This window comes from Carex rostrata, chromosome 27 (assembly GCF_964058835.1).
Source record: "Carex rostrata chromosome 27, lpCarRost1.2, whole genome shotgun sequence".
NCBI classification, from domain to species: Eukaryota; Viridiplantae; Streptophyta; class Magnoliopsida; order Poales; family Cyperaceae; genus Carex; species Carex rostrata.
In genome coordinates, this window is record NC_135944.1 from 397,282 (window position 1) to 509,668 (window position 112,387).

The 112,387-nt window shown below is 34.6% G+C and overlaps 9 protein-coding genes, 1 long non-coding RNA gene, 4 other non-coding genes and 1 pseudogene across 19 annotated transcripts; 5 read left to right on the forward strand and 10 right to left on the reverse strand.

Moving 5' to 3' along the window:
- Window positions 1–835: 835 nt before the first annotated feature.
- LOC144544787 (uncharacterized) lies at window positions 836–1,638 on the reverse strand. Its single transcript, XM_078293341.1, has 4 exons — window positions 1,534–1,638; window positions 1,201–1,453; window positions 1,009–1,106; window positions 836–934 (listed from the first exon to the last, which is right to left on the reverse strand). The coding sequence occupies exons 1-4, from the start codon at window positions 1,636–1,638 to the stop codon at window positions 836–838; spliced, it is 555 nt and encodes a 184-aa protein (XP_078149467.1).
- A 5,369-nt stretch (window positions 1,639–7,007) lies between these two features.
- LOC144545222 (F-box/FBD/LRR-repeat protein At1g16930-like) lies at window positions 7,008–16,840 on the forward strand. Of its 3 annotated transcripts, XM_078293809.1 has the most exons (3): window positions 7,008–7,123; window positions 7,799–8,639; window positions 8,793–9,103. In XM_078293809.1, the coding sequence occupies exons 2-3, from the start codon at window positions 7,847–7,849 to the stop codon at window positions 8,834–8,836; spliced, it is 837 nt and encodes a 278-aa protein (XP_078149935.1). In that variant the 5' UTR covers window positions 7,008–7,123; window positions 7,799–7,846; the 3' UTR covers window positions 8,837–9,103. The 3 variants fall into 3 exon arrangements, with proteins under 3 accessions (XP_078149935.1, XP_078149936.1, XP_078149934.1); XM_078293810.1 differs by lacking the exons at window positions 7,008–7,123; window positions 8,793–9,103 and adding an exon at window positions 16,768–16,840 and having other exon boundaries at window positions 7,602–8,639; XM_078293808.1 differs by lacking the exon at window positions 7,008–7,123 and having other exon boundaries at window positions 7,618–8,639.
- Window positions 16,841–20,375: 3,535 nt separating this feature from the next.
- On the reverse strand, window positions 20,376–22,349 carry LOC144545187 (Transducin/WD40 repeat-like superfamily protein). The gene has a single exon (XM_078293777.1). The coding sequence runs from the start codon at window positions 22,293–22,295 to the stop codon at window positions 20,688–20,690; it is 1,608 nt and encodes a 535-aa protein (XP_078149903.1). The 5' UTR covers window positions 22,296–22,349; the 3' UTR covers window positions 20,376–20,687.
- Window positions 22,350–28,310: 5,961 nt separating this feature from the next.
- FBL17 (RNI-like superfamily protein) lies at window positions 28,311–84,222 on the forward strand. Of its 4 annotated transcripts, none has more exons than XR_013508391.1 (11): window positions 28,311–28,961; window positions 30,286–30,387; window positions 30,592–30,736; window positions 31,109–31,293; window positions 31,744–31,848; window positions 32,090–32,187; window positions 32,474–32,706; window positions 32,833–32,899; window positions 32,987–33,072; window positions 33,730–33,809; window positions 83,866–84,222. XR_013508391.1 is itself a non-coding variant. In XM_078293715.1 (11 exons), exons 1-11 carry the CDS (start codon window positions 28,438–28,440, stop codon window positions 83,941–83,943), a joined length of 1,725 nt encoding a protein of 574 aa, XP_078149841.1. In that variant the 5' UTR covers window positions 28,312–28,437; the 3' UTR covers window positions 83,944–84,222. The 4 variants fall into 4 exon arrangements, 2 of the variants coding, with proteins under 2 accessions (XP_078149841.1, XP_078149842.1); XR_013508392.1 differs by lacking the exon at window positions 83,866–84,222 and adding an exon at window positions 33,912–34,271; XM_078293715.1 differs by having other exon boundaries at window positions 28,312–28,961; window positions 33,708–33,809.
- Window positions 40,917–42,814, reverse strand: LOC144545215 (wall-associated receptor kinase 3-like). Its single transcript, XM_078293803.1, has 3 exons — window positions 42,682–42,814; window positions 42,372–42,521; window positions 40,917–41,940 (listed from the first exon to the last, which is right to left on the reverse strand). The coding sequence occupies exons 2-3, from the start codon at window positions 42,406–42,408 to the stop codon at window positions 40,925–40,927; spliced, it is 1,053 nt and encodes a 350-aa protein (XP_078149929.1). The 5' UTR covers window positions 42,409–42,521; window positions 42,682–42,814; the 3' UTR covers window positions 40,917–40,924.
- On the reverse strand, window positions 51,511–51,649 carry LOC144545406 (U1 spliceosomal RNA; annotated as a pseudogene).
- Window positions 54,112–54,272, reverse strand: LOC144545395 (U1 spliceosomal RNA). The gene has a single exon (XR_013508495.1). It is a non-coding gene; the product is annotated as a U1 spliceosomal RNA (small nuclear RNA).
- Window positions 74,240–74,397, reverse strand: LOC144545405 (U1 spliceosomal RNA). Its single transcript, XR_013508504.1, has one exon. It is a non-coding gene; the product is annotated as a U1 spliceosomal RNA (small nuclear RNA).
- On the forward strand, window positions 78,453–81,494 carry LOC144545130 (uncharacterized). The gene is made up of 2 exons (XM_078293714.1): window positions 78,453–78,606; window positions 78,736–81,494. Exon 2 carries the CDS (start codon window positions 78,754–78,756, stop codon window positions 81,286–81,288), a length of 2,535 nt encoding a protein of 844 aa, XP_078149840.1. The 5' UTR covers window positions 78,453–78,606; window positions 78,736–78,753; the 3' UTR covers window positions 81,289–81,494.
- Window positions 84,223–85,024: 802 nt separating the features above from the next.
- LOC144545291 (P-loop containing nucleoside triphosphate hydrolases superfamily protein) lies at window positions 85,025–89,850 on the forward strand. The gene is made up of 12 exons (XM_078293877.1): window positions 85,025–85,178; window positions 85,749–85,876; window positions 85,956–85,999; window positions 86,161–86,238; window positions 86,820–87,012; window positions 87,363–87,393; window positions 87,478–87,536; window positions 88,395–88,468; window positions 89,098–89,184; window positions 89,314–89,375; window positions 89,489–89,517; window positions 89,648–89,850. Exons 1-12 carry the CDS (start codon window positions 85,106–85,108, stop codon window positions 89,732–89,734), a joined length of 945 nt encoding a protein of 314 aa, XP_078150003.1. The 5' UTR covers window positions 85,025–85,105; the 3' UTR covers window positions 89,735–89,850.
- Window positions 89,851–90,352: 502 nt separating this feature from the next.
- On the reverse strand, window positions 90,353–92,942 carry LOC144544878 (uncharacterized). The gene is made up of 2 exons (XR_013508352.1): window positions 92,422–92,942; window positions 90,353–91,793 (listed from the first exon to the last, which is right to left on the reverse strand). It is a non-coding gene; the product is annotated as an uncharacterized LOC144544878 (long non-coding RNA).
- On the reverse strand, window positions 92,815–92,917 carry LOC144545407 (U6 spliceosomal RNA). The gene has a single exon (XR_013508505.1). It is a non-coding gene; the product is annotated as a U6 spliceosomal RNA (small nuclear RNA).
- A 691-nt stretch (window positions 92,943–93,633) lies between the features above and the next one.
- LOC144545385 (U6 spliceosomal RNA) lies at window positions 93,634–93,736 on the reverse strand. Its single transcript, XR_013508487.1, has one exon. It is a non-coding gene; the product is annotated as a U6 spliceosomal RNA (small nuclear RNA).
- A 5,034-nt stretch (window positions 93,737–98,770) lies between these two features.
- LOC144545309 (auxin-responsive protein IAA31-like) lies at window positions 98,771–100,088 on the forward strand. The gene is made up of 3 exons (XM_078293900.1): window positions 98,771–99,057; window positions 99,217–99,528; window positions 99,641–100,088. The coding sequence occupies exons 1-3, from the start codon at window positions 98,867–98,869 to the stop codon at window positions 99,714–99,716; spliced, it is 579 nt and encodes a 192-aa protein (XP_078150026.1). The 5' UTR covers window positions 98,771–98,866; the 3' UTR covers window positions 99,717–100,088.
- A 1,839-nt stretch (window positions 100,089–101,927) lies between these two features.
- LOC144545335 (protein OSB1, mitochondrial-like) lies at window positions 101,928–106,369 on the reverse strand. The gene is made up of 5 exons (XM_078293923.1): window positions 105,974–106,369; window positions 105,442–105,577; window positions 104,481–104,565; window positions 103,709–103,779; window positions 101,928–102,377 (listed from the first exon to the last, which is right to left on the reverse strand). Exons 1-5 carry the CDS (start codon window positions 106,345–106,347, stop codon window positions 102,198–102,200), a joined length of 846 nt encoding a protein of 281 aa, XP_078150049.1. The 5' UTR covers window positions 106,348–106,369; the 3' UTR covers window positions 101,928–102,197.
- Window positions 106,370–112,387: the final 6,018 nt, after the last annotated feature.

Here is a 112,387-nt window from a genome sequence, read left to right on the forward strand (position 1 = left end):
AAGGTAGACTGATGTTGGAGTGAGAAGAGAGAGAGAGAAAACGAATAAATAGGCATCCCTAGTGGACCGCCCGTGGCCCAGGCGGTCAGGACCCTAGCAAACCGCCCCTGTCACAGGCGGTCTGCTGGGAGTGTGGGTCGCAAATAGTGAAGAAATTGTAATTACTTGAATATAATTTCTTAGTTTGAATGTAATTACTTGAAGTATACTGTTAAGCTTTTAATTATATTGTTGAACTTTAATTGTATTGTTGAACTTTAATTGTATTGTTGAACTTTAATTGTATTGTTGAACTTTAATTGTATTGTTGAACTGTGTTATAATAATGAAATGCAAAGTGCAAACAACATAATACCAACATGAACATAAAATAAAAAAACGTAATGTCAACATAATACAGCAGTCCCATAGTCAAAATACTACAGTCAGAAATATATCACAATAAACAAAAACTCTACAATCATCATCTTCGTCTCCTTCCGGATAGAGACAACCTAGGAGCCGCTACGCCCTTGCCATGCCTGTGCGGCTGCCCGCGCCTCTGCGGACTCACATCTCGTAATGCATCCTCTCCCAAATCCTCCTCATCGTCCCCCATATCCTTATCCTCGTCCCCCGTATACATGTGCTGGGTACCTGTCCTGGCTGCCCATGGATCAAATCCAGCAGCTGACTCTGCATTGGCGGGCTGTGTACGCAGCTCCCATGGATCTTGCTCCCAGCTTGCAGAATACGTGGAAGGAGGCGGTGCGCCAAATAATGCAGAGACAAAGCCATCTGCAGTCTGAGATGAACTCCCACCAGCCTCAAAGTCATGCTCCATCTCCACTCCATATCATGGTCTGTGGGAGCCATACGCCTCTGCATCTGTATCTGCCGGGTCCAGCTCATTTATGCTAAATATGGGATCGGCATTCCAACGAGGTGCTCCATCCTAGATTAAAATAATGTTAGTTTTGCTACATACAAAGAACTCTGCAACAAATAATGGTATAATTGGCGACTGACCGTGCCAAGCTCTACTGCAACTCCGTATTTATTTTTATAAGCATCCCATCCTTGGGTATTCAGCACCCAGTCGTGGAACGCCCAACCTGAGTCATCAGCTGCATAATAGGAAGTTAACTGAGTTAGAACGAACAATTCAACGAAAATACGAATATTGTGTGTGTCGTACTTTTAATATTAACTTGTAATTACCTGCAGGAGCTTGCGGCATCTCATCGCCGTAGACAGGGACTCGTTGATAATCTGGATTTCGCGGTGCAGACTGTATCTCCCGCCAATTGATGTTCTCCCCAGCATCGCGCAGCATGCCAACGAGGCGGCCTTCAAAACCGCCTGTCTCCACGATTGGTGCAGTGTGCTCGAGCATCTGGCATCCTATATATCGCCAAGCATCCTTCGCCATGCACGCCAAGCTGTGTCCAACTCCTCTCATAGCGGTCAACAGCTGCACACAACATGATTATGCCTACAGTAAGTAATCTGGATTTGCAATTTAAAATTAAAGTATGTTTCGGTTTTACTTACCGCGCGAGCATTGATCGGACCCCAGGGCATATAATTGCTGGATGAATCCATCAGCCTACGTCGTAGGGTCTCGCCATAATGGCCTGTCAGGTAGACTGACGGCATGCCCCATCTCTGGTACCATACGACATATCTCAGATCCCCGGGACTAGCACCCAACGATGTAGTATCTGGCGGGCTCCATAAGTGCTGCTCCGGATGTCGAGCCCAGTTGTACTGCATGACGAAATGCTGGCTCCAGTCGACTTTAGCCTTAGTGTGCGCCGTTCTGCAAGTGCAATTAATTAGAAAGTAGAGAAACAGTGGATATATTAAAGTTAAAAATTAATTAAGTAGATGGTACTTACTTGTGGAACTTGTCGGTAGCATCCTTGCCCATCAACGGGTGCTCCGGGATGAAAGCATCCAAGCCAAACTGTCGGGATACTCGATCGGGGTAATGGTACTCCACTATCCAGAAACAGACGACCGGTCCCCGATAATACCATAGATGTGTCTGCTCTAATGTCAGCGGGCTCAGCCATCTGCGCTGATACCATGCACGATACGGAAACCAATCGATATTCCCATCTCGGAGCATCTGGAGCTGACCCCGGACATAAGAAATCCCCCTGCCCCTCTCTTCATGATCGTGATGACTGCCCCATATGGCGGCGTATGCGGGGCATCTGGCTGGCTCAGGGCCTCCCCAATCGGGATGCGGCAATGGTATGACTGGCCGGTTTATGGGCAGATGTGACCACGACCAATGCTGAAGCAGAAGCAGTGGTCCAAAGAGCTGTTTATTCTTGACCTGAAAATTTAACTTACAATTAAATCTGGGTGCTTCTTATCCATCCTTCAATAACAACGTATATTAATACAGACTTACCAGACAAGCATGACAGAGGCCTCTGTATAAGTGGGCGAGGACAGCTCCACCCCAGTTCCATCTCGATTCTTTCTCCAGGTCCCTCAGCAGGGAGAGGTACATCATCGGAACCGCGTCACCGCTGGAATCCTCGAACATGACAGCACCGCACAAATCCAGCACATATGCTCTAGTATACCTGCAATATAAAATAATCAATGTAAATAATTGAGACTGTTGAGCAACTACTAAGTTAATTTAAAGAGTGTAATAGTACCTCCTGACCGCCTCAATGTCATCAGTATCAACATCTATCTGATTCTGGAAGAAGTGAGACCGGAGTGCCTTTAGAGAAATGCAGTACCCGGAATAACGAAACTCCTCCTCCTCCCCCTTCTTCTTCTTATATTTCTTCTGCAGAGTCTTCGGATCACACCCTAACAACTCCGGTATCATCCTCTGCAGCTCTGGATGGTCTGAGATGCCACCTATGGGGTCGCCATCGATACGTAAACCCCATAAGGCGCTCACATCACCAAGGGTGACTATCATCTCCCCGACCGGGAGATGAAATGTATGAGTCTCAGGTCGCCATCTCTCCGCTAGACCCTGCATCAGAGACACATCGATCCTACTTTGCGGCATGGTGGCAAGCTGATACAAGCCGAGGTTCAAGATGTATTGCTGCATTTCTTTATGGGGGACGTACGGAATCTCAGACCTGCGGTGCCTCACCGTAAGCATGACATCATCCTGTATTTATTATCAATTTGTCAGACTCAAATCGTGCATTTTTTTTAGTAACTCAACAGAATGTCATTTTTTAAAGTATGAAAATCACATACCTCAAAAAATGCCAATGAGACGCAGTGCTTAACATGATGGGTCCATAGAAGAGGACTAAATGTGTCAGGATCATGCACACCATCTGGAAAATCGGCCTGAGACGACGGATCCGCTCCAGTTGGATCCTCAAAACCCCTACCAGTCGTATCATCATACGACGACGGGCCCTCTCCAGTCGGATCCACCGAGGACGTGCCAGCTCCACTCGGATCCACAGGATCTGCACCCTCTGCAGGCTCAGCTCGTACTCCCCACCGTCTAACTCTAGGCATACTACATTTGCCAAAAAATATTAATCAAAACATACAATTTATATAAAAAAATTTTAATAAGAATTGAATGTATATAATCCCAAAATAATTGCATGTATATGATTTAAAAAAAATAATTTTGTTGAAAATAAATAAACTTTACAAAAAAAATGCATATACAACTCTGGGTTTACTTTTTGGGTGTATATGCAATTTTTTTACAAAATTAATTTTGCATGTATATGCATTTTTTTTGTAAAAAAAAAAAATTTACAAAAAACAAAATTAATTTTTAAACAAAAAAAATGCATATACATGCACATGCAATTTATTTACATGCAATTATTTTGGGTTTACTTTTTTTAGATTTATTGAAAATCACTGTTTTTGCATGGTCCACAATTTTGATATACATGCAATTCTTTGAAATTTTAAACCGCACAAAATTTTTGCAGACCTAAATTTTAAAAATAAAAAAATGAGATATACATGCAATTTACTTACAATAAAAAATATATATATGTCATTTTTAAACAAAATTACTTTTACTTCAAATTATTTTGTATTGATATATACATATTTTTCATGAACTATCACAAAAATAATTTTCAAAAAATAAATATGCATATTTTTAAATCATAAACCCAAAAAATAAATTCTTAAACCGTTCAACCATTTGAACCATAAATTTCAACCCTAAATTGACAAACATAAACCCTAAATTTAACTATAAACCCTAAATTTTACCCTAAATTTTACCATAAATTCACAATTGACAACTATAAACCCTAAATTGAACCATATGACATTCAAGCAATTTTACCATAAATCATACTCCTCAATTCGAGTAATTGAACCAATTCAAGCAATTGAAGCATCTAATTTAAGCAATCAAGCAATTCAACCATCTAATTCAAGAATCCAATCGAACTAATTCGACCAATTCAATCAATTCAACTAATTACTCACATTTAACCCTAAACATCGAATCAAACCAAACCGAATCACATTACATCATTTAATCACATTTAACCGAAACCCTAAACCCTAATCGAATCAAAAAGAAGAAAACTCACTTGTTCGATCGAGAGAGAAGCGAATCGAGGCGCGAGGCAGTGACGAGCGTGGTGCGAGGCAGAGAGGGGTCGACTCGGCAGGGCTTCTTTCTTCTTCTTTTTTCTCTTTTTTTTCTGTTTTTTTCGGCAGAGAGGAGGGGGAGAAGAGGCAGAGAGGAGGGGGAGGGGCTCACGGGTTTAGGGTTTATTAGATGGGCAGTGGGGCGCCAGATGGGGGGGCGCCTCACGGGCTTTTTTGGGCCGCCCGAAGCCCAGGCGGTCAGGGCAAATTTGATAAAAATTTGGAGACAGGGGCATTTTTAAAATTTTGATTTGTTTTAGGGATATTAATAAAAATCGCCGCTTTATTGTTCGATCAAAAATATGTTTCCTTTATAAATTCAAATCGAGGTTTCGTAATATTTTTATAATGTCATATTCATATTTTCTAGGATTTAATAATTTGATAATGAATAGTATTTATACTTATGTGTACATAATTCATAAATAAATAAATGATATCAAATGTTCATAATTCTAACTAAATCAAGTTATAACCTTCATGTAAAATTAATCGTACGAAAAATACGTATGTTTTTATTTTCCTAATTTTTACGATTTGTTTTACTTCTAACTTCTTAAATTTAAATGTGCATAATTCATAGTTCGTTTATATTTCGAAATTTTATATTCGTTTAAAATTAATCAGACAAATCTGATCGATCATTAATTTAGTTAGAAAATTTTATTTAGTGTAAAGATTATTTTAGCAATTAATCACGTTTTAAAATTTCAAAATATAACAGATGTATTCTAACAGGACAAGCACAAATCAATTACATGAATTTTTTTTCAGTATGCAATAAAATTGTGTATGATTTCAAGTAGGATTTTTATTTTTCACAAAATCCTGTGGACCATTCATACACGGTTTTATAACAAAAAAGTTTATTGTTATTATGAAGATGATGCTATTAAATATTGAGATGTATGAAGCTCAAAGGTTTTAGAGAAATATTCCGAATATATCTAAGAATTATTTGTAAAAGTAATATTATTTTACAATATTAACAATATCCGATAATTATTTGTCAAATCAAACTAATTTAATAATATTGATAATTAAAAAATATAGTATATGAAGTTAGAAATATACATAACTTGGTAATCGAATTCTCAAATAATTAGACATTTTATTAATATACTGTATAAAATGTGTCAGTATGGGTTTGGACAACATTGAATTATTTTTTAGCATTTACTCGAATATTATAGAGTAATAAAGATGTCCCGTGAATTTTCAAATTGGACAAGATTGACCCAGATTCAAATTCAAAATTTGAGAAATCCAAACTCAAATATTTACTTGATAGGAACTGAGACCTCATATTTACTTGATAGGAACTGAGACCTCTGTAGAGAGATAGTCCAACTGTATCAATTAATGATGTCATAACCATGTGAGATTGCTATATTTTGAGCTCTTAGCACAAAATATATGTATGTATCAGAGTCATTATGTGATGATATTTTAACTAACAAGTTCACATACATAAAAAAATTAATGAGTTCTTTGGAAATAAATATATTTTTTTGTTAAGTAAACCTTGGCTTAATAAAAATATTTGATAGTGAATATTTGATGGTGTAATGCTTTACTGGTGTTCACTTCATCACCACCTAAATGCACAAACTTAAATTTAAAAACCGTATCATACATGCTATGCTAATGCTATGTAGCAAGATGAAACCGTATCAAATCAAAATAAAATATACGGCCACACGCGTGAACTGTTTTACACAGGCATAGTACGGTCCCAATTAAAAGCTGACAGAGATAGATACATACAGAGAAGAGAGAAGAGAGAAGAGAGAGAGAGAGAGAGAGAGAGAGAGAGAGGAGTGAGGTGACAATTCGGACAAAGTGTCACATTTGTATATTTTCTCTTAACTACATTTTCATTGAGTGACAATCACATTTGTTGCCAATAGCTTTTGAAAAAAAATATTATTGTTTTCTAAGAAATATGTAAAAGATAGGATATGGATTATATATTCCTTGGACAAATAAGATATTATTTGAAAGCAAAGTTATTTCTACATTCATCAAAGACACATGATGTTTAGGTTGTTTATTGGTATCCTTGAAAAAGGTTAATCATAATATTTTATTTAAGAAACATTATGAGTGTATTTAATTAATAATTAATCAGATAAGTTTATAAAATCTATCTCTATTTTTTAAAGTTCCAAGTTCAAGTACAGTTAGTATTACTTCCCAATACATACAATATAAAATAATATACTTACTATGAATTATACATTTATTAACAACGACACCAATCCTAATCAATTATATATGACCCAGTGATCAGCGTAGTATAGCTCTGGAAGAGAACGGTCAGAGATAAAAAGTGGGCCCCGTGTCGCAGAGAGAAAACTGATTAATAGTTATGATTCCTGCCCCTTGCTAGCAAGTCAAAATTGGATGCGTTTTCTCCCAAATCAAATCGAATTGGGTTCCTGACATCCAACTTCTGCCGAATTGGTCGATTTCACTGGAATCTGTCGGATCGGTTTGATTATAGGTACGGTACTATTGCTCTTTCTATCTCCTCTCTTTCTTCTCTCATGCGACCCTCCTCAGTTTCTGTGATTTAGGCTTTATTTGTAGCAAAGTGAATTTCTAAAAGTATGGACGCCTGGTTGTGTTTTGTGAGTGATTTTGAGGAGATCTGTAAAATGTTGGGAAAAGCAAGAAAAGAGAGCTGATTTCTAATCGTTTTTGGCAGAATTTTATCAATAATGTTGATTGAGGCCACTATGTCATTTGTAAACAGTGAAGTGTGCAATTGAGCATTTTTCTTCATGAATCTGAAAGAAAAATTGAAGAAAAACTTAATCAAGGTCTCATCCACTTTTCAGTGAAATATATTTGTATTCATGCATTTTTCATTCTTGTCAAAATTTAATGGTTCTATGGAAATATCCATGTTCATTATAAGTAACAAAAAATGGGAATATGATAATTTTCCAAGTTTGTGCAAGTTTTGAATTTGGGCCAAGAAATCCATATGCAATCTGATTATAATTTGGCATTCTGATCCGTGGGCAGCTTGGTTGGTGATATTAGTTGGTACATACCTAGTTCTCAAGAGAATAGTTTTGAAGAATAAGTGATTATATCTAGTACTTCATGTTTTTGTTCTACATTGGAGATAATTCATGGCTGGTTTGTTGTTTTCTTGCATTTCAACACATAGATTGCGCATATGAGGTGTTCGACGAACTGCCTCATTGAAGGGTGAAAGATGGATGATGATGATCTTGCCATAGACAGAATAAGTGATTTGCCTGACTCACTTATAACACAAATACTCTCCTTGCTGAACCCTAAAGAGGCTGTATGCACGTGCATATTGTCCAAAAGATGGATAGATCTTTGGACTTTTATGGACACTCTGGAATTTGACTATCGTATATCTGGTTTCGACCGCAAGAATAAATTCCTGCGGTTCGTTCAAGGTGTACTAAACCGTAGAGGTTTGTCACCACTGAATAATTTTAAACTGACATGGCAGTCTAGATCTAGAAGAAATCATGGCATTGTTGAAGAATGCATAAATCATGCAATTGCTTGCATGCCTCGGGTAATATATATTTATATGGATACGCACATGGTCTTCAACTTGCCTAATTCACTTTTCAATTGTGGGTCAGTAAAAGAGATGTCATTGTTAGGTAAACAAACTTTATGGAAAAGCCAGCCAAAATTTATAAACCTCCGTTCTCTTCAAAAACTGGAGCTTGGTCCTATCCTCATCAAGGATGATTTGATAAGAATGCTTTTATTGGGTTGCCCAGTCCTCGAAGAATTGGTCCTGACACGTTGTCGGTTGATGTTCAACGAGGTAAACTCCAATGTGCTGAAGAAACTGACTATAAAGAAATGTTCGATTTCCTGTCGTGTGAAATCAATTACATTGAAGAACACGTCCACTCTAGTCACGGCAGACCTTAAAATTTCAAATGTTGACGATGAACGGAATCTTCTTGGCATCATTCAAGCTACAAGTCTGACTCTATGGAACTCGCCATGTCCTGGTATTCTGGTCATAATGTTCTTTTTTCCCTTCAAGTCCTAAATATTGGTTCTTTTTTTTTTTTTTCAATAAGAATCTTCAAGGGGACCATATGGTTTTTTTAAATTAATTTTTTTTTCCATTGTGAGAAAAATCGCTCTTCTCTTATTTGTAGGGATTACTCAACCAACGTATTCCAACATGCTTGAGATCGAATAACTTAAAGAGTTTGGAAGTCAGGGAATTGGAGTCAAGTTATAATTGGAATTTAGTGGCTTGCTTTCTCCACCATCAAAGTGTTGCCAGAAAAAAATTCATTTTTGCATGAATTCCTTGAGAAAGTGGAGAAACGGATATAAGGTGTGATTTTTTTCCTTGTGATGTTACTGAGGGCTCGTTCTTCTTTTCTATTTTCAGGCTATGTTTTGTTTGGGTTTCAGGCTGCCTAAAGAAAGATTCCTCTTACAATCTGAAAAAAAAAACAAAGATGAACTGGACACTATAGACTTTGGTGTCCAGACATTTTTTTTGTTGCTGTTGGGCCGACTCCATAAACTATGGCGACCAGAAAGGACGCCATAGTTTATGATATCTTCCCTACAAATTGAGATATTCCAATTCCATTCCAAATTTTTTTAATTTTTTTGATTTCCTATTAATATATAAATCGGGAAAAAAATGTAATCCTCTTTAGTTTGTCGATCATCTTTCAAATTGTTTAACAAGTTAGGGAATTGTTTTAGTTTGGTGAATCAATGACTGGATGCTTTGTCTTTAGCTATCTTTCTGTTCTTAGTTAGATTATTTTTTGTGCTCGATGCACGGAACACATAATTTTTATGCTGGCATGTTTTAATTCTTTGGAAGCAATGGAAGATTTGGCTACTTCGTTGTGGTTGGGTAAGCAATCCTATCTTATATATATCTAATTTTTAAATGTGCAGTCCTTAGATGTTTTTAATAATGTTTGGTGAGTATGACACTTGCTTGAAATTTGAAAGGGAAAAACTATTCCAAGGTTGACATCATTAATTGAGATGCACTGTAGCATGGAAATCTTTTGATTTTGTGCATCATTAATTTTTTTTTTCTTTTGCGCATCTCTCTCTCCATCTCTCCTTCCTCCCAGCAGCAGCAGTAACTAACCAAGAGCCTACCAATGAGTTGTTTTCATTTGATATCTTTTCCCTTCCAAAATTTATCGGATCTGATTTGGGTCTTCCAAATCAGCATTAATTTTACTGTACCAGTACTGTTGTTGCAAGTGCTATTGATTTGGGTCTTCCAAATCAGGATGAATTTTACTGTGCCAGTACTGTTGATGCAAGTGCTATTGCATATTAAAGTTGAGTATGGCTAATATAACATCAGTGTTATTTCAGTCTATATAATACTAACTCCAAAATCTATCAAATCGAGTTTAAATGGTGAATCCAAACCGTTCAAACTAATTTATTTTATGAGTGATGCGTTTACATGCAAACTTTTTATATTTTCGAGTTATTTTAGTATCAAATCAAGCGGCAAAAAAATTGAAAAATGAATGTATTAAAATTAACTTAAAAACTCACACATTTGACCGCTTTATTTGATATCAAATAAACTCAAAAACTTATAACTTTTAAATGTAAATGTACAACTAATGAAGTAGATCGGTTTGAACGATTTGGATTCACTATTTGAACTCGATTTGGCAAGTTTTGGAGTTGGTGTTATATATACTGAGATGACACTGATGTTATAATAGCCATACTCATTAAGATTAGTTTAAAGTTTATGGTTGAGTCATCTTGGTGCAAATTGATCTCATTTGTGCATATAAGTTCATGATTGAATCATCATGAGAATTTTTGTATTTTTTTTTTTGTTTGCTAGTGATGTAAATAATTAACCTACATCAAGCTTATGCTCAATTTTTTTATTAATTTTAATTCAAATTAGCAGTTTACTTTGCACATTTTCTCTTAACATGATTTCAAATTAGCAGGTGATGAAACTCTTGCTTTAGAAACCCCATTTAGCTATTAAATCATTGCAAATCAGGGGCTACCCAATTTCGTCTAGTTAGAATCGCCCATGAATGAAACACCAGCATACTTTATATTCATATGAGAGATATTACGACAAATATGTAAGCTTTATAAGGTAAAATATATAGCTAATTGACAACGGTAGATGTGTTCCATAGATATAAAAGTTGGTAACAGCAAATATTTACTACAAGAAGTATAAATTGTAAATAAAGTTGAATTTTGTTGTTAGTGATGAGACAATCTCATCAACTACAGATAAGATATTTATTTGTCAACATTTCTCATTTTTGCTTGAAATAATTCATAACATCACGTAGCCCTCAAAAAGAGCAATTTACAAATAGCAAGAGAATGAATTGCTTGGTTTATTTATTTTTATTTAGTAAACCAAGTAACAGAAGTTGGCTATCAACATATATGGGCATGCCATAATCGAAATTATGAAAATTTGAATTTATATGTATGAACTAAAATACCAACATGTTCTCTTTTTATTGTGAAACTTTCAAATATACACAATATAAGAAAATAACTAAAATACTTTTAATATATTCAAAACACCTGAAAAATAATATTTGAACAAAAATATGGACAAAAACTGAAAATGTTGACTATCAACAAATATAAATTTTTTTGTAAACAAAATTAATTTTTCCTTAAAGCAACACTTAGTTTCAATTGAAAAAAAGGGAACGTATTCCTCTTTCCACCTCAGTGCTCTAATGAAATTATGTATAATTTGAGTGTTTCCTCATCTAAAAATATAATTGGTCAAATTCACGGATATTTTTATCCATAGTATTAAAAAAATGAAAAAATTAAATAGGCGGCAACGATTCATTATGAAGACAGATAAAATGAAAACATTTAATCTTCCTCGTTATTTTTTTCTTTTCAAAATTTGATGAACTGATTTGATGCAAATAAAACTTCAGGGACATACATAGTTTTCTTTTTCTTTTTAAAAAAAAAAAAAAAGATATGGTAGCAATTTAGTACAAATAAAAGGTCGTAGACCAATTTAATTTTATAAGAAAATCAACGAAATATATTTTTTTTTTCTTTATGAGTTGTTTCCTAATGCCAAAAAATACTAATAATAAATATTAGAGGAAGGAGCAAAAAAAGAGAGAGAGAGAGATAGTTTAAAGGCAAATTCAAGCTGTAACTCTCTTCAATATGAATCTGGCGTTTCTGATTATAGCCCAACTTTTTCTGAGTCCCCATCTTCTACATTAACTCAATTTTTTGAGGTAATCTATATGGACTGTCTGATCAGGATCCAGGCCAATCCGGCCCGAGGTGGGAACAGAGCATCTTTAATATTCGTGCCAACACGGATCGGACGTCCAGATTCTTTCTGCATTAACTCTAAAGTTGAGTTAATGCAGAGGATACGAATTAAGTTTTTCTCTCCCTCTCTCTTTTCTCCTTTTTCTGCTCAAAATCTGGACCTAAAATAAGCAAAATTGCGGCCTCAAAAACCGCCAGTGATTCTTACGATTACGATTCTTCCGGTTTTGGTCAAGTGGACGATTCGATTATAGGTACGGTACCCTTCCTCTTTCTTCTCTGATGCGACCCTGCTTAGTTGCGGTTGTGTTTGTGTTTGTGTTTGTCAGTGATTTCTAAAAGCATGGACATATGGTGTGTTAAATGTTGTGAAAAGAAATAAAATAAAGCTGATTTCTAATTCTTTTGGTAGAATTTAAGCAATAAGTGTTGATTGAGGCCACTATGTCATTTCTAAACAGTGAAGTGTGCAATTGAGCATTTTTCTTCACGAATCTGAAGAAATATCAAGGTCTCATCCACTTTTCAGTGAAATATTTTTGTATTGATGCATTTTTTATTCTTGTCAAAATTTAGTGGTTCTATGTAAAAATTTATGATCATTATGAGTAACAATATGTGGTAAATTGATAATTTCCCAAGTTTGTGCAAGTTTTGAATTCAGGCCAATTTCCTCTTTATGCCCCACTGGTGCAATTTTGTATTAGTTGTGATGATAATTTGGCATTCTGATTTGTGGGTAATTTGGTGGTGATATTACAACGTACATACCTAGTTGTCAAGAGAATAGTTTTGAAGAATTATATCTAGCACTTCATGTATTTTGTTCTACATTGGAGGTAACTCATGGCTGGTTTGTTCTTTTTTTTGTATTTCAACATTTCAGCAAAGACATCGTGGATGTGAGGTGTTTGACGAATTGCCTCATTGAAGGATAAAAGATGGATGGCAGAGATCTTGCCATTGACAGAATAAGCAACTTGCCCGATCCACTTCTAACACAAGTACTCTCCTTGTTGACAACCGAAGAGGCAGTGCGCACGTGTATATTGTCTAAAAGATGGACAGATCTTTGAACTTCTATAGATACTCTGGAATTTGACTCTGGCTATGGCTGCGAGAACAGATTTCTGCGGTTTGTTCATGGTGTACTAAACCGTAGAGGTTTCTCACCATTGGATAAATTTAAACTGACATGGCGGTCTAGATCTAGAAGCAATCATCGCATGGTTGAAGAATTCATTAATCATGCAATTGCTTGCATGCCTCGGGTAATCTATATTTACTCACGTGCACACAATATCTTTGACTTACCTGATTCATTTTTCAATTGTGGATCAATAAAGGAGATGTCATTGTTAGGTGACTATAGTTTATGGAAAAGCCAACCTAAATCTATAAACCTCCCTTCTCTTCAAAAACTGGAGCTTAGTCATACCTCCATTGATGATGATTTGATAAAAATGTTTTTATTGGAGTGTCCTGTCCTTGAAGAATTGGTCCTGACAAGTTGTCTTTTGATGATTAACGAGATTAACTCCAATGTTCTGAAGAAACTGACTATGAAGGAATGTTTGTTAGGCTTATCTGCAAAATCAATTACATTGAATAATGCGTCATCTCTTGTAAAGGCAGACCTTGAAATTTCATATGCTGACAAAGGACTGAATCTTCTCGCCGGTCTTCCAAATGTTGCAAGTCTAAGGCTCTATGTACAATGTCTTGCTATATCCTGGTATGCTTAATTTTGAGTGAATCACACCAGAGGTGTGAAATAGTGGGGCTGCATCTTCATTGGCGTCAAAATATTGGTTTTTCAAAAATAACCTTCAAGGGGACCATATGGTTTTTCAAAACTGAAATCTTGTTCCCTTTTGAAAAAATAAATAAATCATTCTTACCTTATTTGTAGGGATTACTCAACAAAGATATTCCAAACTGCCCGATGTTAAATAACTTAACGAGCTTGGAACTTGGGGAATTTGAGACGATTTATGACTGGAATTTAGTGACTTGTTTTCTCTCTCTCTCTCTCTCTCTATATATATATATATATCTCAAAAAACTTGGCAGCGGCTGCCAAGAATCTCTCTCTCTCTCTCTGTTGGGGAAAGGAGGGGTAGTAGGCAAGATGTCAGCATTTCAGTATTGTACCTGATATAGTGTTGTGTATTTAGTAACAACTTTCTGGTACCAGTCTTGTGTTTATTTATTTATTTTCATTCTGATTTTTTCCTAGAAGCTTATTAATTAAGTTAGGGGCAACCAAAAATGAGAGGGATGCCTTTAGTACATTATCACTCAAGATCACCATACATACGAGTATCTATAGGAGCATATTGGTGCAAATTCTGTTGACAGATAACGTAACTAATATTTCTTTTTGCAATTGTGCAATTAATGGGCTTAGTTAGGTATATGCATCTTTTAATATTAAGAATTTAAATATTGAGGATGCAATCCATTGATTGATAGCTTGTTTGTCCAAAATGCATAAGCATTGTGGCAACTATCTTACTAACTTTTTATTTTCCACCACCAAAGCAGTGTTTTAGTGCACAAGAAGCGTTGCCAGAAAAAAAATCATTTCGACGTGAATTCCTTGAGGTGGTGGAGATGAGGTTTAAAATTGAGAGTGAAGAAACAATCATTAAGGTGGTTGCGACTTTGGGTGCTCTTGTAAAGATCATAGGAAAAATTATAATCATCTAAGTTTGTCGATCATTCTTCAAATCGTTTGACAAGTTTGAGAACTGTTTTAGTTTGATGAATCATTGAATGGATGTTCTGTCTTTAGCTATCATCTGTTCTTTTACTTTTAAGTTAGAATATTGCAAAGAAAACTCATGTTTTGTGTTTCCATTGCGAGGAACACGTAGTGCATATTGTTAGGTGTGTTTTGTGGTATAATCCTACTTTTTGCGGTTCGGTGCATGGAACCCTACCCTACCACATGCATCTTGAGGGGATGTGTAATTGAGGGCATATTTTGCATTCTGTCTATATTAATGGCCTTGGAACTTTTCAATAAATTTTCACTTTTGCAGTTTTTCTTGAATGTCACTGCAAAATAAAACATGACAAGGAGTTAGAGATATTGAAAAGTGTGTATTGAAGCGTATTGCAAAATCTATCAGTAAAGATAAAATTAGAGTGGTATTTCTTCGGATCAATTAAATAAGAAAAATTGCGACCTAAAAAAAATATCATTTTCTTAAAAAAAAGTCAAGTTTTAAAAAAAATATATTAAGAGTCGAAACTGTGAACTACAACCTTCCTCAATATCTAATTTTGTGTATTATATTTTTAGAGATCTAATTTTAATGTTTCATTTTCTTAAATTAAAAATCAGGTTCCTCGTATCCACGACAAGGGCTTTTTTTGTCAAAAAAAAAAAAGTTAGGGTTTAGGGTTTAATTAGGATTTCGGATTTCAGATTTCAGATTTCTGGTACTTTCCAAGAGTTCTCAAACTCGATTTGAATATAGGTATTGTACCACTCTCTTTCTCTTTCTATGTCTTCTCTCTTCTTCTCGAATGCAACCTTGCTCAGTTATAGTTGGTCCTGGTGATTTGGAAATGAGCAATTATGCGAGCGTATTTTTATATTGCGCCATTATATATATCATCATCAGCTAAGGTATATCATCATTCATGTGTCTTGTTCTACATTTGATATAACTTATGTCTGGTTTGTTGTTTTCCTGTATTTCAACACAGACAACTGCCTCATTGAAGGGTAAAAGATGGATGGTGGAGATCTGGCCATTGACAGAATAAGTAATTTGCCTGAAAACGAGAGAGGCAGTACAAACGTGCATATTGTCCAAAAGATGGACAAATATTTGGACTTCTATGGATACTCTAGACGTTAACTACAGTATTTCTGGGTTTGACAATGAGGATAAATTTCTACGGTTCATTCAAGGTGTACTAAACAGTAGAGGTTTCTCACCATTAATTGTATATATTTAAACTAACATGGCGGTTTATAACTAAAAGTAAACATCGCGCCGTTGAAGAATTCATTAATCATGCAGTTGCTTGCATGCCTCAGATAATCTATATTTACATGCATACACGCGATATCTTGAACTTGTCTGATTCACTCTTCAATTGTGGATCAGTAAAGGAGATGTCATTGTTCTCAGTGACAGATTATCATAAATGTGAACACCAACTTAAATCTATAAACCTCTCTTCTCTTAAAAAACTAGAGCTTGGTCATATGCACATCGGGGATCATTTCATAAAAATGCTTCTATTGGGGTGCTCTGTCGTTGAAGGATTGGTCCTGGATGGTTGTATATTGACGATTAACAAGATTAACTCCAATATGCTGAAGAAATTGAATACACATTCCTGTTTGTTGTCCAGTTGTACAAAATCAATTACATTGAAGAACATGTCATCTCTAGTAACAGTAGACCTCCAAATTATGGTTTGCAATGGACTGAAGGAACTGAATCTTCTTGGGGGTCTTTCAAATGTTACAAGTCTAAGACTATATAATTTCTCACAGTATCCTGGTATGCTTAATTTTGAGTGCAACACAACATGGCCGGGTGTGAAATAGTCGGGTTGCATCTTGTTTGACTTGGTTCAGTGTGGTTTTGAATTATTTTTTTGGGGTGAGGGGAGATCCAATCTTTTGATGTTACACCTTCTAGTAAATTAATTTTAGTATTGGCATAAGTGTTCTTTTTAACCTTGAAGTCGAAATATTGGTTTTTCAAAAGAGAACCTTCAAGGGGACCATATGATTTTTGGAACTTTAAATCTTGTCCTCTTGGAAACAAAATTCATTTTTTTTCTTATTTGTAGGGATTACTCGACAAAAATATTCAAAGCTGCCCAAGATTTAATAACTTAAAGACCTTGGAACTCAGGTTATATGATACAAGTTATGGTTGGAATTTACTGACTTGCTTTCTCCAGCATTCGCCTAATTTAAAGAAGCTTGTCTTGAACTTCCGTCATGCAACGGACAGGAATGAATTTGGGGGTTACCGTTGGAAAGAACCATTTAAGTGAAGAAGAAGGGACTCAGGGCAGCCGGGTCAGGAAGTTCGGGCAGGGGTCTTTTATTGACGATAACTCTGCGAGTGGACCCTTGTCAGTTGATAGCAAAAAGGGGGCAGGGTTGGTCTCTGAGTCTGACAATATGGGTCCAATACCTACAACAGAGACGATTGGAGAGGAGGGAGAACTGGAGGGGAACCAATAGACAAAGGCACTGACATTTCCAGAGTTGTTATAACGTTCGTCCACCTCCGCTGAAGTTTGTTATTCCACATCAGCTTCTTTTGCTGACATGTTCAGCCTAGAATAAATCTAATGTTTTATGCATCCATTTTAATTACTTTCTTTTACATTTTAGATCGCCTTTATAAGGCTAATACTCCTGTGGAGAGAGATTATGCAAAAAATGTACTGAACTTCACGAATTGCTGTTTGCTCTTCGTTGTTGGAAATAATATCATTTCTTCGTTTCTATACAAAATTATCTCAAAATTAGTTAACAGGATCAAACTTTATTGATTCTACCTGCTTCGACTATCTAAGATCGTTGCACGTCATGTAATATCTCTCTCTCTCCCTCTTTCTCCCTCTATATCTCTCTCGAAAAACTTGGCAGCGGCTGCCAAGAATATCTCTCTCTGTTGGGGAAAGGAGGGGTAGTAGGCAAGATGCTGACATTTTAGTATTGTACCTAATATAGTGTCATTGATGTAGTAGCATCTTTCTGGTACCAGTGTAACCAGTCTCATGTTTATTTATTTTTTCTATTATTTTTCTTGAAGATTATTAATTAAGTACATCATCACTCAAAAGTTGAACAATAGTATGTATATAGCCTTAACAGTTTACCATACATGCGAGTATGGTACTGCATGAGCATATTTGTGCAAATTCTAAGGACAGATAACGAGAACTTATATTTTGTTTGCAATTGGGCAATTAATGGGCTTAAGTATATATGCATATTTTAATTTTGAGAATTTGAATATTGAGTACTCTATTGATTGATCTCTTGTTTGCACAAAATGCACAAGAATCGTGGCAACTTACTATCTCACTAACTTTTTATTGTCCACCAACAAAGCAGAGTGATGTCAATGCACAAGAAGAAAATTCATTTCAACGTGAATTCCTCGAGATAGTGGAGATAAGGTTTAAAATTGAGAGTGAAGAAACGGTCAGTAAGGTGGTCGCAACTTTGGGTGCACTTGTAAAGACCATGGGAAAAATTATAATCATCTAAGTTTGAGAATCATTCTTCAAATCGTTTGACAACTTTGAGAACTGTTTTAGTTTGATGAATCAATGAATGGATGCTGTCTTTAGCTATCATCTGTTCTTTTACTTTTTAAGTTAGAATATTACAAAGAAAACTTGTGTTTTTGTGATTCCGTGCAAGGTGAACACGTAGTGCTTATTGCTAGCTATATATGTTTTGTGGTATAATCCTACTTTTTGCGGTTCGGTGCATGGAACCCTACCTATTTTAATTTATCTTGTTTGGAGTTTGTGGTGATCAGTTGCATTGTTAATATAATTGTATGCATTTTTGTTTGGTTGTATACATTCTTTTGTATAAAACGTTTAAATAGACCCCATGTAATTTATGTATGCAATATGTAATTTTTATTATGAACTATCATTAGACTTTCATTATTTTATATTGTTTTCATCTATCTTACTAACTTTTGTATTGTCTACCACCAAAGCTGCGTAAAGTTACTGCAAAAGAAGCACTGCTGAGAAACAATTCATTTCAGCATGAATTTCTTGAGACAGTGGAGATAAGGGTTAAAAGGAGAAGTAAAGAACAGATCGGTAAGGTGGTCACGATTTTGGGTTCACTTGTAAAGACCATAGGAAAAATTATAATCCACCAAGTTTGTCGATCATTCTACGTATTATTTGACAAGTTTGATAATTGTTTTTGTTTGATGGATCATTCTCTTACTTTTATGTTAGAATATATGCTTGTGTTTTTGGGGCTCTGTGCAAGGAGAAACCCTAACTATTTCAATTCTTGTTATTTGGAGTTGCAGTGTTCTGTTATGTTGTTAATATAAATATTTATGCATCTTTCTCAGGCATTATACATTCCTTTGTAATGATCTTTGTTGGTTTGTTTCAGACGTGCTATGAATCTGTACTCAGGAATAGATGTACTTGTTTTGTATGCCTATGGTGAAATGAATCTCAAACAAAAACAACTCTTAAATGATTGAGGTACATGCTTTCGGTAATTATAACTCATATGTAAAGTATAGCATGGATTCATTCTAATTTTCCCAATTACATGTGGTGGTTACATACTTACATGACTGAATTTGGAACCTACATCTTACAAAGAAGACAGTATATTAATTAATAATTATACTATGATAGCTTGCGATGCCAGAGAATTACTGAAATCATTAAAAAATTTCGTCTCGCATTTAGTAATCCCTCTTCTTTTACTTTGTGATACGGGGATGCTTGTAGTATGTAGCATCTTTCTCAAGCCAAGTGTCTTTTCTGGATTAGTGAGTCACTGTTAGACACCTAAATTAGTTTGTTTATTTACGCCAATTTTAGAGGAAGTAAAAATTCAATTATGTAAATTTTTTAGGAAACGAGCTTTGTCAGTACCAGAGGTGGGCTAAACAATTTTATTCAACTATGCTGCCATTCCACAATTCTGTACTGGATCAATGTAGCTGATTAAGAAAGAGAGAGGGAGAGAAATCAACTTAGGCTGGTACCAGGTGGGTCCACTTTGAGCCTGGTACCAACAAGCAGTTTGTACTAAACAAACATGAGTCCACTTTGAGACCAGTACCAGGCCAATGAAGATGATTGAGAGAGAGAGAGAGAAATCAACTCCGTCTGGTACCAGATAAGCTTTCTACAAGCTGATTGTACTAGAGAAACACGAGTCCACTCTGAGACCGGTACCATGGATGGTACCAGGACAATGAAGCTGATTGAAAGAGAGATAAACTCAGGCTGGTACCAGATGAGCTCTACAAGCTGTGTTTGTACTAAACAAACATTGAGTCCACTCTGAGATCGGTGCCACAGATGGTATCAGCCCAATGAAGCTGATTGAGAGAGAGAAATCAACTCAGGCTGGTAGCAGATGAGTGATACAAGCTGCTTGTACTAAACAAACATGAGTCCACTCTGAGACTGGTACCATGGATACATCATACCAAAAAAAGGAGTCACAATTGGTACATGAAACAACTTGCATAATATGACATGGAACAAACATGCCACTGATAACAGCACAAATTTCAACCTATCAAGATTCAAATTAATATACCACAACTATTATAGGTAGAACAATCCAATTTTTTTTAAAATTAGGTAGAGGCAAACAAAATTTCATTCCAATTTAACCTAAGCTAATAAGCTGGCATGAAATACATCAATGAACTCATCCCCACATGTTGGGTATTAACTAGTAAACAAATATTTCTCAGTTTTACACTAAACCACCACAAGCAAAAATGCAAGCCAAAAATACAAAAGAAAAGCATCCACCATACTGCTTTATGAGATCAATTACAATAAACAACCATATTTCCCCTCCTAAATTCTTCTAAAGTTCCTCATTTACCTCTTTTGAAGTGAGCACGTACCAAGAATTTCCACTTTATGGTGTATAGAAAGACATTCTCACTTTACACTATTGTGCGTGATAAATTCAACTACCAAAAAAACTGAAAACAAAAGGATCTAATTTACGCCTTCTGATAGTGATGTAATTTATAAAGCAAAACCTGACCCTCAGCATTTCCCACAGTTAGAAAACCACTATTCGGGCTGAAATCCAAGCACCTAACCAGACCCGAATTTCCGCTGGGCCAATTTGAGAAAACACTGCCTGAAGACACATGCACCAATCTCACCGCTTTGCTTTTCATCCTTGAACAGATGGCGAGAATCTGTGCATCGTGGTTAAATCTCATCTCATTCACCTCCGTAGTTAAATTTTTCACAATTTTCACCGGCTTTCTCTTTCCCCCGAGAAATTCATCCCTCTTGTACAAGTTTACAATGCCACTACTTGAACCAGTACAGAAAAGAGAACTGTCCGGTGAAACACAGAGACTGGTAGCAAGCAGGGAACCCTCGTCTGTACCAACATGGATGCATTTCCTGGTACCTATGTCCCAGTGGTACACCTGGCCGTCCCCACCACTAGATAACAGCTGCGTACCGTTCTCGGCAAATGCCATGGAACGAACCGTACCGTTCATTTTTAAAGTACCAATCAGTTGTTTGGTTTTCGCTGACACTAATAAAATGTAACCCTCATTACCAACAAAGGCAATAGTTTTTGAATCAGGTGATACCTCAAAGGATTCAAGGCTTTTCTCATCCCGACCTGTTAAAGGCCCAACACGGTTTACATTATTCTTTACTAAATCATAACTGTAAAAGAATTTTCTACGACCCGATAAGATTACCTCAGACCCATCTGGCAAGAAGGAAGCTTTATAAATGGGACAATCTTCTAGAAAAATGCTATTTACTTTAGGGTTTCGTTTACCATCTACCTGAAACAATCGCAGCCTTCGATCCAACCCAGCCGTCAACAACAACTGCCCATTTTGGTGAAATTGAACCGAATTTATCACTGAATTTGATCTTTCTTCCTTATTCGCATTATCAAGCCTTGAAAACTCCAACAAACCGGGTAAGAGTTTAACAGTATCTTTCACAACTAACTCATCATTGCTTCTTAAAAAATCACTGTCATCTTCTTCGTCTACAACTGATAACCCGCTCTCCTGGTCTGACCCGGCCCGGGCCCAATCAGTGCCCGGGTTGAGTTTCATGTGCTGTGCCCGTAACCTCTCTACATACTCCGAACCCGATATGACTTGCTCATCCACATCTTTTCTCAGCTTCCTCAGCCTAGTGACATTTCTAATATCCACCTGGGTTCTCTCCTCTTCTTCATCAAACCAAACGGGTTTGCGGGTCCCTTTGCTTACCAGTTGCTGATCCTCTTCGTACACCGACACCTGGTTGTCAGTCGACCGATCCTCAATGAACAGATCTTCCAGGTCAGCGGGTTGGGTTTCGGTGGCGGCGGCGGATTCGGATCCGAACTCGGGAGGAGCGTAGAGGGAACCGAACAGGACACCCTCCAGTCGCTTCATCTCCTTCTCGTTCTCCGATTTCTTCGATTTTTCCTCATCCCGGCTTCTCTTCTTGTTCCTCTTTGGCTTTAATTCATTCACGGGGGTTTTGGGCTTTATTTCCTCGTCGCCGCCGTGGACCGGAGGCACATCTGGATTAGGCGCGGTGGTTTTCGTGAGGGCATTTTGGGAAATTAGCATTTTGAGAGAGAGAGAAAGAGAGAGTGGCTGCGCCGGGAAGAAGGGTTCGCTAGGGTTTATGGGGGAATATAATCCAGTTTTACAGAAATTTATATATATACGGGGTATAATATATACCTATCAAAATATGTTTATTTAAATCTTTATTCATCAAATTTCTTTTTTTTTATAAATTTTGTAAAATGTCCCTTTTCTAGAAAACACCAAATAACATATAATATTTATTTCTCAGAATTATTATAACCTATTTTTCCAAAAATTTTAATATCTAACATTAAATAGAAAAAAATACAAATGCCCAAGTATGCTGAAAATTTCGACAGCCGAAAAATGAATTGGGTCGTCGTAATTTTTGGTAGCCGAATAATATATTTTTTCTATTTCAATTCGGTTTTTGTCATTTTGTGGTTTCTATCAAAAACCTTTTTTATATTTATGGTATTTTTATTTAATTAGAAATTTTTATGATTTTTTTATTTTTTAAATATTAAAATAGTTTTTATTTTTTTAAAACAGATGGAATACTATATAATTTAATTTATTAGAAAGACTGCAACAAATATTCTGGATCAATATTTTTCAGACCATATTTTTTGCAGCTATAAGAAAAATTAAAATATTTCTCTGTATGTTATTGAAAAAAAATAAAAATATTTTGAATATGAGTTATCGATCCTGGTTCAAAAGTCATTTCTAGATTAATACATAAAATCCTTCTATTTTCGACAAAAAAAAATTCTCAGACTTTTGTCAAAATGTTTTTTTTTCAATATTCTTTTTTGGATACAATATTTTAGAATTTAAATGTAATAGAAGGACCACAATATTTTCTTTATTTACTTAGAAGTGGCTTTTGAACTGGGATCAATAATTCAGATCAAAAATATTTTAGTTTTTTCAATAACACGCGAGAGAAATATTTTAATTTTTCTTACGGCTACAAAAAATCTAACCTGAAAAATATTGGTCTGAATTATTTGTTGCAGTCTTTCTAATATCAAATTATATAGTATTTAATTTATTTTCAAAGAAATACATAAATATTTCTAGAGTTGGGCTAAAATAAGTCATGGAGTAAAACAAGTTTTTGCTCCATGGCACTATATTTTCATTTTGAAAATTCAAACAACTGATCCGAACCGCTCAACGCGATCTCCATATTGAAATGTGCTTGGAGACCAAATTTTACATTTTTTGAAATTTGTTTACTATTTATTAAGCCACTTTGAAAATCGTTGATCCGGTAGTCTAGAAATTTTTACTGTTTTTACTATTTACAGTAAAACAGCAATTTTCAAATTAGCTTAATAAATAGTAAAAAAATTCCAAAAAATGTAAATTTAGTCTCCAAGTACATTTCAATATAGAGAACATGTTGCAAAGTTCAAATCGGTTGTTTGGATTTTCAAAATGAAAAAATGGCATGGAGTACAAATGTATTTTACTCCATGGCTCACCCAAGTCAACCTCATATTTCTAATATATAAAAAATAAAAATCATAAAAGTTTTCTAATTAAATAAAAAAACATATTAAATAAAACAAGTTTCCCACAAAATAAAGATTTTCTATATATATTTTATTTTGGAGCTTTTTCTGCTCGACTATAATATTGAATATGTGATATTTATTTTGGAACATGAAAATATTGTCAAACAGTATTTATAATATTATTCAAATGTCATGCGGAATAAAATTGGCATCAATTAAACCAATTATTTATTTTGAAACAAATTAATACACACGCGAGACATGTTGACATACAATTTAAATGATCAAGCATGTCAATTTCATTTTTGTTCACTATAGAAGTTGTGAACACTAGTTTCATTATATATATTGTTATTCATTTGCTTATATGATTATAGTATACAAATCCTATATTGTTATTGATTTATTAAAACCTGATAATTAGAAAGTACATGTTATTTCAAAACTACTTTTTAAGATTTTGGAGATAAACTTATTTTAAAATGATAACATATAAGTATTTCAAAATAAATTCGAGTATTAATTTTACCAAAATAGTAGGTGCTTCAACTGAAAACAATATGTCACAAAATAGTAGGTGCTTTCATAAGTTGTCCATTGAAGTTGTGCGCTGTAATTTTACTAAAATAAGTCAGTAAAGGCGAATCTTAGTAGAGAGAAATAAACCTAAGTTTATTCTTATAAATTAAAAATTTATAACTTTGTGTATTAATTTCTATAATTTTTGTATATTTCAATACTTTTTAGCAATTTCTATAAAATGAAATTATTAAACAGTGATAATATTTAAACGTAGGTTACAAACTTGACATCCACTGTCAAATTGTAATAAAAAATGGATAATATTAAGGTGTACACCTAGTTAATTATTTGATACCGACCCTTAATTATAATTTTCCAGTTCAACATAATTAATTCACAGGAAAAAAAATATTCATGTCTACCAGAGAAACTATAAGGTATATCGGTTTTAAATATAAATGATAAGTTCTTGTAATGATCTAAAGTTTGAATTTTTGCTCTTGTAATTTTCGCTTTTGGTTTGAATTTTTACAAAAGTTCAGGTGTTATAAAGCATGGCTTTCTTTCTCAAGATTTATCAAGTTTATTTTCATTTGTTCAGCGTTCGTCAACAGATAAATAAATGCTGAAAATTGAAACCAATAAAATTTAGCAGCCACTGTTCTACCCAATAAATATTGACCTGTCTGTATTTCAATTTTGGCGAAAAAAAATGTAATACACATGGTAAAATAACTCACAAAATTGTACCTAAAAATCTTATCACGAATCACGATTGCAATTTGCATATGAGAACCACAGTGACAGGTGAATTATTCGGGTTCGGTTCAGCGTGTCAAAAATTTGTGATTTGGGAATAATTTGGGTATAATTTGGAAATGATTCAGAAGTATCTGGACCAGAGATCTCAGTTATGCAAGAGAGTAAAAAAAAACCAAAATAATATATATTATGGGAAAAATTCGGAAAAAGTTTGTAAAATTCGTGAATTATTCGGGTTTAATTCGGTCAAAGTTCGGTCAATCAAATAATTCGGCGTTTAGTTCGGCATCACCAAAAAACGAATTATTCGAATATAATTCGGATATAATATGCGAATCTTGTCACTATATATGATGAGAAGTAGTAAGACATCATTTGAAACAGTGACGAAGTCACATAGAATCCAAGAAACTTGCTCTCCGCCCTCTCTCCCAAAAAAAAAATTAAAAAATACTTTTGTTTCTATATTATCTCAAAAATAATAATAATAAGTACTCAAAAAATATAATTATTATATTATAACTCACTCTAATTTTTTTCCCATGGTATGCTTCTATTTCTGTATTTAATAAAAACATAAAAATATACTTAATATCGAAAATAATTATAAAATCGTGTCTCGAACTCTTGCTCTAAAATGTTATCCCGTTCGGCTAAAAGGTTTGGACCCGCTCCTGAATTTATAGAATATTTGGTGCATGAAGAATTCTATGCTTTGTCCAACCACTTGTGCATGAAATATTTTAAATAGTTGGAATCGGAATAACAACAAATTTATATCCCTTGCTATTAATTGGAACCAATAAAATTTAGGTAGTCGCTCTGCTGCTTTAGGGTCTGTTTGGATGTTGGATTTTATATCGGAAATGGATGAGATTTCTGGTAATTGGGTTTATAATTGGATCAATCGAGTTTAATTAAACTCCGATTTGCATATCAATCGAATTCGAGTTGTTTTTAAATATTTGATCAATAGTAAACCTCGTAATTTACCAATATGATTCGTGTATATTTACTTATTTAGTTAAGACCGGATTTCTCCAATCGATTTATAATAAATAACAAAAGGTAACACTGAATTATATATATATGAGGAGGGATTAAGTTACAACAATTTTTGAGTTACAACAACTAATTTTTGATTCCTCCTCCTCTCTCTCTCTCTATATATATATATATATATATTTGAAATAATTGGTAGAGGCTACTAAAATTACATTCAAATAGCAGTATAAAAGTGCTATACTTCATTTTTAACTCAAATTGCTCCTTTCCCTCTGTAATTGCATCTATGTATATTCAATAGCCTATACCCTCTCTATTTCCTGTCCCATTACAATTAATATTTCATCCACAGTTCGAATTTCTCCATAACTAGCTATAGCTTTGCTACGACTATATAATAGGGGATTTAAATTGCCTCTAAAGATCTTTTCATCTATCCGTTTCGAGAGTTGCCAAGTAACACACGATTTGTCTCAAGTTTGTTGGAAAGGAAACAAAACATGCAGAGGCATCAATTGCTTAGTGAATTGAGAAAGAATATGTGCGCTAAAATCCAACGGAGGAATGAGAGTAATAAAAATAACAACTCAGAATGAGGCCTTATTAGCCGAATGGCTATGGAAGACAGTGGCACAACAGGAAGGGCACTGGCAGCAGATCATACGTACAGAAGCTATATATATGGTATCTCCAATATCAATCAGATAAATTAAGGAACACAAAGGCGAATCATTTTTCTTAGATGATCTAGCAACATTGGTCCCTCTGCTAATATATATTGTTCAATTCAGCAGTACTCGACATTAGCAAGCAGACCTGCATGGCGCTTAACGGCGCAGGGGACCTTTACATGCGCATCGGCATATCAAATAATGCACGACTCTGGAATATGCTGTGAATTCTACAAGGTACAATGGAAACTCAAGGTACCACCAAAGGTATTCGATCGTTTGGCTACTTATACATGATTGAATCCTGACACAACAAATAATGGAGATAATTAAGGGGTTTAAATGTTGTACCAAGATGTGAAATGTGTCAATCGGATGCCATAGAGGACAGAAACCATCTGATGTGGTCATGCGGGTTTGCACGTAGGTTCTGTATGGGACTTTTATTAATTGTAGCTGAGCTATATAAAACATTTAAAAAAATATATATAAAATTCAATTAATTTTATATGCATAATTAAAATTTTAAAATCATAAAAATAGCTTAGTTACTTTTGACTAAGTCTTAAATCCGATATGCGCCTATCTAATTTTTTATATTTTTAGATTAGTTCAGAGAAAGAAATAAAAAAAAAGCAACAACATTGTAATAAATTATTTGAAACAATTGTGAAATAAATTAGTCACTTAGACCTGTGAACTTGTCAATTCGTGCACTATTGAAGAGAGATACTACGTGAATGAATATATGACACGACATGCGAGTCATATCATGTAACCGATATATATAACATACCGTACTGTGATTTATCATGACGAAATCGATAACAAAGTGATTAATATTTTTCAATAGACGTACGTAATTGAAATTTTATTGAACTAGACAAATCACACGATTACTATCTGAAATATCTTTTAAAGAGCAAGGAGCCAAGGACAGATGTTAAAATATCACCTGCCTAAAGGGCTAAAGGCTAAAGCCTAAACCCACCACCGAGTAGTAAACTAGTAATCCTGCATCGGCTGCAGCTGCACTACGCAACAGTCAATGGCACAATCCACGAGTAGTATCTTTCTGCAGCTGCTCCCGGTACATCATACACCTTGCTCACTGACATGTGGGGAGAAAATCTTTCGTTCTTCCTGAAATTACTGTTCTATCCTCCTTCTTTCTTCAGCTTGCTCTCTGCGTCCACCACATGGGAACGATAAAGATCAAGGATCCTATGTTATTATTCTCATGCTACTAGTACGTAACAAGTTGTAGTGAGAGGGAGCAAACTCAATGCGCAAAAAAAATGAATTGGAAGATGTCCAATGGGCATTGAACTAAACTCACTCTGATATCAGATCAAAGCCGTTAGATTTGCATCATATTCAAGCGTACAACTTCAAAATTCGTGCAAATTACATACACACGATTCTGGACGCAAATGAACGGACCAATATTCGATCGCACCGAATTTGGTTTCGGTGTTCATTGGACTGGACTGCACTCCAACAAATAAAGATACAAAGAAGCTAAACATCCAGAGAGAGGCACCTCTTAGACGAACCAAAAACAAGCGCGAAATCGGCTCCAATCTCCCGCCCCCTCCTCACCTATTTCTCCCTCCATTTCCCTCCCCTCTCTCCCTCCCTCCACCTTTCTCTCTATCTGACCTCTCCTCTCTAAACCCTACTGCACCTCTCATGGCCTCAGTTACCTCCCCGTTGAAGCGGCCTTTAACCTTAAAGAAGCGCGGCAGCTACAACTGTGGCCGTTGTGGCCTTCCCAAGAAAGGCCACGTGTGTCCTCTCGCACCATCTGAGATCCTAGCGGCGGAGCCTTTAGCTTGCTTGCCTCGCTCTGGTAACCGCCTCCGGCGGGCCCTCTCCTTCGATGATGACGTGGTACCTATTGGAGAGTCTCCCCTTTTGTTAACTCATCAGGAGGTGCAAGACGATGCCATGGAGGAGGAAGAGGAGCTTGTAGTAGTTGGGAGAGCGGGTATGGTCCCGCTGAGCTCTCTGGTTGAAGTCTTGAAACGGGTCCCAGTGAAGGGTCTCTTGTCAGCCGCGGCTGTGTGCCATGGCTGGAGGGAGTGTGTGAAGAGGATGTGGCGATCAGCTGAAGAACTGAGAATTAAGGTTTCGCCTAAGTCTCAGATCGGTTTTGTTGAGTCGATTCTTGAGAAGTGTGTGGGGTTGATGAGGCTGACACTTAGAATGGAAAGGTTAGAGCTTTGAACTGGAGAACTTTCGTAAAGACTGGGAATTAACAAATTTGACTGGATTTGTGAAGTATATTGAATTTGATGACGTGTTCACACAATTTGTTAGATTTTGATGCAACAATTTTGTTAATTCACATCTTTCCATAGATCCAATGTGAGATCCAACACATATGTTCCTATCTGTGATAATCTCTTCCAAACTATGGAAGAATTCTAATGGATCTTGGATCTTGATAGCTTCCTGAACCAGTTTCACTAAGCTTTCATCAGATCAGTTGTTTTGTTGAGTTTTGATGACTATGCAAATATTAAAATCTCTAATAAACTTGCAAGACCAAACATAGAAACACTGGAGTTAAAGTTGTCTAATAAATGAGAGCTTTGACTAGATTTCTGAATTTTATTGAAATTTGTGACGATCTGACATCATTTGTCAGATTTAGATGCAACAATTTTGTTAATGCATATCTTCCATACGAGATCATGCATATATGTTCAGATCTTTGATAATTTCTTCCAAAATTGTGGAATAATTCTAATAATTCCTTGTTCTTGATAGCTTACTGAACTAGTTTCAGTAAGCTTTCATCAGATCAGTTGTTTTTGTTGAGTTTTGATGACTATGCAGATATTAAAGTCTCTAATATAATTACAAGAGTAAACATAGAAACACTTGATTTCTAAAGTTTATTGAATTTTATTACGTGCTGACATCATTTGTCAGATTTAGATGCAAGAATTTTGTTAATGCGCATCTTTCCATACAAGATCAGATATATATGTTCAGATCTTTGATAATTTCTTCCAAAATTTTGGAATAATTCTAATTATTCTTGGTTCTTGATAGCTTACTGAACTAGTTTCACTAATCTTTCATCAGATCAGTTGTTTTGATGGGTTTCTCTTTTTTTTGAGATAAAGATGAGGTGTCAAGCCTTGAGTTTCCAACCAGCGAGGTTGTTTTGTTGGGTTTTGGAGCCTTCTTGGATTTGAACTCATTTGTTTTGATTTATTTCTCACAAATTTTTTTTTCAAAAGGGAAGTACAAAAATCAGGTATAATCCAAAAGATGGATTATCTGATCTGGGCTTCTCAGTATTTAACATCATCTTACTCTTTATCTTTTGTGTTTTTATTTCTGATTTTTCCATATTTAGTTTTTGACACATGCTAATGACAAACAGTAAAAATTAAACTACCCAAAAAGTATAATCAACAGATGAAGTAAAATTGCTATTACATGATTTGAACCTCCTTTTGGATATTCAGTTAAAATTTACTTAACAATCTGATCTGACTAGTACATTTTTCTCGGTTACTGCAGTGATGTGAATTCTACGATGCTAGGTTGCATTGCATTCTTTTGCCCCAAATTAGAAGCTCTAGAGATTAGCCTAGCTGCTGGTTCTGTCAATAAGATAAATGGGTAAGTAACTAATCGAAATAGATCTTTCACTCTTTTGATGAACCAAAACAGATTTTTAACCGAAATAATTGTCTTAAGTAAAAGGATAAATTTGTAGTTAGCATAGGACTCTTGACAGTTAAGGCAAAAATTAGTTGCAAAATAACTCCATCAATTTATTTCTCAACTAGGCTAATTTTGTTCTATCTTGAACTTAATTTGCAGTGTTGGATTTTGTCGTTTTGTGTCTGAGATGCGCTGCCTCTCAGTTTTGAAGATTGAAGGTTGCAGTAACCTTGAATATTTAAATCTCTCTTCAACAAGCCTTTCTACACTATGGCTCTCTGATCTCTCCTGCCTTTCCAAATCGGTACATCTTCCACCTCCCCTTTCACACTCAGTTTTGTAGAATACTGATGTATTTAACTGTTCCATTTATAATTGTATTGTTATGTTGGTGAAAGTGTGATGTTCTTTAGTTTTAGTAGGGTCATCCGGGAAATTGTTCCTATTTATTATTGCAATCCCTGTAAAACATTAGTACTTCACTTCTATGTGCACAACGGAGGATTTTTGACCCTCGAATCAACATAAGTATGCTACAAGTTCAATTTTATTTCTTCAAATGACAAACTGCTCACTATTTTAATGCAATCACATCTTGAGGAAGCATATTGGGCAAATTATGCAAAGCCTACTTGGTTTGTTGTTGTATTAATAAAATGCTATTAATTTCCTTTAGGTGTTTAACTGCCCCAACATGACCGAGCTATCTCTGGATTTCACCCGAGAAGGGAATGACTCAACTGATCTTCCTGCATTAATGGAAAATTTGGGTCGAACATGCCCTAGACTAAGGAATTTGCACGTGGCCTCAACCTGGCTATGCAATGATGCTGTGCTTGCTTTGGCAAGTGCTGACCTAAGGTACTTCAATAAATTTATACTAATTAAATAAAAAAGGTAGTTTAGTGAATAGATACTAATACTTATATATACCTGTATGACAGAGATAATAATATTTCTATCAATACGTATATCTACCTGTATTTTGGGTTTGGGCTGTTGAGGATCTCAGGTTTATTAAGGTATTGTGTCGGCCAGGTTTGGGGTTTTGGGTAGCCATTGAACTTTTTGTCAGGTGGAACTTGGCAATAAGGCCTCTTTAGAAATAAACTTATTTATTGTATCTGTTAGATGCAATTTTTACATACAACATAGGGGTAATCGTTCTTGTATACATAACTGTGTATATCATGCATTATCCTATCTGAGTATTACCATCAGGCTTGTATAGGTGCATTACCCATAAATGTTACTGGCTAATTCAATTTTCGTTTATGTAATTAACCCCATGAAATCTTCATTATTTGTCAGGTTCTTGCACATGTTGTCATTGCTTCTAGGCTCAAGGATAACTGATGCAGCAGTTGCTTCCATTGTTCAATCTTACTTGAGCTTGGACCTACTTGATTTGAGCGGGTACTATTCCTTTTTAATAGCCTATAAATCAATCAGGAATTAGAAATGATGGAATTCCAAAGAAATAGATGGAAAATAGCGAACAAAAGGCATAGGAAACCAAGGTAATGCAAAAGGTTCAGTCAGTTTTAATGCCAGTATAAGACAATATATACCTGCCTGTCCTTATTACTAATGAATATATTATAATTTCTATGTAAAGTTAAGATGACTTAAACTGTTTTTTTCCCTTTATTTTCAGATCCAGCATTACTGATTGTGGAATTGGAATGATATGCAAAGCTTATCCCCACACCCTTTCCAAACTTCTCCTCGCCCTTTGCCCAAATATTACCTCAAGTAAAGATCTCACTTACTGTATTGTTATAGAAAGTATTCATGCAGTCACTATAGAACTTGGTCTTATGTGAACAAATTGAATGCAGTTCAAAATAAAACCTCAGCTATGCACCCAAATGAGGGTTCTTTAGGAAAAAATTTTCATGTCTAATTTGCAAAGCCTTGAAAATTTTGATGCCCGAGATCCTTATTGTACTGATTTCTTTTTAGCAAACTTGAATAAGCCATGTACTTCAGTTGTGTACATCTTTTGTATGGCGCTTTAAAATATTTTTCTAAATTTTAGGTGGAGTCCAGCTTGCTGCTACTCTACCTTGTCTTGAATTGCTGGACTGTGGAATGAGTATATGTTTTGGTAATCCTCAAACCAATGAAAAGAAGGTACAATGTATCGGAGAAACCGACGGGCTTAGGAAATGTCAGAAATTAAGCCCCATGAAAAAGAAGTCGTACCAAAAGCTGATCATAGAGCATCCTAATTTGAGAAAACTCAGTCTTTGGGGCTGCTCTGCTTTGGAAGTAAGATAACATCTGATTCTATAATAAAAATCCATAAATGAATTTTAGGAACAAAATGTGAAACTTGCATGACATATATACTCCTTAGCAAAAATTATTGATGTTGTGTTTTTCTGTTGTTTATAGGGTTTGTATGTAAATTGTCCAGAGCTTGAAGACCTAAATCTTAACTCCTGTACTAACCTCCATCCAGGTCACTTACTCTTACTCTCGTGGTTAAAAGTACCATCAAATGATGTTGCATTTACTAAAATACCCTCCATCTGTATTTTGTTTCCAGAGAGGCTGCTTCTCCAGTGCCCCAGTTTGTTAGAAGTGCATGCTTCTGGCTGTGAAGACATGCTGATTGGAGCAATTAGAAATCAGGTATTACTTTTTAATCCTAAGACAGTTGCTTTTACCTTTTCTGCTTGCCCTTTCAATAAAATATGATATATGGTAGGTACCCCACCGAGAGGCGGAACTAGAAAATTTGAATTGGGGGGGGGGGGGGGGGGGGGGGGGGGAATGGGGGGCTAAAACATAAAATGCACAATCTGTGGTCACTGTGATTTGAACTCTAAGTCTCCATGACCACTGAGTGGAACTCTAACCACTAGGCTACAAATACACATTTATCATTTTATGAGGGTAGTAGAACTATACAAATACGAAAATTCAATTAAATTTCATACATGAATACCAATTTTAAAATCATGGGGTGGCTAAGCACCCCAGGAATATATGTAGATCCGCACCTGAATACCCCCCCCGGTAAACATGGAGATTTTATCTAACCCTCTTCTTTTTGTCTCCTTTTTTGCTCCACTTAAAACAGAAATTTGAAGTTCATATTTTCATTTTATGATTAGAAAAGAGGTGTAACATGTATTAGTTTTCTTTGTTTCTTAATTGCTCCATTTAACTTGTCATTTTTCAGGGCATTTTTTGTATATTCAGTTTTTTAGGGGTGTGTTTGAACTATGCTTTAGTTCCTATTTGATGACTATAATGTAATATAGGTACTCAACGAGTTTGCCGCAGCTAGAACAGACTGGCCTTGCAAAAGATTAGCTGATGGATCGTCGAAACGGGTTCTTGTCCCTTACTCTATCCCTTACCTTGTAAGTCTACTCATCTCTCACTTTTTTTATTCTCTCTAAAGTTTCCCTGTTGCTATGATTTCCGGATCTTATTATGATTTTTGACATTGATGTTTATCTCAGACATCTGATGATGAGAAAGAGAGCAAGAGAGCAAGGCTGGGACAGTGTGCTGTGTCCATCTCTGAAAAATAATTTGATTGTTTGTAGTATAGTTGTTGCTTTGTAGATTTCATCAGAACCCTAGTGATCATGATTTGTGGATTAGTATTTTAGACTTTGTAGTTGGGTTCTCGACCCTCTTTAATTTCTCAGTTTTTTCTATTGCTGTTGGATGCCAAAGCTTCTATTCTGAGCTGTTGGCTTTAATTAAAACAGGCCTAATTAGGCTAGAACCTAGTTGAAAATAAATGTTAGACATTGATTCATGCAATTTGCTGAAGTTCAATTCAAGAGTGTTTTCATTTAAATATATCCATATGGGAAATTGTTTCTTGGATATTTGAGATCACTGGTGAAGTGGTTTAGAATCTGTAACTTTTTTTTTTTTTTTTTTAACAAAGAAACAAGAAAATTTGATCTCGATTGTGTGGTAGGTTGTGCTTGAACTCAGCAGTCTATACTGAGTAAAATCAGACAGCTTGCAACTGTAGTAATGCGATGTAATTGCATATTAGGATCCTATCTCTGTGTTTTTTTTTTTTGTAACTTGAAAATTAGGATCCAATCTCAGTTTGAAAGGATGTATATACTATATAGGACTAAAGGAACCCACCTGGACCTTATAAGAGAAAAGATCGTTGCTTCAGGCAATATGCTGAACAATTAGGCTAGAACCTAGTTGAAAATAAATGTTAGGCATTGCTTCAGGCAATTTACTGAATTTAAATCAAAGGGTGTGTTTTCATTGAAATACGTCCACATGGGGGCTTGTTTCTTGGATATGTGAGATCACTGGTGAAGTGGTGAAGCATTTGTAGTCTGTTTTTTGAAAAAAGAAACAAGAAAAAATGATCTTATATGTTTGTTACAAAAAACACCATCTCTAAGATCCTGATTGCACAGTATGTTGTGCTTGAACTCAAAAGAGGTTTATAGTTTATACTGATCAAAATCAGACAGCTTGCAACTGCATTAATGCGATGTAATTACATTTCACAATTAGGATCTGATCTCATTTGAAAGGATGTATATCTTCATGTTTAAAAGAAACTCACCTGTACCTTATTACCTTATAAGAGCAAAGATCATAGTGGTGTTATGTTACTGAAGTTGATAATCTAATATATATTGGCCTCATATTGATTGCCCAAATATAATTTAAGATTTCGAAATAAACCTGTTTACAAACTTGAAGAAAAAGAGACTCAGACATTTGAGTCAGATTTAGAAAATGTAAAAGAAAACTGAAAATATTTTAAAATAAAGAAAAGATAATTAAACTCCTTTAACTCAATTTATGTAGATTGGTCTCTAAAATTTCTCCTTCATGTACCAGTATTTGATTTATCCACCTCTATGGATTGTAACTCCGATTATACTCTTGTGCTTCTCGATTGCAGTTTGACTTGATCGAGTAAATCATCCAGATGCTTCCTAAAATAATCAACCCAAATACAATGGAGCAGATTCAAAAAACGAGTAAACAAGTTGAATCAAGTGCAATTATTAAGATGGTTATTATTGCTCAGTACCCCATTAAACTACAAAGTATTTTTCCATTACACTACTGTTGCTAATTAATATAAAGTTTGGTCTTGAAAACATTCAAAAAATGAGATAGTGAAAATTCAGTAGACAACCATGTTATTATAATAATTATGAGCATATTTAGTTTTTATACTACTTGTTGTTTTATGATTGGATTTCCGTTAAGTAAAATCTAGGGCTTAGTGCTCAATAGGCAGCAATAGTATGTTGAGATGCTTACCTCACGAGAAGGGTTGCACAGTAAATACTTGTACTTAGAATTAAGATGACCTGATTGCTTTGAGATATCACGGGAAGACATTCGTTTGCTTTTTGGAGGCAAAACGAAAGAGAAGAACAGCAAGAAGCAACAAAAGGATAAATTCGGTCAATTTTCACAGTGGGCCTGTTTTTTTTTTTTTTCTTCGGCTACACCCCAAATCGGAAGGGGCGATATTCGCTTATTCGCTCGTGTAGAGTACTGAGAGACAGTTTCTAATTCAGTTTTAGAAATGTGAGAGAGTTTCTTATTTAGAAACTATGCAGGAAAGTTTCTTATTAAGAAACTGTTTATAAACTCTATGTTGGCCAAATGATTGGCTCAAATTATTTCTCTTTTTTAATTTGTTGTTTACGTGGTTTAATAGAAACTCTAAAATGAGTTTCAAGAATGTAAGAGTTAGAAACTTTAAAGACTATAATTTTTAAAAAGTAGTTAACCGTTATTTAGAAATCCTTTTGAGTTTTAGGGATGTAGATGCTCTGAGTACCACGGTAAATTAGGGGCTTGACCCCAATCTTATTTAAAAAAATAAATAATTAAAGGTAGCAACTAACAACTGTACTGATCAAAAAGATACTATCTTGAATGCCATCTCACAATGAGACGAACAAGATCGAGCTAAAAAAAAATTAGAAAAGAGATGATCATAGTGAAAAAAACAGATCGCCCAACGGGTTAGATCGAAAATATTGAATATAGCTGGAAATGCAACAAATTGTAGTAAAAAGTAGAAATGAGAAAAAAAAAATTTAGACAATTTATCAATTTGTGCGTGCCATCCTTCCAATTTTATCAGATGTCTCTGAAGAGACGATTAGCTACTCAACCAATTTTTTTTAGTTAGCACTCTAATAAATTCGAATTAAACAAACACCACTCATTCAGTTATATTATAATTGTTATCACCCACACATATTCAGTATGCACACAAAATTGAGTTGATGTGCAAACTAAAATAGTGCACGAAATTGGTGTGCCGACTGAGTAAGTGATGCGTATACTGAAGGAGGCGCATCATTTTCAAATGGTGGTGAATAAAAGTACATCTCAATGCTTGTGTTTTTTCTTATTTTATCATATATTTTGTTGTTCAAATGATATTCTATCTTCTTTTCATGTTCTTCAAGGTTACTTTTGTTAAAATAATATAAAATAAGAAAGAAAGACACTGGTTGTTTGGAATGAATTTCGCCATTTGAGCCCAAAGTTCGACCGAAATTTGTATTAATAGGAAATTATTTAAATAAATATCGATAATGAAAAATGGATATGAGTTTCTTTCAAGATATAGAAAAAACATGATAGTTTATAACATTCTTTGGATGTTACAGGCTATCACAGCTAGAAACAGTCTGTTTCGGCCTCTGTTACTGTCAAGAAGAGACCCTGTTTTGATATGAACTAGCACTGTTTTGGTCAGGAACTAGCACTGTTTCAGGCCGTAATAGTCTATAATGTCCAGAGGACGTTATAAACTATCACGTTTTTCCTATATCTCGAAAAGAATTCAAATTCATTCTTCATTATTGATATTTAATTAGTTAATTTCCTATTAATAAAAATTTCGGCAAAGTTCCAAACGACTAACAATAGCATGACGACATCACTATAATAGTAATATGAATTTTTTGTAGGAATGAATTGTAAAAGACAATAAAAAAATGTTGGTGTGCATACTCAGTTGACGCATTAAATTGGTGCACATTCTCAGTCTGCAACCATTCCAATTTAGTGTACCGACTGAATATGCATGAGTAATAGGAATTTAAATATGACTGAATGAGTGGTGTTTGTTTAATTCGAATTTAACGGATGGTAACTGGTAATTAAAAAAAAATTGGGCTACTCCACGTCTTATATAACTGTCCCAAATATATCTATTTTTATATCGTACTAATTATCTATTGTATGAGCTGAGATCCGGAGAGCGATTACACTACATTAGAGTATTAATTATACCCGTTAAGGGTATACCCTACTCTACCCGCCCGTGCCCGAGCCCGGGTATGGGTCGGGTACTCGGGTACGGGCAAAAAACGGACCGGACCGGTTTTTTTGGACAAATACCCGACCATACCCTACCCGACCATACCCGTACCCGACCTTACCTGTACCCGACTTTACCCTACCCGGGTACCTGTCTACCCTTACCCGTACCCGTACCCTTATACTCGACCCAATAATTCAAACCCCAAATTCAAATTTCCCTCCCAAATTCAATTTAGTTTTTAAAACTCTGTTTTTTAATTTTTGTTTTTAAAATTCTATTTTTATTTTTGTTTTTTAATTTTTGTTTTTATTTTTGTTTTTTAATTTCTATTTTTTAATTTCTGTGTTTTAATTTCTGTTTTTTAATTTCTGTTTTTAAAATTCTGTTTTTATTTCTGTTTTTAAAATTATGTTTTTAATTTCTGTTTTGTAATTTCTGTTTTGTAATTTCTGTTTTTAAAATTATGTTTTAATTTCTGTTTTTTAATTTCAGTTTTTTAATTTATATTTATATTTTATTGTTTTAAAGTAAAAAAAAAAAAAAAGGAAAAAAAACAGAAAAAAAAACGAAAACAAAAAAACCAGAAAAAAAACAGCAAAAAAAAAAAAATATCCGTACCCGCCCTACCCGTACCCGGACCGCCCTACCCGTCAAGGGTACACGGGTACGGGTATAGGACGGGTAGGGTATGATTTTTGAAAAATATATCCGACATATCCGTACCCGTATACCCTAGTACCCGTCATACCCGTACCCGAGACGTACCCGTACCCGTGCCCGGGTATACTCGGGGTACCCGTACCCGCCTGACCATTAATACACTACACTACATAAACAGGTTCCATGGAAAGCCACCCACTTTTTACCTGTAAGGGGGATCCAATTTTTATTTAAAGTGGTGTTCTACGAGACAACAAATAGACAGCGTCCAAGGGTGAAACCTATCGTTTTAATACGAGGTTCTAATCTAAGCCCATCACATCATTTGATTTGGGCTTTCCTGGCCTAACAAAAATCAAGCTATAGGCCTACTGTGAATGTAAAGGTAAATCAAGTTGTTCTTAAGTTTGTTTATTTCTCTAAATAAAATGTTTTTCCTTTAGTAAAAATATGCGCAGCTATACTTCATCGAGGAAGTTCCCATGACATAATTTTCAATTGTCACAATTCATTTTACATTAGTATTTTAAAAATGAATGAACTTAATGATTTGTTTTAATTAAATGAAAGGAAAATAATCTGGTTCATTGCGAGAATTTTTGTTCCTGACTCACCAGCCAACAAAGATCATCTCAACGTTTCAAATAATTATTTCTTAATTTCACCTTAATAGTTTCCCATATACACTAAATTTTGACATCTTGAAAATCATTAAGGTATCTCATCACTGTGATACTTTTATTGTTTAATTTATAATAGACAAAAAAAAAATTAATTATAAATGGAAGTAGAGAAATGAAATGTTAAAATTATGTATTGTTGATTGTTCAATTAAACTACGCATAAAGAATGCTTATATTGTTCTGGTAGGTTGTTGTCTTAAACTACGCTCCTTTTATCTTTGTTAGTGAAAGATAATTCATATGTGCCCACTAGGATCCCTCATGTAAATCTGAAACCTCTGAAAAATTCTCAAAATATAAAGTATCCCTCATGTCCATCTGAAACATTACCCTTTTTTGACAAATAAAAAAAAGACTTAAGAAAAGAGAACAAAAACATATACCGCTATTCTCTCTTGTACAAGAAAAATAAAATAAAAGTGCAATGTGTGCACGATGGTAAATTGCTTTGCTATTATACAACAAAGGTCTCACAAATGCTCTGTTGGAATTAAAGATCAAAACTAAACAAACATATAAATAAAATAAATAATGCTGAAATTGGTTTTTTAACCTTGAATATTTGAGCGGCGGGAGGCTGGCTATGTTTCTTCTGATGTGAAATTTTGAGACCTTTTAAGATATCAACTCCACCAAGTATGTCTAATACCAGCAACTTGAATCACAAGAGGCTCGATTTGTTGTCTCTATTACTCAACCCAAGCAACTGATGATCCAATTAACAATGATTCCTTTTATCTCCAGTTTACAATGATTCATTTTTTTTTTTTTTTTTTGTGTGAGGATATATGATTATATGGCTTTCTTAATTGATAAAGAGGAAATGATATTTTACCTTACAAAACAAAGAATAAATACAGAATTGCATATTTGCAATGCAGTGTGCATGTTGCATAACCAACTATCAGCTAGAAACAAAGCGGTCTGATAATTAACAAATCTATACTTGGTAGCTACTACCAAGCCTTTCAAAAAAAAAGATAATTAACAAATCTAGATAGGCCCTATGTAAGCTTGCAATGTGATACCGCAATCTGTGAACTGGAGCATGCACATTTTGACAGAGATTAAAATTGCCTGAGCTTATACCAGTGAGAATCGCAACGAACCAGACTGGGAGTGATATCTAAGAACCAAACAAACGCAGTCTCACATTTGCATTGCCCCCCACCAGTCATATTTTTGCATATAACCTCTTCCTTCTATGCATATTACAGATCATAGAAAAACAAACCAGAAACCAGCAGGGGTACCCAAAAAACCCCGTAATTCAAAACTCTAACTGTCTGACATTTGAATATCAGATTTGCATATCCTTATGACAACCAAGAAAGAACAAAAACAGTCTCACATTTATCTACACCCCCAGTCACACTTTTGCATATATCCCCTTCCTTCGTTTATTACAAACCACATAAAATAAAACTCAGAAAAAACACCAGGGGGTACCCGAAACCTGTAACAAAAACCCCAAATCCAGTACCCATCTTAGAAGGAGTAAATTGCAAAATAAAACAAAGAAACCAAAAACCAGTACCTATCTTACACAAAGTAAAGTGCAAAAGAAAACAAATATCCCAGAGCAAAGTTACATGAGTGAGACCACCAAAAAAGAGAAATAATACCATAGCAAAATAAGACAGACCCAAAAAGAAAATTGTGCCCTTCGTGCCAGTGGGTAAGTGACACATGTGAATTCCAACTGAGTAAAATGTGCCCTTCGTGCCAGCATATCAGCTTCAGTGTTCTGATCAATCTCTATCTCATGATGGGATTGTTCACTGAGCAGAGTCATTGTTTGGGATTGTACTCTTGTACCCAAGGATGCGGCTTAAGCTTGATGATTCGATGAAGCTCTTCGGCTACTTCCTTCATCATAGGTCATTCTTAGACATTCCTTAGCCAACTCAGCAACCGCCCTAATTAATTCCATGTCATCTTCATGTTTAATTTCATCATCTACAAGCTCTAACATTTTGTTCTCTTCCATAACAGAGAGGAAGCGAGATGAAAGACTCCTCTCCTCTTTTGGTGCATCAAAATCAATTACAGGCTTGCTGGTTAGAAGCTCGAGAAGAACCACACCGAAACTATACACATCACTCTTGTCTGTCAGTTGGCAAGATTGCATGTATTCTGGATCAAGGTACCCACACGTTCCTTGCACAATGGTGACAAATTGCACCTCATCTGTTGGAGCTAGTATGGAGGCTCCAAAATCAGATACCTTTGCCATGTAATTTTGGTCCAAGAGAATATTTGCAGACTTCACATCTCCGTGAAAAATCGGTGGAGATGCCGAAGTGTGCAAGTACGCAAGTGCTTCTGCTGATTTGTGTGCAATTCTGAGGCGGGTTGCAAGAGAAATGCGTGATCCTTGCATTTTGTAATGAATAGTATCATATAGAGTACCATTTGGAATGAACTCGTATACAAGCATAGGAACCTCGACCTCTAGACAACAACCAAGGATTTTTACAATATTTTTGTGGTTAATTTGTGAGAGAATAAGCATCTCTTTTCCAAATTCTTTCTTCCTACTCTCATCAACTATCTTACACTTTTTAATGGCAACTGTTTGATCTCTTAGAGTTCCTCTGTACACAGTGCCATGGCCTCCATGTCCAAGAATATTTGCACTGTCAAAATTACTTGTTCCTTGTTCTACTTGTTGTTTCGTGAAGATTGTAAAACCGAACCCTTGGTTTGATTTAATCTTCTCCAGCAAAATCCATCCTCCATGTTGTTGAAAGTACTTTTGTTTTAATTTAGAAAGATTTCTTCTTTCTAGGACCACATATATTCCAAACCCAATAAATAATAAAGCGACAATACTAGCACCAGTTCCTACAATATATAGGGCAAATTAAATTGCTTTAAGTTAATTCCTGTACAAAAATTTGCAGATATTTGCTTCAAATACATGTATATTAATATAAATTCAGTTCTGGTCAATGTTACACGGAGTTATATATATGATTTATTTTTTAGTTTTCAAAAAGAGAAGACATCCTATGGAACTTATATATGTTTTCTTAATTACATTTGGACCTACTCTTAGACCGTCATGTTCAAGGTATGGGTTAATCAGTTTGGGTATGGTTTTGGCTCTGGGTGAATGACTTTTTATGAAAATTGGAAGGATAAGATTTTTCTGCCTATATACGTAGGCAATATTTAGTTACAGTGATCGAGCTGTATTTTTTATTTATATATCCTGAAAAACATTCACAACTTCATGGAAGTAATTTATCCAGAAAATTAAGGTAATAAGATACCTATAAGTAGTGCCCCGTTGAGATGGCATTCTCTCATATCGTTATGATTACTACGCCAGCCAAAAGGACAAGAGCATCAATATCCTCCTTGAAAATTGTGACACTTTCCTGACTTGGAGCATGAATTTTTGTTGGCACATTCGTCAATATCTACATGAATATACCGCAATATCTATAAGCCTACATATTACTGCAACATATATATATATTTCTTAATTCTCGGATTTTTTTTTTTTTTTTTTGATATGCTGGGAAGTTGACATGGCAGCCACAGCAAAAGAGTAAAAAAAAATATATATATATAAAAGACCTTGGCAGCCTCCATGAAGGTAAGGATTGCCTTCGTAACCATGAGAGCAGTTGCAGAGATAACCACTGCCACTGACTGTCACGCAGTTACTGTGATTGCTTCTGCATGCATAGGAGGACTTGTTTTTCAGTGCGAGGTTGAATGTCGTGTTTCCTACGACCCAGTCAAACACCAAAGGCCACGGAGTAGGGACAGACTGAGAAGAACCGTCTTAATTTATAAGAGCCTCTGTTGCAATGATCTTTGAATTCTTCAGATAGGTAGCAATGCGTAGTATCATCGCCTTTCCTAATGCCGAAAGGGTAAGGGATGAAAATTCCACCACAGCTCTCTTGGCACCCGGGCAGAGCGATGGTGCTCGTAGAATCAGTGATTTTGAACTGGATCAGGAGAAGAACAAGTTGGGTTAATATCATTGCCGCCCCAGTACTATACAAGGTACGTATTACTTGCACTAAGTTTCTTGTTCTTTCGTTCATCATATTCATACCCAATAATAAATGATCAAGTAGTCTAGCTACTAATTAATTTATCTAGTTTCTATCAATGGATGGATGCACCATTACTGCAGTTCGAGGCTCTTTAGAACACATATATGCACCATATTCATATCCATCCAATAATGTAGTGTTTATTAATTGTACATGAGGAGGGTTCCAATACTAATTGAATATTAATTGAATTGTTGACCTCAAGCAGTAGTGAAGCTCTATATATATTATCAGATAATTAAGATTCATGCAAAGATACATAGCATGCATGTGAAAATTTCATTTAAAATTAGTTAATTAATTTATTATGTTTTAAGATTATACCTTTTTTTTTTTTAAATTCATTAATATGTTAGATTAATGAATAATTATTTCAATCCCCACACTCCAGTACCCGCATTGTACCTCCATCTCTTAAACATATTTTAACTTCCCATAAACTAACTTAACTAACTAGTTTAATTAAATTTATTCACAACACTGTGATCTTCCAAGTTTAATTAAATTCATGGGTATAAATACTTGGAAGATAATAAATTAATACTTGCAAATTAAGATATTAATACTTACATGTTTAACTTGATATGACTATATAGAGAGACCACTCAAACTACATAGGAGAAAAATCATACACGTTTTTAGAGGTGAGTTTTTTATTTTCAATATCTTCCACATTTCTCACGTTCTATGAGGAATTTTGCGAATCTAAAACCATGAACATATTCTACGCAATTTTATATTTCAAATGAGATCCATAATGATGTACTTTCGGATTCATCGTTACACAAGTATTTATACCTCATCGTGCAAGTATTTATACCTATACTTGTAAGTATTTTATCCCTAATCGTGGACCTCGCATCTCCGCATCACATTTTTCTAATCGTCCCTGCATCAACATTTCTCTAACAAAAATAGTTGACCACATAGGTATAAATACTTGTAATACTTGATATTAATATTTTTAAATGTCAGCAGTGTCATATATGAAAAATACTAGGTATAAATACTTAAATGACGAGGTATAAATACTTGTGTGATGACGAGCTCGAAAGTATGTCATCATGGATCTTATTTGAAAGATAAAATTGCGTAGAAGACGTTCGTGGTTTTAGATTCTCAAAATTCCTTATAGATCATGAGAAATGTGGATAAGATTGAACAAATAAAATTGAGAGGATAATGGAGGAATGAGAGTGTGGGTACTCATATCACGTCCCTAGATTAATACGAGTAATATGGACCACGGGCCAATGATCAAATATTAATTAATTCCATCCACTTTATAGCGTTCAGGCAATCTTTTGCTTTCATTATGATTTTAATTAAAAAAAAAACCAACGGTAAATACTACCGTCCATTTTAATTTTCAACAAAATTGTTAATAATTCTTGTTGAAGAGCGAGGGTTTATTGTGTGCTTTTACATATGCCTTTTATTAAATATAATTAATCTAATTAACAGGACACATTGATGTGTCGCTGGTTAGGTTTTTCTAATAAACTTTTTTTTATCAATATAATTGTTAGTTGTTGGGACAGTTGTCGCCAATCTTTAAAAAAAAAATCTTGTTGAATGGTTCGTTGCTTCCACATGTGAAACGATAAAAATAAAAACCCACAAGAGAAAGTCGACTTTCTCACAAATATATAATTTGTGAATTTTAGTAAATTGTTGGTATGATTCAGTCTACAAGAAAGTGATATTTACCGAATTGTGAATTTGTAAGTAGTCTTGTGAATTGTTTTTAATAGATCAGTAAAAAAACAAAATGATCAAAAGTCAGCCATCTCTACCGCAATTATTTTCATAGCTTGTTTTAGATTCAATCCTCTGCATTAATTCTGATCTTGAGATTAGAATCTTGACCGTCCGGTCTTGAGTCAGCCATCTCTATAATATTTGTGCCCATACAAGTCGGACGGTCCAAATTTGTTTGCAGTAACTCAAAATGCAAGCGATATGAATTCAACAATTTGCTGCCTCCTTTGCAAGCCTTTATTACAGTGAATGAACTAATCAAGTTTGATAACAAAGAACCAAAATGTGAAACTAATTAATCATGGGTAATCTAGGCAATACCCGACAAAGTATTAACCGACGCATGATGTGTAGGTCGAGTGCAGAAACTGTACCACATCTTTTCAGTGAATGCACCTATGCCATCGCACTGTACCGGCAAATGGCAATTCTTCCCACCCAAGAACTGTTACCAGTAGAAGCCCTAATTGATGGACACATGGACAAAAAGAAAAGTAGTACTATACTGATCACTCTGTTTGTTTTGTGGAGAGAATGCTGCTCAAGAATCTTCACGGATGTTGATAAAACAATTGCAAAACTAATCGAGGAAATCAAGCAACAGCAAAATCTGAGACTGCCAGGGGCAGCAGCTCGATCGAACCACACCTGATTATATCATGAAGAAAACTTAATCCTGGTTCCTAAAATCTAAAAGAGACAATTTTCTTAATTTACCCTTCAAAAACATTGTAATTCTGTATGCAATCTACATGAAAACCATGAAAACAGGACCAGATAAAATTCCTTCCTCCCAATTCTTTTTTTAGTGAGGCTATGCTACTATCCATACTATGATTCAATATTTTGCATTTTCGAAGTTCAAATAATTGATCTGAACCATTCAAACATGATCTCCATATATAAATGTACCAACAGATTAAATTTTACATTTTTTTAGAATTTTTTACTATTTTTTAGATAAGTAGAAAATCACTAATTTTTAATGGTCTACAATCTTTAGATCAATTAGTTTTCTACCTATCTAGAAAAAATAGTAACAAAAATAAAAAAAAAAGTATAAAATTTGATCAAAAAGTAAATTTTCATATGGAGATCATGTTGAACGGTTCTGATGGATTGTTTGTGTTTTGACAATAGAGATATTGATCCATACTTCAATAATATGGAGTATGGACTTTATGCGCTATGCATAGTTCGTAGCTTCACTATTCTTCTTGAATCTCTCTATTGGAAAGTAAGAAGAGGTAATTTGAGCATTTAGAAAAATAAGTGAAGACATAAAGAGCTATGACGGACACATCTCATGAATACTAGCAACAAAGGATTATATTTTCCACTTTAGAATTCTATTTTAGGATTGAGATATTTCAGGTTACATGACAACTTTTGCCAATTAAATAGCAACTAACAATTATACTGACAAATTAAAAAGATACTATTTAGCATGCCATATCAAAATGTTCTTCAGTGATCGCACTGGAGGCAACCTCAAAAACCAACATATATAAGAGAAACAGGGAAAGAAGAATGAACTAATATCACTCTATCCATATAAAACTAACAATGTGATAACGTGAACATCAGAACATTACCCCAATGACCATCAAGACATCCAAATCGAATGATTCAAACTCCAACTAAACATTGCTCGATGCCCATCAGAACAGTTCCAAATATCTCCACTCTTGAGTAATAAATAGCGGCAAATTAAAGAGAAAAGGTTTGAATTGAGAAATGACGGGGCCGCGAACGCATACCCCCTATGCCAAAAATGGCGACGTTCAGCGTACCAATTGGGGAGATGGTTAGGTCAATGGAGGTCACTGACCCAGGCCTTGAGCCTACTTCATAGTTCATACGCTGCGCCTCCTACCTCTTTAATTTATAGGCCTTTTCCCGCTGTTACTCCATTTCCTTATTTCATGTGGGACTAACCTGCCACTGCCGCCAAGATCGAGTTAAAGAGTTGAGGACGGAGAAGCCGAGCGACTTGTGATTTTATTTGATGAAATTTGGGTCTTGAGAGTTGAGCCATGCATGTATTCTGAATTCATATCACCTAAAGTAACTCACATTTTGAGTTTACATCCCAACCGTCAGATCTGTTCTAGTACAAATATTAAAGTAATTCCGCCCATTCATTATTTCCTGCGGGAAATTGGAGCTGACCTCAAATGAACATGCATTCCGTATGTAAGGTAATGTGTTGTCCACATATTATATCTATATTTGATTGTGCTCAGTTTTAATATTTTTTTTTTGAAAACTTGACAGAAGCTGTCAAATGACAGTTTTAATATTTTTTTAACAAATATGTTATAATGGTAAACATGAAACATTTAACTAGTTGCCTTTAACAGTAAATTAGTTTATTGTAACGTATAATAATAAAAAGATCGTTTTTTAATATTACATATGATTACTTAACTTCTAACAAAACATATTATTCTTATTAACACTTAAGTTTTTTTTTTTAATATTTTTTGTTCCCATTTAATACTTACATTTTTAACAAGTGTGTCTGAAGTAACTTCGAATTTTTTATATTTATTAGTACTAGAAATAATATAAAAAAAACAAATAAGTATTCATAAAAGTAATATGAATTATTTTGTTAAAAGTAATTCGTTCAATATTTTTAAAAATGTACTATCATATTTTTCTCAATTATAATTTAAAAACAATTATTTTAATATTTAACAATATAACATCTTAATTTGTCAATAATACTCGAGCTAAATATAGATTAACAAAAAAAGTGAATGGATGAACGCTTGCGATCGGCGTCAAAAAAAAGGTAAATTTGGATTAGTACGGGAACTCAAAATTACTTTTTAATAGAAATAAAAGTCCGAAAACAAGAGCTAAAACAAGAGAGAGAGAGAGAGAGAGAGAGAGAATGAAATAACACTTTCATTGACCTCAGTCTCAGTAATAGATGCTCCATCCCGACAAGATGCATCTCTTTCCTCAAGACACCAGGATGCCTCATTTGCTTTTCTTATCAGGCATTTTTTTTTTTTGATTTGTTAATTTTCTTGCTAATTAATTTTTCCTATTTTATTTGAGTGTTGTACTTCGTGCCTGATTTCTTACCAGAATGGTTAAATGTAGCGCTTAATTCATGAATTTCGACAAATTATATAATCAACTGAGCTTCTCGACCAATTGATTGCTTTAATAAAATTCTGACGATCGATAACCTAATTAAGAGGGGGTGGAATTTGGTCAATAAATGTATTATATATGTGTAAAAACAGTTTGGAGTCATCACATCATCTCTTTAGTCAGTGTACTGTGATCATGGTTGAATTTCTCGTTTTTTTTTTTTTTTTTTTTTTTTTTTTTTTTTTTTCTATTTCTGTTGGATGCCAAATTAGGTTAATTGGGCTTAATTTGAATCAGGCCTAATTAGGCTAGAACCTAGTCAAAAATAAATGTTAGATATTGCTTCATGCTATTTGCGGAATTTAAATCTAAGGGTGTATTTTCATTTAAATATATCCAAATGAGGAATTGTTTCTTGGATATGTGAGAGCACTGGTGAAAAATCTGTAACCAGTGTTTTTGAGAAAGAACCAAGAAAAATTAATCTAATATGTTTGACAGCACGGTATATTGTGCTTGAACTCAGCGGTCTATACTGATCATTTTTCAGCTGGCAACAACATTAATGCGATGTTAATACATTGCACAATTAGGATCCGATCTCAGTTTGAAAGGATGTGTATATGACTAAAGGAACCGACCTGTACCTTATAAGAGGAAAGGGCAATATTGCTTCAGGCAATTTGCTGAACAATTAGGCTACAACATAGTTGAAAATAAATGTTAGACATATATTAATTGGTTCAGGCAGTTTGCTGAATTTAAATCAAAGGGTGTGTTTTCATTGAAGTGGTGAAGCATTTGTACTCTGTTTAGAAAAAGAAACAAGAAAAATTGATCTAATATGTTGGTTGCAAAAAAACACCATCTAAGATCCTCAATATGATTGTAATTTGAAATTAAGCTGTAAGTCTGTAACCTGTGTATGATTTGAATGATCGAGACCAGGATTTAAAATCTTACTGTACTAGGGAACGCCCATTCCAGATTCGGAGCTTAAGAACCACATCCATAGACACTTCAAGAACATGATGGGTCTGAGGGGCCCGAGAAGCAGACCTTTCGACTTACGTGGCAAGGTGGGGCCGGGTATGAATATGGCCTTGGGACATATGGACGGCATAATCTTTGAGCAGGAAATACTGGAGACCATTAACTGCATGCCTAAGGACAAAGCCAGTGGGCCAGACGGCCTACCGATTGAATTCTTCAGAGCATTCTGGCCAACGATCAAGGTAGATACTGTCTCACTAATTAACTTCCTTTTTGAAACAGGTGGAAACATTTCATGCCTGAACCAAGCCACTATCGCGCTATTGCCCAAGAAATCCTCTCCGGTCGAAATTACCGATTACAGACCGATAAGCGTGATCAACACGGTGGTGAAGATAGCAACAAAGCTAATGGCGAACAGGCTACAACCGTACCTCCAGGAGCTCGTTGACAAGAACCAGACAGCATTCGTAAAAGGCCGTTCCATGATGGAATCGTTCCTTGTCACTAGAGAACTGTTGGCTTTCTGCTCCAAACAGAAACTGCCGGCGATCCTCTACAAGGTGGATTTCGAGAAAGCTTTTGATACGGTGGACTGGTGCTTCATGACCAACCTGCTCATTGAGAGAGGGTTCCCGCCTAAGTGGCTTTCGGCTATTATGACTATTCTGCGGTCTTCAACCTCAACAGTCAGAGTTAATGGGGTGCAGACAAGGCCAATAAAACACATGAGAGGCCTGCGTCAAGGCGACCCGCTGTCGCCTATGCTTTTCATACTCGTGGCTGATTCGTTAAACAGGTTCTTACAGAATGCTCAACCAGCAATGGGACCGCACGTCTTCCTCAAGACACAGGCCATTCAATTTGCAGATGACACGGTGATTATCTCAGAGGCACATCCAACCTCATTAAGCATCATTAGCCGGATCCTGTCGGTTTATGCTGAGTTATCAGGCCTCAAGATTAATAGATCCAAGAGTGCATTTGTCCCAATAGCACTTTCCCCAAACATGATCCAGGTCGTGTCTGGAATCCTGGCATCCCAGCCGGCTCAACTACCGTTGAAATACTTGGGTCTGCCGCTCACAATTAGGAAGCCAAGAAAGGTGCATTTCGAACCTATGCTTCAAGTGGTTAGAAGTCGGATCGAGGGTTGGAAAGCCAATCTTTTGTCATACGGGGGCCGCATTACGCTAGTAAAGGCTGTACTGTAAGCAATACCACTCCATTTCATGCAGGCTTTGAGGATGCCTAAGGGAGTGGTAAAGCACATTGACAAGATGAGGAGAAGCTTCTTATGGAGGGGAACCCAGGAATGTAAGGGTATCAACTGCCTGGCTAATTGGGAGACGACGTGTGCCCTAAAGTCCAATGGGGGCATGGGCATTATGGATCTAGATCGCCATAATGAAGCCCTGTTACTGAAGTGGATTTGGTGGTTACAACTTCACCCGGAAGGCCAATGGTCTCAGACGCTCAGACTCCTTTATGGAATAATGGACGAGAACACCCTCGCCCAGCGGGCATCAGAATCTTTCTTCCTAAAGGACCTGGCACAACTGGTACCATTCTACACTAGTTCACTCAGGGTGCAAGCAGGTCAGCCGGTAAGAGTATGGCGCTGGAGCAACACGGGCATGTTCACGGTGGCATCGGCATACTTGACCCTCCACAACACAGGTATTCAGTCAGCGCATCACCGAGAGTTATGGAAGCTGAAGGTACCAATGAAGGTCAGGGTTTTCATATGGTTAATGTTGCTCGATAGGATACTCACGCAGGAGAACTTAATTATACGCGGTTGTCAGGTAAACACGGGGTGCAAACTATGCAGTAGTACCAGCGTGGAGACATCGGGCCACATCATGTGGTCCTGCCCGCTTGCTAAAAGGTTCTGGCAAGGGTTATGTGCCCAAATTAATGTTCCAACGCGCACGGAGCAGAACATAGAGGATGCATGGCTCCGCGGCCGTAATTCATTGCAGGGAAGGACTAGGCAGCGATGGGACATGGCCTGGGCAGGTGGATGTTGGACACTTTGGAAGGAAAGGAACAGGAGGACCTTCTCTGGGACAAGCAAGATAGTGAGAATATTAATAGATGAATCCACAACCGATTTGCACAACTGGGAACTCTTTATATAGTTATAGGAGTGCGGGAGGGTTGTTAGATCAGGCAGGAGAGTATTGTGTACTTCTTGCAGCGTTATTTACTAAGTAGCTTAAATTTAAGTAGCTAGAGTGTATTGTAAATACTTTTCTTTTAATATATATCGTTGCCGACAAATTGTCGACAACCTTCAAAAAAAAAAAAAAAATCTTACTGTACCAATGGCACTTCTCTAAATTAAGTTATACTAACTCATTTTGCTTCCTTCAATTATACTACAAACAGAAAAAAAAAATTTAAATTTAAGAAAACAGTATGCAAGGAATCTTTAGTGTTCAAAGAAAAGGTTTGAACTGAGGAATGGCGGGGGCCCGCGAACGCGTGCCCCCTCATCCAAAAATTGCGACGTCCCATCTCCCAACTCCCAATTGGGGAGATGGTAGGCCAGCACTGACCTAGGTCTTGAGCCTTCTTGATCGCCCAATGACCCCGTCCAGATGTAGTGCTTTTAAACGCTGCACCTCCTACCTCTTTTATAGGCCCTCTCCCGTTATTGCTCTATTTCATAATTTCATGTGGGACTATGTAACATGCCGCGAACAGTTGAAGAGTTGAAGAGTTGCGGACCGAGAAGCCGACCGGCGATGTCACGAACTCACGATCCTGGAAACAGCGGGTCAATTTCGACCCGTTTCCAAGTCGAGAAGAAGAAAGACGGAAGCATGGGAAAGGATGGTCAGTGCGGAGAAGGGGTCGGGCAACGTTTTAATTAAACACTCCTTCGCTGTCAAGTGGGGTCAGGAAACTAAAACCATCGATTGGACCCAATCAGAAGACAGTTGACTTTGCAGAGAGCGCTGTGGTGAATTCAAACTCGTTTCTCAACCAATTGTTGATTTTTTTTGTACGGATAGAATCGTCTATATAAGTAGCCAATTCATACTCTTAGAATATTATCAAGTAATTTCTTTGTTCTAGCTAAAATTGGCCTTAGTGCCGTTGTACCTCATTTCTTGAATTTCAATAAAATTGATTCTAATTCTTCACTGTTCGTGTTCGTTATGTCTTGGACGTAACAGCCGAGCGACTCCTCCTATTATATCTTCTCTTTAGACGGTCCATGTCACGAGCTCAACTGGTATTGTATTGTATTGGGGGTTGAAGAAGAAAAGAACAAAGGTAGGGACGAAAATGGAAAAGAAGAGAAGAAGTGGATCAGAAAGGGCAAGGAACGAACGGGTTAGACTGACAGGTGGGGTAGCGATTCAAAAGGCCCGTATTCTACCAAAAGGGCCGAATCAAAAGGCCCGTGATTCTGGGCTGAGCAGCGCACTTCTTTATGATACTTTAGAAATTTTTTTTTTTTTGAAAACTTGACAGAAGCTGTCAGATACTTCAGAATTTTAAAAAAGTAAATTTTCGAGTTTTTTTTTTTTGGTTGGGGATCAGTGATGTAAACGTAACACATACTGCTAATACAAAATTTAACTAAATCCGTATTTGTCTTTTTAATGAACATATACAGAATACTGATAATAAACAGATATTAAAATTTAAAATCAAATCTACTTTAAACCGATATGAATACGAACGGTTAATTCATGAATACAAATATGAAGCAAATAATTGTCGGATAATTAAATTATATAAACTTTAAAATACAAATATTAATTAATAAATTAAAATATTAGTATTAATGAATAATTATAAGTTATATAGTTAGTAACTCGATGAAGAGATTGATGGTTCGATGATAGAAGGTAATCTATTGATATAGTATATAAATAATATAAAGAAAAAGAAACAGAAGATAGTACAGTACAATTTAGTCTTATAATTATAAGTTTATAATGTGATTGATTTAGCTGAAAATTGTAATTGACATCATTATAAGTATTTGTTATTAATAATCTGATCTTGCATATTTATTATCATATTAGTTTATTAACAATAATATTGTATTTTTGTAATTGGATGGACTCTTTTATTATCATCTTTATTCGTTTATTAAAAATTGCTTCTGTTCCTGTTCTCAATCAAATGCACCATTTGATCAGCAATATAACTTTGCACTATAAATGTTAATGGTTTTGTTTCATTTGCCTATTGTCGATACATACGAGCTCCTCCAGAAGCACAAGAGCAGAAATATATAAATAATGCATTTGAAAAAACCATTACTCTTGACTTTTACTCTTTTTGTATCGAAAAGAGAACCATCAAAATTGTAATTGACATCATTGCAATTGCATCGGATTAAAAACAATTGGCAAACAATTTAGTCTTATAATTATAAGTTTATAACGTGATTGATTTAGCTGAAAATTTTTAAGTGCTCTTTTTGTGAATTATACAATTCATAATTATGGGAATGGATATTAGAATGAAGAGATACTTTTTTCAAGAAATTTGGAATAATGCATACATTTTCTTAATCCAACATCAATGTTCTTCCCACTATCTACTGTTGATACAACATCAATTTGGAATAATGTACATTTGCTTAGTCCAACATCAATTTTCTTCACACTATCTACGTACTGTTGATACAACGGCATAATAATTAACCAGGTAAAAATGTTAATACAAAGTTTTCTTTGCATTGTTCCTGAATGATACATTAATTAGATAAGAAGTACGTCTTCAATTAAACTACGAACAGATTAAAAGTTAATTTAAGAAAACGGTATTCAATTGGAATCTTTAGTGTCCAAATTTATGCTGATATATAAGTAGAGGGCAGTACGAAGGGTATCAGATCAAGTCTGGTTTGGTTCGATATTAAACAAGAGATCTGCATCAAGATTCGTGTAAACTAAGTCAATAGAGATGGAATAGCTCTGACCAATTAACATGGAATCACTGTTGATTTACTTATTGCTTCGTTGGTCAACACAGGTGTCCAAACACACACTCTGAGTTAAAAATATATAGATACGAAAGAAAAGGTTTGAATTGAGAAATGACAGGGGCCGCGAGAACGCATGCCCCCTCTACCAAAAATTGCGACGACCAGTCACCCACTTAGGGTGTTGGTAGGCCAGCAGTCCTCCAAAGTGCAATGGAGGTCGCTGACCCAGGCCTTGAGTCTTCTTGATCACTCAATGACCCCGTCCAGGTACGTGCCTTTCAACGCTGCACCTCCTACCTTTTTTTATAGGCCTTCTCCCGCTGTTGCTCTCTTTCATAATTGCATGTGGGACTAACCTGCCGCTGCCGCAAAGAGTTAAGCCATTGTTGCGGACGGCGAAGCCGATCAGCTTCTTTATTGCCTTACGACTTCTATTGGGTCTTCTCTTTAGACTGTCCATTAGAGATAAGCCACGTATTCGACCATAACGCTCTGTTTCTTCAGTAATGATTGTATACTGATATTAATTGTTATTTCATAATTACTGCTGCTGCGTTATTTTCCCGAATTAATTATATTGCAAAAACAATTACTTAAAAAAGAACAACAAACTCATTGATATATTTTATTAGTTGGTATTGAACTCTAACAGTACCAAATGATCGGTTGCGCGTGCGAAATCAATAATTTCATTTTTTTTTTGAAATTAACTTGCATTGCATATAAGGAAATGTGGAGTGTTAATATGTTCAGTATTTAATTTCTAAATATGTTGTAACTGTAAACACTTGTACTAGTACTAGTCATTTTTAACATTAGGCTAATTACTTTTAACATATAATAAGAATAACGATTGAATGACTATGATTTTTAAACATTAAATGTAGTCACTTATGCCAAAATTATTATTATTTTTTGAGTAAAATCGACTAAAATATTATCTTATAATTAAGCACTTAACATTATTGCGCATGCCCAGATCTTTACCCTTTTGACCCCAAAGCATGCGCAAAGAACAAATAGGTGGGGAATTGAAGGCACTACACTCATATATGATATATCTAATCCAATACTATTTCAGCAATGTGTATACTCTTTCCAGACCACTAATCACCTTTGAAAGATAGTGTGGTGCACTATGTAGATTTAATGATTTATTGAGCCCCCACTAATTAAACTTCTATGCACCAAAGCCTAACACTAGATTTCATGTGATGTAATCATTTCCTTGACCGAAATATTTATTGATATCTTTAAAAAATAAAAACCCTGCTCTGCCCTATTTTTGTAAAATATTCGAAAAATGCCCCTATGGTTGACATTGTTAGCGATCGATACACTTTGTCTTCTACCGCTAGCAATACCAGCAATATATATATATATATATATATATATGCAAATTCGCAAACAAATGATATATAGATTACAAGTCTTGTTGAGTAAAACTGTCCTTCAATTTTTTTTTTTTTAATGACATATATTACATGTTTTGTTTCGTTAATATCAACCCCACAATATATATATAAGCATGAATAAATGACAGAACAAAACAAAAACACTATATTAGTTCTAATAATAATAGAAACACTGAATATCAACCCTGTTTTAACTAACTAACCGTGTTTTGATTCATTCGCACTCTGTAGCAAAAATGTTCAACATTAATTTTAGAATTAAGCTTAAGAGGTGCTCCCTGCGCTATTCGTGCGCACTTCCTCATATAACATACTGATCATATTTAAGTCCTGCCCCACTCCTTTCCTAATATTCATTTCTCACTATTTTTCTTGATTGTTTTACATTTGCCAGTAAAGACATAATATTAAGTGTCGAGCTCTTGCAAAGTAATTAAGAAAGATAGGTTGAACTCCACAATTTATTGCTCGAATTTGCAAATTTATGTCTTCTTCTTCCACAACCATCAATTCAAACTATATCAAGCTTATATTATTTTTTATGTTGCATGTTAAAACTTGTTTAAATTTGTATGTATGTTTGATTAATTATGTAACATCTAATTATGTATTTGTAAATTGGTATGTTCAAATTTGTTTAAAATTGTATGTATGTATATATATTTGTGTTCCAATTTGTATAATTATGCCTTAAATCTGTATATAAATTTGTTTAAATCTATATGTTTGAGTTCATTCGCATTTTTAATAACTTGTTATCATATTTGAACATCTTACAAAATTTTATTATTTTAATGTATTGACTAAATTTAAACACAAAAATTATGTATGCAAAATTGTATGTTTTTTCAATGTTAAATAAAATATAAACTAAATATGTATGTACAAATTTGTTTAATTTATGCATGTTTATGGCTAGCTAGCATGTACGTGCATATATTTTTCAACATATGTGAAAACATAAATGCTATCAAACATTAAAAAATAATTGTCAAACACAGTTTTTACAAATGAACCATGTTTGTTTTGTGTATATTATACGCGGTTTTTTTTTTCTTTTGAACCATGTATTATTTGTTCTTAGGATCTTTTGTTTTTCGTGCCTCTTCGACATTGTTTTTTTGTTAACTTGCACTGTTGTCCCGTCTAATCAAATTAAAACTTTATCTCCTTTAATTCTCTCCTCCATATTTGTTTATCTCGATCCTTAACTCATCTCTCTTTAGGGTTTTGGCGTCACTATCGAAACCAACACCGCTAACTTTCCAACTCCAATCCATTTTTCTTTCTACACTCGATCGGTTAGGTTTTTTTGTTAGTAGGAAGGATCCAATGTAGGAGGCCAAGATGAAGGGTGGACGGATTTTCTCCTTTTTCTGTTTGTGACTTTTTGAATTTGTCTTGTCCATAGAGGAAGACGATTCTGGATGCAAGGTGCATCAAAAGACTCATATTTAAAACAAACTATTGCTAGTTTCTCTTTGAAACAAACTATTGGTAGTTTTACCAACCCCGATTTATATATAAGAGGGTAATCTTTTAAGTATTGATTTATATTGAGTTTCACGTGTGTTAATCACCCAAATCTTGGTTTGACTTGAAATTGTCACACTACCCGTAATTGACAGGGACCTAAATGCAAATATGGTTACATGTATAAACTGGTTGATGTCTACCCGTAATTGAGGTTCTTGAGTTTGACGTGTGTTAATCACCGAAATCAGTGTTAGCTTGAAAAGGAAAAGAAATAAAATATTTGTGTAAATTTCTTAATATTTTGCTGGCTATGTTTGTTTCTTTCTTGATCTGAATTTACTTTGCAAATTATGATAACAAATGATGTAGCCAATGAAATTCTTGATCACCCCAACATAAAAGCAGAACCTGACACAGGAGCTGTGTACAAGACCACAATGTACAATAGGTTTTGTTTTCATTATTTTATTTATTTATTTTTCATTTGGAAAAATAGTGATTTTTTTTTTGTGGCGTCGGTTAGTGGTTACTGAATTTGGGACAGTAATCACATATCAATACATTAGGATTTTGGTTTTTTTTTTCATTATTATTAATCTGTATAACATGTTTTATTAGGAAAAAGTTCCAATGAAATGGGTCACAACAACTGATCTTGAATAGATAAAGCATGTTCAAAAAATTCTATCATGTATTTTTCTCAAAAAATAAAAAATTCTATCATGTACCAAAGAAATGGGTCACAGACTAACATCTTTCAGTAGTGTTGTAATACTTGTCGAATATGTATCTATGTTTAATATTGTTGAATTATGGATGTATATGTGTAGGTTGATGAACTGTTTTCTGTGTTGAATGTTAAATTAGTATCGAATTTTGTTTACAGTATGTTGTAAGTTAAGTGAATATTATTCTTTTTTGTATATTGTAAATGTTCAATATTTATTGAATTATGGATTGTAACAATATATTTTAGCCAATTATAAATCAAATAATAATATTCAAAATCATGCATGGTTCTTGAAAACAAAACATGTACAAAAAGTAACATATATATGGTTTGGATTAAAAAGCCGTATATGGTATCCACAAACCATACACAGATCTCTTGTAGAAACCGTGTATATGTGCATAAATCACTAGTTACTATAATGTATCGACCTTTTCATGAACGATGCACGAGGACATGATAGCATAATCATGTGTCATTAATTAGTTTTTTGCACCGTGTGCTGTTGAGTTTTATATTGTAGTGGCTATTCAAATTGATCAATCATTACAAGTCCACCTTTAAAAATCTTAATTATTGTTAAATGAAAATCTAATATCTTTTAAATTGATTCAAATTTGATAAATGTATTATTTAAGAAATAACTAATACATCTTTAATATTAATATTTTAAATTTTTATAATATTTTACATATACTTATCATTAAAATTAAATGTACTATATAAAATTTGGGTATTGTATAATTACCTAACGCGTTAAACACGAGTATCGTCCTGATAGACTGAGTGGACTGCTTACTAACAATTACAAAAAGTGAGAAAGAAATATGAATTAATTAATGATACCAAGTGAGCTAGATCACCTTTGTAGAGAACACATCACATATCACACAACAAACCCACACATTCCATTTTCTTATCTTTACCTAAGGTTACCACTTTCCATTTTTCTCTATATAGATGATCAAATGAGCAACAATAGCGGCTGACAATTAACCCATGCATGTCTGAAGCTATGGCTTTGACAAGCACGTAACAGCAAGCTCTAGCTAAGTGTTGCCCCCCTTTCTTCCCACACAAAGCATGATTTCTTCCATCGGTTTGAGGATTATCATCCTTCTCCTCCTCCATCATGTCTCCGCAAATGATAGACAAATCCTAGTCCACCACCGCCATTGCTCATCCATCCTTCATGAGAAGGCGACACTTCTGGCATTTAAAAATGCCTTATCGCCTCAATCCAAACAAATTCTTCCCAACTGGAATGAAACCACAGATGTGTGCAACTTTGTAGGAGTTGGATGCAACAAATGGCGCCTCCATGTCACTCATCTCTCTCTACCACACATGCTCATCTCTGGTTCGATTCCCCCTATACTCTCAAACCTTACTGGCCTTCACATTCTAGACTTATCCTGGAATTCCTTTACCGGTGTAATTCCCACTGAATTTTCGAACTTGCCAAATCTATTGGCACTCGATCTGTCAAACAACAACTTAACCGGGGTCGTTCCTGTGTCATTTTTTAAGCTAAGTCACCTTCAGTACTTGAATCTAGGAAATAACTTCTTGGAAGGAGAGATCCCGGCCTCGATATTTTTGAATTGCACAGAGTTATGGGATGTGTACCTCCACGGCAACTCCCTTTCGGGTGAGATTCCCTCAGCCCAAGAAATAAATCTTCCAGATTTGCTAAGATTTGACCTCTACTCTAATAAATTAACTGGGGGGCTCCCCTCATGGCTTTCAAACTCCACAAACCTTATTGAATTGGATATTGAAGATAATTCTTTATTTGGGGAGCTTCCAGTTGATATAATCACAAACAAGACCCAGCTTGAGGTTCTTCACCTTTCCAGAAATGACTTTTGGAGCCATGATGGCAACACTAATCTTGAACCATTCTTCGAAGCCCTTTCCAACTGTTCAATTCTCCTTGAGATCGAGATGGCGTCAATTGGCATAGGCGGCAAATTTCCGACCAGCATCTTGTCTGCCCCGAGAAGCTTAGTTCATGTTAGCTTAGAAAATAATCTGATCTCAGGGAAAATTCCTCAAGAGATAGGGTATCTATACAATCTTTATTTTTTGAATTTATCAAGCAACCAATTGGATGGACCTATTCCGGCTTCAATTGGTCATCTCGCTAGCCTTGAGGAACTAATTTTATCTAACAATTCCTTGACCGGTGCAATACCCCCTCAAATCACAAATCTTAGTCATGTTGGTCTTTTGGACCTGTCGAGCAATTTATTATATGGTGCAATACCTGCCGACATCGGAAACCTTAGCCAACTCAGATTTCTCTTTTTTCAGCATAACCAACTCTTCGGGAAAATACCAGTTAGTCTGGAGATGTGTTTGAACTTGCATCAGCTGGACCTTTCATACAATAAACTATCTGGGCCCCTTCCGGTCGCGATGAGTAAAATGGATAAAGCATGGATAATCGATCTCTCAAATAATAAGCTCACAGGCAAGATCCCCCGTGTCATTTGTAATCCGACATTCCTACAATATCTTGATCTTTCACATAACAATTTATCTGGTACAATTCCTCCTTGCCTTCTAGAAAATGCTAAATTGAATGTGCTTAACGTGAAAAGTAACAAACTTAGTGGGCAGTTGCCACGAAATATTAGCCAAGAATGCATATTTTATACAATAGATTTGAGTGGAAACAGAATAAATGGGAGTTTGCCCCTGGCACTAATGAACTGTGACAATTTGGAGGTCTTAGATCTCGGAAATAATCAAATTGTGGATAGATTTCCCTTTTGGCTTGGAAATTTGAACAAGTTAAGGGTACTTGTCTTGAGATCAAATCAATTCTATGGCACAATTTCAAATATGGAAGTCGAAACAAAAACAAATAATTCTTTTTTTCCCGCACTAATGGTTTTTGATCTTTCATCAAATAGTTTCAGAGGCATTATCCCCAAATTGTTTTTTGACAGAATGAAGTCTATGATGACTAATTCAGGTTCTAGTACATTTATGTTTGAGGGTTCAGATTATTATCAGAATTCAATTACAGTGATAACAAAAGGACAAGAAATGGAGATAAAACATTCCCTCAGCATATTCAGTTCCCTTGACCTCTCACAAAATGGATTTTCGGGGGAAATTCCCGAAGAGATCGGGCAACTCAAGTCACTTGATGTGCTTAACCTATCACATAATGCCCTGACTGGTCGAATTTCATCAGAATTGGCTAGTTTACATGAACTTCAATCCATGGATCTCTCTTGGAACCAACTTTCCGGGCACATTCCCCAGGAGCTCACCTCTCTCACTTTTCTTTCTACACTAAATCTCTCGTACAACAATATGGTTGGAGAAATACCACAAGGCCATCAATTTTCAACCTTTTCGAATGATTCTTACATGGCTAACCTCGGATTGTGTGGTAGCCCTTTATCTATGCAGTGTGCAGCAGCTCCTTCACATGATGAGTTTAATAAAGGTTTGCCTTCAAAGTCTTCTACTGACATAATTGGAATTTCTATTTCTATTGGATTAGGGTTAGGTTTGGGATTTACATCTGTAATTTGGACTCTGGTTTTATGGGAGAACGGGAGAGAGTGGTTTAATTTCAATGTAGATAAGTTTTATTTTCGACATTTGTACCGATAAAAGTATCTAAAAGCTTTGTACAAAATTAATGAGTGCAAGCCGATGTGTATCTTGTTGAGTCAATTTAAACACTAGACACATCTCTACTTTTATGTGTGTTTTAATTTATGTCTCCAAACTAGTCTTAAATTTATTATTATGACGGTTCGTAACTTGATTAGTGTTATTTTAGTGGGAGGGATTTGATATCAACTATTTTTTGTGGTGCATCGTGACTCAATTTTTCTGTTTTCTCTTTTTATTGTATCTTTTACTTTTATACTTGGAAGACTGCCTTGACGATTGACGACTCATTCTCGACAGGTGATTAACAGACTTCTTTTAATTTCATATCATATTCGCTAGTGATATTTTCTATCTTTCTTGTTAGGTCTCAATTCAAACCAGTAGAATGTTCAGTTGTTATATACCAATTATACAACAGACTTATTACTCATTCCCAGCCGACAGGTGATCAACAGACTTATTGTTCATGTTTTGTGCTAAATTGTACGTAAAACTATTATCGGTGCTAATCTGTACAAAGAATTTTTTTTTTTTTGTTTTCGAAATATGCAATTCGAGTATTCCAGAATTTGGTAAGGCCCTTACTGTACGAATTAGGGACCTCATGTATAACTAAACTGTTGATTTTATGAGTTTGAGACAGAGAAGATGAATGAGAAATTGTGAAACTGTTACAGTGTAGAGAAAACATATTGTATTAATGAATTAGGCCCTTACTGTACGAATTAGGGACCTCATGTATAACTAAACATATTGTATTCATGATGCTCAATGAGATGGTAACTCACTTAATAGAATATTAAACATGCATCTTATAAAAAGTAGAGAAAAGGTTTCTCTACCAAAACTCTCTTACTCTGTTTTTACCACTCAAAAATCTCTAAACAGATCGTTAGATATTATCACTCAAAAATTGCCTAGGTCATTTGAAAAAAAAAAAAAAAAAAAATTTCAGACCGCAAATATTCTAGGCGATCCGAATTTTTAAATAAAAAAAAAAAAAATTTTGGGCCGCATATATTCCCGAATTTTTTATTAATATCCAAATTTAATATTAAATTTCAAACAATAACCGCATGAGCAATGTTTCTCGAAATATACCCTTTCCGGAAATTTTTTTTCCAGAAACCGGCTAAATCCGAAATTTTTTTTTCCGGAAACTGTCTCTGTTTCCGGAAAAAAAATTTCCAGTTTCCGAATTCGGAAAATTTTTTTCCGGATATTTTTTTTCCGGAAATGCATTAAATTTAGTTTATAAATTCACAGAGTGTCGTCGCTTTCACATCATCCGCTCTCTCACAGTAAGTTTTAATTTATTTATAATTTAAATTTAATTAATTTATTATTTATAATTTAATTTATTTATATTTTAAATTTAAGTAATTTATAATTTTAATTTCATTAATTTATAATTTTAATTTCATTTATTTATAATTTAAATTTATTTTATTTGTAATTTAAATTTATTTTATTTATAATTTAAATTTAGAAGTATTTAATTTGTAATTATTTAAATATGTAACTATTTAATTTGAAATTATTTAAATTCTGAATATTGTCATATTAATTGAAAAAAATAAAAAATGGTGCAGAATAATTTTAAAAGTTTTATTAATTCTAAAATAATTTTATTAATTCTGAAATAATTTTGATTAATTCTGAAATGATTTCGAATTGTTTTATGAACTTTTTGCTTTTCGGATTCCTTACGGAGCTCTGACAGTCAGATCGACCGGTTTTCAATTGAGGTAATTTTATTTTCTTTATGTTATTTTTAATTTAATTTAATTTATAATTAATTACTTCATTCCAAAATTTTTTTTTATTTTTTATAATATTGTCCAGAAAATTTAGAATTGTTTACAACCTTCCAAAATGGTTTATAATAATTTAAAAAATTCCAATATAGTTTAGAATGTTGCCCTATTAATTTATGAAATTCCAAAATGTTGTTCGTACAATAATCTTTTACGTCTATTTGACTAATTTGCAAAAACATACAATTATTGAATTTTACGATTTCTTCTATTTTGAGAACTTATAGGTCCAAGAAGAGTAAGAACTGCGATATAATAAGCTTGGACTGAAGAAATCACAAAGACTTTTATCAAGAATACTAATTGTAAAATCAAAAGCTTGGTAAAGTATGTATGAGGTTGATTAAATTGAGATAAAACGTTATGAACGTTTTCAAAACGTTGGTAACGTTTTATAATGATCAGAAGCTTCAAAATTATCAAAAGAAGAATCAAGTTATAACGTTATAACGTTATACAACCGTTGTGACGTTTTACAAACGTCATAACGGTTGACAAACGTTGTAACGTTTAACAAATACAGAACAACTGAAGTACAGCTGTTCAGTACAAACTAGAAACGTTGTAACGTTTATAAAACGTTATAACGTTCATAAAACGTTGTAACGTTTATAAAACGTTATAACGTTCATAAAACGTTGTAACGTTTATAAAACGTTAAGTAACGTTTTACTAAGCTGTCAGAGAATTAAAACTCTAAATCGCATTTGAATAAAACGTTGGTAACGTTTTATGTCAAACAGCTCATTTTTGAGCTGCCACTATAAATAGACTGAAGGGATCACTTTCAAATGAGCTGAGCCGACCCTAATTATTCTAAAAGCGATTTTCTGAGAGCTTAGCATACTCCATTGTTGTGAGAGCTTAAAACTTCAAAATCCCTCAAGTAACCTCAAACCTACTTCACTAATCTTGTTATAGATTAGGTTAGAGTGATCTATTGAGTGTTTCTCTTGTGTTCCTAGACAATCGAGACCTTGTTCTCATCTCTTTGAGTTGGCCGTTTGACTTCCCGCTTGGTGTGTAAGGGCTCAACGGTTCACAAGTTGTAATCCTTTCGTATTGGGTAATAGGAAGGCGCACCTCACAAGGTTGCGAAGCCCCGGAGACGTAGGCCTTTGTTTTGCCGAACTCCGTTATCACCCCGCGTGTCAAATTTCTCTAAACTCATTTCTTTACTTTCAATTGCAATTTAATTTCAGTTTTTGAGCAATTAGAGGTGCCCCTAAGTGTAACACAAAATAGTGTAGAATAATTATTGAAAATTGTCTAGAATATTTTTACCAATGGCAACACAATTTTTAATTAATTATATGTTGTTATTTTTGAAATTGCCAGACCAATCGAAATTAAAAATGACAACTATTTGTGCGAAAATTTATACTGGAGGGGAAATCCAATATAATGGTGACGGGGTCTATTACAGTACCCGAGCTAAATACTCATTGCCGCTAACCGTGAACCACAATTTTGATTATCTTCATAATGAGATTTATAAATTTGTTGGGTACAATGCTAGTCAAGCAAATCTGGAAATTCAAGCCAGGTTTAATATGTCCACCGATGGACAACGTGACTATCAATTAGTACCGGTAATGGACCAACAATCATTCGAAATGATTTTAGGAATTGTGTCGTCTTTTTCACAAAGGTTCAAGATTATGGAGTTATATGTAGAATTGGAACCGAACTGTACTAGTCAGATTCCTGAACCTCGATCCCGACCCAGTACCAGTCAGAATCCTGTGGAACCCGACCCAATACAAGTTAGATCCCGACCTAGCACCGGTCGGTTCCCAATGTCCGTGAAATGAGATATAATGAAAATTTATACGTCAACCCCTTATACCGTATGTCAATAGTGGCACAGACATGGAGTGGACATTGGGAACCGAAAGGCAACCAATGTGAATGGCCTGTGTATGAGGGCCCGAAAATTAAACCTGAGTCAAGACTGATAAAAAAAGGAAGGAGACGGCACGACCGCATACCGATGGAAATGGACAGAATGCGAGGTCGGAGACTCGGACACCAGGCGCATCGTGAGACAATTGATCGAAATGCTGCAGGTATAACTGATCAACCAACTGTTGTTAAATTTTTTAACTAATTTCACAATCTAATGCATGCTCATTATTACATGTAGAGGAGGCAGCAAGACAGGCGCAAGCAGCGGCAGAGCAACCAGCAAGAACAAGTACAACCGTTTGGCGCACCCTCGGACAACATTTCACTATGCGTCGTAGAAATTAACATGTGTGGGATTTTATTTGTATGTGGTGAGAACTATTTTCTTATGTAATTTTTTAATGTTGCTGATTATGAAATTGTAGACCACCAAGATGGACAGTAACAATCGAGAAAAGACCGAGGAAAAGAAAAACATTTGTCAATTATGTGGAAGAGATGAAAAGGACTGTCCGAGATGTGTGCAGATAAAGGAATATTTACGAGTTGAACTATCTGATGATGATTTTGTAGATAAAAAAGCCTAGCTAGCATGTCGTCTGGGGGAGATAAAAAAGTCTGGCTAGCATTATTAAGTACGTTATTTTTTGAAGCATTTGTATGTGTTGAGACTTATTTTATTTGTATGTGTTGTATGTGTTGAGACTTATTTTATTTGTATGTGTTGAGAACTATTTTATTTTGTTAAGTTATAGGATATGGTTTCGATGCAACACATATGACAAGATAAATCAAAAATAACAAAATATAACACAAATCTAGAAATGAAAAATATACGACGAGTCCTACAAGATAATAAAAAATAACAAGATATAACGCAAATAACAAGATAAAATCCATAAATCCTACTGGCGACGCTGTGCATGTACATGGTGGTCCGGATACTGCGAATGTGAGAAGCGAGAAGTGTCAACCCTAGCACGCTGTGAACGTCGCGGTTCGTCAGTGGGATCCACTGCATGTGGTGTCTGAGACGGATCCTCTGCCGGATCATAAGAAGACGACGCCCCAGGATCACCTGCATCATAAGAAGACGACGCCCCAGGATCACCGAATGCGTGGCCGGAGAATGGAGTCGAAGGCGCCTCCATATGAGCCATCATTGATTCATGCCTTGCCTGGTCAAATTGTATTTGCTCCATCTCGTTCACCTGCTCCTGAGACAGTCCTGGATAGTAATGATAACCCGCTTGATCCTGAGACATCTGCATTTCATAAGAAAATTTTTATTACTTGTTGATTGTAAATTAAAAAACAAAATTACCTCAATTAAAGTATTACATACCGGGCTGAATTCATCGCCGAATAATACATTCATCCATTCAGCAGCACTCATCTCCTGCTCCTGCCTCTGCTCATGCGTCTGCTCATACGCCTGCTCATGAGTCTGCTCCTGAGTATGCTCATGAGTCTGCTCCTACAATTCATACATAGTTTTTCTTAGCTACAAACTAAATTTTAAATCAGCTTGTAAGTTGAATTCATACCTGGCGCGCATTGGCACGTGATGATAGAGTATGCCCTGCGAACTCTCCCGGACGGATGTAATCCCTCCATTGTGAGCCATCATATAACCAGCCCGTCACTGGATCTGGGCCTTCAAATACAGGGCCTGGTGGCATCGGCTCCGTTCCCAAAGGATAAGAATCGTCGGATGGAATTTCCTCCCAATTAGGTGGAACCCCCGCATCCTCTAGCATGGCAATAGTACGGTCTCCATAACCATTATCTCTGCAGAGGCACCAACCTAGTCTCATTTTGCCCTTGCCAATTGCACGGAGACCCTTCGTGAAAAATGCACGTGTGCCATGTGCTAACTCTCCTATCCCACGCAAAGCCTGTACGTATATTCAAAGTATAATAAATGATATATAATAAACCAATCATAAAATTCAGAGTTAGAAATGTTTACATTTCGAACAAATGTCGATCCGCTGGGAATGTATCCAGACTTGGAGTGCTCGTCTCTTGGAACTGGAACATTACGATCCATCCCCACCACGTGCTGGCCAAACAGGTAGACGGATGCCATGCAGGTCTTCTGGTACCATTTACGATATCTTAGGAGGTCATTTATATCCCACGGACGACCTACTTCGTACACACGATCTGCATAATGTGTTGCATCGTTTACATGCCGACGGTGCACTTGCGCCCAGTTGGCATTTTTCTTTGAGCCCGATTTCAACCTGTTTACAGGTTAGTAAAATAAATAAGTAAATAAGTACTTTAAAATAAGTAAACCACATATGATTTGCGAATATTACTTGTGCAGGTCTTGGTGCTCGACTGCATCCTGGGGAAGCGGTGGCTCTATCTGTTGCCATCTTCCGAACTGTCGCATGCAGCGATCAGGATTGTGATGCTCAACAATCCAATAAAAAATAAGAGGACCGCGGTACAAGTAGAACGGCTGACAAATTTAGAGTTGCAATGTTAGGTACAAATTATAAATGTGATGACATAAATGAAAGAAAGAATATGACTTTACTACAATGTACCTGGTCCGCCCGGGTTGTTCTCGAAAGGTTATGGTAAACAGATGCGTATGGCTGCCAATTGACCATGTTATCCGTCAGTTTCTGAATCTGGTCGCGAGGGATACTTGGACCGGAGGTTGCACCATGGGATGAGTTTTCCCAATTGTGTGGGCCTTTCCACATGTCAGCAAATGATGGACATGTATCTTCTGTTTCTGCGCCCCAATTCGGTTGAGATCCCGGTAACGGCCAGTGAATTTGAAATCGAGTCCACGACCAGTGTTGCAGAAGCATGGTGGGACCATGCATGCTTTTGCATGAAGGACTGGATGCGAGGCATAGATTTCTATATAAATAAGCGAGAACAGCTCCGCCCCAGTTGTACTTTCTCGGCTCGTCCAAGTTTTCAATCATGCCGAGATACCACAGCGGTATTCCGTCCCCGCTACTGTCAGTAAACATTGTATTCCCTAGCATGTCGAGGAGAAATCCACGGACATACCTAACCGTCAATTTTAAAATGTGAGTACATTATTAAAAATATCAAATACGAATAAGGTTGTAAATAAAAAAATACTAACCATTTCAATTGTTCGTCGTTCGCATCTATTGGTAATGTTTTGAAGCGCTCACGGACAGCTTTTTTGGCGATAAGCATGTCGTACGTATCATTTCCCCTCTTCTTCATGAACCCCTTCACTTCATCATCTTTCACCCCCAGCAACTCATACAGTCGGCCTTGAAAACTCGCCGAGTTTGTAAATCCCGTTATCGGCTCCCCCGTAATAGGCAAACCCCAGAGACAACTCACATCCTCCAGAGAAACTGTAATATATTTGACTTGTCAGTAAGGAATAAAAAAAATATATATTTAAATTATTTAATACCTGTCATCTCTCCGAATGGAAGATGAAAAGTGTGCGTCTCCGGACGCCACCGCTCGACAAGTCCATGAATGAGGGCCGCATCGAGGGCGATATCGGGCAATGTCGCGAGCTGATATAAGCCCATTCGAATTAAAAACGGTGCGTACCTCTCATTATACTCGCATTTGTGCCGATAATGTCTCACGGTTAAAATCTCTTTACTCTAAAATAAGAAAAAAATTAATTACAATATTTATTTGATTACTTACAGAGTTATGAAAAACGAAATAAGTAAATGTTTACCTCCTTAGACGCCTCAGATATCCTGTGATTACCGTGAACTATCCACAACAGGGGGCTAAATCTATGCTTAAGTACTGGGTCTGCTATACTACAAAATTCGAACAATATTGTAAATCACCTTAAATTTTTTCAAATTATTCTACACTATTTTGGTATTTTTCTAAATTATTGTACATCATTTTGGTATTTTCTAAATTAATCAGACAATATTCTAAACCATTAAAATAAACTCATTAATTATATTTTAAATTAAAATAAAAAAAATTCAAATGTAAAAACCTGAATCGCAGATCCGATCGATCAGACAATCAGAGCTCCGAAAGGGACCCGAAAGGAAAAGAGATTCCTAAAAAAAATTTAAATTAATCGAACAATTTTCTACATTACTAAGATAATTCTCTACACCATTTGGTATTTTTTAAATTATTGTAAACTATTTTGGTATTTTTTAAATTATTCTACACCATTTCGGTAATTTCTAAACAATTCTAGACTATTTCGGTATTTTCTAAATTATTCTACACCATTTGGTATTTTCTAAATTATTCTACACCATTTAGAAATTTTCTAAATTATTCTACACTATTTTGGTATTTTTCTAAATTATTATACATCATTTTGGTATTTTCTAAATTAATCAGACAATATTCTAAACCATTAAAATGAACTCATTAATTATATTTTAAATTAAAATAAAAAAAATTCAAATGTAAAAACCTGAATCGCAGATCTGATCGATCAGACAATCAGAGCTCCGAAATGGACCCGAAAGGAAAAGAGATTCCTAAAAAAAATTTAAATTAATCGAACAATTTTCTACATTACTAAGATAATTTTCTACACCATTTGGTATTTTTTTAATTATTGTAAACTATTTTGGTATTTTTTAAATTATTCTACACCATTTCGGTAATTTCTAAATAATTATAGACTATTTCGGTATTTTCTAAATTATTCTACACTATTTTGGTATTTTCTAAATTATTCTACACTATTTGGGTATTTTTCTAAATTATTCTACACTTTTTCGGTATTTTTCTAAATTATTCTACAACATTTTGGTATTTTTTAAATTATTCTACACCATTTCGGTAATTTCTAAACAATTCTAGACTATTTCGGTATTTTCTAAATTATTCTAAACCATTTTGGTATTTTCTAAATTATTCTAGACCATTCGGTATTTCCTAAATTATTTGGACATTATTTTAAACCATTTAAAATTAAATAAAGTAAATAAATTAAATAAATTAAATAAATTAAATAAATTAAATAAATTAAATAAATTAAATTAATTAAATTAATTAAATTAATTAAATAAATTAAATAGATTAAATAAATTAAATAAAAAAAAATACCTTGAAAAACGCTGAAATGTGATGGGGTGTGATGGGGACGGGGACGAGCCAGCGCCATTTGTAGTCAGTGCCTGTTTTCGGAAAAAAAAATTTCCGGAAGTATCCTCTGTTTCCGGAAAAAAAAATTCCGGAAAGGGTATATTTCGAGAAACGTTGCTGATGCGGTTATTTTTTGAAATTTAATATTAACTTTGGATATTAATAAAAAATTCGGCATATATTCTATACGGTCCGAATTTTTAATTCGGGCCGCACAGAATATATGCAGTTTGGATAGAAATAAAAATTTTCGTAAAACGTGGTTATTTATAATAAAATTATTTATTTTTTGGGTAAAAATAAAAATCTATGTGGATGTCCTTGAGTTGCATCAAACTGCTTTACTTCAGTGTCCGTGTTCTTGCTCTTTTTTCTAATAAAGCACATGTACCAAATAAAACAAAAGGAATATTAATTAAGAAAGAGTATTGAGTACTATTGATTAGGGCTGGCAAAAAAATTCGTGGTTTGTGATTCGATTCGGGTTTGATTCGAGTTTAATTCGATTCGAAATGAGTTCGAATTGAAACGAACCAAACCAGGTTCGGTTCGGAATTAATTCAAACCAAACTCAAACCTAGCCTGGTTCGATCGAAATAGGTTTGTGATTTTTTTGTGGTTCGAATCTCATAAAATCACCGGCCATCCATTTATCTGATGAAATTAAAATATAAGATAGAGAGTCATAATTTAACTTAGTCGACACTCCATCGCTCTCAAATATCAATAACCTAGTTCTCTCTCCACCTCTTCCTAACTCACTCTCCCTCTAGCTCTAAAATCTAGCCGACGCTCTCGGCGACTGGCTGTCTCTCCGGCTGTCACTTCTCTCTCCGACCTAGATGACTGTCTCTCCTCTCTCTTCAGTCGTCTCTCATAGTTCATACCAGGAAAGCCGTCTCTGATGTATTTTTTCATAAACAATTTTTCAACTTAAAAACACTTATTTCATAGTTTATACCGGTAAAAGGAAGTCATGTGAATTTTGTCCCACGAGAAAAAATTAATGTATAAACTACCAGTATAACTAGGGCTGCTAAAAAATAATTTAGTTCTTGATTCGATTCAGGTTCGATTCGAAAAATGTATAGTTCACAATTAATTCGATTCGGATTCGGTTCGAAACGAATCAAACCAGGTTCAGTTCGAAATTAATTCAAACCAAACTCAAACCTAAGGTAAGTTCAGTTCGGTTCGGTTCGTTGCCACCCCTACTATTGATTCATCGAGGGTAAATTAATTAATAGAAGAAATCTTATTGTTTTATTCCTTTAATTCTGTTTTGTGTTTTACTTATAAATTGGATTTAATTCTCACAAAAAAGGACAGAAAAAGAAGAAATTTGTATACCTCGCTTAATAAAAATACCCGAAATTTTTAAATATACCATACCCGAAAAAAAAAAAATTAAATAACCACGTTTTCTGAAAAATTCGAATTTTGACACGGCCACATTCTCTAGATGCGACCACATTTATGGAGGCCACACCTAGGGGATGCGGACCATTTATGGGCTGGCCGCATCTAGGGGATGAGGCCCCCCTTGTCTTTTCTTTTTTTCCTCGTGTAGGGGAAGAAAAAAGAGAAGAGAAAAAAAGGGGGCCTCAGCCCCTAGATGCGGCCACCTCAGAAATTGTCTGCATCCCCTAGATGCGGCCTCCAGAAAGGTGGCTACATCTAGGAGATGCGGTCGTGTTAAAATTCAAATTTTTCAGAAAACATGGTTATTTGATTTATTATTTTTTTGGGGTATAGTATTTTTAAAAATTACGGTAAAAATACACCATTACTGGGACTAATTCAAATAAAGAACTATAGTAAAATCAAACTTAAGATAAAAAAAAGGCAATATTGTATTCGTTCAGAAGAAAAATAGAGAATAACGAAAGATCTTTTGATCTTATTTTTAATCTTTTTTTCTGAATGAAATTGCCAAAACATTCAAGTATAGAATTATAGAAAGCCGGTTTGGAAATAAAAAAAAATATTAGTTGTAAATTAATTTTCCGGTGAGGTTTTAATCTAATAAGCTAATAAGAGTTTTATAGAACTTTTACTTTTTTATCAAATTAAAACTAAATAAATGAATCCAAAATTTCTATTTTCGGATCCGTATAAAAAATGGATACACACTTTTATTTTAGAGAATAGTTTTTTTTTTTTTTTTCTCTTTTTTTTTTCATTCGACTGAGATGAGTATAGTTATCACCTGTCACAATGCGAAAATATCCCCCCTTTTTTCATGAGGAAAAAAAAAATTTAGCAGGGTTTCATTTTCAGCAGCTGTTAGTGATAAATTAGATACAATTCAACAAAACCATTCAGTAATTACTTGCGATTCTCTATTTCAATGCTTTTAAAGTGGTCAGCTTTAAGAGCGAAGGACTTGTGAGCTGTGATTTCCCCGAATGGTATGCCTACACCAGGTTTATCTAAAAAAGATGAAACAAAAAAAGGAAACTAAAATACCCAACTATAACTTTTCAATAGTCCCCCCTATTAAAATTATTTATTACAAATAAAACTCTAGCGTGGAGCAAATATAATGTTAATGATATTAAAATTATAGCAAACTTGTACAAAATTAATTAACCTATAGTTTTTGAATTTATGCGTGTACCATTGATTGTTCTTAATTTTTATAATAGATATATATATGTTTTGTAATATTTTAGATTTTTTGTGATTATTTTACGCGCTTATTTTTAGTGGTATTTTTACACTCTTTTTAGCTTTGAATTTTATATCTAGTACTCTAATATGATCGGTTGCAAGTAAACAATCTCTCATTGGAGTATCGGGGTCGAACACAAGAACAAAGGGGAACAATATTTTATTACCAATTTAAACTAAATTTTAGGAAATAAAACAGCAAAAAGGTTCTGGTTGCATGTTGCAATTTGGGTTGCAGGCTGTCAATGTCCAAATTTGGTTGTGATTCAACAAACAGAAGAAAAATAGTGGTTGGAAACAATATCAGGAGAATGTAGGGACTACGGCTCACCATCGGGATTGACAAATCTACTTACTTGGATATCATTTACATTCATTCATGTTTGTATAAAAGTTGAGTCAAGAGGTTTCACGTTTAGTTTATCACCAATTCAATTAACTACATGTCCTAACCTAGCTAATTGGACTTAATTTACGTCTAGTTTATCGTCACAAGTTGGTTAAGATATTGAATTGACTAGTCAAGTCATTCTTGATAATCGACACTTGGCATTTAGCTTATCATGATGCTTCACAGTAAAATTCTGACAAGGAACGTCTTACAAAGGAGACATCTACAGTGTGAGACCAGACGAGCTTATTTTCTGAGGAAAACGGATGAGATCAGATGTATTGGGAGGGAAAATACTGCAAGAGGTAGCTTTATGGTGTAAGAGTTGTTGAATTGTTACTTTTTGTAGGGACCTGGATGTAAATTTAATTTTTTATGAATTTTGATAGCCACTGTCAAGCCTTTCGGAAAAAGAAAAAGAAAACTCAATTGATTATATAATCAGTCTAAATTCATAAATTAAGCGCTACTTTCAACCATTCTAGTAAGAAATCAGACATGAAGTACGGCACCCAGATAAACTGGGAATAATTAATTAGCAAGAAATTAGGAAATACAAGGTAATTTCAATATCAAATTTCATGTTTAAAGGTAGCAAAGAGAAGAGAGGAGCCTATTACCTTACTAATGCAAAAGTTTCACGCATTTTTTATGAGATTGCTATTCTTAGGCAACACAATGTAATAATATATAAGCATATATTGCACATAAATCAACACTTGGTACGCCTAAGGGCTTTCTCTCCAAACAAAAAAAATCAACACTTGGTGTATTGAATTATGCAGCGAAAAGTCTCAAATGATTTACAAATAGGATTCGCTTAATTGCACAATTGATGATGAAATTAATTGGTTGACAAGCTCAATTGATTATATAATCAGTCGAAATTCATGAATTAAATTCTTTAATCTGGATAGGTTATTTGTACCCAACTTTGCTATAGTTTCAACTTTCAAGCGAGTATAGCTATAGCCTACAGGGTACTAAACATTGCTCCAAATCCAATGCCGATCAGAAGTCAGAACTCCCTAACTCTTAAGTGTTCCAAAATAGCGGCAAAGAGAAAATTTGAATTGAGAAATGACAGGGGCCGCGAATGCGTACCCCCTCTGCCAAAAATTGCGACGCCCAGCCTCCCAATTGGGGAGGAGGTAGGCCAGCGGTCCTCCAAAGTGTAATGGAGGTCACTGACCCAGGCCTTGAGCCTACTTGATCACCCAATGACCCCGTCCCGGTACGTTGCCTTTAAACGCTGCATCTCCTACCTATTTTATAGGCCTTCTCCCGCTGTTGCGCATTTCATAATTTAATGTGGGACTATAAAACCAACTGCAAAGAGTTGCGGACGGAGAAGCCGACCGGCGAGCGTCTGGCCGATGTCATGATCCTGGAAACAGCGGATCAATTTCGACCCGTTTCTAAGTCGCGAAGAAGAAGACGGAAGCACGGGAAGGACGGTCAGTGCGGAGAAGGGGACGGGCAACGTTTTAATTAAACACTCCCGTCGCTGTCAAGTGGGGTCCGCCAAATAAAACCATTCATTGGGCCAAGTCTGAAGCTGACTTTGCAGAGAACGCGCTGACTGCTGAGGTGGTGATCCGCGGTTCACAACCAATTCTTGATTTTCTTGAACCGATAGAATCGTCTGTTTCCGTATAAAAGTAGACGAGGGCTGTGGTCTGTGGAGCCAATTTAGAATATTCAAGCAATTTCTGGAATGAAATCTGCTCCTTTTCTTGAGAAAAAGATGACTCTCTTATTCTCTAATCCGAACTGTTTAAAAACGATCAAACGGCTTCAATTACATCTGATTTATTTGTGCTTTGAGATTCGTACCATGTTAAAAAGAAATTGAAACCGTTTGATCGATGTTGAATGGTTCGGATTGGAGAATAGAAGGATCTCCTTTTCTCAGGAAAATGAGCAGATTGGCTTCCGCAATTTCTGTGTTCTACTTAAAATTGGTCTTCTCTTTAGACGGTCCATTAGAGATAAGCCACGTATTCTACCATAAGAGTGCGTATCCACTGAGATATCTCACTTTTTGCGTGGCTGACGTGTACGGTGCCTATTCGGGGATAGCGCAGGGGCAGTATAATTAGTGTTTTAATATTCGTGCAGAACGTATTTGAACGGTTGAGATTTTCCATAAACACACTCAAAGTTTGAGATATCTTAGAGGATGATAATTCCTACCATAAAGCTCTGTTTCTGTAACGACTCAAGTGATTTGAGTGATGTGGGTTGGGCAGCGCACTTCTTTATGATACTTTATAATTTTGAAAGAGAAATTAATCAAGCGGTATACAAATAATATTTTCAAAAATAATTTTGTGTTAAAATAAATTATCTAAATCTTCAAACAATAAATTTATTAAAAAAATCGAGCCATATATGTTTCAAAATGAATGTAAGATGAACGCTTATGAGCAAGCTTCCCTCCCAACTCAAGAGTTCTGCACATATGATCGGTGTTAAAAAGGAATTCTAACCCCACAAACAGAAATGCATAGGAGCCCCTAGAAAATATCAAGTTTGGAGTGTCGTCCTTGAACAGTTCCATAATGAACCCTTTGCGGTTTTTAACCCCACAAACATGTAGGGGTGTTCAAACGATTAAATTGAAACCGAATTAAATAACAAAATTAAACTTTTCTTCGGTTTTAAAAAATAAAATCAAACCAAACGGATTAAAATTATAAACCGATTAAGAACAGTTCAGTTTAAACCGAAATAAAATTATTGGTGCTATTATTAACAAAAATTACATTCATACACAAGTTGTTCAATTACATATAAAATATGTAGATGTTCTAAAATATTTAAACTAAAATGAAAGAAAGGAAGCAAATAAGCAATGATTGAATCAAACAAAATATAAATCATACTTGAACCAATATAATTCGGTCGGTTAGATTTAGTCGGTTTTGAAAAGTCTAAACTAAACCAATACATTAATAATTCAAAAATTCACTCGAACCCATCCATTAAAACTAAAAAACTGAACCATTTAAACCAAAAAAATTTGATTCGGTTGAAAACCAAACCTTTTCAACACCCCTGCAAACATGCCCTTTAAATTTTTTTTTTTTGAAAAAGTGGGGATACCACCGGTTTCATTACGAAACGCTCAAGTTCATACAAATGCATAGTCCAAAATATACAAAACCAAAAACAGCTAAACTGAAAATAAAAACAGCTAAGGCAAAATACAACCAATAACAACTAAGTCAACTAAAGCAATTAAGACGTATCACTTCAAACCATAACACTCAACATGCCCTTTAAAATTAAACCTGCAAATTTACCAAACCTCCTTCAAAATCCTTAAACTTGACCAAAGGATCTCAAATTTTCATCGAAGCTCTTAAAAACTTTAAAATCACAAAAATACCCCTTTTTAGTCCTATAATAACCCAAATTAACCTAAATCAAACATAAATCAAACTAAATCAATCCTATACAAACCCAATTTTTGTGAAACAAGTTGGTCTCCTCTATTAATTAGTCTTGAGAGTCCAGCCCAATTTTTTTATTTTCTCGGCCCAGAAGAAAGAAACAAAAGACAGCCCAGATTAGTTCTAAATCTAATTCGCCTCTGTCCCCTTGCTCCCTTTCAGTTGCCGGGTCCGGATAACTCAATTTTTGGATTTTGGATCGTGATCGTCTAATTTAAATCTGTCATTCAAAATTATTTCAGAATTCGAATTCATTATTTTGAATATGTGTGCCCCGCTTTGAATGAGGAATAGTATCCTCTACGGAGTTGTTCTGTGCACAGCTGTGTGGAGTTTTTAATCTGGTCCGTTCATTTTGAAACGGACGGAACAAATCAGATCTTATCCGAATTAAAAAAAAAAAATTCCAAAATTTGCGGAGCTTTTAATCGGGTCCGTCCAATCCGAAACGAACGGACCAGATTAAAAGCTCTGCACGGAACGACTCCGCATACGCTTCCCTTTGAATGAATGGTGTGGCGGATATACAAATCAAACATCCAATTTTTTTATTAATAGAAAATAAATAAATAAAATATCGAAATAAGAGATCGTTTCTGAATTTTATCGAGATATAAGTAGATCGGGATCAATTATCCCGTTCGGTTTATCCATTGCTAATTCTCTGCCAAATAAACCTTAATCAGATTAACGGTGGAAAAAAAAAAGCGGACAGTACAATCAAACCCGTCCAAAAAAAAATTGCAGATGGATTTCTTTATCCTGTCCAATTACTTCCATGAAAGCAGTCCATTGCCACATGAACGCTTTTAATGAAATTGCAAAAGAAAGGGGCCTGCCTCCCATAAATGAAGGAAATACATCTGCTGGATTCTAAAGAATTGCAAGGTCCTGCAATTTCAGATCTAACCATTCATTTTTGGAATCTATGAATCTCAAGAGAAGTTATTTTCTATACACGTTTCTCAAAGCAAATGAAAGGGTGGATGTAGAATTGCAGGATCCCTGTGATTCTTTGAAATCGCAGCAGATTTGGTTCCATAAATGAAGATTGGTTTTTTTTTTTCTAAGCCGCGGACGGGATTATTCTTACCGTCCCGCATTTTTCTTTTTTTTTGTTTGGTTTGTATAGGACGGGATGTTTTCTACCGTCCCGTTTAATTAACGTCACTGTAAAATTAGCAGCTGGATAAATCAAACGGAATAAATAGTCCCGTCCAAAGTTATTTCCGGTCTATCTATACCTTAAAAAAACCCATAAACAATCTCTATTTCAATATTTCATTTATTTTCTATTATTAAAAAAATCGGAATCAAACATTCCCGATTTAAAACTAAAAAAGTGAATTATTTCACTGCATCTGAGTTGCCGTTTGCTAGCTCTGTATTTCGAGTGCGTATCCTCTGAAATATCTCATATTTTGCATGACCGACGTGTTCGGTGCCTATTCGGGATAGCGTATGGGACCAGTATTGTTTGAACTTTAAGATTCGTGCATACGTATTTGAACAATTGAGATTTTCTAGAAAATCACGCAAGATACGAGATATCTCAGAGGATATGAATTCCTGTATTTCTAGATAAGCATCTAGCAGTAGCTAGAGGGGGAGAGCGTATTCTCTGCAGAGCCAATTCTTGTGGAGTTTTTAATTTGATATGTTCGTTTCGAATCGGACAAATAAGATTAGATCTTAGCTGAATTGAAAAAAAAAAATATTCTCAAAATTTGTAACATCTGATATGTTCCGTCCGATCCGGAACGAACGGACCAGACGGTCCAAGCTCCGCTTCCGCAGCACAGGCTCAGTCTCCTCAAATTTCCCTGCATTCTCTTCGGTTTCTCCGATTTTCTTCTATTCTGGTTTGTAGTCTTTTGTCCACTTTATAGAAAGTTCCAGATCTATCTTCCCCAATTAAATCACATCTCACAAAACAAATTTATTCTTTGATTTCTCCGTCTTCTAAACTTTCTATCGCTTCCAGAGGATAGAGGTATGAACAGCTATAGAATTAGCGTTAATCTTTAATTAGTTGCCAAAGAATTCATATGGAACTGTATTAAACTACATGAATCTTGTTAAATTCATATTCCTTCACAGTTGCATTTTTCTTTTATTGCAGTAGTACAGTAAAAATCAAATGGTGTGTGCCTTATCACTTTCCCCCTCTTCTTCGTGTTCACCGTCTGCTTCCAAATCCCATCGAAGCCTCTTCCTTGTCTGCTATGCATTCCCCCAATCCACCAATTCTCATCCCCACAAAATAACCAACAAACCAATTCCACAACCTTCTACTACTAATTCCCCCATTAACATCAATTTTGACGATCTTTTTGGAAAGATTCAGATGCCACCTCAGCAGAAAAGGAAGGAGAAGAAGCACAAGGCGGCATGGAAAAGGCAAAAGGGGAAGCAACAGAAAGCGGATGTCATTACTACTGCGAAAGGGGCACGTCGCCAGTTCAATCGGTTGTTGAATCCTCGAGCTGACATCCGTGAATTCAACAAGTTCTTCGCTGCCTTGCTTCGCACCAAAACTTTAAGCAATCTTGTCTTTTCTCTATTCACCCGCTTAACCCAAGATGAAGGAATTGATCTTGATAATTATACCTATAAGATCTTGATGGAATGTTGTGCGCAAACGGATCGGGTCAGCCTAATGTTTGGTTTTCTGGGACGATTTCTCAAAGAGGGTCATGACACTAATGCTCATATCTTTTATCCAATACTTAAAGGCCTCTGTCGCAAGAATAGGATTGGTGAGGCTGTAATTATTGTGCTCGACAAAATGCCCAAGCTTGGATGCCGACCCAATGTTGTGACCTATAACATTGTTATCAATGGGATGTGCAAGAAAGGTGAAATTGAGAAGGCAATGGATTTTCTACAGCATATGATATCTAAAGATTGTGCTCCTAATGTGGTGACCTACAGCTGTCTTATAGATGGGTTGTGTAAAAAAGGTGAAATTGAGAAGGCGATTAACCTTTTACATGTTATGATTTCTAAAAGGTGTCGTCCTGATGTGGTGACCTACAGCACTCTTATATTTGTGTTGTATAAAAAAGGTGATTTTGAGAAGGCGATGGATTTCCTACGGGAGATGATTTCTAAAGGGATTCGTCCTAATGTGGTGACATACAACACTCTTATTGATGTGCTGTGTAAAAACGGTGAAATTGAGAAGGCAGTGGATTTTTTACATGATATGATTTCTAAAGGGTGTTCTCCTGATGTTGTGACCTACAATACCCTTATAGATGGGTTTTGTAAAAAAGGTGAAATTGAGAAGGCAATGGATTTCCTGGGCAATATGATTTCTAAAGGCTGTCGTCCTGATGTGGTGACCTACAACACTCTTATAGATGGGTTGTGTAAAAAAGGTGATTTTGAAAAGGCGATGGATTTGCTACATAATATGTTTTCTAAACGGTGTCGTCCTGATGTGGTGACCTACTCCATTGTTATAGATGGGTTTTGTAAAAAAGGTGAAATTGATAAGGCATTGGATATTCTAGATGACATGATTTCTAAAGGGTGCGCTCCTAATGTTGTGACCTACAATACCCTTATAGATGGGTTGTGTCAAAAAAGTGAAATTGAGAAGGCAATGGATTTCTTGTGCGATATGATTTCTAAAGGGTGTCGTCCTGATGTGGTGACCTATAGCACTCTTATAGATGGGTTGTGTAAAAAAGGTGATTTTGAGAAGGCGATGGATTTGCTACATAATATGTTTTCTAAAGGGTGTCGTCCTGATGTGGTGACCTACTCCATTGTTATAGATGGATTTTGTAAAAAAGGTGAAATTGATAAGGCAATGGATATTCTAGATGACATGATTTCTAAAGGGTGTGCTCCTGATGTAGTGACCTACACCACTCTTATAGATGGTTTGGGTAAAAAAGGTGAAATTGAGAAGGCAATGGATATTCTAGATGACATGATTTCTAAAGGGCATCAGGCTAATGTCGTGACCTATAGCACTCTTATTGATGGGATGTGCAAGAAAGGTGAAATTGACAAGGCATTTGATTTTCTAAATAACATGATTTCTAAAGGGCATGAGCCTAATGTTGTGACCTACAACATTTTTATTGATGGGTTGTGCAAGAATGGCGAAACTAATTTGGCATTGGATTTTCTAAATCACATGATTTCTAAAGGGTGTGCTCCTAGTGTGGCGACCTACTCCATTTTTATTGATGGGCTGTGCAAGAATGGTGACACTGATTTGGCACTAGATTATCTAAATGATATGATTTCTAAAGGGTGTGCTCCTGATGTGGTGACCTATACCACTCTTATAGATGGTTTGGGTAAAAACGGTGAAATTCAGAGAGCAATGGATATTCTATATGACATGATTTCTAAAGGGCATGAGCCTAATGTCATAACCTACAACTCTCTTATAAATGTGTTGGGTATAAAAGGTGAAATTGAGAAGGCAATGGATATTCTAAATGACATGATTTCTAAAGGGTATCAACCTGATGTGGTGACCTATAACACTCTTATTGATGGGCTATGCAAGAAAGGTGAAATTGAGAAGGCAATAGATATTCTAAATGACATGATTTCTAAAGGGCATCAGCCTGATGTCGTGACTTATAACATTCTAAAGTCCTTCCTTGAGCCTGATGTGCTCTTAAGAATTGGTGGGCTGTGCAAGTAACATGATATTAATTGAGAAAACTTTTGGAATGGTATAGGCTGGTTTGCTTGTTTAATAGGAACAAAATATAGTGTGCTATTTTGGATCATTATTTTCTTAATTGTTGCATAGATTAATGTACTCATTAGTTATTATGGTTTTCATTTTTCTTGCTACTATAAAGCTTTTAAGCATCATTTTAATTTTTTTTTTCGCTTTTATTGATTTATTTTGGTCTTGTGGTTTTACATAATTCTGCTGCTTGGTTTTTCAAGATTGTTTTTTTTTTTTTAAATTTGATACTAGTTTTGGTCTTCTGGTTATACCTGTTCATTTATTATTTAAACAGATAAAGTAACATGTTAACTAGTGTAAGGTGCATGTAAACATTAGAGTAAAACTTGGCATGCGAAAAATGATGGGACATATACGTGTACTTCAGGGCAATGGTGAAATGCAAATATATTTAAACAAATTTATTTAAAAATAAAACTAATTGATGTAGATTGTGTTGTATCCTTGGAGCGCATGTAAAGTATTTTTATCACCATATAGGTCCAGTATGATGGTACATTTTAGAGCTTTGAAAGAGCAAACAAGTTACAGGAAAAGGACCTATGGGTTTCAAGTAAAAAAAAAAATACCGGAAAATTGTCAGCCTAAAGGTAATTTTTTTTTTATGAATCGTACCTGAACATTGTCATTTCTAATGGATGAACTTGGAAATCTTTTGTAAGGTCTGTAATAGGTATAATAGGGTTTTGTGTAAGGATGATCTTGAAGTTGGTACCAGAGAGCTGGTATAAGACTTCTGAACAATTGTGGTTTCATAGTAATTAAGTCAATGGGTTATACCCAGTTTTATCAAAAAAGATGAATTGTTCCTTACCAGAACCGAGTTGGTACTACCACATTGGTGAGCAAGCCTAGACAGATTTTGATCCAGACAATTGTAAACTGGCCTCTTAATTTATTATCCAGAAAAAAAATTATAGAAGACTATAAATCATGGATCCAGATAATCTTTATTAGCATTTCATTCCCTTTTGCTCCTTGTGCTCTTTTTTCTTTGTGAAATGTCAAATGATGTTAAATCTACTTTGAGATTTCTGAAGGGAAACCTGGTCCTTATCAGAACGTATTTCCAGATACAACTTAATCTTGTCGTTACTTTTTGCTGCAATGCCATTTTGATTTATTTATCGTTTTCATGAAGATAATTTCAATCTCCCAAAAGCATTTACATGGAATTTTCTGTACTACTGTTTTCTTGACCAGTCTGTTACTCTTTATACAGTCCCCTTTGAGTAGTGGGAATAAAATCGACTATAAATCATGGAATAGATGACCCTTGGTTGCACTTCTCTAATCCTCATTGTGTTAAATGGAGAAAATAGAACGATTTCACTAATTGTTTCACTAATTATTATTTCTAATTTTTCCAAAGGGGATGGCTCAAAGAAAAAGCTATGAAGTGAATTGGGAAATAAAAGGCAACAATGCATAGGTGTTTGAGAAATTGTCTCTGTGAAGGCTGAAAGATTGCAAGCACGGTTCGTCCTATTGTGATTAGCCCAAGTCGTTTCTTTTATTGCTCGTAATTTTTCTTACTTCTTTCTTGTATTTTGTTCTCCAACACACCGCGAAAAATGCCAAACCAGTCGATTTTGAACCCGAGCCTGAGGGATTTTGGTGAAAGTGGAGAATGAGGGATGAGGGGATGGGCTTTGGAGGTGCATGTGATCTGGAAGAGCTTGTCGAGACGGGTTTCGGATGCAGTTAAGACACGACCCGAAAGGCATACATTATTGTACTTACCAGGTACTGCTATTGACCTATTGTGCCAGGGTTGTGGTTTCGAGAGGTTTATTACTGGGATTCCTGTTGGGTTTTCAGGTGAATATTGTTAAAGATATATATAAAAAGAAGGGAAATCTTACACAGTAAATGCAAAATTGAGGAAATTTTTAGTAGCCTCAAACCAAAGCCTGGATAGTGATTTTTAGAGGTTCATTTTCCAGGATTTCTATTTGCTGTATTAGTTGAAAAATATTTTACCAGAAAATCAGGGAATTGTGAGTATAGAGCAAATGCATGTTGCTATTACTGAAATTTATCTATTAATATTTAAGGGCACTGAACTAATTAGTTTCTACCTATACTGGTAAAAGTGTGCTCGAGCTGACTAGCTGATCCAAAAATCCAATTGGAGTCTCCCAACTCCAAAGTGATCTCAAAATAAAAAAGGAATAAAAGCACTATATACTGTAGTACGTACAGTTGTTGGTTTTGCTGTAATAATGTAATACTGACCTTTAAATCTACTACAATATTGTAGGGGCTTATTGGCAAGCAAAATTTATGACACAACATTTAACCTTGTATCTTTAATTGAAACATATGGGCATGTACAGAATGGTGTGAGAACCTACTTAACTAACAGGAGGTGATTGTCGTTTCAACTCGCAGGATATTGATTTCATTTCATGTAGCCAGCATCCTCTACTAAGGTCTATGGTTATGAAAATATATTTGATCCAAAAAGTTTTACTGTTGCTATGATTCGGGGCCTAATAATGACATTGATGTTTGTCTCAGACATCTAATGAAGAGAAAAAGAGAAAGAGAGCAAGGCTGGGACAGTGTGCCATGTCCATCTCTGACAAAATAATTTGATTGTTTGTAGTATAGTTGGTGCTTTCTAGATTTGATCAAAACTCTAGTGATCATGATTTGTGGATTAGAATTTTAGACTTGTAGTGGGGTTCTCGGTCCTCTTTAAATTTCTCGGCTTTTTTCTATTTCTGTTGGATGCCAAAGCTTCTATTTTGAGCTGTTGTTGGTTTAATTAGAACAGGCCTAATTAGGCTAGAACCTAGATGAAAAAAAAATTTAGACATTGCTTCATACAATTAATTTGCTGAATTTAAATCCAAGGGTGTGTTTTTGCTGAAATGTTTCCACATGGGGGCATTTTCCCTGATTATCTGAGATCACTGGTGAAGAATCTGTAACTGTTTTTTTTAAAAGAAACAAGAAAATCGATCTAATTTGTTTTTTACAAAAAAATACTCTCTAAGATCCTGATATCATGGTATGTTATGCTTGAACTCAGAAAGGAACCCGTAACTGCGGGTTTAAGGAACTTGTAACCATGAGTTGAGCGTAGTGGCACGAGCATAGAGAGATGCATGTTAAATTCTCGCGAAAATCATCTAAAAATGCTGGAGGTTTACTGAAGCCCTTTAATTAAAAAAAAAAAACCCACTTTTTCCTTGTAAGAGGAAGGGGCATATTGGTGTTTTGTTAGTGAAGTTGATTGTGTAAAACTGTAAATAAATTGGTTTTAGAAAGGTTTAACTTGTCAGATATTTATGGCTGAGTTGGTTACCTTAGAGGCATTCATCATGTTTGTGTGATTTTACAAACATTAATAAAATAAAACCTAACGACAATTTTGGTACTTGCATAGAGGGATACCAAAATAGATTAGACAAATTACTGAGATTTTGGGGGTTGCTGAGAGTATTTTTAGGCACTTGTCTGATGTGTCCTCGTGATTCGGCACTTTCTTTAGTGCAACTTGTACTGGTGTAAAATTATTATTGACAGAGAAGTTTTTACTTCATGCAATACTAAAATACTGTTGACTCTTCTAATTTGGTCTTGTCAGAATCGAGCGACATGCTGTTACTGCATTATGCTATGCCTCAGAGAATCTGAATCCACTACAAGCCCTTTCAATAGAAAATAGAAATGGAAGTCCGAAAATAAGAGAGAAAACCAAAAAAAAAGGAGAGAGAGAGAAATTAAACTTTTGATATACCTCAGTAAAGAAATGCTACGTCCCGTCAAGATGCATCTCTCTCCTTCAGACGCCCCCACGACTTCTCGGTTGCTTTTCTCATCAGGCAATTTGCTATTTTTCTTGCTAATTAATTGTTCCTAGTTTATTTGGGTGTTGTGCTCCTGTCTGATTTCTTATCAGAATAGTTGAAGGTAGCACTTAATTCATGAATTTCGACTGGTTATATAATCAATTGAGCTTATCAATCAATTGATTTCATCGTCAATTGTGCAATTAAGTGAACCCTATTTGTAAATTTCGAACTTTTTGCTGCATAGTTCAGTACCTGACGTGTTGAGTTATGCACATTATATGATCATATATGATTTCATTGTGTTGCCTCCTTTTTTTTTTTCTCTTCAGTCTTTATTATATTTTTGTCATTATCAGCAAACGTAGGTATTTTCATTGTTTCTATAAAATTGCTGAACTAGGACTTTTGTGCCTACTAATAAATATTCTTTCTTTCAGAAGCTGCTTTACAAATTTCTAAAGAATAGTTATTTCAAAGAAATTTGTGAATAGTTTTTTCTATTCCACAAAAGATGTGCCAATAGTTATATCAAAAATTGTAATCTTCTCTTCACTGCTTTCAAACATGAAATTTGATATTGAAATTAATTTGTATTTCCAGTTTGTTCACCATGTATAAGACAAACAAAATGGCACCAACCTTTAAGATTAATCCCTTCCAGCATTAGCACCTCTGAATTGGTTCTCGGAAAAGAAAATTCACTAACAGTGCAATACAAGAAGCAAAAGGTAAGAGTTTAACATTTTTGTTCTCTTTTTTGAATTTTTTATAATATTTTTTTTATTGAATTCCTATCCTATTCTTCAGGTTTTATTTTGCCAAAAGCAAGAAGCACCTCTCCTTGATTGTAGGTATTTTATGACTTCTATTTTTTTTTATTAAGAACTTCACAAATAATAGCTGTTGGTTCTATCAGTAAGCCAGTTAATCATTCCTGATATTGAGAGCTAATTTGATAAATTTAAATTTAACTGTAATTTTAAGAGAACTGATTTTTTTTTTAATTTTAAAGGTCTATTGTGGAAGTCTATGATTCTCTGGCACAACATCTTCTTTCTACTTTACTACAAATCCAGGATTCTAATTCAAAGTACGTATCACACGCCAAGATTTTTGTTATTAGAATAGGAACACGTTGGTACGGTACTTTTAAGGTATTCTACTGTTCAAGCTTATTGCTTTTTGGGTAAAGGACCCGAAAATTAAAATTGGGTTGCTACCACCCTTGATATAGGAATTCATATCACCTGAGTTAACTCAGATTTTTGAGTTTAGATCCGGACCGTCCGATCTGCTTTAGCACAAACTTTAGAGGATCTGGACTCCTGGATATAGGTCCTGAGTTTTGACCGATATATACTGTGGTATAATCTAAGTCGTACAGTTAGTTAAACCGGTTACACCAGAACCACTGGGTTAACGGGTGGGTTCTGGTGAAGGTTTGTTAAACTGCCAGACCTGTTTGTGCTTAAATAAAAGGCTTATACTCGTAATATATTTTCACTAAGGAACTTCTCTATATCCAAAACTCATTAAGTGATGATATGATTTTTTGTTAACATGCGACTCTGATAGCTGATCCTGTTATATACTACTAATAAAATAAATCTGACCTGATTGGACTTGAACCTGAAACATCGTCATCCTTACTAAATGAAATTATCCCATCAGATATATTGTGGGCTTGGCGGGCCCTCCTGGTGCGGGGAAGTCAACCGTGGCAAGAGAAGTGGTTCACCGGATTAATTCTCTTTGGTCAGAAATGACCCTGAAAAAGGGATTGAATGAGACAAATGGAGAGGTTGCCACTGTGCTTCCTATGGATGGTTTCCACCTTTACCGGTCCCAGCTGGATCAAATGAAGGTTGGTTTTCACTTTTTGTCTAAAAACATATTGCAAAAATCACATCATATATATGTAAATTGTAATAATGCTCCTATTTAATGGTAAATGTGCATAGTGAATTAAACTTCCTGTTTCATTCGCGTTAATATTTCCTATTTTAGGGTCTAAACAGTCGATCCGAACTGTTCAACATGATCCCATATTAATATATGCTTGGTGACCAAATTTAATATTTTTGGGAATTTTGTTACATTTTTTTTAGATAGGTACAAAATCGTTATCTTTCAGAAAATAATGGACCATAGAAAGTGATTGTTTAACTAAAGAGAGTTTAGCATTTTTTTTATTGCCTTCTATGTGTTTTTCAGGATCCAAAGGAAGCTCATGCAAGAAGGGGAGGTGAGAGGAGCTGATTGCTTTTACTGTTCTCATTTTGTGGCCTTTCTTAACTGACGCGTAAAAAAAATTGAATTGTTGTATCAGCACCATGGACATTCAACCCTGATCTACTTCTGAAGTGTCTCCGTACTCTCAGAAAAGAGGTTACATATAATAATATACTAGACTCCTAGTATTTAGAAATATATGCACTTGGTCTTTTTTGTGTGTAAAGTATACCCATCAATAATATAAGACGTTCGGTAATATCTCCTCGATAATCTATCGGATTTGTTTCAAATGATGAATCCAAACTGTTGAAACCGATCTACTTCATGATCCATGCATAAGTTTATAAAATTTCAAATTCATTTAGTATAAAGTCAAGCGGTTAAAAGATGATGATTTATAAGTTAATTTTAATATATTCATTTTGCATCATTTTTTTACCGCTTAATTTTATACTAAATGAATTCATAAATTTATGTAGTTTTATATGTAAACGCATCACTTTTGAAGTATATTGGTTTCAACTTGAGGCAACAGCACGGCATGTCGCTATATCATTGATAGTATGCCAGCCAAACTCTCATTATATTTTACTGTACTTGCATATATATAGAAAAATCTCACATTTGCAATTAGCAGTGTCACATTTGTAAACAACACCAAACTGTTTAGACTTCAGTGAATGTAAAGGGGAGAAAAAACGAAGAAGTACCTGGATTTTTTGTATTAACCCAAATTTAGTGATTCATACGAGTACTTAGCCTGCAAACTATCTGAACCTTCTTCCTTGATTTTTAAATTAATTTGGTTTACTGCAGTCCTATTATTGATCGAGTAAATCCATCGAAGTCTTACCAATTTATCTTTTTCATCGCACAAGCTTAATAAAACATTGGGTATTATTCTGCAAACACAGTAAACAGGGTGTAATCTGCAAAAGAAAAGAAAAAAAAAATAGATTTTCGTTGTGATCTAAATTTGTATCATTAATGATGTATTGTATTGTTGTGTAGGGTTCGGTATATGCACCATCATTTGATCACGGTGTTGGGGACCCAGTAGAGAAAGATATATTTGTCAGTTCAGAGTGAGTGTGTTTTTATGGTTATGAGTGAGGCTATGGTACTATTCATAGTACGGATTGGTCTGTACTACGGATAAATGTTTTCATTTTTAAATTTTAAATAGTCAATTTGAACCGTTCAACATGATTTCCACATGAAAATGTGCTTGGAGACTACATTTTACATTTTTTCAGAATTTTTTTTACTATTTTTTAGATAACTAGAAATCACTATTTTTGAATGGCCTAAAATCTTTAGATCAAGTGATTTTCTACCATTCTAAAAAAAGTTAAAAAAAAATATAAAATTTGATATTTGAGTACATTTTCATATGGAGATCATGTTGAATTATTCAGATCAATTGTTTGGACTTTGAAAATGAAGATATTGATCCATAGTACGAACCAATATTGATTTTCTACTATAGCCTCACTCTTATGGCTAATATTTGATTTTAGTCTCAACTGTGCTAATTTTAGTCGGGTACACCATATCATATCCCATGCTAAGAGAAGAAACAATACCAACTCCAAGTACAAGCTCTGATCTCAGTATTCGGTACATGGATACCACGTACCTCCAACTGTTACAGTCAATCTGGCCTGAAAACCTTAGCTAATCCTATTTTATTTTATTTTTTTTAAATTTATAGGCACAAAGTTGTGATTGTAGAGGGGAATTATTTGCTTTTGGAAGAAGCTACCTGGAAAGAAATTTCCTTATTATTCGATGAGAAATGGCGGGCCCTTTTGCTCTATTATTTACTCTTTAGTTCTATTCTAAATTAATTCAATCATTATCAGGTGCAAATCATGCATATGAGTCCTGCCTTTCTCTCATATAATTTATTACCTTTTTAATTTATCAGGTTCATAGACATAGATATTAACATTGCCATGGAGAGAGTTCTGAAACGACACATTTCTACAGGTTTTGTGCTACTTTCATGAAAAAATACAAAACTGTTACATTAACCCTTCAATTATACTTGATTTTTTACTTTTCACTCTCTCTTTTTATTTTTATTTTTTATTTTTTTATAGGGAAAGGGCCTGATGTCGCTGCATGGCGGGTAAAAGCATTTTTTTTTTCCTTTTTATTTTTGCCACAACTACTTTTTTTTATTACTTAGTGTATGAGAACATTAAATAAGACTGGTTTTGAAATTAATGTATTTTTAACATGTTTTCTTTCTAATGCAGATAGGGTACAACGACCGGCCTAATGCTGAGCTGATAATGAAATCGAAGAATAAAGCTGATCTTGTTATCCCATCAATTGACCTTTGAATAAGCTTTGCAACATTTTATTTATTTATGTAATACCCTTGCCCCTTTCGGAATAAGAGGGATTGCAGTTAGACGAATTCATCTCATAAAATAAAAATGATGCTGGTTCTTTTTTTTCTCTTTTGTTAAGAAAATACTTCTGGTAGCAAATTAACTTTATAAATTGTTCTGTGAATTTAAATCGGATGTACGAATCTCGGTGCAGATTGAACTTGTTCAGACTGAATTTTGGTTCGCCCATCAGACCCCCTCGCTTCCTGGAGACATCGACCAAACACATCACTAATATACATGTTGATCGTTGTATATCATTTACTGATTTGTATAGCACTAATTATAATGACAAAAGAAAACTGTCACAGAATAAAGCAACACCAACTATAAAGAACGAGTATGAACAATAGAAGTATCAATTAAAATTGAAAATTGGATCTTCTTAGAAAAGAAAAGATTGCACTTCTATATTACAATTTGAAGCAACAGCAATAATCATACAAATGAATTTTTTTTTTCCTTTCAATAATCATACAAGTTGAAGCAACGGCAATAATCATACAAATGAATTTTTTATTTATTTCCGTCCAATAATCATACAATTTGAAGCAACAGCAATAATCATACAAATGAATGTTTTTTTTTTTTTTTTATTTCCTTCCAATAATCATACAATTTGAAACAACAGCAATAATCATACAATTTGAAGCAACAGCAATAATCATGTATTCTTCAAAATCTCTGACCCAGGTACTCACTAGCTAGAATAGCCAAATCATGTATTCTTCAAAATCTCTTACCCTGCAACTTGTTCATTGTTCATTGGTCATCTCTTTGCATTCAAATTCAAAGTTGTTTCCTCCTTGCTTTGACTGCCAGAGAGGAAAACCACAGCCGGTACGCCTGGTGGGACAATCCTGAGTAGTGCTCTGATGGTGAAATTGGCAATCATCTCATGGACCACCTTAGGGGCGTCAAAGCCGGGGGTGACCATGTTGGGTTTCAAAACAGTTCCTTCTAGAAGGACATGGTGGTCATTGAGGGCCTTGTGGCATGCGGCTAGAACAACCACTGTGACGTAAGCACAACGGTCGATGTCATGGGACCCGTCGACCAGGATCTCGGACTCGACAATCGGGACTAGATCGTTCTCTTGGCAGATGATGGCATAGCAAGCGAGACAGTGAGCGTTCAGGTCAATGGAAAGTTGTTTCCAATGCATTTGTTATTTGCAACTCTGGCACTGAGATGACCAATGAACAGTGCATGTATCGGAGGCTATGGCACTGAGATGACCAATGAACAGTGAATTTATTGTTTTATTACTAAAGGTTCAATTGACCGTGACCATCAGAGCACTACTCACGATGGTCCCACCGGCCATACCGGCTGTGGTTTTCCTCTCTGGCAGTCAAAACAAGGAGGAAGCAACTTTGAATTTGAATGCAATGAGATGACCAATGAACAATGAACAAGTTGCAGGGAAAGAAGCCTAGTCTCTGCTTCAAGTTAGTGAGCAGGTATGTTACAAGTTAGAAGCGTAATTGGTTTCTATAAGGATAAATTTCTCATGAGATTACAAAAATTTTCCTTAAGTTGGAACAAAATAAGGTGGAATACCGTTGTCTAGACGGACTTGGACATCTCTTGCTGCTTGGTCTGGTAACATGGTACTGGTATGACTGATGGTTTCCAGAGAGAAATGTTACTGGTACGACTGATGGTATGACTGCTGGAAGTTCTATTAATATTTCACATAAACCTTGAATGAAGAAATATCAATGAATGAAAAAGGGATGCTGAACAATTACGGGGTGGCTTGGACCCACATGTCATTGCTGAGAGTATAACTACCATATATGATGAACATTCTACGGTGACAGGAGTGAGGGGCCCCAACCCATCAGCGGGAGGTAATACCATAGAAGAAAATGACATGATTACCAATGAAGAACCTTCTTCTGTCAAGTTCAAACCAAGAAGAAATGTGGGGACCCACTTGTCAGTGAGAGAAGCATCGCAACACAACAAAGCGACATGGCTGATGATGATGAAGCTGATGACACTATGATGTATTTGATCAATAATGATAAATTAGAAATGATGAATTGCTCTTCTACTTATATAAGATCTTTCATTAGAGGAAGAGTCCAGCTGAGAGCCATTTTTAAATTTAGTCATGAACTTACAGACTTTGATTTATCTCAAACAAATCACTCATAGCAAATATGATTCAATTTGGTCAAATCTATCCATATAAAACTAACAATATGATAACATAGATATATGCTGTTATATTCAAAACTTGGGTGCAAGCAGTAGTATATTCTGAGAAATTATAAATCAATTATATTCCAATTTTTTTTGCATAATGACTGATGCTCCGAGCTAAAAAAAAACACTATGCACTTAAAAAGTTCAAATAAGATAAATCACATGAGCCTTCTGATAAAGACAAGCTTCATATAAAAACTATGAAATAATTGTGCAATACCAAATTTTATTTTTACAAAAGGATCCCTTATTATTTTTTTTAAATCTCTGCTAGTAACTTTTAATTTTGATTGCTAATTTGCTTCAAGTTGAAGGTAAGGGCTGGTTTGCACAACTGCAGTATGTATTACTACAATAAATGAATTTCATGAGTTGCAGATATTTACATTGGGAAAGAAGGGAGAAGTGATGGCACATACCGTAATTGAAGATATCAGAGCTTTAATTAATGAAATTATTGGACAATTAATGACACGCACAAAGCAAAGAGACCGAAATCGAACTACAAGAAAAACAAAAACAAACTGGAAAACATCGAATAGCTGGAAATTCAATAAATAGGAAAAATCTGAGTAGAGTAATCGAACATCAGGCAAGCCAAAAAAAATGGAAACTCACAATGAAAATCTAAAGGGTTCAAAATCGTAGAAAGCCAAAATCAAACCCGATAGATCAGCAACTTCAGATCGAGCAGCTGGAAAGTTCAAGGTGTAAACAAATTAGAAAAAAAAAAAAAGATCAAGAACAACGAGAAAAGAAAGGATCGCCCAGATAGAAAAGCATGAAATGCAACAAAATTGTAGAAATGAGAAAAAAATTTGGACCATTTCTCGATTTGTGCGTGTCATCCTTGCGCAGGGGCCATGCTAATCTTCTCTGTATCGTTCCAATTTTATCGGATGTCTCCGAAGAGACAACTAACGACTCTCCAAGTAACTATATAACTGTCCCCCAATTTATGTACCTTTAACCTGTGGGACTAATTATAGATTGCGTGAGATGAGATCCGGAGCGCTATTTCCCTACATAAACAGACTCCATGGGAAGCGACCCATTTTTTATCTGCAAGGGGGTCCCACTTTTTTATTTTAAGTCCTGTTCTACAAGACAACAATATAGACAGCGTCCAAGGAAGAAACCTATCGTTTCCATACTAAGCCCGTTAAATCATCTGATTTGGGCTTTCCTGACCTAACAAATTACAAGCTATCGACCTATTGTGGATGTGATGTTTTTTCCTTAACAAAAAGGCCTTTTCTCTTGCCACTTTCATTCCTTCTGTATTTTCAGAGGTCTACTAGTTAAAAAAAAAAAAAAAAAAAAAAAAAAAACTACAACCAAGTGTTCAAACTTCAAATACACTAAAATTTTGACATCTTGAAAATCATTAAATATCTCATGGCCTAAGTTACAACCATTTGTGATCCATTTATTGTTTACTTTATAAAAACAAAAAATAATTATAAATGAGAGTAGAGGAGTGAAATGTTGAACTATGCATTTTTTTATTGTTCAATTAAACTATGCATTAAGAAGGTTTTGGTCTTAAATTTTGATTGGATGATAATTTCTTTCGCTTTTCTGGTTGGCGAAAAAGTATGAAGTGCAACAAAATTGTAGAAATGAGAAAAAAAAAATTGGACCATTTCTCGATTTGTGCATGTCATCCTTGTGCAGGGACCATGCTAATCTTCTCTGTATTGTTCCAATTTTATCGGATGTCTCCGAAGAGAACTAACGACTCTCCAAGTTGCTATATGACTGTCCCCAATTTATTCAGTTTTAAACTGTGGGACTAATTATCATTAACGTGAGCTGAGATCCGGAGTGCGATTTCTCTACATAAACAGGTTCCATGGGAAGCGACCTGCTTTTTAGCTGCAAGCAGGACCCACTTTTCTATTTTAAGTGGTGTTCTACAACACAACAAATAGACAACGTCCAAGAGAGAATCCTATAGTTCGATAGGAATCTCTAATCTAAGCTCATTACATCAATTTGATTTGGGCTTTTCCAGGCCTACTGTGGATCACTGTTGTAAACAACGTCCATTTAGGCCGATTAATATGTTGATTAGTAATTGGCGGTAATCAAACCGTTACAGATTTTGTCGACTAATTGGTTAATTATTTTTTATTATTATCGATTATTTCCGATTAATTGCATGCTAGTCCGAATTTTGATTATACAGGCCGGATTCAAACTCAAATTTGAAGTTACTTTAAAAGAACACATCATACTTGTGCACAACAAATTTAAGATTTATGAAACATGTATACATTCAAATTTATATAGAATTTGTACTTGTTGAAATAGATTGTACAAACTTTCTACTTAATTTCTACTAGCTTCCGATGGCGACAAATATGAGATGCTTTCTTGTACAAAATTTCGTTAACATTTTCCTTAAAAATGCCTTTTCTCTTGTGATTTTCTTCCTCCCTTTTATATTTTTATAAGCCTACTGGTAAAAATAAAATCTTCCACTTCTTGTGCGGTGAATTTGTATCCTATGAGTTAACTCAAATTTTGAGTTAAGGTCTGGACCGTCCAATTTAAATCTGCACTAATTGTAAAGAGCTCATACGTTATAAGCGTGGACTGAATTGATCTGAATTCTGATTGCACGGTCAAAAAAAATTAACTCAAACGGTGTGTTAATGCAGAGCATGCAGATTCCTCTATGGTGCCGCAGGGGATCCACACTTTTTTTTTAGTGCCAAAAAGTTATTTGTAAATGAAGAAACTTATTATATCTTGTGGTAGGTTTTGGTGTTAAATTTTGATTGGATGATTTATTTTTCTTTTTGGTTGGCAAAATTAAAGGAGAAGATATATTTCAATTTTTTATTTAATGTCACAAAATATCTAATAAAGCACACATCTCCTCTCATGTATACACACACGTACACAAAATTGTTGTCTCACATTTAATTAGTTGCAACCACAATGTCTTAACACAGACATCAATATAAATTATTACCTGTATTTTGTTTGAATGCCAATGAAAGAGCTAGCATTTAATTTTTTTTTTTTAGCACAAAAAGACAAATGAAGATAGTTTGTCACACATACATAGGTGTCAACTGTCAAATAAACAAAATTGAGCTGTCTGTATTATTTCATGTAGGACCATATATAAATATTGCTAGACAAGATACCGTGTGATATGTCTATAATTTTCATGACAGTATAAATATTTGGTGCTGCATTCATAAATTGTTTGTACTAACTGGTCCATACCAATTTCATTGATATTTTTTTTAATAAAACACATTTTGAATGACAAAATTAGGGACAGGTGGTAGTGAGGGAAAAGAGGACCAAGCCCTCAAATTTGTAATTTTCTTTAATTAAATCTGTATTTGTATTTTTTTTTTTGTATCTATCAATACTTTTTGATCTTCTTATAAAATAAAATTACGGTAAATTAATTTGTTTTAGCCCCAAATTCAACCAGGGGTAATAGGTAACTACATGTTCTATAATTTAACCATCATTCAATTTGGTGCTAATGGGAAAATAAAAATTAAGAATCACTTTTAGGGGCAAAACTACTACTAATACTTGATAATTAATATCTCAATTTAAATAGAGAAAAAATAATTTCACAAAATTGAAATCATGCCACAATCTCACTTCACATTAACAATTCAAAAAAAAAAAATATATATATATATAGAGTACGGCTAACGTGCTTCCTCTAGCATATGGGCCGAAATGCTTCCGGTGGAAAGTTGAAATTTCAAAATCCAAAAAGTCGATCTGAACCGTTCATCTTCTTCTCCATATTAATATCTGCTTGGAGACCAAATTTTACATTTTTCTGAAATTTTTTACTATTTATTAAACCACTTTGAAAATTGCTGATCCAACGGTGGCTTACCAAACAGTAAAAATCAGAAGCTACCGTTGGATCAGTGATTTTCAAAATGGCTTAATAAATAGTACAAAATTTCAGAAAAATGTAAAATTTGGTCTCCAAGCAGATATTAATATGGAGAAGAAGATGAACGGTTCAGATCGACTTTTTGGATTTTGAAATTTCAACTTTTCACCGGAAGCATTTCGGCCCATATGCTAGAGGAAGCGCGTTAGCCGTACTCTATATATATATATATATATATATATTACCAACAACAATCAAATTTATCATTACAGCATGTCTTGAATTCTTGTACAATTACTTATAAATCAAAGGTAAAAAAAAATAAAAAGGGGAATTCAACCCTCAGAGTAGTATCAAAGAATCATGGATTTATTGAGAACATGATCATCAACATATGCAACTCTAAATTTTATAATTTTTGGTGTACATATGTGCAATTGGAGTGTAATACAGAGGAAACAAAATATTTATATTTTTATCTGAATTTAAAATTTGAACCATTCAGAGCAATATAAATAAGATTTTGATACCCTAGAATACAATATCTTGTCAGTTTAAAATTGGATACATCTACATAGAAAAATCATCAAAGCATGCCTAAACCAACAAGCCAGTTAAAAACACACATCTTGTCAGAATAAAATAAAAATAAAAAGGTACGTACAATAGTTAATTAGATGACAAATAATAAAATGCAAATGCATAGTTTGTTTGAATACATATTCAGTACTTCTATATTTGGTTTGGTCAACAGTAAGGTGGAATATTTTTCAATATAAGATTCCTTTCAATTTCATGGTAATTCTACCACAAGGATTATTTTCTGAGAGGTCCATATATCTTCATTATGCTTTTTATTTTTTAATTTTATAATAATAAAAATCCTAAATCTCATATGTCAAAAAAAATTATCACTTTTTAGTTTTATTTTTAATACGTATCAATAAGTTGAAAAATCAACGTCTATAAATTATTCATATTAGTATATTGTAAGTTCTTGATACTAATCAAAATAAAATCCAAATGTCGTAATAGGCATCAAGAAACTAATAGATCATATCTAACCGTTTAATTTAATACTTAAGTTTTAATTTTCAATTTATTAAAATTCAACAAATAAAAGTATAATGGAGACATGAGAATTGGAGGCATTTGAACCTCCTTTTTATTTTTTTAATAAAGAAAAATCTACCTAAAGGATCGTAGGTAGTCAGACCTATAGATACTGGTAACATCATTTATTAAAATATCAATTTCTTGGTGAAAAAGCATCAGATTCCTATACTTTGTGTAGTATGTTATAGGAACATGTAGGATCAATGCTATTAATTAATTAAGTCAATGTAGGTTGTACCCTATATAATTTTTTTCTAATTTTGAACAAGAATTGGTTACTAGTTATGGACATATTTTATTATTTGAAAGTGAGTGCATATAGTAATTAATTATTAAGACGGTTTCTTTGATAATGATAAGTTTGGTGAAGTAAAGGGCAATACAAAGATGCCTTATGTCGGCGTTTGATTAGGCAAAGTATTAAGGTGAAATTAAGAAATAATTATTTTATCTAGTTCTTAGTCAGAAACATTGCAACAGGTTCCGTATAATGTTTGTATAACGAATCGTCAAGTTAAACGAGTGTTGGTGAATTTTATGAATAATTTATATATTTTACATGAGTACTTTATAATTTTAGAAAAAATACTCGAATTATGCGCAAAATTTATAGTTTTTTTTATTTTCTTCTTATTTACATATCAATCTATTATTAGTGTTATAAAATACAAATGATTATCAAATTATATCTGAATTACGAATTTTACGTTGTCAATTTTATTTCAAATTTTGACTTGTTATATATTTATCTAACAAACAAAGAATTTTACAATACTTGATGCAAAGGAAACTAATTGCAAAACCAATCTCCTACACTAATCATAACATCAATATTGCCACAAAAAATCGAGACAGGTCGTTATCTACCCGGCAAACATAACATGCGTGAATTCAATAATAATAAAGGTGATTAGAATCTTGCAATCTCGTTTTATTTTCCAAAACAGATTATTTAAAAAAAATGAAATTCTTTAAACAAAAAAACGCGTAGGCCAGAAACCCATGCCGTGTGGGCCCGCAAGAGCAATCTTGTAAATTTAACCAATTATATTCTAATTGGGTAAACGGGTCCAGTTAATTAATAGCATGTTGGATTTTACTTTCATATTGGATTCGAATTTTCAATTTTGCTCCAGATCTATTATGAATTAATTGCCATTGTATATTCAAATTCTCAATTTTTAAAAAATACATTTATTTTTTCTTAAAATGATTAAATATCCGGCCCAAGTAAGTTAGTATTTGAATGCTTTGAAATGGTGGGGCCCGCAACAACAAGGGTTAACAGATCACACATGCACCGAGCGTTGTTCACATAATCACATGGGATGCTTCCAGATCCAACGGCGTAGTGAGTAGTGACATCCCAAAGCCAACAAAAGGATCGCATAAGCCAATGAGAGAACCGTCCGGTTCAGTGGTCGGTCCGGTTTGCCTCCCTTTTGGTCCGACCGGTGCCTCATGGGTGCACCTAATCCACCCGACATGCCTACTTGTCACATTGACCCACCACTAAAAATTATTAGAAAAGAAAAGATAAAGGGAAAGCAGAAAGGAAGCATGAGACTTTCCCACTAAATGAATTTCTGTGGCACATAATATATATAGCCCAAGTTACTGTAATTTGGGTCCCACAAAGAAGGGCTAAATAACTTGAATTGTTGCTCGTTGCACTTGAGGTTACATAATATCATGTCACAGATAATCTGACTTGATTTTCCTATGTAGATTACTATAAAAGAATAGTCCTATGCTTCTCTTCTCATATCTTCATCATCATTTGCAATTCTCTCTTTTATCTTCCAATTCAAAGCCTATAACTGTTTTCTTTCACCAAACAAGTTAAGCATAACCATAAAATGGAGGTGGCAACTGAAGCGAACTTTGTGCATGATATGGATAACCTAAAGGCCACCGAGTTACGGCTCGGTTTGCCTGGCTCAGATGAGCCCGAGAAACCGACAGTAGTACCCACAAGAGGAAATAAAAGGTCCCTTGAACAAACTGATGAGCCCTGCCAGGCTACGACCGACTCCACAAAACCTAACAAGTAAGAATACTTGCAATTAGTCTACTTGAGTTTAAAAAAATAAAAAATAAAACATTTATTTAGCCAGCAAGGTTAATTTTTGAACCTTGCATCTACAAATAATAAAACTAGGGTTAATTTGTGCTGATGTTAGTTTCCTTGCATGATTATGCATTGCAGAGCACAAGTGGTTGGGTGGCCACCAATCAGAGCTTACAGGAAGAACAACTTCCACACAAGAAATATTAATACAAAAACCGAGGCTGAGGCTGGTACCGGCGGTTTGTTTGTAAAGGTTAGCATGGATGGTGCACCGTATTTGCGTAAAGTAGACCTAACCTTGTATAAGTGTTACAAGGAGCTAAGAGAGGCCTTGGAGGCCTTGTTCAAGTGCTTTTCTCTTGAGATGGATGGTTGTGGCGCAGCCGATTTTGCCATCACATACGAGGATAAAGATGGTGATCTCATGCTTGTCGGCGATGTACCCTGGGAGTAAGTGTCTTTATTCAATTTCTTTTGATATATGACCAAACAAATATAATAGGAAATTTGTTCATATTTTATACTAGCAATATCTAACTATTAATTATGGTTGGTTTTACAGGATGTTCATCAACAATTGCAGAAGGCTGAGAATTATGAGAGGATCCGAGGCAAGAGGCCTTGCATCAAGCCAATAAATGCAAAAAAAAAAAAAAAAAAAAAAAAACATGAGAAGAGAGAAACAAGGGAGAACTATATATGTTAGCTCAGCTGGCTTCCAATTTTTGCTTGGAAATTACTTCCAAGTTCATACAAGCCTCTGATCAAATTAACAAACCATAAGGCTCTGCAATGAAAAACCAAGGAAGGGAGAAGGAACGAGGATTAAAGAATGAGAATTTGAGCTCAAGTAGAAAAACAAAAAATCATATTTTCTTGTTCTATATATGTTGCAAGATTTAATGTTGTTTCAAGTCTACACAGAGAGGGGTTAGAGAAATATTTTTTGTTCTTGTTTTAATTGTACAAAGGAGACATTATTAAATTATTAGTTTGTTGATTAAAATTATATTTTCTTCTTGTTGTGTGTATTTCTTTATATGATGTAGTAATTGATGAAAAACAATATTAGATGCATATAGAGATGTCTCTAACAAAATCCTTTAAATTAATGAGAGCTAACATATCCATTATAGAGAACAGGAGAAACAGAGGACACAAAAAAAAATTATGTATTTATTCAAGGCCTTGAATCAACATAATGGAAAATATGTGGATAATTTGCACATTAATTGGAATATAAAAAGCATACATGCTTCTTGTTCAAAGCAAAACTTCTCTTGATTGATTATTCCTTTCTCTTAATTGGAATAATCAAACAGCGTTATAAGTTGAAAAAAAAGAAAGAAACCAACTCCATGAAATAATCAATTTATAGGAATCTACAAAATTATACATGCACATAATCAAATGGAATAAAGTAACAAAAAGCAAATCTAAATTCTGACCATTCTTTCAGTACATTTCCTTTTGAACTTTCAATGTCCTTATTATTATTTGTTTAAGCCTAAACATCTAATTAGGTGGATGGTATTCAGTGTATGAGACCACCTTCCGACAGTGTACATGTGTTGACAGTGAAGCACATGAAATTAAAAATCTATATTAAGAGGCACAAAAGCATCCAATGCACAAAGAGTTTCCCAATCCTTGCTCTCTCTCTCTCTCTCTCTCTCTCTCTCTCTCTCTCTAAAAGGAGAGTGAGAAATTGAATAATGAAAGGGTCAACTTTGTATGGCCGGTTGTTAGATGTTAGAAGAAGGGTGCATTAATAGAGTATAGACATAATAATACATTTGAGGAGACATAGTGACCTACCAGAGTTTATAATGGAGACTATATTATTGGCAAAGAAGTCTAATCTTTCTATCATGTTTGGTTCATATTTGTCTCATGATTTGACACGGCTGATGTGATTGGATGGACAAGATATTTCATTAGTTGGGTTGCTTTCCAGGATATTCCATTTGGGTTGGCTCACATAGGTATAGAAAATGGTGGTGTGACCCGAAACCTCACAACAGGGCCATGACTCACATGTTTACTGTCATAATCATCTTTCATAAAATTGACATAGCATGACACATAAACTAGTCTAGTCACAGCATGTGTATTCAGAACCTTTAGATCTTTGTTTGATTGAATAGTGAATCTTATATAAATTAACTTAAAATCACCAAACAAATAAAAAGTTAAATATAAACAAACATGACCAATACACTCATCATGTAAATATTTTATGAAGGATGATTTAGTCACAACACATAAGTAAACCAACATGTAAATATTTGATAGGGTCACGACACGACACAATTTATATCCCTAGCTAGGTGTGATAAAAACAAACGAGAGATTTTAAACTTTCAAAAATAAAAAAAGGTGAGAATGCTAAGATATTGCAATGTCATAGCAACTTCTTACCCACAATATATCACCTTTTCTTGAGTTGTTTATTGTATGGCACAACATATACCATCTCTTGTATGATTATCTCAGGAGTCACCATATATCAATGCTTCAAAAGGTATACCACAAATTTGTAATTGTAAAAGACTGGTAGGTAGAGAAATTGAGATACACAAATTTAGAGCGACAACACTAGAAACTTAGCAGTCACCTCAAACCAAGATATCAAATTTCTATATACTGATATACATCTCATTTCAGTCTCCACCTAACCTTACAAGTGCAATAACAAATACATAGCAAATGTAAACATCCATTTAGAACCAACTACCAAATATAATCATCCAAGAGGTAATTTTCATATCATCTCTGGTATTGGAGAATACGCTGCCACACAGATCCACCATGTCAGCATGTTTCTGCTTCAAACCGTGTTATGATTCACTGCCAGCATAACAAAAATAATTGGGAGGCAGGTAACACTCCACGCTTGTACAAAATTGGAGAGGATAAAGTGCAACAAAAGCTGGGACAATTTTCTATGTAGGTCCCTACAAAACTTATAATATGCCCAGACAAAACACAAAATATATCAATATACCACCCACAAAATGAGATGCACATCACACGTAACCTATTCATCACTACTACCTTCAATGTGCAAATATCTCACTTTTAAATGGGTGTAAATGATACTTGTAAAAGAGGGAAAGCTACAACGAGGTCATATCTGTAAAAGAGACCGTAGAGCTGCGATCATTATCTTGCATGGAGGCCATTCTGGAGTCCAAAATTTCAAGTTGCGAATTAACCCAATCAGGAATGTATTTGCTATTTATCCATAGCGCTTCATTGGTGTCTTTGTGCTTGAAATCAGGAGCATTGGGATTTTTCTATAAATTATCAGATAAATGTCAGATGTTTACTTTATCAGAAACAAAAAATTTCACTCTGGGTCCTTTTTGATATGAAATGCAGTTTCAGACTTTCAGTCCATTTTGGAGTTCAAAATTTCGAGTCGGGAATTAACCCAAAGAGGAATGTATTTGCTAATTATCCATAATCCTTCACCAGTCTCTTTGTGCCTGAAATCATGGGTTTGGGGGGGTATTTCCAAACCATAAATCAAAGTGCAAATTATTCAACTATCAAATAAATTATCAGATGTTTATTTTCAAGTTATCAGAAACAAAGTTTTTCAATCTGGGTGCTATTAGATGCAATTTTAGGCACTTGATGAATGTTATAGCATCCAGTTTTGGCCAAAAATGAGTCCAAATATGCAAAAAAAATGCAGTCCTGGTCAGTGTAGTAATATTAGGTAATATGCGGCGCATATGCGGCCGCATATGCGTATGCGGTTCCGAACCGCATAGAAAATCAATATGCGGTTTAATATGCGGTTCCGCATATGCGGCCGCATATTAGGCCGCATATTTTTGACCGCATATGTTTTAACAGGCCGCATATAATCCTTGAACCTATTATTTGTTCTAACTATTTGTATTTGTATTTGTATTACTATGTATTATTATGTATTTGTACTATTACAGAACTTGTTGGTTTTTACCTGACCAAACTGATAATAAATCAGCTGTTATTCCTTGAACCTGTTATTTAGATCCCAACCATTGGACTTCATTGATGTTGGAATCGGAATAACAGGTTACTGTAATTCTCAAGGAAATGTATTACTCTGTATTACTAATTTACTATTACTGATGATATTGGCATGTTGTCATTACTATGTATTTCTATTTGTACTCATAAATTCTTATTCCTATTTGTATTACTATGTATTTCAATTTTCAAATATATATGAATTCTTATTTTAAAATCTGCATATATAAATCCGCATAGAAATCCGCATATGCGGCCGCATACCGTATATGCGGTATGCGGTGCCCTTCCGCATACCGCATAGAAACCTAATATTACTACACTGGTCCTGGTACAGAAACAATGGTACTTACAGGGGCAGAACATAGTGGTGGGGAAAGGGTGCTAAGCACCCCCTATAGTTTGAAAATTTGTAGTTTGGTCCATTAAATTTTGTAATTTTTATATGCATTAATATCTTTTAGCCCCCTTTATAAAATGATATTACACTATATTTGATTTTTCAGCCCCCCCAATCTCTATTTTCCCGCCCCTGACTTAGACATATGGACTGGCTGGTGCAATATAAAATAAAAAATTAAAGGTTGTATGAATAAAAAATGACCTTGTTACGGCGATTGTCCCACCAGTCGAGGGGATTAGCAAAGAAAGCCTGCCACCTCTTTTCAACAGCAGCTGAAAAAGAACTTCAACTGTTCAAATTCCATTTTTTTTTTCTTGCAAAACATTTCAAATTCTAATTCCACAAGAAAATAAAAAGTGTCAATTCTCACTAAATCTGACAGAAATGTAATTTCAGAGGGTTTTCTTCTCTCCATATAATTTAAATTAAAATAGTTAATCATTTGTTCTTGGTCCCTTTAAAATTTGTTGATAAGTAAATGCCACTTTCCTGTCTTTTTTTTTTATAGAATTGAATTGATCAATGCTAGGTAATTGAAGAACCCAAAAATGCACAGTTTTAGTCTAAACAAAACTGAATGAAGACAAAAACAAAAAAGTGAGGCTACGGTACTATGCATAGTGCACATTGGTATGTGCTATGGATCCGAATCTCTCTATTTTCAGAATACAAACAGTCGATCTGAACCGCTCAACATGATTTCCATATGAAAATGTACTTGGATGCAAAATTTACATCTTTTAGAAAGGTAAAAAATCACTTGATATAAAGATTATGAACCATCGGAAAGTAGTGATTTTCTACCTATCTAAAAAAAAGTATACAAATGTAAAATTTGGCCTCCGATTACATTTTTATACGGAATAATGTTCAACAGATTGGATCTACTATTTGGGCTTTAAAAATGATGTGTCCATAGTACTGACCAATGTGCACTATGCATAGTACTGTAGCCTCACTTAAAGCATAGTACCTGGAGAGTTCTGCGCCATCCTTGGGTCATAAAAAGAAACAGGTGAGGAGCTATTTTGAACAAAATTAAGCTGTTTAACAATAACCTGAATACCAATTCGAAACATTATAAGAGTCAGAAGGGTTTATAAGTTTCAGGTGACATTCATAAAAAATATAATTTAAGCACAATAGCTAACAGTTCCTGTCAATGATTACCATATATTGGTTACCTTATGAAAAGGGAAAGAAAAAAAAATCCTCTTTTATAAGGCAAATCAAAATACAGGTTGACAATAAATTGATGTCATAAGTTTCGGGTGACATCCATAAAATATAATTTAAGCCCAATAGCTAACAGTTTCAGTCAATGAAAAGGAACAAAATTATCTTCTATAAGACTAGTTTATCTAGAAAATATATGACAATAAATAATATACAAAAATTTCCTGCATCACCTAAAACGAAAAGAAAAATATAAAGCACCTTACTGCCTATTTTTGCACACTACAAAGACAATAGTATCGGAATGAGAAGAAAATTTTTACCAATGCAAGCAATTGAGGGATATTTATGCACATAATACAGGCAACTCTAAATTTGTTGAATGTAGAAAAGAGCAAATTTAAATTTCCAAAGGGAAATTGTGTATATCTAATTCAAACTAGAATTGTCCTTTCAATATGGAATTGAAATATTCCTTTTTTTTTAAATAAAAAAAAACTTGATAGATGTCAAGTAGGAATTGACATCAATGGAATAAAAATGACAATATAAATAACATCTGGTTAAGAAATACGATTAAAACCTAACAATTGTATCCTATATGGATAAACTAAGGGATAAAATCCCCAGTGAAAATATCACTTTATCCCATATATAGCTCCGTAAAAGCCTAAATCAAGATTCACAACCACCAAACACAGAACTAAAAGCAAACTTTGAACAAAAATAATAGACAATCAATGGATTCAGATAGTAACCTTAAAGTATTCTCGTATATTCTCATTATCTTTAACTTCATCCGACACCAATCTCCCTGAAACAAAAATTTGTTTACCAGGTTCCACATGCTGGTATGCAACATGCGCCAACTCATTCCAAAATGTTAAATTCACCCTGAAAATTAAATGAAACTTCAATCAAACTATGCAAATTTTAAGAGATAGGGGTGATGATATGGTACTATGCATAGCGCGGATTAGTCCATACTACAAATTTCCATATGAAAATGAACTTGTAGACTAAATTTTATTTAGTTTAGGTAAAAGATCACTACTTTTGAATGCTCTAGAATCGTTATTTTTTACCTATCTAAAAAATAGTAAAAAATTATAAACATTTATACTTTGATCTACACGTACATTTTCATATGGATATCATATTGAACAGTTCAAATAAATTGTTTGAACTTTAAAAATGGAAATATTAATCCATGGTACAGATTCGTAAAAAATTGCACAGTATTATAGCCTCACTCAAGAGATAATGTAACAGTTATAAAAACAGATTCACCATGTCGTCTCAGTAGAGGATTTGTAAACCCCCAATCTGGTCCAAGCAACGACGTTTCCACTGGCGAGACGCTTGATTTCCACCGGTTTTCCCACGTTACCGATCAACTGTACCGTGTTCGCAAGAGCCAGTGACCACGCTACCGCCTCTGGTTTCGGATACGTCACAACCTCCTGCTTGAAATTTCCATCGTTGTTTCCCGAGCAACGGATTGGAGAAAGAGGAGGAGAAGGCGGAAAGCGGAGGGAGAGAGAAAGAGAAGAGGAGAGTAGAGAAATGGGGGCGAAATTAGGGTTAGGGTTTTGAGGTGGGCATGGCGAGAGAGAGGGTTTTAGGAACAAGGGTTTAGTGGTGAGAAGAGTAAGAGGCGCCATTTGGGGTAGCGACTAGAGAGTAGTGGTACTTGCAAAATAGACTTCACAAGTGGGATCGAGAATCTTCTATTTGGTTTTTCTGTGCTTGTTTAATTGTAGGTGTTTCTATGCAAGTGCAACATACAATGGATTGTAGGAGAGAATGAATTCATATAGCACCTACAATTGATCGAGCAGCAAACTAGATTTGAAGTATGATATCCTTTAACTTGATAGTACCTATCAAGCTTTCAAAAGGAAAAAAGAAAAAAAGAAAAGAAGAAGTATGATATCCTTTAGGCATTCTCAATTCCGAGAATAAATTAGTTGGATATGTTATCACGATGTAATATGTCTATATTGATTATTTTATATATCAAATTTTCTGAAGCAAAAAGAAAATATCTTAATATACGAATTAATATAGATGGACTGAAGGACTAGCAAAAAAGCTCGTGGCTCGTGGCCCGCTTGGTATTCGCCTGTAATTTGATCGGTAACAGCTTGTTCGTTAGTGGATCGAGTTAAAATTAGCTCGTTCACTACATACTTGAGCTAGAATTAATGAGTTTGAGTTTGGCCTGGCTCGGCACAAGCTAGCTCGATCATTAATGAACTATTTAATATACATAGTTTAATAGTTTAATCGAATCCGTTCACTTCAGATTAGGGATATTATGGTATATGAATGTTATAGCCAATGTTATGACAATTGCACTTTGGAATGTGTTTAAGTTGATTGGTAATTTTGTATGGGATATGTGTGAATTAATTATAAGCAATTAAGTTAATTTATATGAATTTGTTTGATTCGGTATGCATGAATTTATTTGTGAATATGTTTGTATGAATTTAGAATTTTGATATATTTGTATGTATGAATTTAGCTGTAAAGTTAATTTATAGTAGTTGATTTGCTTAATTACAATTGAATTAAGAGTATTCCTCAGTAATTAATCATATAAATATTATTTTGTTTTAGCTATAATTGATAAGATGTGTTATAAAAATTTAAGATATAGTAGAAAAGAAAATATACAAATTTATAAATTTGTCAAGCTAGTAACGAGCTAGCTCGGCTCGCTCGGACAAGCCATGAGTCGGTCTTGAACAATAGTTTTAGCTCGGGACCTAAAATCCAAACTCGCTCACTCAGCTTGATACACTAACAAACCGAGTACGAATGTGATCTAGCTCACTCTTTAACAGCTCGTTGCCACCCCTAGATGGACAGTTTGTATTAATTTATATCACTGGATTGCAGAGTAGTAACAAACAACTGACAAGGAATAAATTCTGGAAGCTATGTACAATGTTACCATGTTGGGCTCGTCGGTTCACGTCCCCAATCCCAATCCAAGCAGTATGGAAACGATGCCAATTACCAGGCCCGGAAATAATCTGGGCCGTTATTCTTTTCTCTTTTTTTTTTGCCAAATATGCCCGCGGGCTTGGGCCGTTGATTTACTATCATGGCGTGTTGGCCCTTTCGTGAAACTTCCCAACCCCCAATTTGTATTCTGTAGCGTTGCTGCGTTGGGCATTTTAAACTTCCCAAGTATATTTTTTAGAGTAGAACTAGGGTGTTCTTAAGCTCATCAAAGTGTTTGCTGAGTTTAACTCCAAAACTCGTTAAATTGGTATCAAATGATAAATTCAAACTGTTAGAATCTGTCTACCTTACGAGTGATATGTGAAAATTTTAAACATTCGAATTAATTTAATATAAAGTCAATCGGTCAAAATTAGAAGGTTAATAAATTAATTTTAGTGCATTCATTTTTTGAACGTTTTTTGACCGCTTGACTTTATATTAAATTAATTCAAATATTTTAAATTTTCACATGTAGACGCATCACTCGTAAGGTAGGCGAATTTCAACGGTTCGGATTCGTAATTTGAAACCGATTTGATGAGTTTGGAGTTAAGCTCACCAAACACTTTGATGAGCTTAAGAACACCCTAGTTCTACTCTATTTTTTAAATAGAATATTCATTCTTCATTTCATTCGAAACTAAACTGATGGACATATAACTCTGAAAGGTCAAATAATTGTGAGACCACAAAGTTTTGGAGAATTAATTAATTTGCTTAAAAGAAAACATGCAAATCTAAAAGATATGCATCAAAAGTTCAAAACATAACATAATTTTTTTTTTTATTAAAATTCTCCGGTACACTCCAACATCTTTTATTTGCTATTCGAGAGAATTGAACATGCATCCTCTTAAAAGATAAATGAAAGCTCGTGTCACTATTCAAGTTCACAGTTCAAACACAACATAATTTCGTCCGGGCAAATGTGTCTGAAAATGCATCGAATCGATGCAATTTCAGACACATTCGTCCGGATTGGTGAACTTGCACATGTAAAACAGTTCCAATATGATGCCTGGGTCAAACTCAAGCTGCCCTGTGCAAGACAAGTTCTTACACACCAACAGGGGAACAATTGTCCTAATGAATTTTGAATCATTATAGAAATTTATAGATCCGGATCAATTCTGTCTCTCTTGGAAATTATTTTGTGTCCTTTGGAATCTTAATTTGTAATTTATATTAAATTTAGGATTAAAATTAAAATAAACTATTATAATTATGATCGATAATTAGAATTAGAAGCTAGAGCATTGAAAATTATAGTTAGATCATTGTTTTTTTTATCTAGTATCTGATTAACTAATGAGTTTGACCACAATTAAATATTTAAATCCAATTCGCTATTTTTTTGTCTCTCCGTGATAAAAATTCTAGATGTGTATCGTCACATCAGGACTTCTATTCTGTTCCACAAGGCATCGCAACATAAGGCTAATTCTGTGCTCAGAGATCAAATATTATATTTTTTGAAATTTTTATAATATTTTTTTTAGATTTGTAAAAAATTCATTGATTGAGAAGATTCTAGATCATAAAAAAATTATAATGTTGTATGCATCTAAAAAATAGTAAAAGTTCCGAAAAAAATGTAAAATTTTGTCTCCAAACACATTAGTTTTGGAAAAATGATGATTGTAGTCGTTTTCCTCCCATTTCACCTACCACAAACAGGAATTCGTATCCTCTGAGATATATCAAACTTTGCGTGACTTTATGGAAAATCCCAATCGTTTAAATACGTTCTGCACGAATCTCCAAGCACACATAATACTGACTTCTACATCACCCATACTATTATAATTTCTGACTTCTACAACTGGGTTGGGATTAAAGTTTGAAAAAAATGTTTGAAATGGATTGAAAAAAATGTCTTTATAACAACTAACAAGAGCTCCCAAATTTCATATTATCCTTCTTGTTTTCCAAAAAATGTCCTTAAATAGAACAAGAGATCTCAATTCCCATAATATCCTTTCCTTTCTCCTTTCTATAGTCACCATCCTCCTACTAAGCCAAGTTCATCTCTGCCATGGTTGCTACACGTGCATGTTCATATTTGGCGATTCGTTGACCGATACTGGCAACTATTTGTCGATATTTGGTGATGGCCCCATGCTCCCCTACGGTCAGACTTTCTTCCACAAGGCAACCGGCTGCTTATTGTATAAGTGAGAAATCACGTGGGCATGGCCCACAGTTCTTTTATCTCTCATCATGCTTATTCACGCGCTTATTCCCAGTAAAGCAGACGAATTTTTAGTGAAAAGAACGGGTTTAATTCGGAAAATTCATCAAATTCGCATTTTATTCGCGTTTTATACGGTCAAACATTCGGTCAACGTAAAATACGCTGTTCGGTTCGGTAATAGCAAAAAAACGAATTATTCGTGAATTAAACGCGAATTAAACGCGTACCTTATCACTATGCTGATACATACAATATTATAGTAATATATATGTAAAATGTTATTCAGTACTTATGGCTTGCTCTGTGATTAGCCAAGTAGTATTATATAATTCCTTTTTCTTGTGAATAAGACCATGATGAATATAATAAATATCTTATTAATTAGCAAAGTTTAGCTTTGAGCATTATCTTTGTCACTAAATCAAAGACTAATTTGATATAGTTCTCATTTATTTATTGTCCACTTTTACCACACAAATTACATTATGAATTGCGATTGATGTGCCTCATATGTTCAAATTTTTTAAATCATACACCTCTTTTTTCTTTTTCTTTTTATCATTTTCCAATATTTACAAACGGTTAATTGCACTACTTTTTTTTTATTATACATAATTTTAACATTTAAAAAAAACCATTTCTTTACAAAAAATGCTGCAATAAAATTTTATGATAGAAATTGTCTCATTTATAAATTCAATTTTTCATATAATAGACATTTTCGGTTTTTTTGCGCCTACATAAAATTTCATATACAGTTCGTCATTTTTTTTTCTAAAGAAAATAGTAAAATTTTATTTTATTCCTTTATTAATTTTCTATATATATATTTTTTTAAAAGAGGCATATACCCGTTTCATATATATGAAACTGGTAACAATTTCCTATATATTAACTATTTCAAAGTAGCTGTTTGCTACCAATATATGTATACCTCCTCCGTATACACCATTGCTCTTATTCTCCTGTCAAATATATATCTAACTTCGTAAATTAATTATACGGCAGTAAAAAAATAAGTGAAAGTGCCAACAACAAGAATTTAGCAATTAAATTAGCAATCAATAGAATACTCTTAACTCGGCAATTCGATCGGCAGGTATCGTACTATCTCTAGTTACAATCCCATGAACATGGAGTCCAGATTTTGGTATAGACCGAGCCATTCAATTGTGGCGGTCGCATTTCTCATACTGCGGTTTAATCATATAGATATGCTGCTCCAGGCGCATTGACAGTTTTACATGTGAAACTGGGAAAACTGTTGGCACGCCATGTATTACTTCTAAATGGTTACTAGAGTGGAAAAAAATTGTTGTGTCATGATTAATATGCTGTGATTTTGGTCTCGTGACGTGTTGTAATTAAGTTAATTTTTTATGTGCCGTGTCGTGACGAAAATATTAAGAAATTATCATATCACGCGAATGGTCACGTCACTTGAATCACACTATGTCCAAACGTGTCTCGTGTGACTCGCGTGACCATTTAATTATAATTTAAGTTAGTTTATTCAAGATTCACTATTTAATTAATATATATGGTCCTAATTACACGTGACACGTGTGACTATGTACTGTGCCGTGATTAGATCTTTCATATGACATGACGTACTGTGTCAGGCCGGATTTTTTTATTTAAAAAAAATGAAAATATAACTTTCCGGTTAATGGTTAACCGGATATACTGTTTTGAGTCCGGAAAACCATTAACCGGAAATTTGTCCCAAATCCGGTTATTGGATAACCGATTTGGGTAGTTTTTGAAATTTGTTCGAGATTTGGATATTTTTTTTAATTTTATTTATTTTTTGGATATTAATAAAAAAATCGGTAAATGGAGCCTACTTAATAGGCCGAGAATTATTCAATATTTCAATATATTAAAATCCATGCTACTAGAAAACAACATCGCTTTGTTTCAGCAGTGGTTTACGAAATGCGTTACATACATATATAACTATATATCATGTAATTAAGTAATGTTTTACATATTCTCTGTACCGTTGGATATTAAAGAAATATATATATCAAAGAAACAAACTTTGGAAGAAAAATCTAGGAAAGATAGCTTGTAGCAGGTAGATAAGTATATGAAACCATTATATATTAAATTTTACCAATTAATCATAAAAATAAATTGTTATTCCTTTCTGCTACATATAAAAGATCTATTTTAATTTGAAATATCTTTTCTTAACTTCAAAATCCTCCATTTAATTTTTATAAGTAACTAAGAGCATCTTCATTTCTGATAATTAGCATCTACAGAAGACCCCATTAAATAATCTTTGTTTGGTTTTCCGTCTTAAATGATTGAAGGAAAAAAAAAATCAATTTTATGAACGCATTGAAATTTCAATCTCTTATATATATGTACCTATTTATAAGCTACTGGATTTACAAAATTCACTAAATATAGAGTGAAATTAAAGTGAAAATAATATAATAGATATAAAAATTATGGTCATTTGATTGTAAATACGTTTTTTT

Excerpts from the sequence above, each read along its gene's own strand:
- LOC144544787 (XM_078293341.1), bottom strand. The coding sequence starts at position 1,638 with ATGCCGTCAGTCTACCTGACAGGCCATTATGGCGAGACCCTACGACGT. Across the intron at positions 1,454-1,533 it reads GTCCGATCAATGCTCGCGCG|CTGTTGACCGCTATGAGAGG; the intron begins GTAAGTAAAACC and ends TGTTGTGTGCAG. Across the intron at positions 1,107-1,200 it reads GATGCCGCAAGCTCCTGCAG|CTGATGACTCAGGTTGGGCG; the intron begins GTAATTACAAGT and ends CCTATTATGCAG.
- LOC144545222 (XM_078293809.1), top strand. The coding sequence starts at position 7,847 with ATGGATGATGATGATCTTGCCATAGACAGAATAAGTGATTTGCCTGAC. Across the intron at positions 8,640-8,792 it reads ATGGAACTCGCCATGTCCTG|GGATTACTCAACCAACGTAT; the intron begins GTATTCTGGTCA and ends TCTTATTTGTAG.
- LOC144545187 (XM_078293777.1), bottom strand. The coding sequence starts at position 22,295 with ATGCTAATTTCCCAAAATGCCCTCACGAAAACCACCGCGCCTAATCCA.
- FBL17 (XM_078293715.1), top strand. The coding sequence starts at position 28,438 with ATGGCCTCAGTTACCTCCCCGTTGAAGCGGCCTTTAACCTTAAAGAAG. Across the intron at positions 28,962-30,285 it reads CTGACACTTAGAATGGAAAG|TGATGTGAATTCTACGATGC; the intron begins GTTAGAGCTTTG and ends CGGTTACTGCAG. Across the intron at positions 30,388-30,591 it reads TCTGTCAATAAGATAAATGG|TGTTGGATTTTGTCGTTTTG; the intron begins GTAAGTAACTAA and ends CTTAATTTGCAG.
- LOC144545215 (XM_078293803.1), bottom strand. The coding sequence starts at position 42,408 with ATGAGAGAATGCCATCTCAACGGGGCACTACTTATAG. Across the intron at positions 41,941-42,371 it reads CAACGGGGCACTACTTATAG|GAACTGGTGCTAGTATTGTC; the intron begins GTATCTTATTAC and ends TATATATTGTAG.
- LOC144545130 (XM_078293714.1), top strand. The coding sequence starts at position 78,754 with ATGGTGTGTGCCTTATCACTTTCCCCCTCTTCTTCGTGTTCACCGTCT.
- LOC144545291 (XM_078293877.1), top strand. The coding sequence starts at position 85,106 with ATGCTACGTCCCGTCAAGATGCATCTCTCTCCTTCAGACGCCCCCACG. Across the intron at positions 87,013-87,362 it reads CCCAGCTGGATCAAATGAAG|GATCCAAAGGAAGCTCATGC; the intron begins GTTGGTTTTCAC and ends TGTGTTTTTCAG. Across the intron at positions 89,185-89,313 it reads TTATTATTCGATGAGAAATG|GTTCATAGACATAGATATTA; the intron begins GCGGGCCCTTTT and ends TTAATTTATCAG.
- LOC144545309 (XM_078293900.1), top strand. The coding sequence starts at position 98,867 with ATGGAGGTGGCAACTGAAGCGAACTTTGTGCATGATATGGATAACCTA. Across the intron at positions 99,058-99,216 it reads GACTCCACAAAACCTAACAA|AGCACAAGTGGTTGGGTGGC; the intron begins GTAAGAATACTT and ends TATGCATTGCAG. Across the intron at positions 99,529-99,640 it reads GTCGGCGATGTACCCTGGGA|GATGTTCATCAACAATTGCA; the intron begins GTAAGTGTCTTT and ends TTGGTTTTACAG.
- LOC144545335 (XM_078293923.1), bottom strand. The coding sequence starts at position 106,347 with ATGGCGCCTCTTACTCTTCTCACCACTAAACCCTTGTTCCTAAAACCC. Across the intron at positions 104,566-105,441 it reads ATATACGAGAATACTTTAAG|GTTATTGTTAAACAGCTTAA; the intron begins GTTACTATCTGA and ends ATTGGTATTCAG. Across the intron at positions 103,780-104,480 it reads GATGGCGCAGAACTCTCCAG|CTGCTGTTGAAAAGAGGTGG; the intron begins GTACTATGCTTT and ends GTTCTTTTTCAG.